The following is a 144179-nucleotide window of genomic DNA, read 5'->3' on the forward strand; positions in this document are numbered from 1 at the left end:
ATATAAATAAATCTACATATTTCTGGAAAACAACGAGTTTCACCTATTTATTTCATATAAATAGTAAATTTTGCATATACAGTGGAGTCGGGTTAGAGTGAACACTTGATAATATGAACTACTGGATAGTATGAAGACACAAATTTTTACATTGGAGACTCTAAAGAGTGAACATCGCCTACCTCTATAAGTGAACTTTAGTTTTTTTTGGAAAAAAAATTAAAATCAAAAGTTTTTATTTGTTATTTTTTGTCTACTTGCAGTTTTGACTCTCATTAGTATTTTTATACCACTTAAACTAAGTTTTTATATTTTTTTACAAACATTTTTTATACAACACCGTTATTTCTGTTTTGGTTTTTCTGAGATTTTTGACTTTTTTGAACCTACTATTTTTATTACTATATAAACCCAAAAAATCTTTCTATAAAAGCTAGAAATAATTAAAGATATGGACAATGGAGTGGGAGTTACAGGTCTAGCAAATAAATTTGGTGTAGCAAAGTCCACAATATGGGGCATTAAAAAAATATAAAGTGGAATTCTATGCCACAATAAAAGTGCTATAAATAACGAAAAACTTTGCGAAAAGCGGAATGTCCCAGCGTCGAAAAAATACTCCATAACTGACTTTTAAAGCAGCGATGTAAAAATTTGCCTGTCAGTGGATAAATGCTTAAGGCAATATCAAAAAAAAATACACGAGCAGTTACACGATCAGGAGATTTCAATGCAAGCGCAGGCTGGCTTCAAGGGTACAAAGCAGCAACTCAAGCTGTTCAAATTATTGAAAAAGCCATTGACTGGGCTGAGAACAATACTATAGATTATGAAAATATCTTAGTTTTACAAATTTCGTGATTTAGCAGTACAAAAAGCCAAAAGTACATGTTCCTTTATAAAAATATAATGAAATGTACAATTTTGACATAAAATTTTATCATTTTTTATTATTTTTTCAGTGTCGATAAAGTGAATTTATTGGATAAAGTGAACAGGCCTTGCATTAATTAGTTCACTCTATACCGACTCCACTGTATCTGAATTTTGACAACGATGCGCGACCCGAAATCGTTATGCGAATTGGCTCAAATTTTCAGCATTTAACTTTTAAGCCTAATGTCACAATATTCCACCCGGTTCTCTTTGAAATCTAAAAAAATACATTTTTTTTATACCCTCCACCACCATAAGTGGTGAATGAGGGTATATATAAGTTTGTCATTCCGTGTGTAACATTGAGAAATATTCATCTGAGACAAAGTATATATATTATTGATCCTTATGAAATTCTAAGTCGATTGAGCCATGTCCGTCTGTCTGTCTGTGTAAAACACGCTCACGTCCAAAATAGGCAAACAAAATTGGTAGACTTGCAAAAAAAATGTTTATTGTTCTCCTAAGCAGTTTGGTATTGAAAATCAGCAAAATCGGTTCAGTGGAACCAGAGTTATGAACCAAAATATCAAACAACCTAAAAAAAAACTTGATAATTTTAATATATTTTTCCTTATTTGTGCAAATATATTGCAGATAATACCATAAAATTGCACACACGTTATTTTATCTTCCCGAAATATGGTTATTAGGTCTGTAAATGCCTACAAAATTGCAGTATCCACACAAAATTCAGGAGAAATAAGTTTCGTGCTTAAAAAAATTACAAACCCAAATTTTTTGTGGATCGGCCCATATTTGACCGTAGCCCCCATATAAAGTTCATTTCCGAAAATCACTTAAATAAGCATAAATGTCTTATAAATATCGCTATTAAGTTAAAATTCGTCATAAATAGTCCCCATATATACCAAAATCGCTGTACCTAATTCTATGAAGATCGGCCGATAATTGGTTATAGCTCCCATATAAGGATCACTTCCGAAAAACACAATAATCTACATAAATATTAGGGTATTCAATCGATTAACCGATTAATTTTGGACGGTTAACTGTTCGAATAATTTAAAATTGCCGATTTTCAAATAACAAATAAACCGATTAATTTGTGTCGATTAACCGAAATTCCTTTTTTTTGCACTTTAAATTTTTTTTTTGTATTTATTTCTCCATTTGAATTCAAATACAAATTTCAAATTAAAATTAGATATTTTTTGAACATCCAATAAACATGTTTATTGAGTATGTATAACAACTGACATATTTAATTTACATGTATTTGAATATTAGGGTATTCAATCGATTAACCGATTAATTTTGGACGGTTAACTGTTCGAATAATTTAAAATTGCCGATTTTCAAATAACAAATAAACCGATTAATTTGTGTCGATTAACCGATTAACCGAAATTCCTTTTTTTTGCACTTTAAATTTTTTTTTTTGTATTTATTTCTCCATTTGAATTCAAATACAAATTTCAAATTAAAATTAGATATTTTTTGAACATCCAATAAACATGTTTATTGAGTATGTATAACAACTGACATATTTAATTTACATGTATTTGAAACTTTGTTTGTATTTACATGTATAGACGAAACTTTTTTTTGAAATGAGTCTTTTATCATAACTAAACGAAACTATTAAATTAATCAATATCTAAAACAATCCAACAAGGAATATTCTTGATTTCTCCAAAATATACAATCAGAGAGAGTCACTAAAATTATAAAAAAACTCACACATCGCTCATTTGCTGCAACAACGTCATATTCAAAAAAAGTCGTTTCGATAAAAACATCTTTGAATATTTTATGACATTTTACTATTTCTTAAATAAATTTTCAACAAGTCATGCAATTTCAGAAATTTAAATAGGAGATTTTAATATCTTTCTAACCCCCATTAACACGAAGTCTGGTTATGCCTTAACTAATAGTTATACTGCCGGATAAATTATTTTTATATGAAAACTGTCAGTATAACTATTAGTTAAAACATAACCAGACTTCGTGTTACTGGGGATAACCTGTATTTAACCCAAATTTTTACTTATCAAATATACGAGAAAACATGAATTTTTACAATGTTTACAACAAAAAAACACCCTCACACAAAAAATAATTAATTTGTTTTAAAACTGATGAAACTATATGAAAGATTATAGAACAGCGCATATTTTGTATTACTCAGTTCAATAAACACATATTTTGAGTAATGATGTTGTTGCAGCAAATAGGCGATATGTTTACAAAAATGATCTCAAATACCTTATTTGCCATTTTTTATGTTTTTGTATACAAAATTCTTTGTTGTATTTTCAATTTGAAATGAAAATATAAATTATTCGGTTAATCGAATAATTTTAAATTAACCGATTATTAACCGATTAAATCTAAACCTCGATTAATTATTTGCTCGATTAACCGATTAAACCAGAAACCCGATTAATTGAATACCCTAATAAATATCTAAAAAATATCAATATCAAAACAAAATTTTACATAGATCCATAATTTGTACTTAGAAATCATACTACAGGATTTTGTGAATATCGGTCCATATTTGACCATAGCTCCCATATAAGGTCCACTTCCGAAAATCAGTTATGTACTCATAAATCTCTTATAAATATCTTTATCATGCTAAAATTCGACAAAAATAATACTCATGTACATAGAAATCACTGTACTAAATTGTATGCAGATTGGCCGATAATTGGTCATAGCTCCCCTATAAGGACCATTTCCGAAAAAGATATAACCTTAAAAAATATTTAAAACATATCATAGCTCCCATATAAGGTCCACTCCACTCCGAAAATCACTAAAATCCTCATAAATTTGTTACAAATATAGTTATCAGTTTGAAATTCGAAAAAAATTTATTCAATATATACAAAAATCGATGTACCAAATTTTATGATGGTAGGCCCAGTATTGGTCATAGCCTCCATATAAGAAATACTTCAGGAAAACACATTAAACTGCACAAATATCCAAAAAAAAATCTGTACTGAACCAAAACTTTACACCGATCAGTAATTTGTATCCAAGAATCGAGCTACAAGATTTTTCAAATATTGGTCCATAATTCGGCATAGCTCCCATATAAGGTCCACTTTTGTTAATAGCGTTGTTTATATGAAATTCTACAAAAATAGCCCTCAAATACTTAGGACTATAATAGGTCATAGCTTCATATATTGAACCAAAATAGTACACAGATCAGTAATTTGTATTCAAAAATCATAATACTGAATTTTTTGAATATCGGTACATAATTGGCCACAGCACCCATATAAGTCCATAATAATCACGTTAAAATATTTTATGACAATCAAATCATAATAGGTCATAGCTCCCATATAAGTCCCACAACCAAATATTTTGAAATTTGTCTAAATATATTTGTATACCCTTTTTTATACTCTGTTTCTTCACTTGATGTTAAAAGGGAAAAATGTTGATCCAAACGTATTAACTGATTATTAAGTATATAAATTATTAAATTTCATACGTTATAATAGGAATTTCAGTTACAAATTGCTGAATTAGATAAAATTTGTTGTATATTTGAAATAAAATATCTTCTGCGTAAATTAGTCTTTCTAACAATTGTTATATTATTTCAGTTTTTATACCATCATATTTAGGTGGAGGGTATTTAAGATTCGGCACGGTCGAATATTGTACTCTTACTTGTTGGTTTTTAATAAAAAGAGCAGTGGCCACATAAGAGCCTATTAATAATCTTGATGTCAATTGGATCCCAACCTACACCCCTGTGCCAAGGTCATACAGGTATTTCATTGAAAAGAGAGAAGAAGAAGCGACCAGACACTTGAGATCTGGTCCTGTAGAAATCCAGCCACTCCTGATTAAGATAATTCCTTATCCTCACAAGTACACCCCCATATGGAAGTCTTACCTCTAAGGGAGCGCCCTTGGCCTGTTTGGCCAGGTAATCTACTCTCTCATTGAACCAAACTCCAACATGGGCAGGAACCCATAATATATGTACCTCAAGGATATGAGAATCAACTATAGAATTTAAAACAATAAACAAAATTTCAAATAGGTACTTACCGAAATAATAAAATTAATTAATTTCGGTTACCAAGACCTCTCAAACTATTTTCTATTGCATTTGTATTCGATTATTGTTCATGAGAAGATTTAAAACAACAACGTAGCGGACGACATGATAAAACGAAATTTGTTATGCACTTTTGGCAATTACACAACACAACAATGCATTATATTATTTAATAATTAATTAATAACTACATATGTATAACACTATTATTACTTTATTATCATAATAACAATTCAACTTTTATAAGCCTCTTGCACTTTTCTTAGTGCGCCATATTCCATGATTATTTTGCAACTTTAAACAACAACAATGCCAGCAAATGAAATGTGGCAATTTTTTGTGACACACTTTTTTATTTTTTTTATTTTACACTTTACTTCATTATTAAATAACATTATTAACACTAACCAACTATAATTTAATAGTTTAAACAATATTCCTTAAATTATTTAAACTATTTTCACAAACCGACGCGACGCGTGCCCTTAATGGTTGCAATAAAAAAACTTAAAAGCATAAAAGCAAACAACAAACAAAAAATAAAACGAAAGGGACATAGAAGAAGAAAAAATGTTGGCTACCGATTTGAATTGGCAAAAAGTTAACGGTAATTTGTATTGTTTCTGTTTAAAATTATATATAACTAGGGTGGGTACATTGTAAGGGGCCGAACAAATGTACAGAGCCGCATCGCGATTCTTATTCTAAGGGTTATTATAGCTCCCGTTGGCGGATATCGAACGTCGGAGCAATTTAATCAGGTTACGGGAGATGTCCACTTATGGGACATCTTAAAAATATCAAGAGAAAATATTTAAATGTACAGTAATATTCCATCATACAACTACTGATGGCGAAACATACATATGTATATGTACATATATTTTTTATCTCCTAATTTTATATATCTTTAATATATTAGCTGACTGTTTATATTTATTTATTTCATTTTTTCAGAATCAAGCCCTAAGGGCCAAATATGATTTATAATAAATATAAACTTAAAAACTTTCATTCTCTGTATTTCTTCTCATATATACCATGTTACGTAAAAATTGGATCAGGTTTATCTTTCATTACGAATATTGTCCTGCTACGGGAGATGTTTAGTTTGTTCTACAAATACATACTACCAAAAGCATGGGACAAAGAAATTCGTCTGTCTATTGGTGCTCTCCGTTAGTAGGACTTCACTGTATGTGTATATGGAATAACGGTAATAATATATTATATATAATATATTAAATGGTAACTTAAAAAAATTTTATTTCTTGGCTTTTTAAGACATTTTTTCTAGTCATTCCTATCTCCTTTAGAATCGGCACCTGATTATTGTCATATTATGACCATGGTAGAACCAACCAGGTACAATTATTAGGGAGAGTTTTCAATATTTACCCCTACAACGTCAAACAACGCATTTACTCTCATCACTTTTTATTTTGTTTTCGCAATATTTTGCACGTTATATTAAAACTAACACATATTTATTTGGAAAAAATTTAATTTGAATTGAATATTTCACGAAAAAAATTAAATACACAAAAATTTGTTTAATTAATTTATTTTTGTCTTAGACATTTCTGTTTGTTTTTTTCTAATTTTCTTTTGTTTGACGTTATAGGGAATGTATAATTGAGAACGTACTTTCTAATAATTGTACCTTGCTTGTTCTGCCATGATTATGACTAACACAAAAAAATTCAAAAATAATTTTAAAAAGTAATAAACAAACGAACATTTTGTTATCGGCCATTTATCATAACTAACTACACTAGATTTTAAAACAACCCTGTTTTTTTCTTTTGCTTATTCCTTACATCTTCGTAATTGGCAGCACTATACGGAATGCAACACTGTGAAACGAGTAAAGAAAAAGAGTAAAAATAAAAAGACAACAATTTCTGTGAAATTCTTGCACATAACTAGGCTATTTATTTAATAAATAATTTATTTCAAGCTATTAAAAAAGGTTTGTTCGCTCTTAATAAATTATCAAATATTGCAGATATGTTTTAAATATAGACTGTTGGAATTTAATGGTGTGGATTTTTAGCAACCCTGATTTTTTGTTTTCACTTTTTCTTTTGCTAACATTTTTCTATAAGAATTAAAGTTTGTGTGTGTAATTTTTATTGTATTTCGTTTTATTTTCATTTTATGTTTTTTTGACGAGTGGCTGTTGGCTTTTGGGTGTTGCGGAATTTTTTTGTGTGATTTTTTTTTTATAAACGGTACGGTGCGACGATACAAATTTGTGAAAAGAAAAAAAGAGACCTTTTTGGTGTGGCTCCCATTTGGTTATTGTCTAATTGCATATTTTTCTATCAGAAATTATCTAATACAAATATTTTAAAAGCAAAAATATCCTAGAAAAATAGCTTACAAGAAAGTAAAAAAAACTAGATATAAAAAAGTGCTTCGAAAACAAAGAAAAAAAACATAAAACTAAAATTTCTTTTAAGTGGTCAGTGAAACGATTGATATTTTTGGTATGTTGCTGTCTGTTGCTGTTGTTTGGAAAAACTAGCAGTCGTTTAAGAAACTTGCTAAACTTGTTGTTTTTTAACAAAAATCAATGAAATTTTTTACAAACATGTATTGTTGTTTTATTAGTATATTTAAAATTTTTCAATTGAGTAGTATCATTTAAATTGGTTTTACAACCATTTAAATTCTGTGCGTATTATTTATTATGTAAGCTTATGGCTAAATGACTGGGTTACATTAGGTAGAATTGGAATGAAGTAACTGGCAAAAATAAAAATATGTAGTATCAAGTTGTTTTTTTATCTGTTTGATAATTCTTAGCGCCAAGTATTTTAAAGATTATTCAAAGGGGTCGTCCGTCTCTTTCCTCAATAACAAACAACAATAAAGTAAATATAGATAGGTAGATATTGTATCTAAGTGATACTACACTTCATGCTCATTTTATCTGAATTATATTTGCTGCTGATGATTAATAAGTTTTATTAAGTTGTTTTCCTAACAAATTTATCAAAGTTAATTAAAATTACACTAAGGACTCTGTTGATATTAATAGTTAAACGTGTAACTCACCTATATACTTCAAACGGAAATATAATATAGCGCTACCCCAATTTGTTTTTTAAAAAAATTTTAATAGTACATATTTTTACTCCCGGGTCTTTTAAAGTCGTAGTACTTAATAACAATGAGAAATTTGAATATTATTTTTTATATGATGATTAAAATTTTTAAAAATAAATTGAACATTTAAATAAACGCACAGTGCAATTATTTACACATTTCTATTTTATTGTTTCAGAAAAATGTCGCACCATAGCGATGATCAATTACTAGAAGCTGGAAGTGAGTCTTTTTGGGAGCCTGGAAATTATAAAAGAACTACGAAACGCATAGAAGATGGCTACAAGTAAGTAAAAATACGTATTATATTAGTAATACTTCAAAGAAAATCAATAAGTAATTGATAATGTGACACAACATACAATTTTAGACTTTGTAATGAATTGCAACAGTTAATACAAGAGAGAGCAGATATTGAAAAATCCTATGCAAAAAGCTTACGAACTTGGTCGAAAAAATGGGGTGAACTGATAGAAAAAGGTAAATATACATTGCTATTTAAAAACACACTGCTAAAGTCGCGATTAACTTATTTTTCTTTAACTAGCATTCTTTAAAATCATGTTCACTTCCCTTTGTTGCCCCATCCATTCATATTTAGAAATTCATAATATATACGTTTGTGTATAAAATTCTCTTATTTCCATTGGTTTCTCTAATGTTTTACTACTAAATATAAGTATTTTTGTATTGACCACAATTAATAAGTCATCGTCGTTAGTTCTGTTGGTCGTTTAGCTATTTAGTATAAAAGTAACACATTTATGTGGAAGCTCTCGTCAAATAAATAAATACATATTCTTGTCAGTGTTATTTTTGAAGATTCTCAATATTATTATCAACATTATTATCCTAATATCCTCTTAATATAGTCACAGAATATATATCCTCTTAATATAGTCACATATTATTTTTGCAAAACATATTACAACTATAAAACTATTTAAATTTATCGTCTCCCTACAGGTAGATAAACTTTAAAACAATAATTCTCAAATTCAACAAGTTTATAGATAGAAACAGTAGAATAACGAAAAGTAACATCCATAATATTTTTAGTCTTGCACATACCATAGATATTTGTCATATTTGTTGTTATTGTTACTTGCTGTTCTTTAACTTTGTGTGTGTTTTGTTAAGTTTTCTGATTTAATTTCTGTTTTAAGTTTTTTGCTTATTTTATTTGCTGATTTATATGGGTCAGTCACGTTTCTTTTTTTTTTAAAAAAAAAAAAAAACTATGTTACTTCAAAAATATAATAAAAAGTTTCAATCACAAAATATATATGATAAAATATTTTGTTTTTAAATAAAGTGATCTTGTTTATGAAAAATATTTGACCATCTTTTTCCATTACATTATTTATATTAATGACATTATAAACATGTATTACAAATAATAAATATGAACTAATCATTATTAGAATTCATAACTGATTAGATATGTTTCCGATATGACAATAGTTTATTAAATGAAATATGTTTTTGTACTAATCATACAATGTTATGATAATTTGAGGATTTTTATTTGTAGTAGTGTGTGCTATTATTTTTTTTTTTTGTTATTTATAAATCAATGATTTTAGGTGAAAAATATTTTATACCAAATTAAAATTCAAAACGCATCATTTGCGTTGCGTCATATTTGTTTGCAAATGCTTAATAGGCAAGACAGCCCCTCTCAGCGTACAATAATGTGAATGAATGCATAACAGCAATTGATAGTACAAGTTATTTTTTTAGCAATCGTTGTAGAAAAAAACAATTCCATAATGATTTACAGCTGTAGAGATAGAAAAAATTTTGCGAATCTGTTTTTTTTTTCTCCTACACCCACTTTCCTGCCTCTTTCGCAAAACTACCGGCCACTTTTCACCTAGCCTTGCAAACACTTGTACATTCGTTCATTGTGCTCATGTCTACTATATAATACTATTAGTTTAAGTTTATTTACATTATTATTTAAATGAGAATAGTGTAGGTTTATTATAATCTTCTCTATAGAGTAAATTATGGGTCTGTGTAGATATATGGATGCAAGATACTTAAGTTTTTATGATATAAGCAACCTATGTAAGGTATAGAAACTCCGGTCATTTCCAAAAAAAAAAATGTTGATTCTCTTCTAACGCTACAAGTATACGTATTATGTTTTATACATGTTTTTGCATTTATATTTCTTTTCATAGAAAAGGTTTCAAAAATCAATGATAGAATAGAATATGTATGTATGATTCTATGTGTATAAATTTCAAATAAAACCATTATGTACTATCATTTGTTATTGTTGAAATAATAATAGTGACAAGAATTGGACACTGAAGCTTGTTACTATTGTGACATGTTTGACATAACGTTTTTTGTATTTTCCTAATATTGAACATTTATGTATTTATTTGTTGTCAGGTCCGGAATATGGTACTACAGAGGCTGCCTGGAAAGGCGTTCTTACCGAATCGGAGCGCATTTCGGATGTGCATATGAAAATTAAAGAAAATCTTTGCAGTGATGTAAGTTCACAAATAAAATCATGGCAAAAAGATAACTATCATCACACTTTAATGCAAATCAAAGAGCGCAAAGATATGGAGGATCTATTCAAGAAGGCCCAAAAGTCATGGGCTAAGCTATTGGCTAAAGTTGAAAAAGCCAAAGCCGAATATCATGCTGCTTGTAAAACAGAAAAAAGTGCCACGAACCAAGAACGTAACGCCACCGCTGATAGTTCATTATCACCAGATCAGGTAAACAAACAAAAAAGTATGATATAAAGGTATTTAAAATAGAGAACAATTCGAATATTTACATATTTATATATTTTGTGGTTGGAATGTTGTTGTTTACAACGATTTAAAAAATTTATCTAAGACTTTTGCAAACAAATTGTATTAAATATTTAATATTTGATAAAAGATTTTGTATATTTTATGTTTATGCTGGGTAAACATTGTTACTATACTGAAACAAAGTAAATATAAACTGTGGTACTATTTATGGGAATTTCCAAGAACAACAGATACATAAATGTTTAACCTTTACTTCATTGTCTCCGGGCAAAGAAAACATAAATAAACAGAATGAAAGGCATAAACTATTTAAGTTTTATGAATTCTTGAAATTGGAGATAACTCTTAAAAGTTAATTAATATGTAATAATTTACTTTAAGTTTAATGTCTGTCTATTTTTTGCATTCAATAATTGTTTTATATAATTTATTTTTTTTTCTATTTTTGAAGGTGAAAAAAATGCATGATCGTGTACAGAAGACTAAAGATCAAGTACAAAAGTGTCGCGAAAAATATGAACAAGCCATTTCCGAAATAACCAAATATAATTCCGTGTATATAGAGGATATGACATCGGTATTCGAAAAGTGCCAAACTATGGAAAAGACGCGTCTGCAGTTCTTCAAAGAAGTTCTATTTAATTTACATACTGTCCTTGATCTTACCAAGGTACCAAGGTAAATTCTAACAAAAACGTTTTTATTTTACAAAATATTCACTGTATTATGTATATGTGTATTTTATTTGAGCAGTCTACCGCAGATTTATGAAGAATTTTATCATACTATTAATAATGCAGACCATCAAAAGGACTTGAAGTGGTGGTCTAACAATCATGGCGTTAATATGGCTATGAATTGGCCCGCATTTGTGGTAAATTTTATCAAAACATTTGTTGTGAGTCTGATATGAAATGCATTGATTTCTATAGGAATACACAGAAGAATTCCGTGATATAGCCAAGGGAAGCAAGTCAAAGGAAGCTTTACCAGCAGCCCCTATAACATTGATTAACCAAAGGCCTGTTAATGAAGATCTGCATGTATGTAAATTTTTATTTGAATGTTTATACAAATTGGAAATATTGATTTTTGTGTTTGCTTCAGGAATATTCGGGTTCATCGAGTTTAAAGAAATCTAACAATACGTCTTCTTCATTGAAATCAACCGGAAAACAACAGCCGCCAGAGTCTTTAGCTACCTCGCCAACAACAACAGCAGCTGCAGCAACAACATCATCAACAGTAGGAGCTACAACGACAACTAAAACTATTGCAAATGCCCATAATCGTAATTCAAGCGTAACGTAAGTATTATTGTCAATTATTAGAGTATTTACAAAACAGTTCGCTAACTAACAAACTATCTAATCCTCACTCATATCAATTTCATGTCGTTGCACATTTAGTAATGGTAAATCAAATTCCACTGAGGCAAATCCCTTCGAAGAGGAAGAAGAATGGGACGAGGGAGATAATGTCTTAGTGGATAATGGTGAGCCCGGTGTTCCCGTTAAAGCATTGTACGATTACGAAGGAGCTGAAAGTGATGAATTAACATTCAAACAAGGTAATGAACTGCCCTACACTCACAAATATATTTAATTTTGAATGCTTGTTTTCAATTATGCTAATTTTGTTCATATTACAGGAGATGTTTTTGAAAAATTAGAAGATGAAGACGAACAAGGCTGGTGTAAGGGACGTATGAATGGTCGGGTAGGCTTGTATCCCGCCAATTATGTAGAGCTTGTACACACGTAAATTTCATTTACAGCTACATATTTATAAATCCTGAATGAACCCTTCTACCATTGTATAATCCCAATTCTGTAGCCCCTTTCATCTCATCTTTCACAAGAAAAGAACAACATTATTCACAAGAATATATAAATATCTGTTTTTATATGGAAAAGCAATAGATATGTATTTGTTTAGCATTTATTAAGTATTAATTAAAAACTTAATATATTATCGTTATTCTATCGTTATTGTCCGATATTGTCCGATTTCTTTCTCCGTTAAAAACAAAAAACAAAATCGAACGGTTTTAGCCATTTGAAAAAAAAACAAATCACATTTTGATACAATGTATTTATTCTGTTAACAAAATAATCCAAAAAATACTACATATTTTAATTTTTATTATTTTTTCAACATAAAAACCAAATGAAATTTTTTAGGGAATTAAAACAAGAAAAAAAAGATCCATTTTTTTTCTTAAAGTTAAAAAATTTATTATTTTTATGTGTGTTACAATACAAACCCACTAATAATTTATAATAACTAATGAATTATTAAATACTGTACTCCTTTGATTAGTTTCATATTAAACCCAAAAGCAATAACATACAAACTTTTATAAAATATGTTGAGAAAAAGGTTAAAATATAAATAAAAATATAATGTTAATAATAAGCATTTTGTAGTGAAACCAGAACAATTATAAGTGAATTAAATTAAAAGGACCCCGTTTATATGTTTTACTAGTGAGTATTTGTAATTTATTTAACTTATATTTAAAGATAAATAACATTAAAATCATTACATTACGATAATTATATTATTAAAATAATATAAAAACTATATTAACGAAAAAATATTTAAAATAAAAGCAAATTTCTTAAAAAAAAGATACTAAAGTTTTCAATCCCTATATCAGATCTGACACTGCTTCATTATAGTACAAATACCACAATTTACTTTCAATGTGGCAAAACTGACTTAAATTTTTTCGTCGATTAAGTTTTAAATACCGTTGATCCAAATCTAATCGACACAAACGCGGTAGACAACAACAGGGAATTGTTAAATAGTGGTTAGCTACCTGGGACAACTGTTTATAGTTATCAGATTGCTGTTGCCACCACAGGGCTGGTGATTGATCTAAATCCAAACATGCCTCTGCTTGGTATTGTTCAAACTCTAAATCTAAGTTTGTTTTTAAATCTGTAGTCATTTCGGTGTTTGTCAAAGAAACGTCACGTTTGAAAAATAACTTTAAACCTTAAAAACAGAAATAATTTTTTTAACTTAATAAAAGATTTTTTTTTTAATTTTTCTTGAAGTATACTAAGATTAAGGGTATATACGATTCTGCACAGCACTCTGGTTTTTTTAATTAATTACTTATGAAAACAGATTGGAGTGTTATATTTAACCTTTGGCTTAGTATAATTAACCCACTTTTGATACAATCTAACATAACAAGAATACTTACTACTGCATTTTCGATAAGTCATCATTGAATCTTCTGAGTTCTGTTCTATCTTAATGTTATGAGTCTTATTTAAAGTCACATGTAAAATGTGTTTAAAGCGTGCAAGTACTTGTGTTTTCAAATCAGTAATTTCGAAATGTGATTCCTGAAGAGCAAAATCACGATGAAATCTCGTGTCAAAAAATGTGGCCTCATTGAGAAAATTTTGTGCCATTACTCTAGAAAAACGAAATAATGTAATTTAGAATTAAAATATAAATTTGGCGCAGATAAAAATACGCACAGACCTTGCATGTAATTCTTTTTCTAAAATGTTTTGTATCTTAAATATTCTTAAAGACTCCTCTTGATTTATGGATCTGAAGTGTTCTTCAAACAATTTTATAATTAATGGGCGAGTAAGTGTGCATAGGGGCAAATTTTCGTCCGTTATAATATCCAAAGCCATCTGTTCTTTAAAAATATTTATAATAACATTAATAATAGTATAGAATGGTAATGGCAGGAAATGTACAAGCCTTTAATGGTTTCATGTAATCGAAAATTAGTCGCATTTCGCCCCATTGTTCAAGTTCTACATTCTCAAATATATTTTCCAAAATGTTCAGTCTATTCCAAAGACTCCGTGGTCTGATAAAGGACTTTTTTATATGTGTTTGCTGTAATAGAAAATCATCAAGACTAAATAGATCAACTTTGGGATAATAAGTAACTTTACACATGGATTTTCTAGCATTCGTTTTAAAAGTTTTTCATAGTCTTCTGAAAAATCGCTTTGTTCAAAAATTTTCTGCAAACTACGAGTCAGCATGGATTCCAGGGACTCAATTATAGGCAAATCTTTAAACAAATGAAACAGGAGTTCAAATAAATCTATTTTTGAATTGTTATTCTCTATATTAACCAACCATGAAACTTGGTAAACTCCAATACAAAATCAAAAACATTATCTATGCAGGGTACCACCACACCGCTACAGTTTTTTAGATCGATATCCGTTAAGAGTTTGGAAATATCAATAGGTTTAGTGCAAATAGTACTACTCGTGTATAGAATGCTGATTAAATCCACTTTGCTATCGTTCAAATAGTTATAATATATATTCATAACATTCTGACCATCATTATCCATGTATATTTCAATACTTAAAGAGTATGGTTGAGTTTGTGATAATCGAACTACATGGGAAGTGATTATTTGATTAGTATTTATATATCGTGTTTCTATCACTTTCATTACTCGTTTTACTGTCTCAGGATCCATCTTTACACCAGTCAATTGTTGATTGTATTTGCAGAAACCTTGATTCTCCAATATTTCTAATGGTGATAAATCCGTCTGAACCATATCTGCCAGCATTATGTCCATAGATTGGAGCTGTTGCTCATGTAGTTCAAGATCGGTGTATGTAAAAATTTGTTCATTTTTTGTGTCATCCATACTGGCAGCAGTGGGTAAATCATCATCATTTGTTTCTGTTATTTCAACTGTAGGGGTATCATTCGATGGTATAAATCCGATGTAATCTGAACTTTGTATTTCTAAATCTACCTTATTTGACAAAGCTGTACAATTATTTCCACTATGAATAATACTTTCAGCTTCCAAATTAGCACTGTATTCGGGAATCGTTAGAAATGGTTCAATAAAATTGTTTTTACTTTGTAAAGATGATGCTTCCTCAATGCGTCGTCTTTTGATATCTAGAGCATTTATAGTATTAACACTTGGCGGATCACATATTGTCACTCTGTCTTTCACACAAATCATTTGTTCACCTAATTTTTGATCATTCTGTTTTGCAGCCGTGTCGTTTGAGGGCATGACGAGCTTTTGAAATATTTCAACATGTTTGGACATTAAATGAGTCCTTAAGTTGGAGGTATTTTTGTTGTAAGCAATTGCTGTATTGCAAATAGTACACACTATCTTTTGCCGCGTTAGTATGTTGTTTCCACTGTCTGAAGGAAACCCAAAATATTTCCAATAAGGGCTACGCATTGATGAGGGTACCACCGTGCGTGTATATTCTATTTGTTCCATAATTATTTGAATCTTTTATTAAATATTTTACCCGAAAAAAACTATTGTTTTACTCTAAATAAATTTATCACAAAGTATATTTATAAACAATCACAGTGCATTAATAGCATAGAAATAATTGTTGTTAATTGCCGTCAAGCCTATTTACACGAGAAATAATATTCTGTTCAAGGCGAATTGAAATAAATACAGGCGAATTCACTTATTTTTTATATATAGAGTTTGACATACGGGCGGATATTTTTTATATATGTAGTTTGACATTTGTGCGTGCTATTTCTATAATCAGCTGTGCTGCCGATGGCACCTTATTAAATGCACCTTGATTCTGTTTATAAAAACAGTTTTTTTCAACGTACTTTGGTACTTTACCTAGCGCTACACATGCAAGTAACAGTTCGAAAAACTCAACACATTCATACTTTTGCACAACAGAATCACAAATGAATGTGTAAATTTTATTGGGAAGAAAAAAGTAATTTTGATAAAAAAATTTGATTGCCGATTTTAAATAGCAGTCTTAGTCAGACTACAATGGATATATTGATACTATTCATTTGTTGGCTTCGGAAAGTTTATTTCAACATACAGACTAGGGTTCTATAGCTGAAACAAAAAGTCGACTTTTTTAATTTTTAAAAAAGTCGACTTTTCGAACCTTCAACTTTTGGTAATTCATGAAAAGTCGACTTTTCGAACTTTCGACTTTTTAGTTATTCGACTTTTTCGACTATTTTCGACTTTCCGACTTTTTTCAACTTTTTACCATTTCTTGTAAAAAATACATGGTTTCTACATTTATTGATGCGCCTTTTGTAATGTTTAGCAATAAAAATGAAATTTATCAAGACGATAATAGTTAGAAAAATGTCATTCGCTGACTCATCAGTGAGTGAGTGAGTGAATGAATGAGTCAGGTCTTATATTTTTATATTAATAGATGTTTACAAAAAAGCCCAATAAGTCGATCGTATATATACTTTTGTTTTTTGATAACAGCAGGTCCAAATATATCCCGATTTTCTCCATTTTTATTTTCTAACAACAAATTTATATATCAAATAAAGAAAGAATTGTTAAAAAATCGTGACTGAGTCCAAAGTTACATGCATTTGAATTTAAAAAGGCTATTTTTCGCTATTTTTTTGGGAAAAAAGTACTTTTATTCTTTTTAAGTTATCTAAAAAATTTCTAAAAGGATGTATAAAGAATTTGTACTTTTTGAAAAGCTAGCTTTACATCGAATGTTTTAAATGAAAAAAAAATTTAAAATTTTTAATATCGAGGGGACCAGGTCCATTCAAAAAACGCATATTTTTTATGTAAAATTCAACTTTAGTGCAAAAAATCTCAAATAGCATACTTGATATCAAAATATAGTAATCCATTTTAGATGGCCCAATATGTTCTTAATTATTTTGTAAAGGGTGCCGATAACCCCATCCCTGTTATGGATATTATATATAGGAATTGCGGGATTCCTGATTACAAATTTAAAAATTTGTTTTCAGTTTTTAATTTGAAATCGAAAAATCTACATAACTGTAAAATTTTATTAAAAAATATTCATAAATAAAAATTTTATTTCAAATTAAAATATTTGTATCTTTGCAAAAACTCCAAAAAAGCATTTTTTGTCATATTTTTCAAAAAAGTCACGATTTTTCTTTCTATATTTGATATTATAAATTTATTGTTAGTCCAATAAAAGCAAAATGGAGAAAATCGGGAAATATTTGGACCCGCTGTTATCAAAAAACTGGAGTAGGGTGGGCAAAAATGATGAAAATTTAATTTTCAAATGCGAATATCTCCTAAGTTATTAGAGATAATTGATAGGTTTTTTGTAGTGCTCGACGAGGAGATTCTACATATGTGATCGTTTTGAAATCGGAACACAGCCGAAGAAATAGGATCGTTTTAAAAATTTAACATATCCGAGGTGTCCTAATTTGGGGAACCCTGGCCGCACCCCCGGTGGGCCTATGCGGTCAAAATTCGAAACTTAAACTCGACAACACTTCTTCTGTGCGCATGTCAAATTTCATTCAAATCGGACTAATGGTTTAGAAGTTACAGATTTATTTTCCTCTCTTTTTTCTCATACCACTGCACTATAGGTTAAACGCATACCAAAACTGTGCTAAAGTCCAATTTATCAAATGCAAATATTGCACTTTTTTTAATGCCATTTTGTAACCAATACTCCAAATTAATTAAGTCAGCTTTTTGTTTTTTAAATAAATATTAAATTCCATTTGACAACACGCAGTCAAAGACAATGCATCGTAATTACTTAATAAATTTTGTTGAAAAGCCTGTATTGCTTTCAAATTTTCAATTGCATGTTTATATAATTTCGCGAGTTATAAACAAGAAAGTGAAAATGGAGAACAATAAACTAAGTAAGTAAGTAATGTTTTTTGTTAAAAAATGTGATAAAATTGTTTAACTTGCTTGAAATAAATTCACTTTTTTAAGATAACCTTAAGCTTTTAAAATTTCGGCAAAGTTCGGCAGATTAAATGAAATCAGAAATGAATATACTGAAATGTTATAAACTAATTTTCATTTACCATTTTTAGCCGTTTTCGAATAATACTATATTTTTTAGGTTATTGTTTGAAATTTGGCTTAACGAAAATTCAAAAAAAGAAAAATGTTATGCCGTTTTCAAACATGTAGTGGACAAAATTGAAGTAAACATATTTTCAGATGAAGTGGAGAAGCAAAGTAAATTAATAATAAAAATTAATAATTTACTTTGTGGAGAAGCATATAACGAACAGGGCTGTCAGATGTGGCGATTTCTCAAAATTTCCAATTGGCGACATGGCGATTTTTTTGGCTATTTACAGACTAGTTGGCGATTTATTTGGCGATTTTTAACAAATTATTTGTTTTTCTTGAAATAATTTCATTTCTTTGATATTTATTAACCCAATAATTAATAATTAAAATTAATCACGTATTATCTGATCATATGGATGCAGGTAGCATACACGATCAAATAGTTTGAACAATATTATTATACCCTTCAGCTTCGTGAGAAGGGTATATATAAGTTTGTCATTCCGTTTGTAATTTCTACATTTTTCATTTCCGACCCTATAAAGTATATATATTCTGGATCCTTATAGATAGCGGAGTCGATTAAGCCACGTCCGTCTGTCTGTCTGTCTGTCTGTCTGTCTGTCTGTCTGTCTGTCTGTCTGTCTGTCTGTATGTCTGTCTGTCTGTCTGTCTGTCTGTCTGTCTGTCTGTCTGTCTGTCCGTCTGTCTGTCTGTTGAAATCAATTTTCTGAAGGCCCCAGATATCTCCGGGATCCAAATCTTCAACAATTCTGTCAGACATACTTTCGAGAATTTTGCTATTTAAAATCAGCAAAATCCGTCCATAAATAACGGAGATATGAGCAAAAATCCGAGACAACCTCTGACAATTTCATCAAAAAACACAATGTATTGCATGCTTTGACAAAAAAACAACAAAACGTATGCTTGGATGTGCAAGCTTTGTGTATTTTGTTTTTTTGTGTGTTTTGTTTCTTTTGGCGTTGTTGTTGTTTTTTATACAACTAAACTTTTGATTGGTAGTGTGTTGGTTTTGTTGACAAAAAATCAACAAATCGTATGATTGAATGTGCATGCTTTGCGTATTTTGTTTCTTTTGGCGTTGTTGTTGTTTTTTATACAATTAAACGTATGTTTGGATGTGTGTTGGTTTCATTGCCTTGGGTATTTTGTTTTTGTTTTTTCTTTTGGTGTTTTGTTTCGTTTGGCGTTGTTGTTGTTTTTTGTGTTCTTGATAAATTTAGGATGCTGTACGCTGAAAGTGGGCAATGTACATACATATATACTAATTATAAAAAATAATAATGCATCCACAACAAAGGTGAAGGGTATATAAGATTCGGCATAGCCGAATATAGCACTCTTACTTGTTTCTTCTAAAATATTTAAGCGGTCTTAATAACTTAATATGCTCATTAAAATTGGCTATTGGTTCGCCGGATTCTTTTTCTTTTCTGCCATTGGAATCTATTGATTTTGGCACAGAATTTGGAACGGAATTACAAAATATAAAAATGGAATAATATGATGTAGAAATTTTAAAAGAAAATGTTTTTTTGTACTTAAAAAACTTTTAAAAGAAATGCTTAAACAGTTACCAGAAAATATAACTCTTTTTAAAGTATATAATGAATTTTCAATATTAAAATGTGGAAATTTTCGGTAGTTCAAAATACATTCATTAACTTTATTTAAATCCAAAATTATCTGCAGAGGAATATGAATTGTAATTTTCAAAATTAGCATATATCAATTAAACTTAGATCTTTAAAGGTGAAATTTCAACAAATTTGTTAGATTTTTGGCCACAAGTTTACAATTATTGCGATGCAGCTGGAATTGTTAAAAGCAAACTGAAATCTGGGAGTGAATGAATGTTTTTGTGTATTTATTTCATTTAATACTCAAACTCAGACATTTTGGAAATTTTCGGTAGTTCAAAATTCATTAACTTTATTTAAATCCAAAAGTATCTGCAGGGGAATATGAATTGTAATGTTCAAAATTAGCATATATCAATTTAAAATCATGGACCGATTCTTATAATTTTCACCAGAGTTACTCCTTTTATCATAAAAGTAACGAGTGCAAAATTTTATGATATTAGCTGCAATAAATTTACAAATATGACCAAAAATATGTGAAAATTATCAATTTTTTTTGAGGTTGTCCCACATTTTAATTCATAACTTTGGTTCCACTGTACCAAGGCGTATTTAACAAGGTGACAGCAGTGGCGAATTGAAATAAATACAGGCGAATTCACTTATTTTTTATATATAGAGTTTGACATGCGGGCGTACGGGCGAATATTTTTTATATATGTAGTTTGACATTTGTGCGTACTATTTCTATAATCAGCTGTGCTGCCGATGGCACCTTATTATATGCACCTTGCACTGTACCGATTTCGCTGATTTTCAATACCAAACTGCTTAGGACCAAGGCAAGGTGCATTTAATAAGGTGCCTTGCTTAGGACAATAATCAAGGTGCATTTAATAAGGTGCCATCGGCAGCACAGCTGATTATAGAAAGAGCACGCACAAATGTCAAACTACATATATAAAAAATATCCGCCCGTACGCCCGTATGTCAAACTCTATATATAAAAAATAAGTGAATTCGCCTGTATTTATTTCAATTCGCCACTGCTGTCACCTTGTTAAATACGCCTTGACAATAATAAACATTTTTCTTGCAACTCTACTAAGTTTGTTTGCGTATTTTGACGTGAGCGTGTTTTACACAGACGGACAGACAGACGGACATGGCTCAATCGACTTAGAATTTCATATATATATATACTTTGTTGGGTCTCAGATGAATATTTCTCAATGTTACACACGGAATGACAAACTTATATATACCCTCATTCACCACTTATGGTGGTGGAGGGTATAATAATTCAACATGGAAAAATGTATACATGTGCTGAAAACTACAACTATGAAAATATTGAGTAATTGCTTTTTGGTATTGGGTACCGGTAAAAATATACAGTATATTGAGTACCCAATACTCAATATTTAAGCAACTCTAAATTGTACGAATAACTCAAGTACGAAGAATAAAATATTTGTCTGAACTCGGATAATATTTGATTAAATAAAGTTTCTACACAAATTATAACTTTCATAATTTTGTTTACGAGCAATAAATTTAAACAACATAAAGTTTAAAATTTATATTTTTAAATAACACTTGCAAAATGGGAAAGAAAAATAGTAAGTCATTTGTATTTATGAAGAATCACTGGACACAATACTTTTTATTGTCTCGCAATTAATATTTAGAGTATAAGAAAGACGAAGATTCCACGGGCAAGAAAAATGAATCGCAACAGCAGGCCCTGAATTCTGAAGCAGGTAATTTGTATTATAATGCTAATTTCACAATATCTTCAAAATATGTATCATATTTCATATAGTACACGTAGGGTTTATGGGGGAATCACACAATTTTATTTGTATTATGTATGTATGTATGTATGTATATCATCAAAAAAAGCTGCGTGGGTTTATTGTCTTGCTTAAATCCAAATATTACATATAAAATGCATAACTGTTAATAGTTATTATTGCATTTTCAAAGAAATTATGAAATGGTCGGGGATAATTTCCCATATCTACAACAGGGTGCTAATTCTCGTATATAAAACAAAATTTCTATAAATTTTATTCGCTATCATTGAATAAGGGAATCGCAAAAATAAAATAACTCGAACTTTCAAATAAGAAAAATAAAAAATTATATTTACTCATAATCGGACAAGATGTAAAGCAAAGTGTTGAAAAATTTGGTATCGCAAAGAACTTTGCCTTTTATCAAGACAACGTCGCAAGTACACATCAGGAGTTGCAAGGCTTTGGTTGATACATAACTGTCCCATACTTATAGAAACACATGCACAGAGCCCAGACTTTAATGTAATTGAGCACCTTTGGATGGAATGAGGAGATTGTATAAAACAAATTAAACACTTAAGTTTAGCTAAAAAAGTTTTTAGTAGAAGTATCGAACCACACAGAGACTAAAGTATGCCAAAACTTGGTAAAATCAATTCCAAAGTGATTACATGGCGTTCTAGACAACAAAGAAATACCTATAAAAATCCGGTTTTGATTATTGTCTTTTAAAAAAACCGGTTAAGCGGTTTATATTAAATTTTTATTTAATGGAAATTTAGCATTTTTTAATTCTTTATGCAATTATTTTATATCTTTTATGAAATATTGTCAAATGCTACAATTTTCTTTAAAATAAATCAATATTTTTAAAAATGGTAACAAAGTTTTTCATAAATATGTTTGAATGAGCTTTAGAAAATATATTTCATTAAAACCGGTTAACCGGTTTGTCAAAAAACCGAAATCGGTGGAGTTTACAAAGATAAGAAAACTGGATTTGAAAACGCTGAGTTTTCCAAAACATGGGCTCAAATTGAAAACATTTTTATGATTTATCACAATAAATCTTATATATAAATAGGCAACACGTTTTTTTGTGGTACACTTTTATGTATGTTATTTATTGTCCACCAATATTGATGATATATATATGCTTTAAAAGGTTATTTGTCTAGATATGCACAATATAAAAAATTGTTTCAAAATTCTTTCCATAGAAGCGGTAAAAAGCGTATATATGTAGTATATATTAAAATTACACAATTAAAGAAATGCAGGAAAAGGGAAAATTTTTGCGAAAATATATTTATATTTAGATTCGTATACGGAATACACCATCCCTGCAGCCACATTATCAAGTTTTGATTTAAAGTTTTTTACACATACTACACAGATTATTACAGATATGCAAGAAATGACAGTTCTCAAAAAAGTAATATCGATATCGAAAATTTTCACGTTCTACAACCACTTTTCAATAGTTGCGAAAAAATATAAAATTTTCAATAGGCAACAAGTGTAATATATATGTACAGTAGCCCAAGAAAGTCTACATACAGGAAAAATTATTATGTTACTTTAATTTAAAGCAGTTTTTTCAGTTTTTTTATGAGATACATATATAATAATACATGTCTTATGTCGATTTTAGCATTTTTGATTCTGTTATTAGAGTTATTGATTCTGAGTAAAATAACGAAAAATCTATTTTCGGTCACGCGGGGCTATTAAGTTTCATAATATTTTGAACATTAAAGCCCAAAAAACCAAAAAAAAAGTCTAATAAAGGTGAAATTTTGGACGTGATAGGAAATGTTGCTAAACCCGACTTAAGTGATGTTTTGTTTTAATTTTTTTTAGTGTTAATTTATTTTTTAAACAAATATATTTCATTAATTTTAACTTACAAATACTGCTTTCAACGAAAAAATTTAATTTGAATTCCTGTATGTAGACTTTATTGGGCTATTGTATGTATATGTACCTCTTTATCACTATGTTTATTAATATTATTATTATTATTCACAAACATATTTAATTTAAAAAAATGGTTTTATATTGCGGCAGAGTATGTGTAAAAACACTACAAAGAACTATGGCGGCAGAATATTTGCAAAAGAAAAAACTACATTGTTTAAAAAAAATGTAGCTGATTACAGTTTTGTAAATTAAAATACCAACTTCATACAAAACTCACAATCGATACTGGTGGAGTACCATTTAAAACTCAAATCAACTGGTGGAGTACTATTATCACTCTTGATTTTTAAAGAAGGTTTAAGCGTTTCAGCTTCCTATGTGTATAGGTCGACTAGGGACTTACTTGAATCGATGTGGGATATTGAGAGTCTTGTTACTCCGCCATCAAACTTTAAATTCCAAAAAAGAAATACCAACTTGAAAGTGAAATTGAAAGCGAATCTGTTTCAATTTTTAAACTAGTGATTGTATTAGTAAAATAGTATTGTTATATTAAAACTTGAAAGGCAAAACTTGAACGCATAATCCCCAAGATATGTAATAGTTTTCTGACAATTTCGTATAAAATGGTTAAATTGGTATATTTCGTTCTATATCTTTAAATCTATATCACCAACCACAATTTTTTGTTGTATTTTCGTATAAATTAAATTATTACTCTTTTAAAAATAGAAACAAAATTGTGAAAACTTACGTAAAAAATAAAACGGAGCGTCATACAAATTAATCAAAGTTAGCATTGTATAAATAATAGGGTATTCAATTAATCGGGGTTCTGGTTTAATCGGTTAATCGAGCAAATAATTAATCGGTATTTAGATTTATTCGGTTAATAATCGGTTAATTTTATTATTTTGTGTATGAGATATTTGACAAGTAAAAATTTGGGATATATACAAATTAGAAAAATATTAACATCTACTATTTATATGTATTTATATTTTTAAGAAATAGTAAAATGTCATAAAACATTCAAAAAATGTCATAAAACATTTTTTTGAATTATGACGTTGTTACAGCAAATGAATGATATGTGTATTTTTTAGGGTTTTAGTGAGATCTTCTGAAAAAATCTTTTAAATAAAGAATATAATTTAAATGTTTTCCTTTTAAACGATTCTTTAGATTTATTAAAACTTTTCTTGGAAAAAGACTCTCTCGCTGAATGTATATGTGGAGTACTTTTTGGATTGTTTTATATTTTGAATACTTTTAATAGTTTAATTTAGTTCTGATAACTAAAAGACTCATTTCTAAAAAAAGTTTCGTCTATACATGTAAATATATACATAGTTTCAAATACATGTAAATTAAATATATCAGTTGTTATACTCACTAAACATGTTTATTGGATGTTCCAAAAAATATCTAATTTTAATTTGAAATTTGTATTTGAATAGAAACGGACAAAATAAATACAAAAAAAATATGTTAGTGTAAAAAAAGGAATTTCGGTTAATCGACACAAATTAATCGGTTTATTTGTTATTTGAAAATCGGCAATTTTAAATTATTCGAACAGTTAACCGTCCAAAATTAATCGGTTAACCGATTAACGGTTAATCGATTGAATACCCTAATAAATAATTTATAACCGATTATGGCCAATAGGCTAGGTTGTTGAAAATAAATAATAATAAAAAAAAAAATAATTAAAATATTTTCATAGGTTCAAGTAATGGACAACAAAAAGGTCCTCAACCACATCAAGGTCAGCAACAACAAAAGCCCCAACCAGGTGGAGGTCAACCTCTACAACAAAAGCCCCAACAAGGTGGAGGTCAACCTCTACAACAAAAGCCCCAACAAGGTGGAGGTCAACCTCAACAACAAAAGCCCCAACAAGGTGGAGGTCAACCTCAACAACAACAAAAGCCCCAACAAGGAGGAGGTCAACAAAAGCCCCAACAAGGTTCTTGGCGAGGAGGTCAACCTCAACAACAACAAAAGCACCAACAAGGCGGAAGTCAACCTCAACAACAACAACAAAAGCTCCAACAAGGCGGAGGTCAACATAAGCCCCAACAAGGTGGTTGGGGAGGAGGTCAACCTCAACAACAGTCCCAACAAGGTGCTTGGGGTGGAGGTCAACAACGCGGTTCTAGCCAACAACATGGTGGAAAGGATCAGCAAGGACGTGGTACAAATCAAAAGCAAGGTGGAAGAGGTCAACATCAACCTGAAGGTGGTCAACAACAACGCGAAAGGTATGATCAACAACGTGGACAAAGTCAACAACAAGGAGGCTGGAGGGGCCAACAAGAAAGACCTCAACAGGGTGGAGGACATCAACAAGAAAGACCTCAACAGGGGCGATGGAGTCAAGATCAAAATCGACCTCGCCAAGGCCAACAGCAACAGAACATTGGAAAACAAATGGAGGGACTATCGATTAGTGATGGTAAGATATTGTTGGTATATTTATATATATTACAAAGAAAATTACATAAATTTAAAGTGGTTCATGAAAGTGTTGGAAAATAGGTAAAAGAAAAAAAAATAGGACAGACATACGGATATGGCAATATCGACTCCGTTATCTAATCCAGAATATATCGTCACCTGAAATGCGTAACAACCAAACAATTAAAAATTGAGTTTTTAATGGATATTGGTACAGCGCATCAAGGCACACGTCTTCACAAATTTTTAGATTTCTATTTTTTTTAAAAAATAACGACTTTATTAAAGAAAGAAACCCATATTTGTAACCGCAACACCTTTAACTTTATTAAGTTTTTTGTCTCCCGTAAAATATACCCTTTTGCATCTTAGGTGACGATAAGTTACTGATACTTTATGGTGACGCAAATGAGAAATTATGAACAAGAAAAGAAATAGGTACTAACAATAAACGCCCATGTTCTGAAAAGCGCATATAGCTGAAAATTTGCGTTTTCGATTTGAAAACGCCAAACAGGTGTTCTGACAAACGAAAACGCTAAAAATTTGGCGTTTTCAAACCGCTAGTGCATACTGAAACCAATAGCAAATCGCGTGGTTTTCAGAACATGGTGAAATGCGTTTTGTCTTTTTATGGTTTGAAAACGCTGCGTTATATGTTTCATTAGCAAGATAAGATTTTATATTCTGAATATTTATGGGTTACCAGATTGGTCCCACATAATATTTCTAAACAAAACAGTTGTGGTACACTTTAATGTAAAATTTCAGAAATCGAAATAGTCCCGATTAATTTCGAAAATAATGGAACGTTATTTAAAACAATGTTTTCCTTCACTGCCAATTGCGTATAACTAATTGTATGTAATTACAAATATTATAACACATTATTGTTATTTTAGAGAGTCCCCTACCGGTTAATGCGAAATCATGTAATGGTATTGTTCGTGGAACCTTGGGAAAACCTGGTGTTGTCGAAGTTAATTATGTAAAATTAGATTTGAAAGATATGCCTAAAAAAGCATATCACTATGATGTCACTATTACTCCTGATAGACCAAAAAAATTTTTACGGCCTGCATTTGAACAGTGTGCACGTGAAATGTTTCCGGACATCTCCTCGTCATTTGATGGCATGAAAAGTTGCTATACATTGGAACGTTTGAAAGCTCCCATTGATCATAAAGTAGAAGTATGTAATTTAAGAATTCATTGTTAATATTAAAGCGTTATAATCAAACAATTTATTGCAATTGTAGGTCGCCGATTCCGGTAATAGAATGAAAGAGTTTCAGGTACAAATAAAGGAAACTGATGGTTGTATTGTGGATTTGGAAACATTAAGAACGTAAGAATTTTGTCATACGCCTTGAATTATATATGTATTACATACATACATACTAATATAATAATTCTATTTATTCATCTATTCAGCTATCAAAATGAAAGAGTTTCCGATAAACCTATGAGAGCTCTTCAAGTTTTGGAAGTTGTATTGGCAAGTAACAATCACAAACTTGGAATTCGCGTAGGACGTTCATTTTTCCGTAGACCTGAAGATGCATACAATTTACAGGATGGTTACGAGGCATGGACTGGTTTATTTCAAGCGGCTATTTTAGGTGAACAACCACTTTTAAATGTGGATATTGCCCATAAATCGTTTCCATGTGAATCAACTATAACTGATTATTTAAAACAACAAAACATCGATATAACCAGAGATATAAGATCAGATAGAAGTTTCAGAGATGTTTCTACGTATTTAAAAGGAATGAATATCATCTATGGACCACCGGATAGTTTCGGTGCTCCTCCCAAACAATATAAAGTTTTAGACATTGGAGAACCTGCATCCCAAAAAACTTTTAGAACTGATGACGGGAAAGAGCTCACAGTGGCAAAGTACTTCCAATCTCGAGGATACCAATTAAATTATCCGAATCTTAATTGTATAAGTGTTGGCTCAACTGTACGACAAATTTCCTTGCCCATGGAGTTGTGTTCTATTCCCAGCGGTCAAGCTCTTAATGTAAGTCTGTAAAGTAAAACTTAATAGAAAAGAAAATAAATAAACATGGTAAAAATTACAGCGCAAGGATAAAGATAGGCAAGTTCAAAATATGATACGTTACGCCGCAACCTCCACAAACAGACGCAAACAAAAAATAATGGAATTACTAAGATATTTCGCCCACAACGATAATCAAATAATACGTGAGTTTGGTTTACGAATTGGTTCGAATTTCATAAAAGTTCCAATGCGTCTGTTGCCAGCGCCATATATGGAATATCTCCAAGGACAAACTGTCACAACTTTTAAAGGAGCGTGGCGTATGGACAATTTAAAGTTTTTAATGACTTCAAAACCACCTAATGGTCATAAATGGGCAATCCTTTATGAAGAAAGCTCAAACAATCGTGGTATATCATATCACGATCTCGAATCTTTCAAATCGAATGTAAGTACTGCATTTATGTCGATAAGTTTAATTATTTCAAAAATCTCTTTATATTTTCAGGTCATCAAAACATCTCAGAGTCTGAATATGAACTTGCAGAACTCTGCAGAAATAAAAACTTACAATTTTCGTAGTTTGCAAACAATGCTTAAACAACTTGCCAGCGAAAAATACGATCTGGTCAGTTTTTATTTTTATATTTTTTTGAAATCATTTGTTTTTCTAAATTCCCGAATTTAGCTAAGCGCAAAGGATTAAGATTATACAGAGACGGATTATTGGTGGTTGTTTTTTGCATACAAACATAATTCTTGAACTTTTTATTTTTAGGTATTTGTTGTTCTCTCCGATAGAGGTACGCCTTATTCTAAAATTAAACAAACTGCTGAATTAGAGGTTGGCATATTAACACAATGTATTAAGGACAAAACCATTTTTCGAACCAACAAAGATCGTACAGTATTTTCAAATATTTTGCTAAAAGTAAATGGAAAATTAAATGGTACTAATCATAAAATTGCTCCGGAAAGAGATTTAAATTTACTAGCACCTATAAAGAATGTTATGTACTTGGGTGCCGATGTAACACATCCCTCTCCAGATCAAAGGCATATACCAAGTGTTGTTGGTGTTGCTGCCTCACATGACGCACATGGTGCATGTTACAACTGTCAGTATCGTCTACAACGTTCTACTGTTGAAAATATCGAAGATATGGAATCGATTGTTCGTCGCCATTTGGATGTTTACCATAAATACCAGAAAAGTTACCCCAGCCTAATAATTTATTATCGCGACGGTGTGTCAGATGGTCAGTTTCCTATTGTGGAACGCGAAGAAATTCGTGCCATTAGAAGTGCTTGCAAGAAAATGGTAAAAGTACTGTTGAATTTTTTTTGAAATTATACATTATGCTTATATCGTTTGCAGGGCTTCAGTCCAAAGCTAACATGCGTTATAGTAGTTAAACGTCATCATACTCGGTTTTTCCCACTTACACAACCACAGCATGACAGGGACTTTAACAATGTTCAGGCGGGCACGGTGGTCGATCAACACATAACTCATCCCAATGAAGTGCAGTTCTTCATGGTTAGCCACCAGTCCATACAGGGTACAGCCAGACCCACACGCTATAATGTCATTTTGGATGATTCAAAATTCGACATAAATCTATTGCAAAAATTGACATATAATCTCTGTCATTTGTTTCCACGATGTAATCGTGCCGTATCATATCCGGCCCCAGCCTACCTGGCTCATTTGGTAGCATTCCGTGGTCGCGTGTACTTGGAGGGGTGAGATTAATTACAAACAAATAGTAATACCTATAATGCATACATATATATAATGTTCTACAAATATTTCAGGACACAAAGATTTGATAACAACTTGAACAAGGAGTATGAACGTCGTCTAATCAGACCCGAATTTTTGAACAGGAACCCCATGTACTTCATTTAAGGAGCAGGATGGCATAAACATATTTATATACTATACACATACACATACATATGTATATTATATTCAATTATTAATTAAAAAAAATAAAAATTAAAATGTTCTGCTTAGTGTTGCCTAAATTCGATGTACTTGTCAGGTTTACAACTTTTATAGGAGATCGTTTCCGTACTAAAAATTTCAATATATTTTGTTTATTTGATTAATTCTAACTATTTCTGAATAAAACCTGTAAATTTGAATAGAATAGGAGTTTTGGGAAACTAGAGTTTTAAAATGCATAGAATTTATAGGCAAAACTATGCAAACTAACTACACAAGAAAAATGTAATATTTATTTATAGCTATAGTATTGGTCATAACTAAAGCACCCCCTCAGTGCATTTTTTTCATATGGTATTTTTTTGTATAAAAACAAAGTTTTAAATATCTATTATGTATTATTTTCATTTGTTAATATGTTTATTATTGATAAACAAATACTTCCAAAGTTAACCTTTCCATAAGAGGTAACTTAAAATCAAAAAATACTTTAAGGTAGAAAATGAAACGGACAAAACTAAAGCACCCCTTCAAGGATGAATCTTTTTGCTCTGAAGCCAAGTCTTACAAACATTGGAGGTGTGTTTAGATCGTTATCCTGTTGGAAGCTCCCTATAAGTGGCATCTCTTCACTGGCATAAGGCAACATTACATCTTTCAATACATCACGGTACATGAAGCGATCCATAATCCCATAAATTTTATGATTTGGCCCAAATCCTTGACCAGAAAAGCATCACCAGACCATTACATTGCCTCCTCCATGTTTAATTGTTCCTTTGCAATACTTAGGATTCAATCTTTCTCCTTTTGGTCTGCGTACACGCCTTATTCCAGCGGAACTTTTTAAGCTGTATTTGGATTCGTCAGGAAACAGTACTGTCTTCCATTTTAGTACACTCCAGTCGATGCTGGCTTTGGTAAACTTCAGTGTAGCTTTCTTGTTCTTTGCTGATGGAAATGTTTTTTTTGCTGGTCGTCAGCTGAATAAACGGGCTTCTACTACTCTTCTACCGATTGTTCTTTCGCTAACGCATAATCTTTAACTTGTTCTCACTTGACTAGCGGATGCTTTACAATCTTTTTGTATTGCTCTTTTGATCAAGGCATCATCATATCGTGTGGTTTTATGCGAACGACGTGTAGAATGCACCGGTGATATGCGGCCAGTCTTAAAAAATTTTGAAACGAGTCTGAAAATAACTGATGTTAATTGAATATTTTTTACTCATTTCATGTAGTGATAAGCTTTTGATCAAGGCATCATCATATCGTGTGGTTTTATGCGAACGATGTGTAGAATGCACCGGTGATATGCGGCCAGTCTTAAAAAATTTTGAAACGAGTCTGAAAATAACTGATGTTAATTGAATATTTTTTACTCAATTCATGTAGTGATAAGCCCGTCTTCCAGTCTTCAATAACTTTAATTTTAAATTCACTGGAGTACTTGTTCCTTATCATTGTTTTTTTTTAACAATAAACTGTATAAAACTTAAAGTTTACACACTACGCCTTCCATTATTTTTATCTTTTGGAATTTTTAAATGCATTTATTGTGATTCCCGTAACTCACATTGCAAATATGCAGTACCGAGTCAAATTTTTAAACATCTTATAAAAGGGTGCTTTTGTTTTGTCCGTTGCGTTTTGAGTTTTTATATGATTTATCATTTTAAATTAATTTTTAATAATATTATCTTTTACTAAATGAATATCTAAATGAATCTACTTTTTGCGAAAAAGAACTTTTTTATTGTTGAAAATGAATCTCTGGGGTATCAGAAACAATGTTTGTTCTACGACTTTTTTATTTCTGAATTTTTTGAAAAGATACCGTTATTTTTATGTTACCCCCGAAAATCGCCATTTTGACCCTTAAAACCAAAAAATAGGCTTGATAATGTTCCGCAAATTTATCCAGGAGTGTTAGGTCTAAATTTTTTCTGAATGCACCAACTTCCAACTTCGAAAAAAATCCAAATAAGATGTATTTTCTTAAATTTATCAGCCCAATTATGAATAAAAAATTCCGCGGGAGTTTGTTCCCCGGGAGTTTTTTCTCATTGAAATTGAATAGGAAAAATGAGAAAAGGGAAAAAACTCCCGCGGAATTTTTATTCATAATTGGGCTGTATAAGAAAAATGTCATTACCACCACCTTGTGGTTGGTGGTTTGCAAGAATTGGTGAAACAGAAAAATAGATAATTTCAAAACCTTTCAAAAGAGGTACACATCTGGTCAAAATAATAGATACACCAAAATTTATTTTTTAAAAACGAAAAAAAATAATGGTATATTGTAAAATTATAAAAAAAATTCAGTCGATTTTTATTTATAGTTAAAAGGAGAGTAAAAAACAAAAACAAAATATTTCATAATTAATAATAAATATTATAAAGTAAATTAAATTTCGAAAAATTTGGTGCTCATAATAATAGATACATTTTTAAAAATTCTTATTAAACAAAAGCTAATAAACTTTATCTTAAAAAAATTAGTTTATTATTAAAGTAAAGCTAGTATCCAGTATATCCACATTTGTTTTGTAAAACTTTCTCCACTCTTCTGGGCATACTGGATATCAAGTTCTGACACTTCTCCAATGGAATCTCGTACCATATTTTTTGCGTTTTCTCCCATAAATCGTCTTTATTTTTGAAAACTTCCTTCGAAAGCCTTATCTTTAATTCACTCCACAAGTTTTCTATTGGGTTTAAATCAGGGGATTGGCTGGACCAGCTTAAAACAGGTACGTTATTCTCCAAGAACCAGTTTTTAACTAATCTTGAACTATGTTTTGGGTCGTTGTCCTGCTGGAATGTCCATATTAATGGCATATTTTCCGATGCATATGGAAGCATTACGTTTTCCAATATGTCTCTATACCCACTAGCATTCATGGTATCTTCTATTCGGAATATCGGACCAACACCATTCCATGAAAAGCAACCCCAAACCATTATGTTTTCCCCGCCATGTTTTACCGTCTTTTTTGTAAATTTAACGTGGAATTCTTTTCCTTTTGGTCGGCGTACATTTCTTTGGCAGTCGTTTCCAAACAAATTTATTTTTGTTTCGTCGCTCCATAAAATATTTCTCCATTTTTTTTCGCCTTCACACCCGGACCATTGTAAGTGCTCTTTAGCAAATTCTAATCTTGTCTTGATATTTTTTTGGCGCATTAGTGGCACTTTTCTGGCAATTCTTCCCGGCAATTTAGCTTGTAAAAAAAAAACGACGACGAACTGTTTGTGGACTGATTTCGTTACATAGCTCCGCAGAAATAGCTTTCGATGATATGAAAGGGTCTTTTTTAACCATAAGGACGATCCGCCTATCTGTTTCTGGACTGGTTTTCTTTGGTCTACCGCGAGTTTCTCTTTTTTGTTTTTTAGATAAAGCATTTTGGACAAAATGTAAAGATCTTCCTATGCTCTTTGCTATTTCCCGTAATTATTTTCCTTGATTTCTCATCGTTTGAACAATTTTTTTCTCATCTTCGGTACAATGATGATTTCGTCCCATTTTCTTCAAAAGAGTCCTATTTTTTATAAAATTGTTGCTAAAATTTAAATTATACTTACTGTTTCACGTAAATAGGAACAAAAAATTGCACAAAAAAAAAATTATATATAAACAAATTACAAATTACTGATGTGTATCTATTTTTATGAGCAAATAATTTTTTGTAATTCAAATAAATTCGTTTTTAAAAATCAACATGAAAGCAAATAGTTGCCAGATTTTTGACTGACATGACATTGCCAGATAGAAATTTTAATAATATGATGTATTCTTAAAGGGCACCATACACTATCAAAATGCTTGATGTCACTTTCGTGTACGTGTAATTTGATGCTTTGATGTACACTTGATTGATGACTCGTCAATCTGCATTTTATTTTCGATTTTGTGGTGTTAACACCAATAGCGGGAATTATATTTAATTTTTATTTGCACTAAAATGTATTTAAAAATGTCAATATCGTATGTAACTTTAATTGCAATAACGAGAACATGTTGAGAATAAAGAAAAAAATCAAAATAATAAGCGAAATATGTAATATAAACAAATTATTCTCTTCATCCGACACGCTCATCAACCTCACGCCTTGAAATATTTTTGTAAATGACTTCGTGATTGATGAGAAAACACCATACACTATCAAAAAGTGACATCAAGCATGCTAAAAATCAAAATGTTTTTGATTTTCCATCAAGCGTTGTCGGTGTCACACATACAAACACATTTTCACTAATACTACCATAGTGCTTGATGAGTATTTTGATAGTGTATGGTGCGCTTAACGCTTGCGAGGAAATGTTCAATGTTACCGCCATTTAAATTTTTTCCAATTAGGTGTATCTATTATTTTGAGCAGATGTGTATCTGTGATGAAATTCTGACAAAAAATAAGAAATTTAGACGTAAAAGTAATAAATATTACACGGAATCTGTTTTTTTATAATTAAGTTATTAATATCAAACGATTTTATTCAATTTTATATATGTATATTTTTCATCAATCATTCGAAAAAAAATTAAAAATAAAAAATAGTTGACTTTTTTTTTGCAAAATCAAAAACTTTTTTTCATTTGCAAAAAAAATCAAACATTTTTTATTTTTATATTTTTTTTCCAAATATTGAAGAAATAGCTATCTAAACTATTTGGAACAAATTTTGCTAAGAGCAATAGCATGAGAAAAAACACCTGTTTGGCCAAAATGTAAAATTTTGACCCTCTCTAACTCAGGGAGTTCTTGACCGATCCTGTTGAAAAATTTTGTATAAACTACTATCCAATCTAAAATTCCTCCCAGCCGCTTAACAATACAATTCTTAGTTTCTGAGATATTTATAGCAAAATGTCAAAAAAAAAATAATAATTTTGCATTTTTTTCAGTTTTTTTTTAGATTTTTTCAATTTATGTCCGAACAAAACATTTTATCGTCAAGCGGCTCGGAGGAATTTTAGATATTTAAGTTCTTGCCCAGGTGCAAAGTTTCGAGCAAAACTCTTCAGCCGTTTTTGTGCCATTTGAAATATAAAGTTGTGAATTTCAGCGTACTGATAAATTTTTTATTTTAAACGATAGATTTGTACACCAGCTAAGTATCCCAAAATTAAAAACAATTGTTTTTATATTATTAAATAAACTACGGCGTCTAATTCGAATTCTGTTGGAAAATCAAAGTCGCAAATATCATCCTATATTTCACACAACGGATAAATGAGAGCCGCCCTAATGTCCGTTTGAGGTAGCCAAATGTATCCCCCAATGAATAGAAGTAGTTTGGTATAAATATATTTAAGTTGGAAAAACGTTTTTTGATATATTGCTAGCTATGTAATCACTAAATTTTTAAATAATTTTTGAGTGTTTTCATACAAAAAATTGAAAATGGTTTTCATTTCGTGTTTCTGAATCAGGCCCAGCATTATTTGAAACTGAAAATCAAGTTTTTGTATTGTTCAGTATTGTCTGAAAACACTTTTACAAATACTTTTTTTAATTCTTCTGATGACGGGTTACAAAATTCGAAAAGTTAAAAAAAACCGAAACCGATGGAGTTTACAAAGATGAAAAAACCGGTTGACCGGTTCGTGTTTCTGAATCAGGCCCAGCATTATTTGAAACTGAAAATCAAGTTTTTGTATTGTTCAGTATTGTCTGAAAACACATTTACAAATACTTTTTTTAATTCTTCTGATGACGGGTTACAAAATTCGAAAAGATAAAAAAACCGAAACCGATGGAGTTTACAAAAATGAAAAAACCGGTTGACCGGTTTTGGATACGTTTGTTCCCCGAGAGTTTTTTTCTCATTGAAATTGAATAGGAAAAAAATGAGAAAAGGGAAAAACTCCCTCGGAATTTTTATTCATAATTGGGCTGATATCGTTAAATTGAAATATTCGTTATATCGAGCAAAATTTATTCACATATTTTTATTAAATTTCCGAATGATTTTTTGACCTATATTTTCCAAGTTTTTGCATATAATATAATCAATTGTACAAATCGCCAAAGTCTCTTCTATTTACTACCATTTAAACTTTGAAACACTTCAATAAAAAAAATTAAATTGGATAATCATAATAGGAAATAACATGATTATCATTCCGATCTAAAGTAGAATTAATTCCCTATTTATTAAAACAATTTTTTATCGGAGTGAAATCTCTTATTTTCAAATGGCAGTTTTACGGTTTTCTAATATTTCGTTTATTATACGCTTCACCAATAGTGATAAGTTTGTACTGGAAAGAATTTTTTAAAAAAAATTTATATTGTGTACATCTAGAGAAAATAACCTTTTAAACCATATAAGTTTCATCAATATTGGTGGACAATAACATACTTAAAAGTGTACCACAAAAAAACGTGTGGTCCATTTATATATAAGATTTTCTATATTTTTCATTTGCGAACCCATACAGTATATTCTTTTAGAGAGTAAAGCTAAGCTATGTCCGGGCCAATAAAAACAAATATTTGTTCAAATCTTTCTTAAACGTAATAAATATTAACTGATTGACTATATTAGCATTTTGTTTTTAATAAAAAATAGTCTAATGGGTCTATTATGGATGGCAACCGAACTAAAGTTTCGTTGTAAGTTTCCAAAATGTTATTACAATTGGCAACTGGCAGGTATCATTGTTGGCAACCAGAAATTTGTGGCAACGCAACTGAAGTTCGGTTGCCAACCGTAATCGACCCATAATTCTATGTTTAAAATCTTATATTTAATAGATAATAAAATCTATTTAGAAACTTCTTGGTATAATTTATTTTCACTTGGTATTGTGGCAGATTTTGGAGCTGGACGAAATTTTTGGTGCACTTCATTATTGTATCCTTCGCGATTTCTTGCTATTTCTATAGCAAGGAATTGAATGCGTACAACTAAAATAGAGTTGTCGGGAGAAAATTCTTCTGAAGAACTGGAGCGCATTAAGGTGCCATAGGAATAATCTTCCAACTTGTTGAACTTATCTGCGAACTGTCGCCATTCATGCTTCGCTTCCGGAGATTTAAGTATATCGTCGGTCAAAACGTCGACCTTCAAGTTTGGAAAATCTTGACGAAATGTTTGATATATTTGATCATCATATGGTGTCAGTTTAATGCAAGATGGATGGACACTTGTCAGTAGCTGCAAATTTTACATTAAGATTTAGTTAATTTATTGTTAAGTACGTAGGAATGCATGTATTTATGACTTACATTAAAATACACTTCGGCATGATCCATGGCCTTTACTGCCCACATTTCCTCTACTAAACCGTCATTGCCAAATTCATCAGCTGGTCGAGATAAAAGTGAAGCTCCTTCCTAAAATATCATTTTCCTCTATAATTATTATTAATCGTAGGTCATTAATTTTACTAACCATCATTTCCATTTTAATTTTTTTGTTTTGCAATTTTTAAGAATCAATTCCGGCACGTGTGATTAAATCCGTATTTTTCTACTTTTCTATTTATTTCTTTGTTTTTTTCTATTCCCTTTGATTCCCAGTTCATACCAACAAGTGTCGAATGGCATAGATAGGGTTTGCGAGTAATGAGTTTCGAAGCATACTATTATTTTCTAGTCTGCCAGAATTTGTGTTTAAGACGCAAAGTATTCACAAATGATACTTTAAATTATTTATTTTTAACTGAACAAATAATTAACCATATATTTTGTTAAATCTTTACACAATTCAAAATTGTTCAATTAATTCATTCGAAACCCCTAAGGGTAATATAACATTATTTTGTAAAATACAACTCTTTTGTTTTCGTTAAGAACAGTGTTGTATTATGTTTGACGTATATGAAACTGAACGAAATGTTGTTTGACATCTTTTTACTTCCGACAGTGCAACTGTCAAATTCTTTCTTTTTCGTATTTTTACGATAGTTGTTTGGTGTAAGTTTTTTTCGAGTAGAATTTTTATCAAAAAACATCGTAATTAAACAAATATTCTAAAAGAAATTAATGAATGCAAAATATAACTAAAATATTAAATTAAGTTGAAGTGCAAAAATTTTCTTTAAAGTGTTAATGAAAATGTAGAAAATAAAAGTCCAAAAAAAGCGAGAGTGCTGAAAAAACATGAACATGCCATGATAAAAGAATATGTAAATAAATCTATGTAAATGATATTGGACAGTGTGATTTAATTAAAAGTGTGCAACATTTTCATTAGCGCTAAATACGTATTTAAATTGTTCGTTGGTGAAATAACAAACTAATAAGGCATTTGTTTCTGTTTTGTTTTAGTGAACGCAACTTGAGCCGCCAACATGAAATTGAACAAGTTTGTAACATCTTCTCGCAGAAAGAACCGCAAGCGTCATTTCCAGGCCCCCTCTCACATTCGTCGTCGTCTTATGTCTGCTCCCCTTTCCAAGGAGTTGCGTCAAAAGTACAATGTCCGTTCCATGCCTATCCGCAAGGACGATGAAGTTCAAGTAGTCCGCGGCCACTTCAAGGGCAACCAGGTTGGAAAAGTTGTACAATCCTATCGTAAAAAGTTCGTCGTATACATTGAAAAGATCCAACGCGAGAACGCCAATGGTACCAATGTCTACGTTGGTATTCATCCCTCCAAATGTTTGATTGTCAAATTGAAATTGGACAAGGACCGTAAAGCTATTTTGGAACGTCGCGGCAAGGGACGATTGGCCGCTTTGGGCAAGGACAAGGGCAAATACACGGAAGAGACTGCTGCTCAGCCCATGGAAACTGCCTAAGCAAACAGACTAACGTTACTTTTAGTTTTTATAGTTGTGCTTCTACCTTTGTCAAATGGTTGGAACACTCCTGCGTTTTATTTTTTATTAAATAAAATTGGAAATTTTATTTCTTTATTATAAAGAAGATCCATCCATAATATGTTTTCATTATTCATCGATAACAAGGTTTGTATTTCTCATTGAGATTAGGAATTGGAATCGGAAATTATTTGTTTATTGTTTATATTAGATAAAACAAGCTGAAATGTGATGTTTATTTGTTGAATACCTATTTTCCGTTGTAAGATGGCATTTAAAAAAATCTAAAATTAACCGTTTATCAGTTATAGACCAAAGGAAAAAAATGTTTTTTTTTGTAATTTGTTTCGTATGTGTAAAAAGGGTTGGTTGATTAACAGATTCTGAAATTGTATCCTATAAATCATTATACTGCATTGTACTTCTCTTGCATGTATCAAGGGTTCGAAAGAATACGTAATTCCACATTCAAAATCAGATTAAAATTGGATCTCAATCATTCCATTACTTAATTTATTACCAGGGCTGCGATTTTCATGCAAATACATGTTTGCAGTCAGTAGTAACACAATAAATTTTGACCATAGTTGGGGGTAGTGCACTAAATGTTGATTGAAATCAGCATTGCACCATCACTCACTAAAATTGCAAAAAAATTAGTTTGCACTATTTTTTATCAGCTTTAGTGATAATGCATAATTCTTAACTAGCACAAAAAAAAAAATAGTGATAGTGATAATTTTTTAACTATCACTAAACGAAGATTTAGTGCAAAAATCTGCACTACAATTAATTAGTGCAAAATTTTAACCTCCAATCAAAAAAAGGCTGCATTAAACATAACATCACTAAATTTTCAAAAATGAGTAGTCATGAAATTGTTGAATCCAAATTCGAAAAATAAAAATTTGTAATATTTTTTGTTATTTTTAATGAAATATTAGTCTTAAGTTTTAAATTAGTGTACAGAAATAAACTTAAACCATTTTGAACTTAAAAATTTAGTCCACAATTTGAAGTTGCACTCAAATTAGTGCATACAAAAAAGTTGCAATAAACTGATGATTGCATTTTTTTAAATCAACTAATTTAATTTTGAGTGCAAAATTTTTTAACTCACTATCACTAATGTTTAGTGAGGCTGCTAATTTTCAACTCATCACTAAATATGAACAAAATGATTGCACTAATTTTGCACTATCACTAAGTATTAGTGCAAACTGCAAAATTAGTGCACTACCCCCATCTATGATTTTGACCAATTTCTTTTCCGATTTAGATGATTTGCAACTTGCACACAATGCACAAAAATCGGTGTTTATAGAAAAAAATATCAAGAAAAAAAGTATAAAAATTGCAAAAAAAAAATGCAAAACCAAAAAGGAGAACAAATTATTTTTAAATTTTTATTAAATTTGTATGTTTTTACTTTTCAATTTCTGATGTATTTTTTAACACTGCACCATTTCTAAAATAATGGAATTTAAGAAAATTCCAATTGAATTTCTGTATACCAATTGAAATTTCTGAAATACAAATAGAAATTTCTGAAAAACAATTGCAAAATTCTAGGGCCGAATTACCGCAATCGATAGCGGGTAAAACTGATCGTAATTTTGTTATTCGAGATTATGGCATTCGATATCGAACAGGAAATTTAGGGCCATTATTAAAACTTGCCTTTATGTTCGAAATAGTAAAATTTAACTTTTTCTATAGCTTAAAGTTACCTTTTACTATTTCGAACATAAAGGCAAGTTGTAATAATATATTTTGCCCATAGTATATTTTGTTATAATTCCGATACGAATGCTGTAATTCGGCCCCAGATATACAATTAGTAACTTTTTAAGTATAAATTAAAAATGCTGAAATACAAATGGAAAGTTCTGAAATACAAATGGAAATTTCTGAAATATAATTTAATTATTCTCAAATTCAATTAGAAAATCCATAAATATGCAAAAAAAAAAAGCACAAAAAAGACAAAAAATCGGAAATTCATAGATTTTTTTAAATTAACCATACGCCAATTTGATAAAAAAACGGTATTTATTTAAAAAATCTGCATTCGATATCGAGCAAGAAATTTTATACATTTTATAATAAGCTCGATTTTCCATACAGTTGTATTGATTTTCAATTAATTGGTTCCGAGACTCATAATTTTAGCTGAAAAAATAGATTTTTCAATAAAAAATATTTAATATATTTAAAAAATAGTTTTTATTATTGCAAAAAAATAACAATTCATGGGAATAATGCAAAAATAAATAACAAAAATATTAAAATTAAAAATATGGAATTCTTAGAATAAAATCAAAAGTCTATATCGATGTACATAGTATGTATTTTTTAACTTTAGTAATCTAAGGGCCATTATTACAACTTGCCGTTATAGTTAAAGTTACCTTTTAGCTGAAAAAACTTAAAGTTAAGTTTTCTATTGCTTAAAGTTACCTTTAACTATAACGGCAAGTTGTAATAATGGCCCTAAATCGATTATCATTTCAACTGTAGGATTTGTCAATCTTACTAATTTTGTTATGTACTTATCTGTTTTAGCTTTGTACAAACCTTTTCAAAAATTTTAAAAAGACGCAACCGGGTATTAGTGTACTTAAAATTTTACTGTTTATAAAAAAGTTTATTAACATAAAATTTTTAAAATATACATATTAAAAATAAAATAAAAAATAAACAAAATTAAAACAAAACTGAATTTTATTGAATGTTATTAAAAAAATCGGAAAAGTGTCTTTTTGACGGCGAAATGTATGTAGAACATTTTTAATTATCACAGAATAATAATTAATTAAAAATATATTTAGAGTTTGGTTTAGGTCAAAAATCGGATTACGGAAAGCATACGGTCAAAAATATGAGATTGCGTTAAAAATTAATCGGATTAGGTTTACAGAAAAACTCAACCCTAAATAAACAATTTAACACCTTATAAAGGGGTTAATGCAAGGTACCTAAAAAAGAACTGAAACATGCTCTACAATTAAGTTATATCGGAAATTTTTATTTTTATTAAAAATCAATTCATGACTTCAGTTATTAATAATGTTTGTCTGAATATTATTCTAAATAAACGGGTTAAAGGTTTGAACTCAGACTTCAAGAAAATACAATTTTGTAACCATGAGACTTTATTATACCCTTCAACTTCGTGAGAAGGGTATATATATGTTTGTCATTCCGTTTGTAATTTCCACAATATAATTTTCCGACCCTATAAAGCAGGGAAGCGCAAAAAGAGAAATTGTAGTTTGTGTGCATGTATGGGTTAAAAATAAAAAACCCGCAACAACATCAAGCAACAGAATGAAATATTTGTATTTTGTTTACCTAAAAATATTTAAAATTTGTATTTTGAAGTATAATTTGGTGAAGGGCATATAAGATTCGGCACAGCCGGAATATAGCTCTCTTACTTGTTTTTAATTCTGATCGTTGTGAAAAGTTCAACATTTAAGAAAATTTATTGAAATTAGATTATTTTTAAAGGTGTCGTTATTGATTCCGGAGTCGATATATCGATGAAATTGACATCTCGATGCCCCCAAATAACTTGCAAACATGTTTGAAACATCAACATATCGGATATATGTAGTCATGTTTTGGGAAAATGGCTGATTTGTTTACCTATGTATATATCAATCTCATGTACACATACAATATCGATATCAAATGTCAAAGATCTTTCCAACGATGTATATAACGCCTTAGATATTTGGATCGACAATGGCTCAATATCAGAAAAATATTTTCTACTTAATTTTTTTCTTATTGAAGTCTACAGATAATGCTAGTTTTGAATCGGTACAAATTTTGTTATTTTATTTGAAACAAAGTACAGTACCAGGTAGTGTAATAGTAAATCGTTGCGGCTAGAATATATATATATGTATATTTAAGATAAATACTTGAATTTTTTTTCATCAACTGAATTTTAAGTGCGTTAGAGCCAAAATAAAAGGACCTCTAAGGGTATGCAATTTATTATTAATGTTTCTAGTTTCTCAAAAATGTTTGGAAAAATCGGTAAAACATATATGGACAAATATATGTGGAAATACGTTGACCCATCTCAGCCAACATCCGCTGTTAATAACATGATATGACCGAAACTAATGGAACTAAAAATACGAAATTTGGTTCGAATATTTTATAATAATAAAAATATAATGATATAAATGTGAGAAAATATGTTTATTTAAAAAAAAAATTTGTTGGTCAAGTTGTAGAAAAATCTTATGAGTTCGTGGTGAATATGTATTAATTGATACAGTCGAATAAAACACACTTGTGTGTTAAAACAGTCCTCATGCATACATATTTGTGGAAATATTTGAAAAAATAATTGACAATTACATGGAATTTAGCAAACAATTTTTGTCTTAATTACCTGGCCACCACTGTATATATATTCATATATACCGCACAATAACAAGTTCACATTTACTGTTATATTTAGCACTAGCTGACCCGGTGCGCTTCGCCACCCCAATTAGAAGAAATAAATAGTACTATCAAGTCTCACTTTGTGAATCTAATTGTAAAATTTCTGGGTCCATTATTATAGAAAATGCAAAATGTGTTCCTAATTTCAAATTTTTAGGTTTATTATTATAAAATATTCAAAAAGTACCATTGCAATAAGGAAATAGTACCATTGTTTATCACTTTTAAATTCGCATTCACTAAACCATACCCCGTCAAGTTTGAATTTTAGATTTGTATATCATGTCCTATATTATCAACTAATTTTGTTTCTATAATACTTAATATTTAATAAATTATCACAATACCGAAACCGATCGGTTTTTAATTTTTTAAAACCGAAACCGCGGTTTTGAAATTCTTAAATTTTTTGGAAACTCTAGGTCCATTATTATAGGAAATTCAAAAAAGTACCATTAGAATATATAAAAAGTACCAAAAATCCCCCACTTGTGGTTTCCCACTCACTCGGGTCCATATAAGCTTAATTTCATGGCTTTAGGTTCATTGGTGAAGAAATTACAAAAAGTACCATTCGAATAAAGAAAAAGTACCAAAAAGTCTCCCCTAGAATTCTAACTCACGTAGGACCATGTATGCTTAATTTCATGTTTTTAAGTCCATTGTCATATAAAATTCAAAAAGTACCATTAGAATAAACAAAAAGTACTACGGGGTATCCGCTTGAATTTTCAATCACTTAGGACCATATATGCTTAACTTCATATTTCTATGTCCATTATTACAGAAAATTCAGAATTCTCACTTACTTAGGACCATATATGCTTAATGTCATGTCTCTAAGTCCATTGTTATAGAAAATTCAAAAAAGTACCATTAGAATAAAGAAAAAGTACCAAAAAGTCTCCCCCTAGAATTCTCACTCACTTAGGACCATATATGCTTAATTTCATGTTTCTAAGTTCATTGTTATAGAAAATTCAAAAAAGTACCATTAGAATAAAGAAAAAGTACCAAAAAGTCTCCCCTAGAATTCTCACTCACCTAGGACCATATATGCTTATTTTCATGTTTCTAAGTCCATAGTTATAGAAAATTCAAAAAAGTACCATTAGAATATAGAAAAAGTACCAAAAAAAACCACACTTGTGGTTTCCCACTCACTCGGTTTATACATATATAAGCTTTATTTCATGTTTCTAGGTTCATTGGTGAAGAAATAACAAAAAGTACCATTCCAATAAAGAAAAACTACCAAAAAGTCTCCCCCTAGAATTCTCACTCACTTAGGACCATATATATTTAATTTCATGTTTCTAAGTCCATTGTTATAGAAATTTCAAAAAAGTACCACTAGAAGAACAAAAAAGTACACATTTTGGTACCTAAATATTATCCCCTATTCCTAACACTAACTTCACTCAGATACATATCAGCTAACTTTAATGTCGATAACTGAAATAATTTAAAATGTTAAAAAAGTACCATTAGGAGAAAAGTACCAATTTCCCTTTTCTTCCCCTCAAGTTTGAAATTTAAAAATATTCCATTTTGCCAAAATTGTTTATGTTATAGGCATGTCTCAAAATATTAAAATCTGTGTTAATGTGCCCAAGAATAAATATGTTTTAAAAAAAGTACCAAACTGTTTACCCGGATTTGGCCCAATATACACCTTGGTACTCGAGTTCCAAATAACACCCTGTTAGTTAATTTTTGTATGAATCCAGGAACCAACGTTAAAAAAATTATCAAAATTAGCTTAATAATTTCAAATATAATGTATTTTCTCGATTTTATCCCCTTTTTGGTACCTTTTTATCCCCATTGAGGTGGTACAATTTTATTCAAATAAATTTCTGTAACGTGGTGGGAGCTCATAATAAAATATTCGTATGTCTATGTCAAATTATAGAAAAACATATTTTATGAAAAATTTTTACCCCCTAAACGTTCGAATTTCCAAAAATCCCTTCTTATCGGATCGTTTTGGGGAGTGAGGAACCCACAGTTAAAGTTTCATGATTCTAGCTTCATCCGTTTGGGCTGTGCGATGATGAATCAGTCAGTCAGTCAGTAACGTTACTCTTTTATATATATAGATTGTATGTGTCGTATAACATACGATTAACTTGGCTGCTGGTTTTTTTATTGTACCACCACAATTTAAAACGCTCAACACGAAAAAAACACTAGCAAAAACAAAACATAGGTTCAATCAAATACAATACAATAAATAATAACAAGTGGGCCCGTCGTCACCACTCACTCAGTCGGCCGCTCTGTTATGTTTATGAGAATTTAGGTTCATACGTGTACTGGAGGATCTTTTCGGATCAGTTGAGTGTACACTGCCAGACGTTAGAGGTTGTTTTCGTCGTAGTAGTTGTTATCCACTTTGGTGTTTTTTTTTTAAATAAATAAAAAAAAATATTTAAATTTGCACAAATAAGAAAGCAAAAAAAATATATAAAATGAATGCTTTAAAAAAGTTGCCTACACGTTTGGTAAGTTTTCAATTGAGGTTTTCACATACATATGTATGAACATACAGAGTAAATTAAAGCTTAGAATTTGTTTTATTGAATTTCATCTTCAATTTAAAATTTTAACTAGTTTAAAAATTTAAATAAAGTAATAATAGTAAAGTTATATAACAAAAAAATGTCCGTCTAATCTGTGTGGTTTTATTATTACTTTTCAAGATCGCTAATGCCTTGCGTCAACAACAATGTGCTATGTCCTCTGGCAATCCCGGTACACCCACTCCTTTGACACTTCTTACCGAAGATGAAATAATGATGAAGGAAGCTGGTAAGTGCAGTTTTAAGATACTTGAACTTAAATTCGTTTCATAATTTATTTACATAATTTAAATATTGATTCTTATGTTCGCTCTTCTAACATACATATGTATGTACATATATTTGTTTAAAAAGTACCTACATAATACATACTGTTTGTTTTAATTATTTTGTAATTTACTTCTGGTGCGATCCCTGTTCTTTGAACATGCGGCATTTTTCATTCTCTAAATTGAATGTTACGTAATTAAGTTTTGGTTTTTAGGCAAAATATTTTTGTTTGCTAAGTTTATCATTATTAAGCAATAATACCTATTTTAACAATAATGTCCATATTTTTGCGCAGTTTTTTTTATTTTTTTTTATAATACATAACAAAAAAACCTATAAATCCAGTTATTTTCCGCAAATTGATTATTGCCTATGATATTTATTTATTCCTTAAAATATAGATAATAATTTTTAGTTATTTGAATAAAATGTCTGTACATGAATGGGTAAATGTTGATTTATAAATTTAACATTTTACATTGCTGCAAAGAAACCAGCCGAATATTATTAATTTTGTAAATAGACTTCTCCAAGTGCTCTTCTAGTCAACTTCCTTTTGTGTCAAAGAAAAATAAATGAGAAATAAATACGATTGTCTGCATGTATTTGATGTATTTATGTACAAAAATACATACATACATACATACATACATACATATGTATGTATGTACATAAATAAAAATACACGTTTTGATAATATTTATTCTGAACATCCCAGTTGGCCACGTCTTCAAGACATCCCCAATACCAAATCGTCAACGACTTTTTCGATCAAATGTCGCGATCAAAAATCGTGGACGACTTAAATAGAGACAGTTTGTCGTTCACACAATAATAATGAAAAGTTCGACAATGTCATTAACAATGTTAGATATATGACAGCTTTCATGACATTGTCGTTCAATTTGACATCAACTGCGTTTGATATAAGACATATCTTGCATAAATCATCAAAGACAATGACGTCTACGACGGTTTGGCCAACTGGGATGGTGCTTTGTCAGTAATACCTCTCATTTATTAGATTCAATATCCATGAACATACTAATATGTGTGTATGTTGTGTAGACTTCTAAGTTGCCATATACATTTTTGTTATTTTTCTATAGTTTTTATCCAAATCTCCCGAAATACCAAAAGTTTTCAATATTCGAACATTTGGTATATTTCTGTATTTTTTAAATTTACAAATGTCCATAAATTTTTCATAATTTATAATTTATGTTATGTGTGTGATCACCGAAATTCATACTTAAAAAAACTTTAAACGTTTAAGTACGACTAAACTAAATAGTTTGACCGAATAATATCTGTATTCGGTTAGTATGTATCTCTTAAATATTTGCATACAATGTTATTCAGGCATGATCGATATTACTACTACTCTAACAAATTTAAAAATGTATTTGAATAGATTTGCACAAACAAATGTAGTATGTATCAATTCCGTCAGCATTCAATATCAATTAATTAATGTAAATTATATAACTGTTATAAATAAATGGAAAAAATATTCTTAATAATATTTTTTGAATAAATGCGAATAGAACAATTCTCTTATCGTAACAACAAAATAAATACATTGGTATGCCCCGACATACAAATGTATGTATTAATTTTAATAATTTAAATAAAATACAATTTATTATTGACATTCAACTAGGAAAACAGCTGACGCTTTTTCCTCATAATTCTAAATATGAAATTAATCAAATCTCAATGTTTTATTAATATGAACTTCAAAAGAAAACTCCTATTCAGTCACACTATATATTATATGTATATATGTAGATAACGTTCTGTCAACATTTAAATACATAGACAGTTTTAAAAATAAATTGTTTATAAACATTCATACAATGCACATTGGGTTCAAATATGTCCAAAGTGGCGCTTAATTGAAATTTAAGAATTAAGTTATTGTCATAATTACTAGTATTGGCTAGTATTATTATTTGAATTGTGTCCCTATCCCTACCATTAGAATTTGTATCATGTATCGCAAAGAATACCTTTCGCACGAAATGCATTTTGAAAAACATTACAAACAAAAATATCGATTCCATACATTTATTTATTAATGTAATCTGTTAAGATCGATAAGGTATTCAAATTTAAAAATAATCTTTATTAAGAGAAGTGTACAACATGAATTGACAACGAAGTGAATAAAAAATAATAACAGTTATACCCCTAATGTGCATACTTAAATAATTTAATTTTAACACAATGTATTTTACGTTTATTTATTAACAGTTTTGATAACAATTAAATTATATAAACACTAACAATAAAATATGCAAAGTTCCTTAATAGAGGCTCTCGAATATGAGTGATATGCAAGTAGTTTTCTTTTTTTGAAAATAAATGTATTACAGATTAATATATGTATGTATTTAGAAAAAAGAAAACATATTTAAATTAAAGATTTACAACGGTATTCGATAATTAATTTAAAGCACAAATTTTGCTAATACGTTTTTAACCCCCAGTTTTTAGAACGACAGAAGTAGAGTATCCAAAACCGAAACCGAAAACCGGTCAACCGGTTTTTTCATCTTTGTAAACTCCACCGGTTTCGGTTTTTTTAACCTTTTGGTTTTTTGACAAACCGGTTTTTATAAGACGGTTAACCGGTTTTAATGAAATATATTTTCTAAAGCTCATTCAATCATAAATATGAAAAACTTTGATACCATTTTTAAAAATATTGATTTATTTTATAGAAAATTATAGCATTTGACAATATTTGGTAAAAGATTTAGTACACAATTCTTAACACATTTCCTATTAGCGTCCACAAATAAAAATAAATTTAAGGAGACCTTTTTCATATTAAATAAAAATTTAATATAAACCGGTTAACCGGTTTTTTTGAAGATAAAAACCGAAACCGTTTAACCGTTTTTTTTTTTAAAGGCAATAATCAAAACCGTTTTTTTCAAAAACACACTTTTTCGGTTAAACCGGAAACCGGTTTTTCAAACCATAAGAAAATACATTGCAATACATTCTCATGGATTATGTTTTTGACAACAGACTTAGGTTTTTCGCTCTCGGTTACCTATCTAGTTGTCATCTAGATTCTAGATAGTTAAAAATAATAGTAAATCTAATCAGTACATAAAAAAATCCGTAATTAAATTACAATTATATTGTTTAATAAGTTGAAATCAAGTAAAAACTATTATTTTTAAGAATTACAATAAAAATTTTTGGACATTTTATGGTAAAAACACGAATTTATGAAAAATTTTGTTAAAATAGCGCATTTTGAAACATGGATCTATACTTCATTTTTTTAAACAAATTCTATATATATATATTTATCCTAAACGTATATATCAACGAAGTGGTTTTTCGTTACCATTTTTGAAGTTAATCGATAGTACTGGAATTATAAAATGATAAGAGCAATGAAGCTTCCTAAATACGATTTTCAAGCTGCTTCTATTGCGACTAGAAGATGTGGAAAATACCAGTCATACAATTTCCTTTCGCGACTCGGCAGCTCGGCTTAGCCGACTCTTAGGCGTTCGGCGCAGGTCTCCGCTGATTGGTTTCGATAGCACAATAAAGGCAATAAGATTTTCAAGTCATTGTGAAATATTAGGACATTGTGACAATATGACATGATAGGAGACCTTGTGAATCGGCCAATTGTATAATAAATATTAAACTGACGTTATAAATTTGAAACGCACCATATATGTACGTTTCTTTATGCTATGTTCACACTTGCTGGCATACCTAAACACGGGCGGCAAGCGTTTTTTAGTTGTCAAAAATTCTCATACCCATACAATTTGTATGTAGCATACCGAAATAACGCGGCGGCAACGCTTTGCAATTGGAAAATCTAATTTTGACAGCGCGTTTAATAGTGAAGTTAGTTGCAAAACACAACAAATGTAAACAAATAAATAAAGAAGGAGAAACAAATAAGCAAGAAACTCATTTTTTAAACTTTAATATTTAGTTTTTTTTATAAAATTTTTGTTTACAAATCACAAAACAAAAATCAGAAACACTTTTATCGTAATTTACTTTATTGTTTAAATAATCCGAGTTGTTATATTTATTTTTTTGATAATTTTGTTTTTGTTGTTTGACATAGCGTTGACGCTTTTATTTAGGTATGACATTTCAGCGTTAAAGCTAAGCGGAAAAAACGTTCCGCCTTACGCTTTTGTTTAGGTAGGCCATTAAGGCTTTTAAACGCGTTTAAGCTAAATTTTGATTAAGCTAATCAAAGCCGTTCACATTACATTTGAGATGATTAAGTTGACACTAAAATGATTAAGTTGACAAATAAAAAACAACAAAACAAATTTATATTTCTTTAAGGCATTAAATATGAAAATAAATACTTTATTAATGATATCAGCAGATTATTTTAAACTTTTTAATTATGAAATTGTGAACATTGATGAATTATTTAAGGTTTTTTAAGAAAAAAAAAACTTCTGTCAAAATTTATTTATCGGTACTACACTAAAAGGTGGCCGATGCTACAACATCATCAGTTTGAGGTATGTTCAGTTGATTCTACGTGATTAATGAAGTGATTAAGATTTAATCTTGTAAATTTGAAGTGATTAACAAATCATTTAAATGTATGGATAATCATCTCGATTTTGAAGTGATTAGAGCTTAATCACGTTTGAGATGATTAACTTTCAATACTGTTCACGCTTTTAAATTTTCAGCTTTTTTTATTCCTGGGTTCAATACCCAGTTGGGGCAAGATTTTTATTTTATTTTTTTTATAGTTAATTAATACATTAATACAATTTTTATAATTATTTTACATTGTAATAGGTATTTTAACCTTCTTAATTTGTATATAAAATTTTGTTTAATTGTATCGCTAAATAAAATCTATAAATAACATTGTCATAAAATGTGAGAACAAAAGAGATAAAAAATCTGTCTCTCTCTCTTTTCTTTAACTAAATAAATGTGTGCTAGCTAACATCGTCAGAGTATCAACGATGGGCTAGTGGGTAAGCGTGCACACAACGCGAGATTATAGTTTGTTAGTCTGTGATGAATGTGTGTAGTTCTCAGGTTCAATACCGGCATGGGGAAGAGTAAAAAAGAATTTTGTTTTATTTAAAGGAGAAGGAAAAATATAAAATTTTAATTTGAAGATTTTCACAAGCTAGTCAGCGATTTAATTTGGTTTTCTTCTTGAAGAAAACATTTCTATAATTAAAATGGCGTTACACTTGTGATAGAGTAAATTCTGGGATTCAGTATTGCGCCTAATGATTGCCCTCTGTTCTAGTGGGTTCATATGGATTGTGGTACTAAGTCCATAACTTTCCTAGAGAGTTGAATAGAGCCCCGTAGTTTTAATGCGCACAAATGGCCTATTCTTAGTTGGAAAGTTGACAAATATTTTTTCGTTAAACACTGTGAAGATGTTCGTTCGTACCTAAATAAATGAATAATTCTTCATTATCTTACACTTATTTACAGTAGGTATCTTTATAATAAGTACAAAACGTCACCTAAAATGCAAAACAACGTATCATCAAAAAATTCGAAATTGAATTTATTATTGATTACGATTCACTACATCATATTACATACATATGTGTACAAAATTTTAAACTTTTACTATCAAAAATAACAAAGTTATAACCAAAATTGAAACTAAAGTATCATCAAGTATATGATTTTCTTGAACAAAATAACGTATACGCTTTGAGTAATTAATTAATAAATCGTTTTTACCTTATTTTATGTAGTATCCTAATTTTTTTTTAAAATAAATATGTTGCAATCATAGAGAACATAGAGCGGAAACTCAAGAAAAACTCAAACAAAAAAATTACTCAAAAAAGTTACACATACGAGTGTTGTTTTTGTTTTCACATAGTTTTTTTTACTAATACATTCTCATCACTTAGGTTTTTGACAACTGAGTTAGGTCTTTGATAGGAGAGTTTCCGCTCTATGTGTTTCTCTATGGTTGCAATTGAATATTTTTTGCAGTCTACTGAAAATTTAATGAAGAACCTTTTTTAGTTTAAAAAAGTAGTTGTTAGTAATTAAAATAAAAAAAACATAATAAAATTAAAAATGTATGTATATATAAACTGCTTTTATTTAAAATAAAAAAAATATTTTTATTTAAGTTTTTATTTTTTCATAAAAATTTATATTGATGATACGTTTTTTTGTTTCAGAAAATAACAATTCAAAAAAACGTAAGCCACATAACTTAAAGTGTGCTTTGAAAAAATTATTTTTTTTTTCATAAAATATATTTCTAGAGTCATTGTAATTCAGATTTGAAAATTTTGTTTCAATATCTCAAGTAGTTTTCATTTTATATCGTTTTTTGCTTCTCCTATAAACTTATGAAAAGTGATGTTACGTTATTTTACATTTTAGGTGACGAAAAACTCTATTAGGAAAATCAAGCAGCTATTTTTTTTTATTGAAATTCAGTATAATTTGTCCACCTATAAATAATGCATTATATGTACGACATTTTTACTTATATTTAACAATTGTTCATACGATATATAAGTTCTATGTGAATTGAACAAATAAAACATATACATAGGATATACATATAATACAAATTAAGTTTCCGTTCAAAGATATTTTAGTAGAATGTTCTTATATAGTCCACATCTTGAAAATATAGTGAGACTCAGGAATGCCGACTTCCAATTGCCTTATCTAATCAAAGTGTCTGTCTATCTGTCTAATAAGTATATAATTATTTTTACACAATTACACAACTTTGTTTTATTTGTTATCAGTAGTGACGATTATAATAAATAAAACAGTAATAAAAAACAACAATTTCTATTGCCATTTCCATAAAATGTTACGCAATTTCAACTTTCATAGTTAGGCCAGGTTTAAAATTTAATAGAAATAGTACATAAGCTTAAAAACTCATTATTAATACAATAAACGTTGTTTTCTGTTGCCATTTTATACTTGACTGTCAATCAGTTAAAACATGTGGCTGAATAAGAAAAGAGGGTGTGAATTATTTATTATTTTTTTTTATTACAATTTTATATTTTACTTGTTTGCTATAACTTATCAAAAATTATAATTTGTTTATTTTTAACGAATTTGATAACACATACTCGCGAATCATGAAATTCATTTACATATATACTTTAAATCAATAAAATGAATTGGATAAGTTTCTTAAGTCTTTGAAAACCGACACAAGTCTATTTTATATACAAGACATTTTTGATATTCTGGATTATAAACAATAACATTTTCCTATTGGATTGTCTATAACATCACATTTAAACATACATATGTTAACCCAATATACATACATATACAAAATACATACATATGTATGTACATATGTATATTTTATTGTGGCCCTCGTGTATACATACCCAGCAGTTCTAGGAGACAGTACCGAACTAGTGATTTTACCCATCATTTAGGGTGGGAGCTAGTTACTTCAATAGCCACGTGACTAGTCATTATAACACGGGCATGTCCTAGGCAGGGGGTCAATTGTATCTTTTTGATTACAATGGGACATTTTTGATTACAATGTGACTATCGGATAGCTGATCGAAGGTTGTCAACGCTTCTGGTGGGTAAAATAAACTGCAGTACAAAAAAAAGTTTGAAGTGACTTCACCATAGGTTACTAAGAGACACTAAAGTGACTATTGACTTCATGCTATGTTACATGCGATATCAGTATACTTAAGCAAAAATAAAAATAAACTGTATGAGAGTTATATTAACACAATTTGTAAAAAAAACAGTTTGTACGAATTACTCACAAAACGTTTAAAGTGACTACACTCTCGATTACTTAGAGACACTTAAGTGACAATTGTCTTCACGCTAGATTACTTGGGATGCATAAAGTAATCAATTGTCTTCTCTCTGCACTACAAAGTGCACACACGTGTCAAATGACCAAAATATATAAAATGGAGTCAGCCAAGTGATAGGACATTTGTGACAATTACTGTCTTTAAGGGATACATTGACTAATTGCTTAACTGCTGAGTACTTATGTATATTTTTTGCAAACTCATCCTCATTTTCTCGATGATCTGTTTCATAAACAGAAATATTTCCCTAATAGATTGTCTATAACGTCACCAGATACATATGTATATGTACTAGGGTATTCGAATTATTCGATTTTTCTCTTGTTCGAATAAAACGAATAATTCGAATAAGAGATTTTAACTTGTTCGAATAATTCGATCGCACGTTTAAAATTAATCGAATTATTCGATTAATTTAAATTTTTTTAAAAAAGTAAAGAATGAAGTTTTGATGTGCATTTCTTAATATTTTATTGTTAAAGAAAAACAAAAAATAACGTTAAAGTTAACAATTCAAGTATTGGTAATGTTAAAAAACATTCGAAAACCAAGTCCATCATTAAATTTTCAACAGAAATATTCTGATCAGATTAACTCCCGAACAATCCACAAAACAATTGACTAGCAAACCCTTTGGAGCTATGCTTTAAAAAATTTGAGCTAGTTGGACATGATCCTGAATTCAAATACAATATAAACGTATTCAGAACTTTTTTATGTCGTTCATTAATTCGGGTTTGAAATTGAGTAACTAATTCTTTAGTAAATTAATTATTCACTATTTATAACAAATTGTATTATATATCAAGGGTATCAACGTTGACGAATCTTTGCTTAATAAAGTGGTCTTGGCGAATTACACAATAAAGGGAATCTGTCCAAAGTTTGATATCATTGTCAGTGAACGTTTCTAATTTGTTTATCATTCATTTATTAAATATTTTGCAACACTTACGTACGCGGTATTTTAAGATCATGTCCTTCATCTATTTCAATGTAAACATTATAAATGTCATCCTCAATATCACTTTCGACGACCGTTTCAAAATCACAAACGTGCTCAAACGTAATTTAAAAGCTTATAAGGTAAAGTATTTTTGAGATTTTTTTCAGATTTTTCGGAAGAATTTTTTTTCATTTTTATAAAAGTTTTAAAGCGTTATTTACAAAATTTATGGAAAAATTACGAAAAATTATATTGTAGGGCACCTTAATGAACCAATTCACCTTAATGAACCAATTCATTGGAAAAACTAATAGTTTTTGCACACAAAAATAAAGCTTTGATATTCTTTTTTTAAACTCCAAAAAAGGTCGACAAACCCGATTTTTGACAAAATCTCTTCCGAAAGATCTGAAAAAAATCTCAAAAATACTTCACTCTATTAGCTTTCAAAATATGCTTGAGCCCCAACAAAAATTTTTTTTGGGACACACTAATGTACATATCGCTCATTTGCTGCAACAACGTCATAATTAAAAAAAGTTGTTTCGAGAAAAACGGCTTTTAATGTTTTATGACATTTTACTATTTCTTAAATAAATATTCAACAGATCTTGCGATTTCAGAAATAAAACCTGATTTAAATAGTAGATGTTAATATCTTTCTAATCTGTATATAACCCAAATGTTTACTTGTCAAATATACGAGAAAACATGAATTTTAATTTTGACGTTTACAACAAAAAAACACGCTCATACTAAAAATAATTTACTTTTTTGAAAACTGATAAAACTATATGAAAGACTAAAGAATGGCGCATATTTTGTATTACTCAGTTCAAAACACCGGAATTTTGAGTTATGACGTTTTTGTAGCAAATGAGCGATATATATTTATCCAATATTTTTTTAATTTAAAAAGTAAATAGTAGCACCTACAAATACGTACATACATACATATGTATATGTATACATAAGTATATTTTTTGCAAACTCATCCTACCTATCGAAAAGTAACGACTGTATTTATAGATTAAAACAGTATGCTAAATTCGTATTTGTACACTCCATAAATATTTATGATAATTAAATAAATCTACATAATAAATACATAATTGTTGCTGGGTTTTACTACATATTTATACTAGTTTAGGAAATTTTCAACACAAACAGTAAACAAAACATTGAAAAATAGCATAACTTTATATATTTTTTTGTAAATTAAAATAAGAAATTTTAAGAATTTTTGCAATATTTATTAATTTTTGTTTAAAAATTGATTTATTTAAATTTAATTTTTTTAAAAAATTGCATTATGTATATCGATGGCTTAATATAAAAAAGGCGTAACTAATTTATTTTTTTCAAAAATATCAATGAAAAAAGGGTTGTTTTAAGTAACTTCATTAAAATAAAAAAAATAAATTTGAAATGACAAATAAAATTTGATGTCTTTTCTTATTAAAAATTGCATTAAATCTTTTTTGTGTATAAACTTGTATGGATTTTATTAAGTTTTTTCCTTCTCCTGTAAAGTAACAAAAAATCGAGTTACGCCATTTTTATATTAAGCCATCGATATGTACATTAGGGATATAACTATTGACAATTTTTGCAAATATGCAAATTGGCATAGCATAGTCGTATAGAGTATTAAAAAATATAAAAAACCACGATATTATTTTTTCGCGGTTGTTAAAAAAGTTCACGCACCAAACGCAATAAAGTTTTTCATTAAATTTTTTTCAATTATTTTGAAAAACAATATATTTGATTTTAATAATAACTGCGGACATACTTCAAAAGATAATTTTTAAATAAGGGAAGTATCCCTCACACTTGCAAAAAAAAATATGAAATTATTTATATAATTTTTCAGAGAAAAAAAATTTGGTTTATTTTAGAAATTGGTGTTGGTGCGTGATGTTCTTGATTCCAAATGACCTAAAAAAATGATTTTCATTACTTATACAATATTTCCCATCACGTGGTGGTATGCCAAAAATATCGCCAAAATTAGTTATATGTCTAATGTACATATGTATATCACAATTCAATTCATAATCACAATTCGCAATTATTTTAATGCATAATTTGTTAAATGTTTTTTAAAATGTGTATTTTTATTTTTAGTTGCCAAAGTGGCCCAGGAACAAGTTGCTCCTTTGGTAAAGAAAATGGATGATCAGCACAAATTTGAGCCATCCGTAGTCCAAGCTATGTTCGATAACGGTTTCATGGGTATTGAAATCGATACTGAATTGGGCGGTAGTGGTTGCAAGTTCTTGACCACCATCCTGACAGTTGAAGAACTCTCTAAGGTTGATCCTTCTGTTGCTGCTTTGGTTGATATTCACAACACTTTGGTGAACTCTTTGATCATCAAAGTAGCCACTGAGGAACAGAAAAAGAAATATTTACCCAAATTGGCTCAAGAATATGTAAGTAATAGAAATGTTAATTCATTGAACAACAATTGTAATAAATTCTTTTTTTAGCCTGGCAGTTTCGCTTTGACTGAACCCGGTTCCGGCTCCGATGCCTTCTCTTTGAAGACTGTTGCCAAAAAAGATGGCGACCATTATGTGATCAATGGTTCCAAGATGTGGATCTCAAACTCTGATTTGGCCGGTGTGTTTGTGGTATTTGCCAATGCCAAGCCCGAAGACGGTTATCGCGGCATCACCACCTTCTTCGTCGATCGTGATACACCTGGTCTGATTATCAACAAACCTGAAGATAAATTGGGCATCCGTGCTTCCGGTACATGCATGCTTACCTTCGATAATGTTCGTATTCCTGAAGAAAACTTGTTGGGTACCTTTGGCCATGGCTACAAATACGCTGCTGGATTCTTAAATGAAGGCCGTATTGGTATTGCTTCTCAGATGATTGGTTTGGCTCAAGGTTGTTTCGACCACACAATGCCCTACTTGATGGAACGTAAACAATTCGGCTCTGAAATCTACAACTTCCAATCTATGCAACATCAAATTGCCACCATTGCCACAGAAATTGAAGCTGCTCGTTTATTGACCTACAATGCTGCCCGTATGGTCGAACATGGTATCCCATTCGTTAAGGAGGCCGCCATGGCTAAATATTATGCTTCCGAGGTAGCTCAACGTGCCGCCATCAAATGCATTGACTGGATGGGTGGCGTTGGTTTCACTCGTGACTTCCCTCAAGAGAAATACTACCGTGATGTTAAGATCGGTGCCATCTATGAAGGAACAACCAACATGCAACTCAGCACCATTGCCAAGTTGATAAAGAAGGATTACTCTTCTTAAGCAACGCTACTAACAATTTCAAACTCATTCTCGGTTCTACGCACCGGAATGATCCGAGTTCACTCGGCCTGGGCTGTCAAGTAATTGACAGTGTCAATTCAGAAATCACTATCACTGCACAACAATAAATAACAGTGATAACAACTGTAAATACTAGTTTTAACAACAAAAACAAAACATTTGTTTTTCAATTGTTGCAAATTTTCATCATCGTAACAGATACCAAGAGTGCATTTATTTTAAGTCATTCGATGAAATATACATAACATTTCAGTTGAATGATTTATTTTTTTGTTTTTATTAATTTTATATGAAATAGAAATATTTTGTAATATTTAAAATTTATAAATAATAGATTTATGTATAAATACAATAATACAAAAACAATTAATATTTTTAATAAATTTATTGATATATTTTTTAAAATTTAAAAGAGAATATCATGTGTGGTGAATTAATTAATTATATGTACGTCTAAATTGGCTTTAAGAAATATGTATGTACCTAAAATGCTATTAAAGTTTAGTAAAAAAAAACTAGGATTTCGACGATTAGACGACGAATAACACAAAAGCTTACATTTGTATAATAATATTTGAAAGTATTTGAAAGTATGAGAATCTCTCAAAATACATTGGAAAACGTGTTTATTATTCTTATTTCCCGATTCTGTGAATAACAAATTCTCTCTTAAAAAGAGCTAATTTCAAAGATTCCACATAAATAATCTTTGGATGAAATTAACTATACAAAAAATACATTTTCAAAATATTTTTTATTTGAAAAAATAAATCAAAACATGGTTTTCTACAAACAGATTTTAAATTTAAATTTTTATGAAGAGTTAATAACTCAACAACTTTGGATATACAAGAAAGAGCATGAACTAAGAATGCATTCTTAGTTCATTTAACATCAGTAGTAGTAAAAGCTGCCAGCAATATATTCACCACTGTTATTATAAAGACACCACCCAATATTAATTCATTATAACGTTTACTACGGCATGTACGAAAACGACGCTAAAACGAAATAAAAAAAACTCTTAATAATTTTCACATAAAAATTTGCTTTGGTTAGTTACCTTAAATATTAAGGCTATTCCAACCAATATTTGCATTAGCAGCGATAATGCCACTAAAGTAATGCTAATATAGTAGGTCGAAGCGTCATGATTGTATGTTATTAAAAATCGCAATTGATTGGCATTGGCTGATAGTAGTGCTATGTCCATCAATCCTTCAGCAGTGTTTTTGTTCCCAGCGTAACTGTTTGTTTGATTACTTTCATTCTTGGCATTTTTATACGGTTTTACACTTTGTTTTTTTGTGTTTTTCGAAGTTGTCGTTGATTTATCATTTTGACAACAAGTTTCACTGTCTTCACTAACATCGCTATCATTAACTGATTGTTCCGTAGTTGTTGGAGATGAAGATCCTCCGTTTATGGCAATTGAAGTCGCCATTACTTTCACAATTGTATGTGTACTAATTTGTATATATTAAATCAACTTTTGTAATTGTTATTCGTTCACGTAAATAAAATATAATGATTTTAAAATACATATTTTCGAACTTCTTCTTTGTCTAGTTTCAAAAAAATTGTGGTTAAATAATATAAATATGTGGTTAAAATGTGATAAGGGTCAATCCAACGCTAATTACAATATAGCAGTTTTAGCTTTCCCTTTCAAAATTCCATAAACGCCAAATTATGTTTATTGTTTCCCAACAATCCTCGGAATTTGTTTTTAATAAACAAAAGTAGTAAAATGTTCAGTTATATTACAATTTTTCCAATGCCATAAAATACAGAATACGGGGGTAAATATGATACCGTCAAGACATTATTGATATCAAATCCTTTATTCATAATAAAGTTTAATATTTATTAAAAGTTTATAAAACTAATTTTTTGTACGAAAGTGTTGTTCAATTATAAATTCAAAAATTGATTATGAATATGTTTAATTTTGTTAAAATTTGTATGAAAATACAATTTTACAATATTACCCCTTAAATTTATATCTGAAATACTATTACACAGTGCAACAGTGGTGTCCGTATTTGGTTATATTTCCATGACTCAAAAAATTACACAAAGTGTTAATTACAACGGTTTTTTTGTCACTCACGAAAATTCGTTTTAAACATTTAGGGCCTTATTTTCTAAATCCCTGGCGTATTACAATAAAAAGTCCTTAATTTTAAATTCGCTAATTTTGTAAATCACTTCACTTTTAGAAACTTTTCATATAAAATCTTTCGATTATAAAATAACACAGTACAACACATGATTTTGGGACTCAATTCTGACAATTGCACGTGAAAGTAGCCCCAAAAATAAGAACTTCTGCATCATTAGTTTTGTCAAGTTGGCTGCCGTATTAATTTAATGGCCATACGAATTTTTTTTCCTCAAGGTGGATTTTTTTCACTTTTTCTATATTTTAGCACGGTTATATCTCGTATACCGTACGGAATATCTCTTTTGTGGCTGAAGCAAAGTTGTAGATATTGAATAGTAGAAAAAAAGTACGGAACATACCTACCCGAAAAAGATGCATATAGTGCCTTAAAAATCGCCAAAATGCCCATTTTTAAATTTTTTAACCAATTTTTCACCTTTTTTGCTCAATAACTGGATTACAAATCCAATTATGGACCGATCACCATGAAATTAGGTCGTGTGATTTGTGTCTATATGAAAGTTATTTATCATGAATTTTGTATGTATACCATAATTTTTCACAGATTTATGCACTTTAAAGTGATTTTCGGAAGCGTGTCTTATATGTGAGCTATGACTAATTATGGACCGATCATAAACAAATTTGGTACATATAATTTGTTCGGCCCAATAACAAAGACTGTTGAAATTGGCTGAAATAGGTTCATTATTTCACCTAGCCCCCATACAAATGTCTTCCCGAAATTGGACTTTATCGGTCATAAATGTTTAATTTATATATGTATATACACAAATTTCGCTCCAAATAAGTTTTATATATACAAAATTCATATCAAAAAATTTTATTATGATCGGTCCATAATTATTCTTAGCTCCCATATAAGACCCGCTTCCGAAAATCACTTTAAAGTGAATAAATCTGTTAAAAATTATGATATACATACAAAATTCATGATAAATAACTTTTATGTAGACACAAATCACACGACCTAATTTCATGGTGATCAGTCCATAATTGGATTTGTAATCCAGTTATTGAGCAAAAAAGGTGAAAAATTGGTAAAAAATTTAAAAAATGGCCATTTTTGCGATTTTTAAGGCACTGGATGCACCTTTTTCGTGTAGGTATGTTCCGTACTTTTTTTCTACTATTCAATATCTACAACTTTGCTTCAGCCACAAAAGAGATATTCCGTACGGTATACGAGATATAACCGTGCTAAAATATAGAAAAAGTGAAAAAAATCCACCTTGAGGAAAAAAATTCGTATGACCATTAAATTAATACGGCAGCCAACTTGACAAAACTAATGATGCAGAAGTTCTTATTTTTGGGGATACTTTCACGTGCAATTGTCAGAATTGAGTCCCAAAGCAATGAACTGAAAAATGTTGTACTGTGTAATTTGTATGAAAATATTTCTAAAGTGTTTTACGCAATTATCTATAATACATGCTATTAATTTCGCAATGTCTTTTGTCACTTACCTCTAAAATGTTTAAAACGAAGTTTCGTTGTTCTGCATTTTAGGCAACGATATTTTATTTATATCTTTTCAAATCCTTAAAAATATCAACTAAAAAAAAAACACAAAAATATGTTTAAATATATCTTTTCAAATCCTTAAAAATATCAAATAAAAAAAACACAAAAATATGTTTAAAAATCGTAAAGGAAATCTAAAAATATTATTTTATTTTATGACTTTGAAAATAAAGTAAATTTAATGTATAATTTAAGTGTGAGTTGTATTAATAAAAAGTACCATTGTACTGAATTTATCATCCCTGTGAAATACATGTATGTGGTTCATAAAATTTCTTTGGGCAACTAAAATCAAAGCTTATCACAAAAAAGCACGCACATTTTTAAATTTAACACAACGGAATTTGTGATAAAGATCGAAAATACATCGAAATGTCTACAAGTTGCTTGAACGTTTACACATGCATGTAAAAGTTCATTTTGTAAATGTTAGCGAAGGAGAATGATGTCTTAAAAAAGCCACAAATATAAGAAAATTACAGCTAATTTGATAAATAACCCTTTTATACATACATATATCAGCATTTGTTATTTTTAAGTTCATTTACGGCTTGAAACCAAATTTTATTATTTTTATTATTAACAATAAAGTGTTACCATGATATTCAAATACAAACATTTCTGGGGAAAATGTTAGTGTTAACAATTTTTACAGATACATATTAGTACCAATCTTATTTATAACAAGTAAGAGTGCTATATTCGGCTGTGCCGAATCTTATATACCCTTCACCAAATTATACTTCAAAATTTTAAATATTTTTAGGTAAATAAAATTTAAATTTTTTTTCCAGTTGTTTTTTTCATTTTTTGGGAAAAAATTTTTTTCGATAGATATTTTAAATTTTTTACATTTTTTTTTTAAATTTAAAATTTTTTTTTTTTAAATTTAAAATTTTTTTTTTTTAAATTTAAATTTTTTTTTTTAAATTAAAATTTTTTTTTTTGTTTTTTCAATTTTTGGACCGATTTTGCTGATTTTAAATAGCAAAATTCTCGAAAGCATGTCTGACAGAATTATTGAAGATTTGGTTCCCGAAGATATCTGGGGTCTTCAGAAAATTGATTTCAACAGACGGACAGACAGACGGACATGGCTTAATCGACTCCGCTATCTATAAGGATCCAGAATATATATACTTTATAGGGTCGGAAATGAAAAATGTAGAAATTACAAACGGAATGACAAACTTATATATACCCTTCTCACGAAAGTGAAGGGTATAAAAACTAATGAAATTTGTATTTTTACGAAAACGATAAGTATTAGTGGTAATTTGTACTATGTATTTTCTTTTACAAAAATACATAAAATAAGTTTAAAATATAATTACATATTATTCCACCATCTGGTAAAAACTATTTATTGTCAACTCTATTTGTCTTCACTTGTATGAAAGTGTCGAAAATCACTGTCCACCTAAATTCACTAGACAGTGAGCTGCAGGTGGCTGTATGTGTGATTGTGTTAGTGCAAAATTGTGAATGTATTGAGTTTTTCGAACTGTTACTTGTATGTGTAAACGCTAGGTTATGTACTAGGGATGCCAAACGGGACTGGGTTTTACAAATCCCGGAATTCGGGATTTTAGAAATGTAAATCCCGGGATCCCGGGATTTTTCGGGACCCCGGGATTTTTCGGGATCCCGGGATTTTTCGGGATTTCGGGATTTTTCGGGACTTCGGGATTTTAGTTAAACGTCAAAAACATCAAATTCAACAATAAAAACTATTGATTTCATTAATATATTTAAGTAAAAATATAACAAATCAAAAACTACTAATGCATTAAATTAAAATAAATGGTCCATGATTTCCCCTAGCTCCACACAATTGTCCCCCGGAGTATTGTTTGAGCAGTCATAAATATCTTGATTATGCGGCAATCCTTATAAAATTTTGCACAAAATAAGTTGTAAGTACTCTGAAATAATACTGTAGAGTACTGCGGAAATCGGACTATATTTTCCCCAGTCCCCTTCAGAAAATAACTTGAACATAAATTTCGTCAATGCAAGGGAGACATGCTGCTCCCTGATTCAAATGAAAAAATCTGGCTGCGTTTGGATTTGAAGCGAGATTAGTATTATACATATGCTGAAATTTAGCTTTCTAAGTATTTTGGGTGCTTCAAAAATCTTCCTAAAATATCAAAAATCTCATAATATTTAGGGATTTGTTAATCCCGAAAAATCCCGGGATTCTTTTTCACAAATCCCGGGATTCGGGAAATCCCGATCCCGAAAAATCCCGGGATTTTCGGGATCGGGATTTCGGGATTGGCATCCCTATTATGTACCATTCCCAAGCTAAATTAAAAGAAAAGAATACGGGAATTTTTTACAAAGAAGAAAAGTATCATCTCTAAAAATCAAACTGTCATCGATACGAAAAACCACCACAAACATTCTGTTTAAAAATGCAACTACTACCATGATATAAAAAAATACAAGGTAGTTTCATTTTCTCTTTATGTCAGCCTTATTAACATTTGACAATAAAGGAGATTTGAAGTTTATGTATAAAATAAAGCTACCATATTCATAAAAATTAATTAAATTTTTGCCTTTATTGAAGTAAAGATACTTCAAACATAAATAAAATAATACAATACATATTGGCCCATAATCATAGTCAAAAATAAAGTACATTTTAAGAGAATTAAACTCGACTTTACTTAAGAGTGGACTTTAGGTCTATCATAGACAAGTTAAAGTATACTTCTGACGCTGAAGTCGACTCTAAATATAAAACTAGCTGAAGTTGTTTTTAACTCGTTTAACAACAGCATCAGCTGTTCTTCGCCGAGTAAAAAAGTTCTCCACAAAATAAAAAATGTTTATGTTACAAGATATTGGTAGAGATTTTGCAATTATTGAACAGTTATCAATAAAATTAGTACCAAAATATCGTAATTATGATATTAATCTTTTCCACAACAAACAACTTTCTTTCTTTAGATGTCCCTGTTACTTTTATTGTTTACGTTTTTCTGATTTTTTTTTAATTTTGTATGCCAGCTGTTCAGCGTTGCCACTTGTCTGTTTTTTGTTGTATATTGTATGAAAACATTTTCTACATTTGCGGTGGCACCCAGTTAAAGTCGGTTCAATTTAAAACATACTTTAATTTTGACTATGGTTGCAAATTAATAAAAAGCTGGTTTTTATTTTAAAGTTGGTTTTAAAAAGAACCGGCTTTAGTGTTTGACTATGATTATGGGCCATTGTATTAAAAAAAATATTGAGTATCGTTAGCAGAAGGATTTTGTTTATGCTTGATTCTGGTTATATCGGCAACAAACCTATATCATTCATCAGCTGTCTCTGTTGTGATTTTTTCTTATCCTCCACCAAAAATTCGAAAATAAACTGCAAAAAGTCTCCGGTAATGGAATGGAATTGTCTCTTTACGCCGCGCATTATCTCGAACAATAAACGTCCACAGCCCTGCACACTAACATGTTCTAGCAATTGTATAACGTCTTTCGCCCAGCAAGGGTAGTATACAATTGAAGACAGCGACTATATTGCGTATCAAATATGGCTTTAGATTCTAAGTTTAAAACCTTAAATAGATAAGCCAAACATACTTAAAGTCTACTCCAATTGGTCAGCATCGTGGGTATTGAGCAAACATATTAATCTATCCGGGACACATTATATATAAAAATCTTCTCGTAAATCTCTAGAAAACAGATAATGTAGTTTCAGCAAAGACAGCAGTGACAAGTTTTTAGCACAGGCTAGTTTTATAAAAGTAAGTCGACCACATAATCCTTTTCATGCAACAATTGGGGCAACGTTACAATGAGTATTCATCGGATAAATTCAAAACCATACATTTTTTTTAAAGTCTGATGGTAAAAGCTTTCATTATCTTCGGGCAGCTCTTCATTTTAATGGCCTATGTGATATTAATCAGTTTTTTATTTATTTTAAAGATAAATTACACAGTATTGAGAATTGTTACATACTACACATATTTCATTGAAAATTTCTCGGAGTATTATAATCTTTCTCTAAATGTGGCAACGCTTCCCTGAATATTTACAATTAAAATAGACTTCAAAAATCGCCTTTCTTGTCAAAAAATTATAAATAAAACTACCTTGTAATTTTTGTATATCATGACTACTACCATAGAGAATATACATAGAGCGGAAACTCTCCTGTCAAAGACCTAACTCAGTTGTCAGAAGCCTAAGTGGTGAGAATGTGTTAGTTGAAAAAACTATGTGAAAACAAAAACAACACTCGTATGTGTGATTATTTTGAGTAATTTTTTTGTTTGAGTTTTTTTCTAGTTTCCGCTCTATGTTTCTCTATGAATTGTATTGAAATACTCATAAAATCAGTCAGTTAGTCAGTATTGAGTACTCAATACAACAATTACTCATTATTATTAATATCACTAGTTTTTGTGTTTGTTTATTACTTAAAACTTCCCATATGTAAGATCGTATTAGTAAAAATCCTTTTGTTGACCGTAAATATCTCAAAATAGAATTGTGTATGTTTTTTCTTTATAATTTGTCAAAATCATTCGCTGCCGCAATTTTTTGCAAACATGTTTCCTTCATGACGTCAAATATTCATTTCAATGTCAATTTTAGATATGGAATAAATAAAGCAAAAACAGATAAAAACAGTTTTTATATGTGTGACATGAATAAAAAGTGGTTGGTTGTAAGAAATCATTTAGGAATGACGTGCATTTTATTCGTTAGCCTCTTTGTATGCACGATTTTGCTTCAGAACCTGTTTAGTTTAATTGTACTTGTTATTTATTTTTCATATTAACACAAAAATAATTTTTACCGGTATATACCCAAGTATAACTAATAAGCATAGAGAAACAAAGAGCGGAAACTAGAAAAAAACTCAAACAAAAATTTTACTCAAAATAATCAAACATAGGAGTGTTGTTTTTGTTTTCACATGTTTTTTTTACTAATACATTCTCACCACTTAGGTTTTTGACAACTAAGTTAGGTATTTGACAGGAGAGTTTCCGCTCTATGTCTATTCTCTATGCTAATAAGTTTCTCTCCTTATTTGTCTTTCCAACAGTGTTGCCACTTCATGTGTAATTACACATATTGTGTGTAATTTTAACTTGGATGTGTAGCCCATGTGTAATTGAATGCATGTGTAATTCATGTGTAATTTAAATTCGAATTATATAAAAAAAAATTTATTGTCCCCTCAATAAAACGATAGTGTATAAGCATATACACCATTATTTTTTTATTGCATAATAAATGTGAAATTCTACTTCCACAAAGTGGGTCAAAATATCAATTGAAATATTACTTTTGTTCTAGATGTCTACTAACTAGGGTATTCAATTAATCGGGTTTCTGGTTTAATCGGTTAATCGAGCAAATAATTAATCGAGGTTTAGATTTATTCGGTTAATAATCGGTTAATTTAAAATTATTCGATTAACCGAATAATTTCTATTTTCATTTTAAATTGAAAATACAACAACGAATTTTGTGTACAAAAACATAAAAAACAGCAAATAAGGTATTTGAGATCATTTATGTAAACATATCGCCTATTTGCTGCAACAACGTCATAACTCAATATCCGTGTTTTATGAACTGAGTAATACAAAATATTCGCTGATCTATAATCTTTCATATAGTTTTCAAAAAAGTCAATTATTTTTTGTGTGAGAGTGTTTTTTTGTTGTTGTAAACATCAAAATTAAAATTCATGTTTTCTCGTATATTTCATAAGTAAAAATTTGGGTTAAATACAGATTAGAAAGATATTAACATCTAATATTTATATTTCTGAAATCGCATGATTTGTTGAAAATTTATATAAGAAATAGTAAAATGCCATAAAATATTCAAAGATATTTTTTGGAAACGACTTTTTTTTTAATTATTACGTTGTTGCAGCAAATGAGCGATATGTGAGTTTTTTAGGGTTTTAGTGAGATCTTCTGAAATAATCTTTTATAAAAAGAATATAATTTAAAAGATTTTTTTCTTCAGATTTAATAAAGCTTTTCTTGGAAAAAACTCTCTCGCTGATTGTATATGTTGGAGAAATCAAAAGCATGATAAAGAATATTCCTTTTTGGATTGTTTTAGATTTTGATTAATTTAATATATTCGTTTAGTTATGATAAAAGACTCAATTCAAAAAAGTACATGTAAATACAAACAAAGTTTCAAAACATGTAAATTAAATATGTCAGTTGTTATACATGTTTATTGGATGTTCAAAAAATATCTAATTTTAATTTGTATTTGAAATGAAACGGAAAAATAAATACCAAAAAAAATGTTTAAGTGCAAAAAAAGGAATTTCGGTTAATCGACACATATTAATCGGTTTATTTGTTATTTGAAAATTGTCAATTTCAAATTTTTCGAACAGTTAACCGTCCAAAATTAATCGGTTAACCGATTAACGGTTAATCGATTGAATACCCTACTACTAACACAAAAATTTTAAACTCAATTATTTCGAAATGGCATAAAAAGTATACACTATTGTTTTATTAAGGGGACTATATTGTGAATTAACATTAAACATTAAAATTAGCGCCATTCATATTGACTGTATTTTTCGTGATTTTAAAAGTTGAGGGTAATTTTAACCCCAAGTGCTATTAAGGGTTAATTTTAACTTTTGTGCTGATATTATAAATACTAGACTTCATGTTATATTTTTATTAAGTTTCATCAAAATCGGCCCAAAAATATATAACATTTCGCTATCTTTCCAAGAGAAATTCCAAATATTGCAAAAATTTACTTTTGACCTTCACAATTTAAGTGTTAACGTTTTCCGATTTTAGTAAAACATTCAGACGGTCAAAAAATTAGTTTTTCTCGAAAATCGCAAAATTTATATATTTAAAGTAAAAATAAGTTCTTGTTTTAATATTTCTCAAAATATGTTAATTTTGTTCCTACATTTCTTATTGTAGTTGCCAGTATGGTTTTAGTGTGTGTTTTAAATAAAAAAATAAAATTTATTTACTATTTTGGAAGCATTATTTCTATTTATAACTACAAATTCTAAAATCCTAAACGTTACAAAAATTATACATTTATTTACTTACAAAATTTTACTGGTAAAGTGTTCATTTATTTTTTTCTATTTTTGAGTATTTTACTCTCTCGTTTCAAGTATTTACTAGTAAGATAAATGATCAAAGCTATAATTTACAAATAGTAAAAAATAGTTAACTTTGTCTAAATAATGTTTATTTGAAACTGAAAACAAAACTTATTTCAAAAGCCTTAATATAAATTAGCTAAAAATTCCAATTCGAAAGCAGTGTGCTATTTTTTAAATATTGTTAAATTTTTAATAGAAATGGAACAATCTCCGAATGAACATTGATTAATATTTGTTAAAAGCGTATTTGACATATTTGACTGATCTCAAGAATTCATTAAATTAGAAAAGTTCACGAAAAAATAGAAAAAAACTTCGGTTTATTCCAATATATATATACAATTCCTGGATAAATTAAAATCACCGCAAGTGAAAATTATCCATCATTTTGTCATTTGACGCTAAATTGATAGTATTTGGTCCAAACATCCCAGAGTCCACTGTGACTAACCTTTTATATTCATGTACGTTTTAAAAATCTTGTATTCGCAATAGGGCCTTTAGTCAATATCTCCTATTTGCGATCACGAAAATGTATTTACATGTGTAATTTTTACCCATATGTGCAATTTAGGTATGAGGCATGTGTAGTTTAAAATTAGCTTGGTGGCAACACTGCTTTTCAAGTATATGGAAGAGAGTAAGAGAGAATACTAACAAAGCGGGGTTGGACAATTTAGTACGATCGAAATTTCTGGTGTGCAAAAGTATCCTACTCAATACCATTGAATAACTCAATAAGAAATTTATTAAGAAAAATTAAAAAAAAAAATAATTGTGACATGTGTTTTTTCTAACAACTTTTTAGTAGATCTAGATTTGAGAATAATTTAATTTTTGAGACTTTTTTTCTCAACGACATATTTTAAAAGAAATATTGAATTATTAATTTTATTTTTGTTTAGTTAGGTAGATGCTTTATATTAAAATATTTATTTTCAAAAAGTAACATTTTACATCCCTGCATCAAAATAAAAGTTTATTGATAATTGCACTTCACTTTCCGATAACACATGTTATTTACGTTCAATGTTGCCGGATGATGGGGATAAGAATGAAAATGATTCATTTTCTGAATTTACAAAATCAACTCTTGAATGATTACATTTTTGTTAATTCTTCATTCAATTTGTTTTTTTTTTATCTTTTAGAAAATTAATCAAACCTACTCGAAACGGTTGAAATGCTAATTTGGTAACGGTATTTTAGTGGTAATGGTAACTGTAGTTATTTCGGTAACGTTATTTTAAGGATAACGGTAATTTCGGTTTCGCAGAAAAAGGTTTTTCTAATTGGCGGCTTGTGGCCGCTCTTAGGGGCTTTCTCCTCCATGGAACGCTACATGATGCTTTCTAACATGAAAATATAAACTGTTACTGGGATCTTGATTTGTTCCAAAAATTTTATAAAAATGAGTTTATCTAAAAAAATAATGCTAATATAATTAGGTGGCATGTCACAGTGTCCATGGACATTATGACACTACCAAAATGACATAAGTCACTTAATGGGGTGACATAATGTCCATGGACATTATGTCAATGGACACTGTGACATGCCACCTAATTATATTAGCATTATAACTCATTACTTTGTAATGCTGTATTTGCTGTATAAGAACTAATTAATTCTAATAAAGATAATCTACCAGAAATAATAAAAATCCCATTTTATTCCATTAAACCCTTCCCACAGACTTAATTATTTCATAAGAGAATTATATTTAAACGATAAATATTTTGGTTAATTAATCAAAAAGAGAAACATTTGTCTAAAGCTATTTTGCAAGAGAATTGAATTGATGAATAATTTTACTGTGTTAATACATTTTTTTAGTAAGCTAATTTTCTTTAAATCAAATCTACGAGAAATTTGATTCAAATAAAATTTTAATGATGCTAAAGAAATTCTTGTAAGTAATGGAAATCGATTTCATGTCCTTATTAGTTATTTATCATCCGAATTAAAAGAATTAGAATTACTAAACGATTAAGAATGAATACTTTTAAATAATGATTTAGAGATGAAATTTAATTCGATTTTGAAAAATAAAATAGAATACAAAATTTTATATTTTTGAGACCTTTGTAAGTTTTTCATTTAATTCTGTAACGTATTCTTATCAATTAAATAAAAACATCATATTAAGATACCCAATGAAAATTTCAATATGTTATTCATTCATTCGAAAGAATTTGGTAAAAATGCGTTGCAGTAAATATTCAGTGCATTAACGTACATATATTTTTGTATTCTCATAAATGGGAGAAATGTCGTAAGTACATATTTGTTAAAGGTAATTTTGGATATTCATATGCTCGTTGCTGTTATTGTAGTCAACCACCTTTTCTGGCATCCCCTATATTTCCATCCACTTATTGTTTAACATGTACACAACAGCGCGCACCCACCTTCCATAACATGTGCCATACGCTGTTTGTTTGGCTTGACTAAAAAAAGTTCTTCCCGTCTGGTCTACTCCACTCAGTTTGAATTTGTCGTTTAAACTCAGACGACGCGAATATACATTCCGAAGAGTTTTTTTAATGTGTTTTTATTGAACATTTTGGTTGGAGTTTCTAAAGGCAGCTAAAATTGTTAGTAATTTCTTATTTTATGTTGAGTGTTTTATTGAAAATGGTTCTTTTTTTGTTTTGGTGGTTAAATGTTCGTTCTGTGTATTTATTAGTACATTCATAAATATGTACTATATGTAAAAAATAATAAAATAAAAATTCACCTCTTAAGGAGTCTTCTTATTAGGTTACTTACATACCGTCCGTACCTAGCATCTATGACCGTGATTGATTTTTTCCGTTTTTGTGTGAATATGTAAATTGTTTGTTTACGGAAAAAATACTATAAAATTGAATTTAATGTTGGCAAATGTTAGACATTTTGCAAAGTAGAATAAAATTTTCACTACGTTTTTTCTTTTCTTTCTTTCTACTTTGTCATTTTGAATACACTGGGAAAAACACCAGCTTAATTTTTTGGTTCTGTTGTGTCCTTTTTAGTGCTGTTTTGTTTTTCATTTTTGGCTGACATTTTACATATTTTTTTTGCGTAAAAGTACAAATACACACACACAAACATATACACACAGTATGTTGAGTTTGGGTCTACGGTATGGTATGATTATTTAAAATTAATGTAAAAGTACAACATTACATACACAACACTTGTACATTTATTATTTTGTTAGAAATATCTATTTTCGGCCGTAATGAATTTGGCAGACATAACCTCTTCTTACTCACGTGCTGATTTCTGTTTTAGCAGTTAGAAAAAAAATTACATATTTTCGCAATTTTTTCCATACATGCGATTTCTTTTCGAAAAATGTTTCTCTGTTTCCTTAGAGGTGTGTTGTAAAAGAGTACGAGTGATCCTGTGTGCATGTGTGTGTGTAATTTTGTTTTTATGTAAAAGTGTGAGTTTTGTTTAAAATTGTTGTATAAATATTCATAAATACGTGTACTAAATATACATATTTATTTACGTATATGTTATTTGCTTTTTTTAAAAAAGCACACAACACAATTAGGAAAATTATCCTTGAACTAATAAATTACTAATTTAAATATTTATAATACATATTAGTAAAATAAACAACAACAAATGACATAAAACTAGGAAGAAAACAAGTAAAAAGCAAATTGCACCCTTAGCAACTATTAAAACAAAACAAAAATCGATAATAAGATTTCATTCAATTATTATAAATAAAATAAAAGAAAATCGATGCAAAAGAAAAAACGAAACTTTTAAAATAAAAAAGAAAACCCACATTTCCAGCAGAGGCAGCTGCAACAGCAAACAAATTCAAAAATATTAGCAGTGGTAAGTGACATCCCCCAAAACTAATTCTCCCATATTTATTTATGTATTAAAAACATTTCTTCATTAGTTTTTCGTTTATGACATCGTATGTTTATTTTCGTTATCCTGTTGATGTCTGATATACATATGTATGTATGTATGTATGTATGTATGTATGTATGTATGTATGTATGTATGTATGTATGTATGTATGTATGTATGTATGTATGTATGTATGTATGTATGTATGTATGTATGTATGTATGTATGTATGTATGTATGTATGTATGTATGTATGTATGTATGTATGTATGTATGTATGTATGTATGTATGTATGTATGTATGTATGTATGTATGTATGTATGTATGTATGTATGTATGTATGTATGTATGTATGTATGTATGTATGTATGTATGTATGTATGTATGTATGTATGTATGTATGTATGTATGTATGTATGTATGTATGTATGTATGTATGTATGTATGTATGTATGTATGTATGTATGTATGTATGTATGTATGTATGTATGTATGTATGTATGTATGTATGTATGTATGTATGTATGTATGTATGTATGTATGTATGTATGTATGTATGTATGTATGTATGTATGTATGTATGTATGTATGTATGTATGTATGTATGTATGTATGTATGTATGTATGTATGTATGTATGTATGTATGTATGTATGTATGTATGTATGTATGTATGTATGTATGTATGTATGTATGTATGTATGTATGTATGTATGTATGTATGTATGTATGTATGTATGTATGTATGTATGTATGTATGTATGTATGTATGTATGTATGTATGTATGTATGTATGTATGTATGTATGTATGTATGTATGTATGTATGTATGTATGTATGTATGTATGTATGTATGTATGTATGTATGTATGTATGTATGTATGTATGTATGTATGTATGTATGTATGTATGTATGTATGTATGTATGTATGTATGTATGTATGTATGTATGTATGTATGTATGTATGTATGTATGTATGTATGTATGTATGTATGTATGTATGTATGTATGTATGTATGTATGTATGTATGTATGTATGTATGTATGTATGTATGTATGTATGTATGTATGTATGTATGTATGTATGTATGTATGTATGTATGTATGTATGTATGTATGTATGTATGTATGTATGTATGTATGTATGTATGTATGTATGTATGTATGTATGTATGTATGTATGTATGTATGTATGTATGTATGTATGTATGTATGTATGTATGTATGTATGTATGTATGTATGTATGTATGTATGTATGTATGTATGTATGTATGTATGTATGTATGTATGTATGTATGTATGTATGTATGTATGTATGTATGTATGTATGTATGTATGTATGTATGTATGTATGTATGTATGTATGTATGTATGTATGTATGTATGTATGTATGTATGTATGTATGTATGTATGTATGTATGTATGTATGTATGTATGTATGTATGTATGTATGTATGTATGTATGTATGTATGTATGTATGTATGTATGTATGTATGTATGTATGTATGTATGTATGTATGTATGTATGTATGTATGTATGTATGTATGTATGTATGTATGTATGTATGTATGTATGTATGTATGTATGTATGTATGTATGTATGTATGTATGTATGTATGTATGTATGTATGTATGTATGTATGTATGTATGTATGTATGTATGTATGTATGTATGTATGTATGTATGTATGTATGTATGTATGTATGTATGTATGTATGTATGTATGTATGTATGTATGTATGTATGTATGTATGTATGTATGTATGTATGTATGTATGTATGTATGTATGTATGTATGTATGTATGTATGTATGTATGTATGTATGTATGTATGTATGTATGTATGTATGTATGTATGTATGTATGTATGTATGTATGTATGTATGTATGTATGTATGTATGTATGTATGTATGTATGTATGTATGTATGTATGTATGTATGTATGTATGTATGTATGTATGTATGTATGTATGTATGTATGTATGTATGTATGTATGTATGTATGTATGTATGTATGTATGTATGTATGTATGTATGTATGTATGTATGTATGTATGTATGTATGTATGTATGTATGTATGTATGTATGTATGTATGTATGTATGTATGTATGTATGTATGTATGTATGTATGTATGTATGTATGTATGTATGTATGTATGTATGTATGTATGTATGTATGTATGTATGTATGTATGTATGTATGTATGTATGTATGTATGTATGTATGTATGTATGTATGTATGTATGTATGTATGTATGTATGTATGTATGTATGTATGTATGTATGTATGTATGTATGTATGTATGTATGTATGTATGTATGTATGTATGTATGTATGTATGTATGTATGTATGTATGTATGTATGTATGTATGTATGTATGTATGTATGTATGTATGTATGTATGTATGTATGTATGTATGTATGTATGTATGTATGTATGTATGTATGTATGTATGTATGTATGTATGTATGTATGTATGTATGTATGTATGTATGTATGTATGTATGTATGTATGTATGTATGTATGTATGTATGTATGTATGTATGTATGTATGTATGTATGTATGTATGTATGTATGTATGTATGTATGTATGTATGTATGTATGTATGTATGTATGTATGTATGTATGTATGTATGTATGTATGTATGTATGTATGTATGTATGTATGTATGTATGTATGTATGTATGTATGTATGTATGTATGTATGTATGTATGTATGTATGTATGTATGTATGTATGTATGTATGTATGTATGTATGTATGTATGTATGTATGTATGTATGTATGTATGTATGTATGTATGTATGTATGTATGTATGTATGTATGTATGTATGTATGTATGTATGTATGTATGTATGTATGTATGTATGTATGTATGTATGTATGTATGTATGTATGTATGTATGTATGTATGTATGTATGTATGTATGTATGTATGTATGTATGTATGTATGTATGTATGTATGTATGTATGTATGTATGTATGTATGTATGTATGTATGTATGTATGTATGTATGTATGTATGTATGTATGTATGTATGTATGTATGTATGTATGTATGTATGTATGTATGTATGTATGTATGTATGTATGTATGTATGTATGTATGTATGTATGTATGTATGTATGTATGTATGTATGTATGTATGTATGTATGTATGTATGTATGTATGTATGTATGTATGTATGTATGTATGTATGTATGTATGTATGTATGTATGTATGTATGTATGTATGTATGTATGTATGTATGTATGTATGTATGTATGTATGTATGTATGTATGTATGTATGTATGTATGTATGTATGTATGTATGTATGTATGTATGTATGTATGTATGTATGTATGTATGTATGTATGTATGTATGTATGTATGTATGTATGTATGTATGTATGTATGTATGTATGTATGTATGTATGTATGTATGTATGTATGTATGTATGTATGTATGTATGTATGTATGTATGTATGTATGTATGTATGTATGTATGTATGTATGTATGTATGTATGTATGTATGTATGTATGTATGTATGTATGTATGTATGTATGTATGTATGTATGTATGTATGTATGTATGTATGTATGTATGTATGTATGTATGTATGTATGTATGTATGTATGTATGTATGTATGTATGTATGTATGTATGTATGTATGTATGTATGTATGTATGTATGTATGTATGTATGTATGTATGTATGTATGTATGTATGTATGTATGTATGTATGTATGTATGTATGTATGTATGTATGTATGTATGTATGTATGTATGTATGTATGTATGTATGTATGTATGTATGTATGTATGTATGTATGTATGTATGTATGTATGTATGTATGTATGTATGTATGTATGTATGTATGTATGTATGTATGTATGTATGTATGTATGTATGTATGTATGTATGTATGTATGTATGTATGTATGTATGTATGTATGTATGTATGTATGTATGTATGTATGTATGTATGTATGTATGTATGTATGTATGTATGTATGTATGTATGTATGTATGTATGTATGTATGTATGTATGTATGTATGTATGTATGTATGTATGTATGTATGTATGTATGTATGTATGTATGTATGTATGTATGTATGTATGTATGTATGTATGTATGTATGTATGTATGTATGTATGTATGTATGTATGTATGTATGTATGTATGTATGTATGTATGTATGTATGTATGTATGTATGTATGTATGTATGTATGTATGTATGTATGTATGTATGTATGTATGTATGTATGTATGTATGTATGTATGTATGTATGTATGTATGTATGTATGTATGTATGTATGTATGTATGTATGTATGTATGTATGTATGTATGTATGTATGTATGTATGTATGTATGTATGTATGTATGTATGTATGTATGTATGTATGTATGTATGTATGTATGTATGTATGTATGTATGTATGTATGTATGTATGTATGTATGTATGTATGTATGTATGTATGTATGTATGTATGTATGTATGTATGTATGTATGTATGTATGTATGTATGTATGTATGTATGTATGTATGTATGTATGTATGTATGTATGTATGTATGTATGTATGTATGTATGTATGTATGTATGTATGTATGTATGTATGTATGTATGTATGTATGTATGTATGTATGTATGTATGTATGTATGTATGTATGTATGTATGTATGTATGTATGTATGTATGTATGTATGTATGTATGTATGTATGTATGTATGTATGTATGTATGTATGTATGTATGTATGTATGTATGTATGTATGTATGTATGTATGTATGTATGTATGTATGTATGTATGTATGTATGTATGTATGTATGTATGTATGTATGTATGTATGTATGTATGTATGTATGTATGTATGTATGTATGTATGTATGTATGTATGTATGTATGTATGTATGTATGTATGTATGTATGTATGTATGTATGTATGTATGTATGTATGTATGTATGTATGTATGTATGTATGTATGTATGTATGTATGTATGTATGTATGTATGTATGTATGTATGTATGTATGTATGTATGTATGTATGTATGTATGTATGTATGTATGTATGTATGTATGTATGTATGTATGTATGTATGTATGTATGTATGTATGTATGTATGTATGTATGTATGTATGTATGTATGTATGTATGTATGTATGTATGTATGTATGTATGTATGTATGTATGTATGTATGTATGTATGTATGTATGTATGTATGTATGTATGTATGTATGTATGTATGTATGTATGTATGTATGTATGTATGTATGTATGTATGTATGTATGTATGTATGTATGTATGTATGTATGTATGTATGTATGTATGTATGTATGTATGTATGTATGTATGTATGTATGTATGTATGTATGTATGTATGTATGTATGTATGTATGTATGTATGTATGTATGTATGTATGTATGTATGTATGTATGTATGTATGTATGTATGTATGTATGTATGTATGTATGTATGTATGTATGTATGTATGTATGTATGTATGTATGTATGTATGTATGTATGTATGTATGTATGTATGTATGTATGTATGTATGTATGTATGTATGTATGTATGTATGTATGTATGTATGTATGTATGTATGTATGTATGTATGTATGTATGTATGTATGTATGTATGTATGTATGTATGTATGTATGTATGTATGTATGTATGTATGTATGTATGTATGTATGTATGTATGTATGTATGTATGTATGTATGTATGTATGTATGTATGTATGTATGTATGTATGTATGTATGTATGTATGTATGTATGTATGTATGTATGTATGTATGTATGTATGTATGTATGTATGTATGTATGTATGTATGTATGTATGTATGTATGTATGTATGTATGTATGTATGTATGTATGTATGTATGTATGTATGTATGTATGTATGTATGTATGTATGTATGTATGTATGTATGTATGTATGTATGTATGTATGTATGTATGTATGTATGTATGTATGTATGTATGTATGTATGTATGTATGTATGTATGTATGTATGTATGTATGTATGTATGTATGTATGTATGTATGTATGTATGTATGTATGTATGTATGTATGTATGTATGTATGTATGTATGTATGTATGTATGTATGTATGTATGTATGTATGTATGTATGTATGTATGTATGTATGTATGTATGTATGTATGTATGTATGTATGTATGTATGTATGTATGTATGTATGTATGTATGTATGTATGTATGTATGTATGTATGTATGTATGTATGTATGTATGTATGTATGTATGTATGTATGTATGTATGTATGTATGTATGTATGTATGTATGTATGTATGTATGTATGTATGTATGTATGTATGTATGTATGTATGTATGTATGTATGTATGTATGTATGTATGTATGTATGTATGTATGTATGTATGTATGTATGTATGTATGTATGTATGTATGTATGTATGTATGTATGTATGTATGTATGTATGTATGTATGTATGTATGTATGTATGTATGTATGTATGTATGTATGTATGTATGTATGTATGTATGTATGTATGTATGTATGTATGTATGTATGTATGTATGTATGTATGTATGTATGTATGTATGTATGTATGTATGTATGTATGTATGTATGTATGTATGTATGTATGTATGTATGTATGTATGTATGTATGTATGTATGTATGTATGTATGTATGTATGTATGTATGTATGTATGTATGTATGTATGTATGTATGTATGTATGTATGTATGTATGTATGTATGTATGTATGTATGTATGTATGTATGTATGTATGTATGTATGTATGTATGTATGTATGTATGTATGTATGTATGTATGTATGTATGTATGTATGTATGTATGTATGTATGTATGTATGTATGTATGTATGTATGTATGTATGTATGTATGTATGTATGTATGTATGTATGTATGTATGTATGTATGTATGTATGTATGTATGTATGTATGTATGTATGTATGTATGTATGTATGTATGTATGTATGTATGTATGTATGTATGTATGTATGTATGTATGTATGTATGTATGTATGTATGTATGTATGTATGTATGTATGTATGTATGTATGTATGTATGTATGTATGTATGTATGTATGTATGTATGTATGTATGTATGTATGTATGTATGTATGTATGTATGTATGTATGTATGTATGTATGTATGTATGTATGTATGTATGTATGTATGTATGTATGTATGTATGTATGTATGTATGTATGTATGTATGTATGTATGTATGTATGTATGTATGTATGTATGTATGTATGTATGTATGTATGTATGTATGTATGTATGTATGTATGTATGTATGTATGTATGTATGTATGTATGTATGTATGTATGTATGTATGTATGTATGTATGTATGTATGTATGTATGTATGTATGTATGTATGTATGTATGTATGTATGTATGTATGTATGTATGTATGTATGTATGTATGTATGTATGTATGTATGTATGTATGTATGTATGTATGTATGTATGTATGTATGTATGTATGTATGTATGTATGTATGTATGTATGTATGTATGTATGTATGTATGTATGTATGTATGTATGTATGTATGTATGTATGTATGTATGTATGTATGTATGTATGTATGTATGTATGTATGTATGTATGTATGTATGTATGTATGTATGTATGTATGTATGTATGTATGTATGTATGTATGTATGTATGTATGTATGTATGTATGTATGTATGTATGTATGTATGTATGTATGTATGTATGTATGTATGTATGTATGTATGTATGTATGTATGTATGTATGTATGTATGTATGTATGTATGTATGTATGTATGTATGTATGTATGTATGTATGTATGTATGTATGTATGTATGTATGTATGTATGTATGTATGTATGTATGTATGTATGTATGTATGTATGTATGTATGTATGTATGTATGTATGTATGTATGTATGTATGTATGTATGTATGTATGTATGTATGTATGTATGTATGTATGTATGTATGTATGTATGTATGTATGTATGTATGTATGTATGTATGTATGTATAACTTGAACATAAATTTCGTAAAAGTGTAAATTGTGTAAAAGCCTGTTAATGCAAGGGAGACGTGCTGCTCTCCGATTCAAATGAAAAAATCTGTCTGCGTTTGGATTTGAAGCGAGATTAGTATTATAAAAAATATGCTGAAATTTAGCTTTCTAAGTATTTTGGGTGCTTCAAAAATCTTCCTAAAATATCAAAAATCTCATAATATTTCTCCCGGGATTCTTTTTCACAAATCCCGGGATTCGGGAAATCCCGATCCCGAAAAATCCCGGGATTTTCGGGATCGGGATTGGCATCCCTAGTAGGTAGGTAGATAGGCATCCAATAGTATTTATAAAGAATAAACTATACTTTTATATTAATAAATTATTACTGCAACTACAACAACAAAATTATGTACATATATACATACATACAAACATATGCGAATGTGTGAGTATGCGTATGTGTGTGGTGTATATACATAAGTACAATATGAAAACAAAAAATCGATTTTGTTAGAAAAAAATTAAAACAAGAGAAACAACCTTAAAAAAGAAACTTATTGTTGGGTTTGTCAGACAAAATGTTTTATTCCACACACATACACACTCAAAGGAATTCATATAAGAGCAGCCAAGGTTAAAAGAGGAAAATATCATCCTGATAAGACTCCAATTAAGAAAGTATGCAAAATTTCACAAGTTCACATGTTGTTCACAGTTTCGCGACTTGTACGGAGCCAAATAATGCTTCAAGGTCACTCCCGCAATAATTAGATATTGTATTTGATTTAAGAGAATTTAAAAGAATTAATTCATAATTTCATTTTCGAAATCAAAATAAATTTTATCTCTTAACCATTCCGTTAATGAATTCAGTATAATTTATTTCATAGGCTTAATTCCTTTGTACTTCAAGTGTATTGAATTCATTACATTCTAGAATTCATTCATTATAGAATTAATTTCTTATTGATTCATTAATATGTTCTTGAATTCAAATCCATTACAAAATAGCTAAATAATAGTAAACATCTATTGAATGATTCATTTCTTTTCCAATACAAATCTTTAGAAAAAGGTTTAAGTCAATTTTGTATAGCCCCATCAAAATATTTATCGAATAACCACATACGTATATAGTATATGTATATTCTGGATCTTCATAAGTTCCTAAGACGATCTAGCGATGTCCGTATACATATCTGACTATTGCAAAAAAGTATAAGGCCCAAACGGAGCTATCTGAAATCTACAAATTATAGGGTTTGTTTGGAATTGAAAATGGGCAATATCAGTCCATGATTTTACCTAGCTCCCATACAAATGTCCCCTCGGAATACGGTTCAAACAGCCATAATTATGCGGCAATCCTGATAAAATTTTGCACATGTTAGTTCTATGTACCCTGAAATTATACTGTAAAGTATGACGAAAATCGGTCAACATTTGTCCCTAGTCCGCATATAAGACCCCCCTCAGAAAATTACTTGAACATTCATAATTGTCTTATAACAATTAATATCGTGATGAAATTGGACATAAACAAGTTTTATATGATCGTAAATCTTTCTACCAACGGTATCGGTCCATAATTGGCGCTATCCCCCATATAACCCTTATACCAGAAATATACAAGATTCGGTACAGCTGAAAAGCCTACCTTAGTTTAGAAAATTCCTTCTAAGAATTCAAAAATAACGGTACAGCTGAAAAGCCTACCTTAGTTTAGAAAATTCCTTCTAAGAATTCAAAAATAACGGAAATATAATTGCTAATTTCGTTGAAAATATATAATTTGTTTATAAATAAAATTTGTCTTTCTGTTATCTTTCCAACCTAATTGCAGCAATATGTCCCTGTATTAAATAGACTTTGTTGGTTTTATGAAATTCTTATCATTTTTAGAACTTTAGACTGATCGTATTGTGTGTTTAAATGAAAAGTGCAATAATTATTTGTTTTCAAAATATTTACGTTTTTTCATCAGATAAGAACATGTTTTGGTTCTTAATTTAAAACAAAACCTCTTTAGGAGGCATAGTCCTTTTTTGAATTGATATTAGTAAGAATCTGTTATTCAGCAAAGGCTATATTTTTTAAATTATATTTTACAAATGTTCTTATGTATTTTCCAATAAATATATTTATTGGACAATTAAATTATAAAAAATATCTATCTATGAGATACAAATCAATAAATAAATAAATAAATAAATAGTGAATGTTTTCGAACTCCAAATTACTTATTTCAGTTTATAAAGTATACTCGATAAAGGAAGTTGGTCAAGAAATCCCTTCAACCATAAACTCTATTGGGATTGCGTGTTTGTTTTTCTTGGTCATTACTAAAAAGGGAGGAAAAAATTGTTTGATTGACACAATTTTATAATATGAATAAACTCGTAAGGGATCAATAATTCTAGAATGTAATTTAAATATTCTGAAAAACGTAAAATTTAAATAGGACAAGTACATACATTCAAGTAGAATCAAAAAAGCTATGTACAAAAACTATTCATTTACAAAGAATATATTTATGCACATGTTAAAATTCTCAGCGGATATTAGTTATTGATCACATAAACTAAATGAAACACACTTATGTATTAGACCTCCTATACTTATTCTTATTTGTATGTTAGTAAATAAGTAGGTACATATGATTGTATTTTACATACGTGGACATTAGAGTGGTACAAATATACTTTTTTTAGGCGCTACATTTGAATGTACCTGAAATTATGGAATGTACCTGAATTATCCGAAATGTCTAGACCAAAACGCAACCCTGTACTTTAATTGAAACACGCTACTACATATCCATATTTGTTGGTGATTTTATAAGGAATTCTTAATTAATTCTGTACTCCGATTTTGAAGATATTTAAAAACATAAATTATATTTACGAATTAAGGTACTATCATGAACAAATAATAAGTACCATTTAGCACCATGATCTTGTCATGCTCAAAATTTTGTAAAGATTTTATTAATTTTAATGATATTTGGACCACTCTAATGGATATGTACATAGTATGCATTAGTTTTTAATAATAATTTTTGAATATTTAAACTACTTGATATATGCAGGTACGTGTATATTATAACTTTTATTAAGTCGTGGACGTTTTTATATCTAAAACAATGTTTAGTAATACTAACCTACTAACTCTGTGGTTTTCTTGAAATAACCGCTTATCGCATTTCTTCAGCAGATTTTCATATTCAACTCAAACATTTTTTAGTTTAATATAGAATTTGTAACGAAAAGCACCAAATGGACAAGTTCTTGGAGAAGAATTAAAAAAAGAAAGAATTAAAGGAGTCTAAAATGTCAGCAGATTAATCTTGATATTATTAGGGGAGTTCCAAAAGTTTTAATAGTCAATTATTCTTAAATCATTTATTCTATGATATTTATAGACATTAGTTGTTAGTGCTGAAAAATTATTAATAAAATATTGGCTAGTGTAAGAGGTCTAACAAAATGCGCTTTATTAAGAAAATCACAGAAGTTTTTAACTACAATATTTCACCTGCCTCTTCCAAAATCTAAAAACAATTGTATTTTCTATTTACTTTCAGATTTGTTTTTGTTAAAAAATAATAATAATAATAATAAACACCTTTTTATCACATCACCCTCAGGAGCAAATCGAATTCAAAGTCAGCATTGGAAATTGGCTTGGTATTTGAAAATAATTTTTAAATTAGAATAAAGGAAAACAACACCGACTAAAGTTACCTTGGGTGTATTTGTTGTCAATTAAAATAAACTCTAACATTAACATTAACAATACACATGTCGCCAGAGAAGTCAATTTGGGCATACGTTAATCACTTCATAATGAGCAACATTTCATATTTATGTAAGTACATGTGGTCATATGTAAATATGTATGTGATACTACAGAGTATACGAGTAGTGTGTACAAATAATTTGTCAACAACATTTGAATATTGTTTAATTACATACATACATACATATTTATTACTTTTTAAGTGTTTTGTTTTTGAATTATTTGATTTTCATTGGTTTTAATTATGTTCCAGTTGATGAAATTGATGGATATCTTTATTATTTTGGAGGTACAGCTGGAGTTTTAACCCTAACGGGGATAGCAGCGGCTTCTGCTTATTATTTTGCTTCACGTCCCATACCGGAAAAACCATTAGTGCCTCTAGAAAATCAATCACCAATATTAGAAGTAAGTACAAAAAATTCATTCAACATGCAATTTTCATTTTCATCCATAGAAAATACTGAAAACGGCGAATTCAAGCCAATTCTAGCGAATTTACAAATTTGTATACCCACCACCAAAAATATTATTTGATTTTGTAATTCCCCTTGTAACACATCGAAATATTCAACGCGGACCACGTCCGACTGTCTGTCTGTTATAGTCACGGTGGGGTCTACAGAGTGAGACTTGGACAAAATCGGTCAAGTACAACCAGAGTTAGGGACCAAAATGTAAGACAGACAACCTCAAAAGAAGATGATATTTTTCAAAACTATTTTCCAATTTTCTTTAATGGGTCGATTATGGATGGCAACCCAACTTCAGTTGCGTTGTCAGTTGCCTATATGGTATTACAGATGGCAACAGCATGATAACTGCCAAATTGGCAACCACAAATTTCTGGTTGCCCTCTGTCAACGCAACTGAAGTTCAGTTGTCCTATTATAAAACAAAAATTTGTGTTGAAAATGGTAAGAATCTTCCCGTAATATGGCTCTATGATACATAAATGTATTTAGTATAAAGGTGTTCATACAAAATTCTGCAAAAATAAAATAAATTATAAAATTGCCGTGCTAAATTTTATGAAGATTGACCTACATATAATTGGTCATAGCTTTCATATAAGGACCACTTCCGAAAAACACATTAACCTACATAAATAAAGGTCTTATAAGTATCGATATCGAACCAACATTTTACACATATTAGTTGTATGTATGCAAAAACCACACTGAAAGATTTTGTGGCGTTGTGTCCATAATTGGCTCTCACATAAAAACCACGTTTGGGATCGACCAAATCCGAAAAATACATTAACGAGCATAAATATCATGATAATGATACAAATTTTAATACAATTTTGTTTCAAGCCTGCATAGATGTTACTTCTGGATTTTGTGAATATCGGTCCAGAATTATACATAACTCCTCTACATATATGGCCCACATACGGAAATATGGGGGGTATATTGATTCTGTCATTTCGCTTGTAATTATTCGACGTAATTCCGGATCATATAATATTGGTGGTGGGTATATATGTTTTATGTAGAGTTTGACAAATTTCAACAGTGAAATAATTGCTTTGATGAATTTGTGTGAATTCGCCACAGAACAGAAAATACAATACTTTGTAATTAAGCTTTCGTATCCATTCTTAAATTGGGATCTTCCGGGCGTACTAAAACCAATTCATTTATCACAGGTTGAGGATTGAGGTTCATCTTTTGTTTTCATTTGATTTGAATCATTTTCATTGTTTTAAATACACATTTCTCATAAATATTTGAAGTATGTATGTAGTTTTAAAGTAGAATAATTACTCGTGATTGTAGGAATACAATATGTGCGTAATAAAATGGCAAATTCATAATCTAATTATAATCAAAATAATTATTATTAGTTTATAACTTCATATTAAAATTCGTTCTACTTTTGAATGGTTTAATTTTTGTTATATCAAAATGAATTGAAATATTTTTTCATCATTCAATTTGTTTTTGTTTCTCTTTTAATATTCAACAAAATGAACTGAAAAAATAATCTAAAGCCAATTTGTAGATTAAAATTAAAGACAAATTTATTCAATAAACAATAATTCTTATACTTAAGAATTAAACCTATGAATTAATTCATAATGAATTGTTTAATGGAATGGTTACGAGATATAATTTAGGTTCTTATTGTCTAAATCCTCAAGTGAAGTGATAGTTTAATATGGAAACTTAAACAATCATTCAATCAATTCTATTAATAAAATATAATAAAAGGATTTGAACTGAAAAATTATTTTTAAGTACATTAAAAAATCATTATTTTTAGATTTAATTCCTTATTTAATCATTTAAGGGTATATTTAATTTAATTAATTAATAATTTTAATTAATTAATTAATTAATTAATTAATTAATTAATTAATTTGCATAGTCAAATGTAATTAATTAATTAATTAATTAAAATGTTTATTGGGAATCCCAATCCCAGGGTTTCGATATTCAGCTCTAGCAACATATTTCTTACATTTGACTATGCAATAAATATGAAATTATCTCATTTGATCACAATCATCTATATATATAAAAGAGTAACGTTACTGACTGACTGACTGACTGATTCATCATCGCACAGCCCAAACGGCTGAAGCTAGAATCACGAAATTTTAACTGTGGGTTCCTCCCTCCCCAAAACGATCCGATAAGAAGGGATTTTTGGAAATTCGAACGTTTAGGGGGTAAAAAAGGGTAAAAACGGGTAAATTCGGTAAACTTATATCTTCAAAACTAATAAAGATACAAAAAAACTTAAAATAGCATGTTACTCCATTTAAAAAATAAGCTGACAGGTGTTTCGTACTTTTTGGAAATTCGAAACTTTTAGGGGAGAAAACGGGTAAAAACTGTATTTTGGTACTTTTTTTGCACCCTATGTATCTTTTAAACCAATAAACATAGAAACAAATTTTAAATCGTATTCTTTAATTAACAAAAAATAAAAAATATAAGTTTGGTACTTTTTGGAAATTCGAACCTTTAAGGGATAAAAATTGTGTTAATTTTTGGTACTTTTTCATAAAATATGTTTTTCTATAATTTGACATAGACATACGAATATTTTATTATGAGCTCCCACCACGTTACAGAAATTTATTTGAATGAAATTGTACCACCTCAATGGGGATAAAAAAGGTACCAAAAAGGGGATAAAATCGGGAAAATACATTTTATTTGAAATTATTAAGCCAATTTTGATAATTTTTTTTAACGTTGGTTCCTGGATTCATACAAAAATTAACTAACAACGTGTTATTTGGAACTCGAGTTATCGAGAACTCGACAATTTGGTACTTTTTTTAAAATATATTTATTCTTGGGCACATTAACACAGATTTTAATATTTTGATACATGCCTATAGCATAAACAATTTTGGCAAAATGGAATATTTTTAAATTTCAAACTTGAGGGGTGTTCAAGTAAGAAAAGGGAAATTGGTACTTTTCTCCTAATGGTACTTTTTTAAAATTTTAAATTATTTCAGTTATCGACATTAAAGTTAGCTGATATTTATTTGAGTGAAGTTAGTGTTAGGAATAGGGGATAATATTTAGGTACCAAAATGTGTGAACTGTACTATAGGTACTTTTTTGTTCATCTAATGGTACTTTTTTGAAATTTCTATAATAATGGACTTAGAAACATGAAATTAAACATATATGGTCCTAAGTGAGTGAGAATTCTAGCGGGAGACTTTTTGGTACTTTTTCTTTATTGGAATGGTACTTTTTGTAATTTCTTCACCAATGAACCTAGAAACATGAAATAAAGCTTATATATAAACCGAGTGAGTGGAAAACCACAAGTGTGGGTTTTTTGGTACTTTTTCTATATTCTAATGGTACTTTTTTGAATTTTCTATAACTATGGACTTAGAAACATGAAATTAAGCATATATGGTCCTAAGTAAGTGATAATTCTAGGGGGAGACTTTTTGGTACTTTTTCTTTATTCGATTGGTACTTTTTGTAATTTCTTCACCAATGAACCTAGAAACATGAAATAAAGCTTATATATAAACCGAGTGAGTGGGAAACCACAAGTGTGGGCTTTTTGGTCCTTTTTCTATATTCTAATGGTACTTTTTTTAATTTTCTATAACTATGGACTTAGAAACATGAAATTAAGCATATATGGTCCTAAGTGAGTGAGAATTCTAGGGGGAGACTTTTTGGTACTTTTTCTTTATTCGAATGGTACTTTTTGTAATTTCTTCACCAATGAACCTAAAAACATGTAATTAAGACCGGAGTGAGTGGGAATCTACAAGTGACTGCTTTTTGGTACTTTTTCTATATTCGAATGGTACTTTTTGAATTTTCTGTAATAATGGACATAGAAATATGAAGTTAAGCATATATGGTCCTAAGTGAGTGAGAATTCTAGGGGGAGACTTTTTGGTACTTTTTGTTTATTCTAATAGTACTTTTTTGAATTTTCTATAACAATGAACTTAGAAACATGAAATTAAGCATATATGGTCCTAAGTAAGTGAGAATTCTATGGGGAGACTTTGTGGTACTTTTTCTTTATTCGATTGGTACTTTTTGTAATTTCTTCACCAATGAACCTAGAAACATGAAATAAAGCTTATATGGAACCGAGTGAGTGGGAAACTACAAGTGGGTGCTTTTTGGTACTTTTTCTATATTCTAATGGTACTTTTTGAATTTTCTATAATATAATGGACCTAAATATGAAACTAAGCGTATATGGTCCTAAGTGATTGAAAATTCAAGCGGATACCTCATGGTACCTTTTGTTTATTCTAATGGTACTTTTTTTTAATTTTCTATAGCAATGGACTTAAAAACATGAAATTAAGCATACATGGTCCTAAGTGAGTTAGAATTCTAGGGTAGACTTTTTGGTACTTTTTCCTTATTCGAATGGTACTTTTTGTAATTTCTTCACCAATGAACCTTGAAATATAAAATAAAGGTTATATGGACCAGAGTGAGAGGGAATCCGCAAGTGGCTGCTTTTTGGTACTTTTTTTATATTCTAATGGTACTTTTTTGAATTTTCTATAACAATGGACTTAGAAACACGAAATTAAACATATATGGTCCTAAGTGAGTGAGAAGTCTAGGGGGAGAATTTTTGGTACTTATTCTTTATTCAAATGGTACTTTTTGTAATTTCTTCACCAATGAACCTAGAAACATTAAATAAATGTTATACGGACCCGAGTGGGTGAGCAACTACAAGTGGGTGCTTTTTGGTACTTTTTCTATATTCTAATGGTACTTTTTGAATTTTCTATAACATAATGGACCTAGAAATATGAAATTAACCGTATATGGTCCTAAGTGATTGAAAATTCAAGCGGATACCTCATGGTACCTTTTGTTTATTCTAATGGTACTTTTTTTTAATTTTCTATAGCAATGGACTTAAAAACATGAAATTAAGCATACATGGTCCTAAGTGAGTTAGAATTCTAGGGGAGACTTTTTGGAACTTTTTCTTTATTCGAATGGTACTTTTTGTAATTTCTACACCAATGAACCTAAAGCCATGAAATTAAGCTTATATGGACCCGAGTGAGTGGGAAACCACAAGTGGGGGATTTTTGGTACTTTTTATATATTCTAATGGTACTTTTTTTGAATTTCCTATAATAATGGACCTAGACTTTCCAAAAAATCGAAGAATTTCAAAACCGCGGTTTCGGTTTTAAAAAATTAAAAACCGATCGGTTTCGGTTTTGTGATAATTTATTAAATCTTAAGTATTATAGAAACAAAATTAGTTGATAATATAGGAAATGATATACAAATCTAAAATTCAAACTTGACGGGTTATGGTTTAGTGAATGCGAATTTAAAAGTGATAATCAATGGTACTATTTCCTTATTGCAATGGTACTTTTTGAATATTTTATAATAATAAACATAAAAATTTAAAATTAGGAACACATTTTGCATTTTCTATAATAATGGACCCAGAAATATGAAATTAGACATTTACAATTAGATTCACAAAGTGAGACTTGATAGTACTATTTCTTTCTTCTAATTGGGGTGGCGAAGCGCACCGGGTCAGCTAGTCTAATATAAATATTCATACTGTTCGTTAGTATTACTATTAAAATTGCAATGCTAGTCTGCAATTTTTAGTAGCAAACACAATTCATTGCATATCCACCAAAATATATGTTCGTGCTTTAGTAGCACACACAGTTTTTTTGTCGTGCTAATATTGCACTCCATTCGTTTTATTTTGTTGTGCTGGCAAACTTTTCTAGCAAAAATACACACTTCTGTAGTTGTGCTATAGCACAATTGACATTTCTGCAATTGATGCTATCAGTTGCTGTTCTTGATAAGTGCATAACAACATATCAGTAAACACACCCAATGTACAGTTGGGCAGAATCAAAATTTTTTTGAAATAAATCTGGCATTTCTAAACGGCTGATCTGATCAGGATAAAATTTGATGCAGGCGTAGCCAAGGAGTATTCGAGTTTAAATTATTGAAATGGGCCCTACAAATGCCCCAGGGGCGGCGCTATGGGGGCTCAGAATAGGGTACGTTCGACATGCAAAATTTTTAAACACGTCCCATTTTTTTGTTTCCCATTCGATTTCAAAGAGTTTTATATGTTCTTGAAAAAATATGCTTGCGTGTGCTATTTATCTCTTATACTTTTCGAGTTATAGGCATTTCAAAATTGAAATTTTAAAATTTTACCATACCTTGGTCCGCTTTTTTAAAAATATAGGTCGTACTTTTGTACCGAACGGGCTCGATTTTTTTTGTTAGTTGGACAACTAAATTATCAGTAATATACAAAATATTTCAGAGTAATATCGATTATAGATCCAAAAATAAACGATTTTAAATTTAAGAATTCAAAAAGTAGTAGATTTTTGCTGTTTTTTGGATGAAAAGGTGACTTAACACTTTTTTATTAAAAAAAAACTTTCTTTAAGAACATATAACAATTTTATGTTTTTCTGTAAGGTAGCTTTACAGAGAACATTTTGGTATAAAAAACATGTCCTATTTTTTGAACATGTTGCCCTTTCGTCCTGCGGAATTTGACCTATTTTTTGATAAAAATTTCAACTTTGGGCCACATGTTCTAAAATCCAAAAGTTAGGATCAAAAAACGGAAAGCAGCTTTAGAAACCTTGATGTGCTCCCTATTTATATCAGCCCGGAAGGTAATGTAGACCCTATGGTTAAAATTGTAAAAAATACCATTTTCGGGATTTTCGCTTAAATTTTTAGGAATTGTAATTTGGAATGACAAATTTAAAAAACGTTGAAAATTTCATTGAGTTTTGCTAATAAAGATTTTATTACATATTACATATTTATTGAGTTTCTAAAACTCAAAATTTTAATAGGATTGCAAATACATATTAGGAACAATTTGATCCACATTTATTCCGAACATTTTTTTTCTTGTTTAGATATTTTAAGTTTTGGTCTTACAAAAAAAAAAATGCAAGTCAATATCTCAGTTAGATTCAAAAATATTTACACTAATGAATAATCGTTATTTCGTATTACCAAAAAACAAGAAATATCAATGCAACCATAGCAGAGCAACCAAAGAAATGTAAATTGCTGCCAGAGAAAATTGCTAGCACAACAAAACAAAAACGAATGCTGACGCGCAATATTAGTTCGGCAAAAAAGTGTGTATGCATATAGCACGAACATATATTTTGGTTGTTGTGCTACAATAACGAGTTGACAACTGGCTGTATCTGCTACTAGAAATTGCAAACTAACATTGCAATTTGTATAGAAATATATGAATAGTAACAGCAAATTTATATTAGCAGAGTTATACAAAATTATAATAGTAACAATATTTTTAGTATGCAGATTGATAAAAATGTATATTTACTGCAATTGACGGCTAATATAGTAGCAATTGTAAACCCTTTAGAATTTCAATATACAAAACTCTAAAGTAAATAAACAAAAAATGTATAACTTTATTCTGATTAAGATAGACAAAGAAAATATGTATCTACAATGAAAATGCATTCGTTTTAATTACACTCTACATCATTATAAGTGCATTTGTACTGTAAGTTTGTAGCACTTAAATAAAAAACAAATTAGTCAATAATTAATTACATACATTAAAGAGTGATTTGTAATCGAACTCGACTGTGATGTTACACATTAATAACATCCTTGCATAAAGGATATCTAAGAGTTTTTTTTATTATTTATTTTAAAATTTTCATTAAAAATTTTGTTAACATTGTAGTTGAAAACATACATATTTCTTATTTGTGTTAGTTTTAAAGAAACAAATTCAAATTGTACGTCTATTTTTGGCTTGATATTAACATGTTTTTATATTAGACAGCAACCAGATCAGTGACCAAAATCTTGCTACTACTTGTACGAGTATACTCGCACAAGTCTGCATACAACTATTTATTTAATGAGCATATATTTGCATCCATCATGGCACGCCTCAGATATTTTTAATTCTATTTATTAAATAATGCCATATAACAAAAACTAAATTATAAACAAATAGAATTCAATTGTGTTGCAAGCTGAAACAAAAACACACTGCACGGAAAGAAAAGATTTTGTTGAATATTAAGGGGAGTCAACGCTATAAATCTAGTTCGATTAGAATATCGACTAGGGGTCAATAAAAGTCAAATATTTATATGTACATATGTATATGTATCTACGAAATATGAGATTTACCATAAATGTACACATTTAACGTATGTATTGTAAATGAGTTTTTACAAACGATAGAAATTATGATGGGAAACTGGTGACTTTACATTTAAATTTAGTGTAGAAAGAAACAAAATCAAACAATATGCAAATACCATCGCTGTGTTATTGAATTGACAAGGAGATTGTAAATAAATTAAACAAATGTATGCCACCTACATACAAACATAATGAATTGATTGAAATTATTCCTTTTTTACTTCTACATATCTTAAAATATAAACAACAACTATTCAATTTGTATAGAATTGTATGAATAAGATACATACATTCTCAAAAATGAAATATTTATTTTAAAATTATGAATGAAAAGCAATGCTTGGTTGGTTTGTAAACTGTCAGACTGTGATGATTGCTATTGCTAAGAAGTCATACATACATATATTTGAAATCTTTTCGCAATGAAAATTGCTGTTTAACATACCGTCCGGCATTAAGGTAGACAGAAAGACAGACAGACAGTCAGCCATACATACGTTTAAACCACACATACTGCGATGGTAGATTTCCCAGTCACTCAACTATTTACGGTATTTATTTTTATACCCCACATGTACTACTCAATGTTTTGGTTCTGTGGTTCTTGAGACTCTACACATTTTACGCGACCTAACTACGGCGTTCTTCATACTTCACATCCCATGCCAACACAAAAACTAAAACAATCAAATATACTCGTATGCATGAATTCTCTCTCCCAACAAATGACATTTTTTTTCCTTAATTAATTAATTAATCTTTTTCTTAACGCAACAGAAAGACAGATAGAAAGAATCATGTGCCCAAACCATCAACTATCTCGTGAATCAATATATTAAAATAATACACAAATTACTTAACAAAATCAAAATAAACGAATTCGTTTTCTTGTGTTTAAGGATTTCCCCCAGTGATTTCATTCGATATTCATGCATGTTAATCATAAGGGCTTACCGAAATTAACACGATCTTCTATAAAACCAAATTCAAGTTTTTTAATTATTTTACATTGACCAACGAACACCAGTTTAGAACTAATATTCTTTGACTTGCCAAACTCTGTTGGAATAAAAAATGTGTAACTGAAATAATTGTTTATCCTCCATTAGAGCAATAGGATATAGATTTAATAAAAACATTATTGAACGGTTCACCCTAAATATCTATGTTAGTAAAAAGTTCGTGTGATCTTTCAGACACATCGTGCTCTCCCAAAATTTAAGCAAATTTTCTTTCACTAGTCTTTGGCTTCTCAATAATAATAAAATATTGTGTTCAGTAATCGTGTGGTTTTTTAAAGAATTTTTTATCTCAGTACGATTTTGAACGTCTAGCGTGTTGCGAATTTGAAATATATAAAATATCAAAAACGGATAAATATAATTTAGGGGCAAAAAGATAAAAAAAAAAATTAAAAAAAGAAAAGAAACAAGTTTTTCATTTAACACAATAAAAATAAATCGTTACGTTTGAAAACATACATATATTTGTTTAAAACAATGTAAAAATATATTAATAATAAAATAGAAAATACAAACATATATATAAAAGTTAAAGTATCTACTAGATAGATAGAATAAAACAAAATATTTAAATGAAAAATTCATACATCAATTGAATGTGACAGTTTTTTTTTTATTACGTAAATCAGCTCTTCAACAAATAAAGTGCATTTGTATGGTATACGTAATTAATTCTAAAATTTTCTTTTGATTTAAATTCTGAAAAAATAAATAAATAAATAAGTAAATAAAAATTTTTTTGCAATTTTGTTTTGAAAATCATTTTGGGAGATAAATGTTATTAACATTTTAATTTCGATTTGAGTCTAGAACATTGAGTTATTTTTTATTTTTTAAGAAAATCAATTTTTTTATCAAAAATAAATACAAAACAAAAAGAAAAATATTTTTAATACTACTTGATATATGAATGAATAAATTTGAATTGTTTGCCATTAAATAAAAAATAAAAATGAACACAAAAAATAATATAAAAAAACACAGGGCAAGACTAAATAATAATTCAACATACAATATTTATTCTCTTCTTCATTCTGTCGTTATATTTTTTAAATTTTTTTGTCTCTACAGATTTTATAATGAGTCAGTTACTTGAACATCTTCGAATTCTATATTGTTGTTGCTTGTTTTTAATATTTTATAAAAAAAACGAATTTGACAATTTATTTTTATTTGTTTGTAGATTGTGTATAAAGTAGATAGATAGACAGACACCAAAACGATTTATTTATTTTATTTTTATTTAGAATATATGCTATTATTTTTAATATTTGGGTTATTGTGTTTTTAAACCATTAAATTAAAATGTAATTTTCTTTCTTATCTATGACTATTGCAAATGTAATTTTATAATTATTTTTTGTTTAAAAAAACCCAGCAATTAACATAAAATAGTTTATAAATTTTATTTAAAATATTGGTTCAGTTATTTTAAACTGATTTCATTTTCTTTCGTGGTTATTTAAATATACTTAAATTCGTACAATTATAGTTTTATCAGAAAATTTTAATAATAATTATCGTTAAAATTGTAATTAATGAATAAAGTATGTGTACATTTTACATCAACACATAAATTGTTGCAAGATTACAAATATTTTTTCTCTACAAATTATTCCAGTGAGAGAGTAAATTCGAAGAAATTTTCCTAATTGCTGGCCTTTCATTCTGTAATTTATATTTATTTTATCTTTTTCTTTAATTTCCCCCATTCATTTTATTAATTAATAATATTATTTTTTCGTAATTTCTGGGCAAAGGCACTACAAAATTTAGAATAACGCTTGCTAATATTCAAGATCAAGACTAAATGCTAGTAAGATGATTACTAGATCCAACCTGTAAAATTCGGATATCCAATATTGTCACACAATATGTTACCCGATACCTCATAGCGATCATTTATTATATGTTCTTCCAGTCATCCGAGTCTTAAATATTAGGTATTTATTCGAATGTATAAAATTTTAAGAATATAAATTATTCGATCAATATTTTTCGATATAATTTTAATCCAATAAATTTATTTTCAAGTTAAAATAAATAAAATAAATAAACAAGCACAACAGTTTATAATGCTATTCATAGAAGGTTACATTGAAAAGTTTGCTTGAAAAGGGTTTCTACATTCATTTTGAAATCGACTTTGGATTAACACACAAAGACAAGTACATTATGAAACTTTACTTTAAAACGAAACCCCTGTGAACACTAAATACCTATACCTAGGTGTTAGAATGATTTTCCAATTAATAATAAACAATATACATAGATATAATTTATAATCAATTTTTATCAAACGCTTTAAAAATTGACTGAAAGCCTTATAGGAATTTAAAATTACTTTGGAATCTAAAATATTTCAATCAACAATAATTTTATTTCAACGATTTTTCACATTAGAAAATCGATCAGCTATTTCGTTCCGTTAAGGAAAAAAAATAGTACGTAAAACATTAATTTTTGTTTTCTAAGTTGTATGAGAATGTTTTTATTATTTCTGAAAAAGCAAGACTCATTATTTTTGGAAAAAGCAAGACTAGTTATTTTATGCACAAATTCACATTTATTTTCCTGGAAGAATTGTAACACATTTCGTTGAAGACATTTAAAAAAATATTGTTCTAACATTTATTTCACTGATCCCAAAAACTGTTTAACCAATAAAAAACATATTTAAAATCAGCAATAAATTTTATTTTTTTTAAAAAATTTTTGAAATTTAAAAATTATACCCGAAATACCAGACGCTATTTATGTTATTAAACCAAAGACCAAAGATATGAATAAAAAAGTACAAAAATCATATGACCAATGACTTCATAAACTAAAAAATACCTTTTTTTTAGACAAAATTCCCATGAACAATATGTTATACAAAAATAAAAATAAAAATATGTATGTTCATACATATTTAATTATATTTTGTTTTTACATCAATTTTGAACTTTAGCAAGGCCTTTTTCGAAACCACTATTTCTAAAAATAAAAATAACAATTTGTTGCTGTTGTTGTTTTGCAACCACATATAAAGGGGCCCGTCCCAGAATGTTATTAACTAATTTGTTTAGCCTTGAATGTATGTATTAGGAAAACAAAAAAAAAAATATGGATTCGAACCAAAATTTGTTTTATTATAAAAAGTGAAAATTTGAAAAAGAAAAAAGTGTGACGTCAACAGAATAAGAAGAGAAAAAGATGATATGTTAGTTGTAGTATTTTTTCAAATATTGCAAATTATGTTCAAGTCGTAAGACGACTTTAGTAACAGCGTATCATAGGACTTTTTATACCCTATATTCAAGAATTTAATGCAAATGTATTCGATCACGTCGTAATCGATCAAAGTTTTATTTCTCCTTCAGGTCAGAGAATTTATGTTGGTTGACCTCCCAAGGAGTTCACGCAACAGGTTATTTTCTTGCGGGCGGGATTATGCAATAAAACTTTATTACTCGTATAAACAATGTGCGTTAATGAAAATTAAAAAGCCAAGTACATATTTATTTTTGAAATAATAAAAAATAATATTTATTTTAAAGTAAAAAGAAACTAGAAACATGTGCAGATAATAACTTAAAAAAAAACCAAAAAAATATTTGAAAAACAAACACAAGTCCAATCAAAAAGAATAACACAATAATAATAAACCAAATAGTAGAAGAAATCATCTATAACAAGATTAAAGTGAAAAACAACAAGGTTTTTCATATAAATTAACATATTTTATTGAAACATACGAGTACATAAATATTAAAAGAACAAAGCCGATCTATAGCATAGTGCCAGAATATGTCTTGCTGTGGCCAAATTACTACAATACGTGTACCCATTGAGATGGGTGCCCAAAGTGATATTCTAAAGGTAAATATTCTGAAGTAGAATGAAGTTCTCATTGGGTTTGAAAAAAAAATCTAAAAATTTAAATTTAAAATGTAGTTGTAGCAAAATGTTTTGCAAAAAATTTAATTAAGACAAGTTTTGGTTGCAACATTTGGTTTTTCTTCTTCTTTTTTTTATTCTAGATAAGATATGATCCTCGTCTAGATATAAATCGCCGGGTAGGCTAAAATCTACATATGTACATATACTATGTGTTTTGTAGCATTTTGAATTCTACATTTTTCATTAATTGTTACGTATTTGTATATACATACATACATACATACATATTCGTTATTAGTTATGATGTAAATTATGAAAATTGTTGAGTGTTGAAAATTCATTTAGATATGCTTGAAAATTGAACATTTCATATACAATTGACAAGCTGTTAGTTGAATCCGTTTTATAACCATTCATTTCGATGTATTTAAATCAATTCCAGAAAAATTTATTTTTTGTTGCAGATGTTATTTTTTTTAAATCACTTAGTATTTGAGCAAAAATAAAAAGAAGTATTCTTTGCTGATCACTAGCAATTTCTATCAACACTTGTGAAATGTTAACGTATTGAAATAAATGTTTCAATACCATACAATTTGTTCTCCACGTCATAGAAAGAAACATTTGAATTGATATTTGTGCTTTTTAATTTTTATATTACAAATTTCATAATAATATTTAATATTGAGTAGTGAGTGTTAAACAGTGATACATATGTACATACTCGTATGAATGTGTATTACACATTTTTGTTTAATAATAAGTATGAATAAATAAATCATGAAAAATCCCACTTACTTAAGTAATTTGAATGAGAAATATTTAAATGCATTTTCAAATTAATAGCATTTAGTTTTTAAACAATTAAAATTAAACAAAACGAGATTCTTTTCTTATTTTCGATTCTATTAATTTTGTTTTGGCAAAATCTACATCTGTTAAACGTTAATCAATCGTTTTAGATGTAAAATTTATGTTATTGGTTGGCCTGGTTGGAATGGTTGGCCGGCTAACTGAAATAAGATTGATTGATTGTCAATGAAGATCATGCTTTCAACAAAAATAATACTAAGTAGACATATGTTATAACAGAGTCCCTTTTCACTAGCATTTTGTTTTGTCCTTTTCCTACACATGTCATTTTATATTTTGCACTCATTATTTGCCTCGTCTTTTCTCTTTTTGTTTTTGCAAAATGTCCAATTTCAGGGTCCGGAACAAATTCATGTTTCAAAATTTTATAAAGAGTCCAAGAATGGTAAATTCGTGTCATATATCTCAGAGAATGTACGTACATTATATCACACATTTCGTGAAGGTGCTTATGCCTCCAACAATGGACCTTGTTTAGGATGGCGTGAGACATTATCATCACCATATCAGGTGAGTGCCATTTAATGTTAATTTGTTAATTTCCTATACATTGTTGGTTTTTGTCTATTCTAGTGGATCAATTACGACGAAGCCTTATTACGTGCTAAAAATTTTGGTTCGGGACTGCTGGCTTTAGGAGCGCGGCCCAAACAGTTAATTGGCATCTATTCACAAAATCGTCCCGAATGGATTTTATATGAACAGGGCTGTTACTGTTTTTCGCTGGTAGTCGTACCGCTCTACGACACACTAGGACCAGATGCATGTGCTTTTATTATACGACAGACTGAGATGTCGATCGTAGTTGTAGAAGATGATGCCAAAGCAACAATGTTGCTTGACAAGGCTCCTCGCTCCTTGAAAATAATCGTGGCTGTGAAGCCCATTAGGCAAACAACATTGGAGAAGGCACGCAGCCGTGGCATACAGATATTTTCATTTATAGACGTTGAGAAATTGGGTTCCAAAAACAACCATGTTGAAGTCTCGCCCACTACAGAAGATTTGTGCACGGTATGTTACACATCCGGCACTACGGGCAATCCTAAAGGTGTTATGTTAACCCATGGCAATGTTGTGGCAGGTGTATGTGCAGTGATTTTACAATTGGGTAAGTACTTGAAACTGTCAGCTAGATAACATACAGTATTTGGGACGATTTACTTAATTATGTGTACGATTTTCATTGTTTAGGTGATCATCGTATTCGTGCTGGCGATGTTATGATTTCTTTCCTGCCTTTGGCTCATATGTTCGAGCGTTGTTGTGAAAATGGCATGTACTATGTTGGTGGCTGTGTGGGATTCTATTCGGGCGATGTTAAAGAATTGACAAATGATCTAAAAATGCTAAAGCCCACAGTAATGCCGGCCGTGCCTCGTCTATTAAATCGCGTCTATGATAAAATACAAAATGATATCGCTGCCTCGTCCATTAAAAGAGCTTTATTCAATATGGCTTTGAAAGCCAAGGAGAAAGAGATATCAAGGGGTATACTAAGACGCAATGGTTGTTGGGATAAAATGGTATTTAAAAAAGTTCATCAAGGTTAGTTCTATTATATTTACTTCGATTAAATTACCAATTGACTGAATTAATTTCTATTGGAATTTCGTTGGCAGCTTTTGGCGGCAATTTAAGATTAATGGTGGTAGGTTCAGCTCCCTTGGCTGGCAACGTTTTGACATTCATGCGTTGTGCTTTGGGTTGTTTAGTGGTAGAGGGTTACGGTCAGACTGAATGCACTGGAGCTATTACTTTAACAGTACAAGGAGATTATATACCCAATCATGTCGGTCCACCGGTCTCCTGTAACGCAGTCAAGGTATGCTCTCAAAAATACTTTAAAAATCTAAAATACTTATAGTAATTTTTTCATCAGTTAGTGGATGTACCAGAAATGGAGTACTATGCAAATCAAAACACTGGAGAAGTATGTGTTCGAGGTTCTAACGTGTTCCATGGGTAAGTTTAAATAAAATTTTTTTTGAGTTGAAGAGAGACATTGCATGTAAATATAGGATTTTGCCTATTATGTTTAGTTATCAAATTGTTTCATTTTCCAGTTGATTACCGTTATTATATACATTTTGATATCAATTGCTTTATTTTTTATTTACGAAAATTAATAAAAAAGGACTTACCAATAATAATTTGTTGAAGCATTTAACTGAAATAAAAAAATAAATATTACGTTAATAACACAGATTTACAAAAAATACATTTTTTTTGTTCATTGAATGAAATATATATTTTTTAAGATAGTCTAGGTACGGTAGTTTATTACATAAGTATTTTTTGTTTCCCAAATATACGTCACAATTTCCAGAAAAATATGTTTTTATTTTTCATCTACCCTCATGTATACAATCCAAAAAACGATTTGAAAGATCATAAAAAAATCCTGGATTTGTTATGTTTTTAATGAATAATGCTACTAAAATGTTTACTATTTTTACAAAATCTGCTTCACTGTCCACTATACTATATATATCCCAATAAATGTATCTATTTAAATTTGTGAAGAAGTTTTAAATAACTTTAAATAAGCATAGATTTTTAAAATTTAATTAAATTTCTGTCCGTATTTGTGCGAGTTACGACATCTACAAGGCTTTGGTGGTGAAATATGTCACCCTGTATCTCACCTTGTATTCTAATACGGTGGTCACAAATTTCACTAATAAAAGCTTATGGCCTCCTGTACGAATTGTTTGTACTAAATATTACCAATCGGACTACTAGTTTAGAATATACCGATTTATTATCTCTTTTCTTACGATCGACCCCACTAAAAATTATTCATACAAATCAAATCATTACCAATATTATTAGACAATGTTTCGTTTCGGTAAACAGTCTTAAAATAAATCTAAATATGTATAAATAAATGTATTAATGAATTGAACATGAAATTATTTATACATAGGTACTATAAAGATCCTGAAAGAACTGCCGAGGCCATAGATTCTGAGGGATGGCATCATACAGGTGACGTGGGCATGTGGTTGCCGAATGGAACTCTTAGGATTATTGATCGCCGCAAGCATATCTTCAAACTGAGCCAGGGCGAATACATTGTACCAGAAAAAATTGAAAATATCTACACTTTAAGTCAATATGTCAATCAAGTATTTGTATATGGAGAAAGTTTAAAGGTAACAATCCCTTCATTCAATTTGATAAGTTCATTTTATTCATTAATTTCTTTTCGTTGCAGAGTTGCATAGTGGCTGTGGTTGTGCCAGACGTTGACGTTTTAAAGCAATGGGCTACGGAAAATAATGTCCGTGGTACCTTGTCGGTATTGTGCAATAACCCCGAAGTCAAAAGTCTAATAATGACAGACATGTTGAAATATGGCAAACAAAGTGGATTGAAATCGTTTGAACAGGTTAGTTAAGTTGAGCATTATCACTTGAACTTTATGTCTATGGAAATGTGAAAATGTTTAAACGGCAATTTTTATTGGTTCTTCTTTTCAGATCAAAGACATTTATTTACATCCTGATCCATTTTCGGTACAAAATGGTTTATTGACTCCGACTTTCAAATCGAAACGGCCACAATTGAAAAGTTACTTTAAACCCCAACTGGAGGATATGTATAAACATTTAGATTAAGTCCAATTACATACTTATTGCGAAATACCAAATACCAAACGGAAACATGTAATTCTCAACAGAAACTCAACATTTGTTTACCAACCAAACAATAAAAGCGCGGCTGCAAATTTTGAATTTTAAACTATTTATTTAATTTTTTCTCAAACGACAAGACTATATTTAGCTAAAAGTTCTGATAAAACATTTAAGAAAAATTAGTAAACATAATTTAGTACCTCTTTTTAAACACTAAATACTACAACATACATTAATAGATTACAACATAAACAAACAAACAAACAAACTACTCTTAAAAATATCGTTTTGAAAAAAAGAATTCTAATTTGAAAATATGTAATAACGAAAGCAATAATATTGAGAAACGAAAACAATTTTAGCCAGTTTATAAATACAATACAAAAACATATTAAAAACAAAACAACCAGTTCAATTCGATTCGTTTAGTATTGAAGTATAAATATGAATAATATGAAAAATATAAATTAAACTAAACAAAATGAAATAAATAAATTAAATAACTCGTATACATTTTAGAAATTTTTAGATAAGAGTGAAACAAAATTGTACCACAACAATTAAGTTATTAATTATGACTTGAGTAATTTTAATTTAAAATAAATTCTTTATAAAGAAGCATTTTTTCCATAAAAACAATTAAAAATTTAATTTTGATTTATTTACTTATTTATTGATTTATGCTTTTTTTGTTAAACAAATTTTAAAGAAATTTATGTATTCGCATTCTTTGTTAAATATAATTTGTACGTTTAAATTTCCTTTTGTGCTTTTTTTTGGATAGGAAAAGGTTTAGGCAAACATTAGATTTTATTTTAATTAAATAATTATTTATTTTTCAGTTTGCATGTGTATGAAATAAAATTAATTACTATTTTTTTTTTTGGATATTTATGTATGTACTTCTGTTATATTTTCATTATTGTTTTGTGATTATTTATACATACTATATAAATAAATTATTTTTAATTTTACTTTAATAAAATTTTATGTAAATATATAATTTACAAGTGTTTCTTTTCTCTCTCTCTCTCTTTCATAATTAGCAAATAATAATAATCCTCAAACGATGTTATTTTCATTTTATTATTACATTTACATACATTTCAGCAGATATAAAAATCAACACACACACACAAACACACATACCAACATAAATTTCAATATTAAACCAAGCTTTACTAATTATAACATTTATGTAAATTTTTATTATAACAAAAAAACAAAAACAAATTAATAATAATAAAAATGCATCACCAACAAATATTTAAGAATTTACTACTACAATAAAAAAAAGGACATTTACTTTAGTTTTTCAGAATCTCAAAAAAGCAAATCTATTAAATTTAAACATAAAAAAACATTGTCCTGAACGAAAATAATAATAATTACAATAAAAATATAATTATTTCATTACTATAATAAATTATTTATTTTTTAATTTGGAAACACAAACAAACATACATATGGTCAATCAAAATGTTATACATTTGTATTCAGAAATGTATGTATGTATATAGTTTTTGTGTTTCTTCATATAATATTTTAACAAATAAAACAATAACAGAGTTGTGAATTGCCTAAATAATCCCTAGGGGAAAGGTTATTATTTAGGCAAGTTATTCTTCTAACACTTTATATGAAATGTTATTGTCATAGGGGTGGAATATTCACGTTTAGACAAAAAAAAATAAATCCTTGTTTCTGGTTTTTTATTGAAATGTTGGTTACTTTTACCCCTATGATACCTTTTAAGCTTCACTAGCATTCTACCGCACCGCTATCGTTACCGAAATAACTCAAACTTTACTGATAGAATCGCAATTATCGTTACGGTTATTCTATAAATGTTATATTATGAAAATACATTTTTTTATTTCAATAACATATATCGAGGGTGTATGTACACACAGCCTCAGAAGTGAGTATACACCAGTGAATTTTTTGATTTTTTTAAGATCATAAAAATCATTATATTCCGACTTAAATCATTTTTTCTTCAGAACTGAATCTATTATTCAACTCAATCTCCAACAAACCGAAACTTTTAAATTTGTATTGATGGATAGATTTTAGAATTTTCATTAATTTAAAAAAAATCAAATAATTGTTGGTGTTTACTCACTTTTGAGGCTCACTGTATACTCAAAACCCTTTATGTTAGATAACACAAGTTTTCAGGAAAGTAAAAACACTGTTTATTTCGTTAATTAAGAAGGAATATTAAATTCTATAATTATAGAAGAACAATATACATATATTAAGGTCGCTAGTAAGTAAATTCTAATATAATTTAATTTTAAAATTTTGCATTATTGGCAATTTTATTAAAGATAGAAGAGAACTTTTCTAAAATTAATTTTGTATAAATTAAACTTAGTGCTGGTTCACACACGTCAAGTTTACATGAGCAAGTCTTGAGTTTATATTTGATTTGCTCAAGTAAACATGACGTGTGTGAACCAGCACTTATATGAAGAGGTTTTTATAAGAAATACATTTTAAATTTGTTTTATTTTGTAACTTTGGTCAATTCCAGCAGATTATTTTATATTATTGAATGGATTTAACAAATCAATAGAAAAGTAGAAATTATACAAAATAATTTAATTAAAATGTAATTATTCATAAAGATAGAGAGGGTTTTGCATACAGAAATGTCAATAAAATCGAAATTTATAACACAACGCCATCAAAAACTCATTGTCATGGACATCAAAGATAGAGGGTTTTAAATATAGTCCATCAAGTTATATAGAGTTACAACAATATTATTCTTGCCACTTATGGAAAAATATTAAATTATTAGAGTAACTTCGGGTATTGTGGACTATGCGTCTAATGTGGACCAGTGTCTTTTTTCAGAAACTATTGAAGGTATGATAAAACTGATTTGTCGTACATTTTACAATTTGTTTGAAACGACAATTGCACATCTGCTTTCATGAGTAATTGATATATTGGCTTTTTATTCTTGTATTGAAATTAATGCGCGTGCTCAACATTTTTTTCGGCTCAAGTAAGAAACAAAATTTGGTACAGTTACTTGGCAGAATTTAATGTTTGGTTGTTTTATGATTATGTACTACTGGTCCACATTACCCGACAATAACTATGTACTTTGTATGCCATCTATCTAAGCCAAGAACGCGACTTTTTAGTTTGTATTAATAATAATATATTAAAATTAAATTTTTTAATCATTCATGATCAGCTGATTCATGAATTTTATGTATCAAATACTAGTCCACATTACCCTCATATAGTGGTCCATATTACCCTCCAATTTTTTTAATGCTGGTTTTTGGGTTCCTTTCAATATTTTCACATAAATTTTTTATCCTTTGACGTAAAAAATTTTCAACTGCAAAAACAATTAGAGAATACATTAGCTAATTTATTGCTTCACAACTTTTTTAATATCCATATATATTGTGGCCAAAATTTAGAAAAAACAAAACGGTAGTCCACATTACCCGAAGTTACTCTAAGTGAACGAACAAATTTACAGGAGATCTCATGGAGCAATTATGTTTTGTTCGATCACTTCGGTTTAGTGTAATAACGACATACTTAAATAACTAACAATTTCAAAACATCATAAATATGTTAAATCGGCTGGAAAATATCTGAAAAAAACTGACATCTATTGTATGTTTTTAAGCATTTGTATAAAAAACCGAAAAACATACTATCACAAAAATTAGCATAACTCATTCATTCCTGAAGTAAATGTAAATTAAGTAAGTCCTTCAGATTTTTGGATGTTGTAACTTTAAGAATATCAATAAAATAACCAATTGCATCAGTTGAGAATGGCCATACCGATTTAGACAATTTTTTTTTTAAATGTTGGTCATAGTCCAACTTAGATTTTTAAGGAATGAAAAATTGACCACGCCCACTTTTATACCCACTTTTTTCGATTTATCTAAAATCGGAAAACGGCTGCACCTATTTGGCTAATTTTTTATTTAAATGTTCATAGTTATCCAATTTAAGTTTTTACTGAAGGAAAAATTGACCACACCCACTTTTTTCGATTTATGTATCTAAAATCGCTCATATTTCTGAACAAAACTCGATTTTTTTTATAAAAAAACTCAAAATATCTAAATTTGCTAATAACTTGGCCAATAAGCGATTAATCAAGAAAAGCAGTTCGATCTGTGATCACTCATATTTCTGAACAAAAATCAATTTTTTATATAAAAATTCAAAATATCTAAAATCGCTAATAGCTTGGCCAATAAGCGTTTAATCAAGAAAAGGAGCTCGATCTGTGATCACTCATATTTCTGAACAGAAATCGATTTTTTTATATAAAAACTCAAAATATCTAAAATCGCTAATAACTTGGCCAATAAGCGTTTAATCAAGAAAAGGAGCTCGATCTGTGATCACTCATATTTCTGACAAAAAATCGAATTTTTATATAAAAACTCAAAATATCTAAAATCGATAATAACTTGGCCAATAAGCGTTTAATCATGAAAAGGAGCTCGATTTGTGAGCACTCATATTTCTGAACAAAAATTCGATTTTTTTATATAAAAACTCAAAATATCTAAATTTGCTAATAACTTGGCCAATAAGCGTTTAATCATGAAAAGGAGCTCGATCTGTGATCACCCATATTTCTGACAAAAAATCGTTTTTTTTATATAAAATCAAAATATCTAAATTTGCTAATAACTTGGCCAATAAGCGTTTAATCAAGAAAAGGAGCTCGATCTGTGATCACTCATATTTCAGACTTACTTTTTTTTTTCTTTTTAACTATTTTTACCCATTTCAAACCGCTTCTCTCAAATTCACAAATCGAACACAACCATTTTTTTTAATTTGGACAGGACAACGTCTGTCGGGCAGCTAGTTACATAATAATTTAAATTGTTTGTCTCATTTACATCAAATGGTGCAAAAAAAAAAAGTAATAATTATGCCGAGTGTGTAGATTACAATAACATGATATGCACTTTTGTCTGTTGTAATAGGACTTTTGTTTTTTGCTTGGTAAAAAGTAAGAGTACACTATTTTACTGAATTGAGCAAAATATTGAAAATTTCATTCATCCTTATTTTGTCTGCTCAATACAAGAATCTACACACAAACATATATATTTCTAATGTGAATGATTTATACAAAATACTCCCTTCCAGGTGGTCTGGTAGTGTATCAAATCTACAACAACTATTATTATTATTTGAAAAAAAGTACCGAAACAAACTAGTACTAAATGGCCGCATTTTGTTTTGTAGAATCGGTCCCATTGAAATCATGCAGTTGGTCGATTTTACACATTAATAATTATGTATATTGGGCGTGTAGCACAGACACAAACCCATATTTATTATGTTCATATGTATACAGTTATCGTATATTTTAATATACCAAATGTATGGACATGCGCTCTTTTAGTTAGTTATCATTTCCTTATGAATTTAACATTCAATCTAATGTCATTTTTATATCAAGTTAATTCATTCATCATTTGTACGCAGGACTTGTATAAGGAAAGTTTGATTTCAAAATACGGGAGTGTTATAAAGAAATAGTTTAACTTAATAAACTTAATAAAAAAAAATAAAATAAAATTGAAAAGCAAAAAAATTCAATATTTTTTAATTCCATACAATCGATTTATTGAAAATTTCTTCATATCAAATACGTTTGAGAATTTTTGAAAATGACCAAATTCTTAAAATTTTTGAGTCCATCAAAATTAACTTCGCTACGCAATGAATTTTTGATAATTACAAGTATACTTTTCTCTTTACTGGGTAAGTAAGTCAATCACAAATTGTGATGACTGACTATGACGGCAACTGCAGTGATAATGGAGTAAAATGTGTTGCGCCACATAAAACAATTTTAATATTTTTCTCAAATGTGTATTGTAATAATTTGTTTTTTAAAACCTTTTCTTGAAAAATCTATAAAAATACAAGTACATATATTTTTCATTATTACATGTTTATGTATTTGTTCAAATATGATAGAACTTTAAAGGACATTATGTTGTGAATTCTTATTTAAATAATTGATTTATTGCATAAGGATATATGTATGTATGTATGTATGTATGTATGTATGTATGTATGTATGTATGTATGTATGTATGTATGTATGTATGTATGTATGTATGTATGTATGTATGTATGTATGTATGTATGTATGTATGTATGTATGTATGTATGTATGTATGTATGTATGTATGTATGTATGTATGTATGTATGTATGTATGTATGTATGTATGTATGTATGTATGTATGTATGTATGTATGTATGTATGTATGTATGTATGTATGTATGTATGTATGTATGTATGTATGTATGTATGTATGTATGTATGTATGTATGTATGTATGTATGTATGTATGTATGTATGTATGTATGTATGTATGTATGTATGTATGTATGTATGTATGTATGTATGTATGTATGTATGTATGTATGTATGTATGTATGTATGTATGTATGTATGTATGTATGTATGTATGTATGTATGTATGTATGTATGTATGTATGTATGTATGTATGTATGTATGTATGTATGTATGTATGTATGTATGTATGTATGTATGTATGTATGTATGTATGTATGTATGTATGTATGTATGTATGTATGTATGTATGTATGTATGTATGTATGTATGTATGTATGTATGTATGTATGTATGTATGTATGTATGTATGTATGTATGTATGTATGTATGTATGTATGTATGTATGTATGTATGTATGTATGTATGTATGTATGTATGTATGTATGTATGTATGTATGTATGTATGTATGTATGTATGTATGTATGTATGTATGTATGTATGTATGTATGTATGTATGTATGTATGTATGTATGTATGTATGTATGTATGTATGTATGTATGTATGTATGTATGTATGTATGTATGTATGTATGTATGTATGTATGTATGTATGTATGTATGTATGTATGTATGTATGTATGTATGTATGTATGTATGTATGTATGTATGTATGTATGTATGTATGTATGTATGTATGTATGTATGTATGTATGTATGTATGTATGTATGTATGTATGTATGTATGTATGTATGTATGTATGTATGTATGTATGTATGTATGTATGTATGTATGTATGTATGTATGTATGTATGTATGTATGTATGTATGTATGTATGTATGTATGTATGTATGTATGTATGTATGTATGTATGTATGTATGTATGTATGTATGTATGTATGTATGTATGTATGTATGTATGTATGTATGTATGTATGTATGTATGTATGTATGTATGTATGTATGTATGTATGTATGTATGTATGTATGTATGTATGTATGTATGTATGTATGTATGTATGTATGTATGTATGTATGTATGTATGTATGTATGTATGTATGTATGTATGTATGTATGTATGTATGTATGTATGTATGTATGTATGTATGTATGTATGTATGTATGTATGTATGTATGTATGTATGTATGTATGTATGTATGTATGTATGTATGTATGTATGTATGTATGTATGTATGTATGTATGTATGTATGTATGTATGTATGTATGTATGTATGTATGTATGTATGTATGTATGTATGTATGTATGTATGTATGTATGTATGTATGTATGTATGTATGTATGTATGTATGTATGTATGTATGTATGTATGTATGTATGTATGTATGTATGTATGTATGTATGTATGTATGTATGTATGTATGTATGTATGTATGTATGTATGTATGTATGTATGTATGTATGTATGTATGTATGTATGTATGTATGTATGTATGTATGTATGTATGTATGTATGTATGTATGTATGTATGTATGTATGTATGTATGTATGTATGTATGTATGTATGTATGTATGTATGTATGTATGTATGTATGTATGTATGTATGTATGTATGTATGTATGTATGTATGTATGTATGTATGTATGTATGTATGTATGTATGTATGTATGTATGTATGTATGTATGTATGTATGTATGTATGTATGTATGTATGTATGTATGTATGTATGTATGTATGTATGTATGTATGTATGTATGTATGTATGTATGTATGTATGTATGTATGTATGTATGTATGTATGTATGTATGTATGTATGTATGTATGTATGTATGTATGTATGTATGTATGTATGTATGTATGTATGTATGTATGTATGTATGTATGTATGTATGTATGTATGTATGTATGTATGTATGTATGTATGTATGTATGTATGTATGTATGTATGTATGTATGTATGTATGTATGTATGTATGTATGTATGTATGTATGTATGTATGTATGTATGTATGTATGTATGTATGTATGTATGTATGTATGTATGTATGTATGTATGTATGTATGTATGTATGTATGTATGTATGTATGTATGTATGTATGTATGTATGTATGTATGTATGTATGTATGTATGTATGTATGTATGTATGTATGTATGTATGTATGTATGTATGTATGTATGTATGTATGTATGTATGTATGTATGTATGTATGTATGTATGTATGTATGTATGTATGTATGTATGTATGTATGTATGTATGTATGTATGTATGTATGTATGTATGTATGTATGTATGTATGTATGTATGTATGTATGTATGTATGTATGTATGTATGTATGTATGTATGTATGTATGTATGTATGTATGTATGTATGTATGTATGTATGTATGTATGTATGTATGTATGTATGTATGTATGTATGTATGTATGTATGTATGTATGTATGTATGTATGTATGTATGTATGTATGTATGTATGTATGTATGTATGTATGTATGTATGTATGTATGTATGTATGTATGTATGTATGTATGTATGTATGTATGTATGTATGTATGTATGTATGTATGTATGTATGTATGTATGTATGTATGTATGTATGTATGTATGTATGTATGTATGTATGTATGTATGTATGTATGTATGTATGTATGTATGTATGTATGTATGTATGTATGTATGTATGTATGTATGTATGTATGTATGTATGTATGTATGTATGTATGTATGTATGTATGTATGTATGTATGTATGTATGTATGTATGTATGTATGTATGTATGTATGTATGTATGTATGTATGTATGTATGTATGTATGTATGTATGTATGTATGTATGTATGTATGTATGTATGTATGTATGTATGTATGTATGTATGTATGTATGTATGTATGTATGTATGTATGTATGTATGTATGTTAAGTTATTCATGGAATAGTGTTGTATATGGATCGAATTACAATGATAGATAGGTAATTTATCTAACAATAAAGATTTCAGGCCATAAAGGAATATGTACACTTCAAATGGACTGCGTGCACATTGAGAAAGTAACAAAAAGGAAAATACGATAAAAATAGAAAAAAAAATGAAGAGATATTGGGATGAGAGGGAGTAAATTGCGATATTTTTCGTTGTAAACGTGTAGGAAAATCGATTTTCTCGTTACACATTTTACTCCATGCAAAAGTGCGACTACTTATTTTGCAACAATATTATAGAGTCCTGAATACGTCAAACATGATTTTCTTAAACTGATTTATTTAAATCGGCTAAATTCTTTAATACTGTTTAAAATAAATAATAAAAACTTTTTGGTTATTCTTTTTGCGTCTGCTATTGCTTATATTAAGTTACATGCTGTCAAGGTCTACAATTAAGCGCATTTACTACCAAAACTCCCAGGGTTACCAAGTACACAACTAAATCACCAGCGGTAAGTTTAGATTTAAGATGCAATAAAGTCGACACTTTCTATTTTAACGCTTATTTTTTATGTCCCTTTCTAGTCGTCTGCTATGAATCATGATGCCACAGCTTCCATTTATCGTTTTAATGCCACCAATGGAATTACCTGCATCCTTATTAGTGTTGATGGATTAATCAGTATTAAATATCGCAATAAATTAAATGAAGATGTAGAGGCTGATCTATATTTACCCGACGATCCCGTTCTAAATGGCGAATGTGTAGAATCAAATTTGGAAATATTGTCATTAGAATTTAAAGGATTTAAATTGCAAATGACATTCAGAAAGGTTAATACTCGTAATTGTTATTAAATGTTGCAATAAATTCATACGACATAAAACTGTTGAATATTGCGTAGCAACAATTTTTTTATACAAATCTAATAATATGTTATGTAAATTTATTTCTAGTCTTCTGGTGGCGAAGGATGGTATATCAATCTATTTGAACTGACATATTCATCCTCAAATTCTCTATTTGAACATCCAGACCGTCCTGGATTAGATGTTAAACTAACATCTCCTTCACATACACCCATGTACTTTCCAACGCCAGTGGGTAAATCTTATGTCTGCGATAAAGAACAAACTGTTGTAATGTATGCTCCATTGGACTCAGGAGACCAATCAGGTCACATTGCACGTCTATATCTGAGGGATTTACATATGCAAAGTTTTATGTTTAAGGAGAGCGGCAACTGGGGACCATCATTTCACTGCAGTGCTACAGGTTCATACAGGGATGAAACAGCACCATTGGCAGTAGGCACTGCTTTGGCGATAGCAGTACTATTGACTATTTCCGGCTATGGTGGATGGAGGTAAGTTCTACACTGAATTGCTTAAATATGTTGAGGAACCAAACCACAACTTAAGTTATCCCCAATGCTATTAAACAAATAATAATGGCCATAACGATTAAGGGTGTAATAGCAGAATTAAATAAAATTTGAACTTGCACCATGAGTATAATTTCCACATTTGTTTTTTGTGTTGAGTATATATATTCTGGATCGTTATGCATAGCGTCGATATAGCGGGTACGCCTGTCCGTCTTTCCGAAGCCAACAAATCTATATGCATATATATAAATATATGGATATTTGTATGTATGTGGGTATGTATGTCCCGAATGAACTCAGAAACGGCTGGACCGATTTTGATGAAATTTTCAGGGAATCTTCAGAATAGCCTAGATTTTTGATTTTCTGGCTGTGGGCGGAGGGGCGTGGCAAAATCAAATTTTTACATTATACTGCTAATGCCATATATATATATAAAAACCGGCTGGGCCGATTTTGGGTAATAGTGTAAAGTCAGATTTTTGATTTTCGGCCTGTGATAAACAATTTTATTTACTCTTGCATATTAGATGCATGAATAAGAAATTTCCGAAATGCCACTTCATGTATTAAATTTGAAGGTTGAATCACCGACATAGTCCGACACTATATACTAAAATCGAGATCGAGATGCAATATAAAGTATACTTTGGTATAACATTCGGCCAAATAAAGCATTATCACTGGTTTTCGATTAAAATGACAAATATCATTGTATGGCTGGTTTGGTTATTTCTTGAACTTTCTGTTTTTTTATGTTTTTATGTTTAAATCAAGGTTGGTTCCACTTTAGATATCCTATCGATTGATATAATTTTGATTATTGTTGTTATCGTTGTTGTAAGTTTTTCTACAAATATTCAAAGTGATATGTTGCATATTTTTAACGTCACTTTGCAATAAAATGATAAATATCATCATTAAATAAAAAACCTTGATTGAAAGTCACCATGAGTGGAAATTAAGTAAAAAATCTGTTTTTTATGAATTACGAAAAAATTGTGTTAAAAAAATATGGAACTACTTTAATTTTTTCATTACCATTTTAAGAAAAACAAAAACTAATGGCATCAAATGTTCAATGATAGCCGAAATTCATTTTACACTGAATTACTTTAAAACAAACAAGTGAAAGCGCTTTATTCGGCTGTGCCTAAACCTATGTAAAATTACATATGTAAATTAAAAATACATATGTTAAAATAATTATGTGAGTGAAGTTAAATACGCCGAGTTAAATATGTTTCGACGTTATTCGTTACGTCATTACGTATTTGCAAATATCTCCCGCGTATTTGAGACATATTTAGCAAATATGTCTGCTTTTGTGACAATCCTCAAAGAAACGCACATATCACATATCATATGAATTTTTTAAGTTGTGGCCCTACCAGAAAAGACTCAAATTAAAGGTAATTGAACCAGCTGACGGAATCCTTAAAACATTTTTTGAAAATGTAAATTTTTCGATTTTTAACGATTTTTCGAAAAGTCACATATGAAAATTTTTATTAAATTTTTTAAGTTGTGTCTCTACCAGAAAAGATTCCGAGACGGGACATACCTCAAATTAAAGGTAATTGAACCAGCTGATGGAATCCTTAAAACATTTTTTGAAAATGTAAATTTTTCGATTTTTAACGATATTTCGAAAAGTCCCATATGAAAATTTTTACTAAATTTTTTAAGTTGTGTCCCTATCAGAAAAGATTCCGGGACGGGACATACCTCAAATTGTAGGTAATTGAACCTGCTGGCAGAATCCTTCGATTTTTGACGATTTTTCGAAAAGTCACATATGAACATTTTAATGACTTTAATTTAATTTCAAATGTCAACAACTACGTTACGTTTTTTAAAAACAAAATTCTATTTTCTATTTGGGTCAAATTTGACCCGAAGATCGTTAACGTCAATAAATTTGAAGACCTTATGAAGGTAAAATTATCTCTTAGGAGTAAGTAAAACACAGTTTAAATACTTTGGAGTATATCAATTTTTTTTGTTTTTATAAAACTAGACATTGTAAATTATATTTTACTTTGTGTATTTTTAGGACATATAGAAAACAAAGCATTGAGTAAGTTTTCAGGCTTTCCAGATCACGTGTGACATTTTCTAAATATAAAAAGTCTAAAATAGTTGAAATATTTGTTTTATTTTTTTTTTGGATTTTGAATATTTTTTAAAGTTTTTAATACACTAAAACTCATAAAAAACACTTTTAGAAAAAACCGGCTATTCGAGGAGAAAAACCGGGATTCTTCTATATTCGAAATTTGAGCTTTTCAAAAAAACCGAAACCGACCTTGGCAAAAAAACCGGTTAAAACCGGTTATTAAAAACCGGGCCGATTACCCTAATACATATCAATGCACGCACCATGAATAATGATTTTATAACTTCATGTAACAAAAATGCACATACCAGGCCTAATATATATCGCAATATAAAATTTTTAATTCAGTTTTACACTTAAAATCATTTTTCCACAATTCTTGAACACAGTACCAAAATAAAACTGTAAATTTTCAAAGACAATAAAAAATAAATGCTGTAACCGAACTTGTTTTAATTTAAGCACATTAATAAGCGACACGTTTACGAACTAATTAAAATTAAAATGGCACCCATTCTGTTTTTCGTTGTTTAGTTATTCAATATATTTGTGTTGGGACACCGGTGTCCCCGTGGTCGTCAAAAGGTTAATGCATTATTTTGTAAGCCATCATTAAGTCAAATATAGTTCTAAGCTCGAGATCAAAAGTTCAACTCCCGCTTGGGGAAGAATTTTTTTATTTTACTTTTTCTTTGTAATTACTTTTTCTTTTCTGGTAGGGCCACAACTTAAAAATTCAGTAAAAATGTTCATATTTGACTTTTCGAAATATCGTTAAAAATCGAAAAATTTACATTTTAAAAAAATCAGCTGGTTCAATTTGAGGTATGTCCCGTTCCGGAATCTTTTCTGGTAGGGCCACAACTTAAAATTTAGTAAAAATGTTCATATGTGACTTTTCGAAAAATCGTTAAAAATCGAAAAATTTACATTTTTAAATAAAGTTTTAAGGATTCTGCCAGCAGGTTCAATTACATTTAATTTGAGGTATGTCCCGTCCCGGAATCTTTTCTGGTAGGGCCACAACTTAAAAAATGCATATGATATGTGATATGTGCGTTTCTTTGAGGATTGTCACAAAAGCAGACATATTTGCTAAATATGTCCCAAATGTAGACATATTTGCTAAATATGTCTCAAATACGCGGGAGATATTCGCAAATACGTAATGACGTAACGAATTACGTCGAAACATATTTAACTCTGTGTATTTAACTTCACTCACATAAAATAATTGCTTTCAAATTGTTGAATCAAAGAATATAAATTGAATGATTATTTTTTCCAACTTTCCATTTTTTTAATAAAATGGGAAAGTTTGGGAGCACATATTTAAATTAATCTTTTTTTAGATATTTCCTTTGAATGTAATCACATGATTTTTTATCTTTTCAGATATTTCAAAATTAAAAAGGTACAATATGGCACCATGGAGTAAATCACAAAAATTCTAAAGAACAAAATGCTAAACAAACAAAAATAAATTCAAAGGAGTGTGTGTAAAGATTATTTACTTTAATTATATAATACCATATATAATTTTAATAACATTATTATTATTTATTATAAAAATTATATAAAACAACCAGATAAAAGTAACTAATTTTAGAAAAAAAAAAAATGAATTGCAAATGTCTTCCATATTGTTAAAACTAAAAACAAATAATAAAAAAAACTAAAAAAAACCTAAACAAAAAAACACTTACAAATTATGAAAAACAAATTTTTAATTGATTTTTTAATAAATAATTTTTAAATTACTTATTTCTTAACATGTTAAGCACTTTATTTAAATATTTTTCTGAACTCAAACTATCACATTTTCCCATAATCTTGATGTTGTTATTAAAAAAATTTAAGAAAATACTATTTTAAACTAATTACATATATTGTTAAACAAATAACTAAAATAATAAAAGAAAACTATAAAACGTTACAACAGATAAAACCAAAACAAACAAAAATAATAATAATAATAATACATATCCTTAACAAAAATAATTATTTATCATAACAAAAATATCTAAACAAATTTATAAAACCAAACCGAAAGCAAAAAAAATACACAAGAAATATTATATGCATATCTTTATTGCCAAAAATTGAAAAGGAACAAAAAAAAAACGAATAAAAAATCAGAATTAACCAAAATGCAATTTATCACAAATTAAACCAATGCATACATCATACTACAATACATATTTACATATAAAGGGATTTTATAAAATCAACAAGTATAAAATTCTATTTATTTGCTATGAAAAAAAGCGAACAAAATAAATTATTTATTTATAAACAAATTTAGTGCATACAATATTTATAAATTGTATGAAAATTCTCATTGTTTTTATTTAATTTCATTCCTTTTAAATCATATCAAGTACCTTCAGTCGAATATTTAAGTGAAAGATAAAACAAAAATTAATAAAATTATTTCCAAAACAAGCAACTTTAAATAAATGAATTATGTTAACAAATCAGATTAATAAAAATGTTGTTACTCCAAATATACAATCGTGGAGATTTCAAATCTTTGTTTACAAAATTTATATTGGAAGGGATATGAATCGAGATACATTTGGTAATGGGCATGACAGTAACAGCACATTAAGAAAATACCCTATATACGTTTGCTACATATGGATCCCTAGCGATTGAATTTACGACAGTCGATTCTACGCAACGGAATGACTCGAGTTCACTCGGCCAAGAGCTCTCAACTCAGCAACTACTGCTGTTACAAACAACAACAATCAATAACAACATCCGAAATTTTGCATACATTTTTTGTAATCATTCAGAATTATATAAAACCTTTTAAACTGTTCTGCTTTTAAACAAATGAAATTTAATTCTGTTTCAATCTCCACTTAACTAAAATCTAAATAAACACTATAAGAAAATGTCTGATTAACTGCCATTTTCACAATGTACGATTAAAAGTTAACGTGAACTTTAACCGCAAGTTAGGCTAATATGAATTTCACAATGTACGATTAATTCTTAACTGACACTATTTAAAAACAAAGTTGCTGTTAAATATAACCGAATAAATTTCGCCGGTTAGCATCTTAATTGTAAGAAATATAATAAAAGATCATGGAAAAACATTTATATTTTTGTAATATTTATAATTTTTAAAAGTGTAAAGCGAAGAAAAGTAAATTTTGCACGGGGTGATCCATATACCACCCGGATATTGCACTTACAAACCAAACAACAAATGTGCACTTTTCCTTGTTGGTTTTCAGTAATTGTTGTTCAGTTTGTTCTGTAAATTTTACAGTTAATATTTTTGAGTTTTATACGTTTTTTTATTATACCACTAACCCCCAGTAACACGAAGTCTGGTTATGTATTAACTAATAGTTAAACTGACAGTTTTCATACAAAAATATTATTAACCGACTGTATAACTATTAGTTAGGCCATAACCAGGCTTCGTGTTAATGGGGGTAAGAAAACACAAATTATTATTTTTTATGCCGTCTTTTAGACAATTTTTTATATTTCAATCTTTCATTACACTATTTTTAGTAAACAAATGTATGCATTATTGCCATACTTTCTACTGAATGCTTTGGTTAACTACTAATCAAATGATGGTGAAACGTAAATGGGTAACCGTTGGTTAAATGGTCCCCGTTAAACAAACCGACAGTTAGTTAATTTTCCGGTTAAAATGAAATAATCGTACATTGTGAAAATGGCCGTAATACTAGGAATTGTCTACTAACTATATTTAATTTACAATTTAAATTTATTACTGAAATATTCAAAAAATGTTCCACGTATATATGTACATGAGTACAAATGTACTTGTATGTAAGTATGTGTAGTGGTAGATATTTTAAAATACTTATTTTGTTTATAAAACAAGTATTATTAGTACTTATTAATGATTTCCATATCTTTTCGTTCATTATGGGTAAAATGAAAGACTTTGTTTACTTGGTCTATCTTTTAAACGGAGCATTTTGTTTTGAACAACAAACAAATACCCTTATGTCTTAAATGAATTTGAAAATAAAAAAAAGGTTTTAAGGCAAATAATGGTTTAATACTAAACAAATACAAGAAGAAAAATAATATATAAACAAAACAATAACTAAATACGAGTGCAGACCCATTTTATGAAAAGGGTATTGTGATATTGAACCAATGACCATCGGCTTACACAACACAACTAAGGCGGATTTTTCTTAAGAATTATTTTAAATAGTTATTACTAATATTGGCTAAAGAAAATAGACATTTATGTAATTTCATTTATATCAGCCAAAATAGTTTAAACTGAATAAACAAATATAACTAATAACCGTACTTAAACAACGAGTTTGTAAATCAGATAGTAGTACATTAGGGTTCCATATTTCCCGGACTTTTTTTCCTTTCGCGGTAGGAAATGAAAAAATATTTTCATTCATTCCTTAATGCATAATTTCATTGAGAACATAAAATTTAAATTTGATTCATTCTTAATAACCGAATTTTTCTGCTGTGGCTTGAGTTGAGTGAAAAAAAATTTAGTTAATTCTACCGTAATGCTTCTTTGCCAACTAACTGACTATCTGTTGCTAGAACCGAACAAATCTATGCATATAATAGAATCATTCAATTAGCAACAAATTTGGCCATCGCAATGAATCTGAATATTGTAACTTTAACAAGAAAATTTATAAAGAAATTCCTCAAAACATTCCCAACAAATATTTCAAGAATATTTACAAAAAAACTATTCCTGGTAAATTTTTCCCGCGTAGGATAGGACAAGTGATTAATACTCGTATGTAGTACACACAGTGATATTTTCTAAGTGTGACAAAAACAGAAAAATGTGTATTTAAAATAAACAAAATTTTAATTTTTACATAATACAAAAAAAAGTACTAACGAAATGATCGAGAAAAACTATAAGTATTTCGGAACTCTATGGATTCCTATAAAACAGAATTTGTTATATGAGAACCTCTGCATAACTTTTGTGTAGCAAAGTGTTATTAGTTCTCAGTTTTTTTTCGTACCTCTTTCCGGACATCCCATCTAAGATCCGTTGTACTAGATAGTGGTCAATATTATGAATAGGGATGTTGCGAATGTCAGTTTAGCGAATGCGACAACGAATTAATAAATGAATGAATGTGTATTGCTAAAAATTTTGATTTTTTTTAAATTTAGGTACTCTTATATGTGTGTGAAGTTAAATTCGAATTTAACTAGCACAGACAAAAACCACATTTTTTAACATTGATCATTTTACAGTCAACATAGCACTGTTAAGCACTTAACAGTCATCATAAATAAATTGTAGTACATGAAATATATCTGAAATAATTTCAGAACTATAAAAAATAAAAAAAATAATAAAAAGATAAATTTCTGACGTGAAATAAAAGTAAGATAGTAAGAATTAATATTGGAATTTAAATAAAATTGAGTTTTTTGAAAACAAAAACTGGAGAGGATTAGTGACCATTTTGGGAACTGGGTGAAAGGTTCGCATACTACACTATATATAGAAATGTTGGTGCAATGAGCACTTGTTGGAACTGTTATAGTGGGATACCTGAAATAATCTTGGGATTTGAGAAAATTTGATTTGAAAAATAGTATTTTTAGGAAAAAATTTCCGGAGAGGATTTTTGTCCATTTTAGGAATTGTGTGGAAGGTTCGCATATTACACTATATAGATATGGTGGTCCAAGAGGTACTTGTTGGTCTATATCTATATAGTGTAATATGCGAACCTTCCACACAATTCCAAAAATGGACAAAAATCCTCTCCAGAAAATTTTTAAAAAATTAAATTTTTCAAGTCGAAATTTCTAAAATCCCAAGATTATTTCAGATATCCCACTACCACAGTTCTAACAAGTACCTCTTGGTCCACCATATCTATATAGTGTAATATGCGAACCTTCCACACAATTACCAAAATGGACAAAAATCCTCTCCAGAAAATTTTTAAAAAAATTAAATTTTTCAAGTCGAAATTTCTCAAATCCCAAGATTATTTCAGATATCCCACTAATACAGTTCCAACAAGTACCTCTTGGACCACCATATCTATATAGTGTAATATGCGAACCTTCCACACAATTCCCAAAATGGACAAAAATCCTTTCTACAAAATTTTTCAAAAAAAAAAAAAAAATTCAAATCGAAATTTCTCAAATCCCAAGATTATTTCAGATATTCCACTACCACAGTTCCAACAAGTACCTCTTGGACCACCATATCTATATAGTGTAATATGCGAACCTTCCACACAATTCCCAAAATGGACACTAATCCTCTCCAGCAATATTACATTTTTCAAGTCGAAATTTCTCAAATCCCAAGATTATTTCAGATATCCCACTACCACAGTGCCAACAAGTTCCTCTTGGACCACCATATCTATATAGTGTAATATGCGAACCTTCCACATAATTCCCAAAATGGACAAAAATCCTCTCCAGAAAATTTTTCAAAAAAATACTATTTTTCAAATCAAATTTTCTCAAATCCCAAGATTATTTCAGATATCCGACTACCACAGTTCCAACAAGTGCTCCTTGCACCAACACTTCCATATAGTATAGTATGCGAACCATTCACCCAGTTTCCAAAATGGTCACAAATCATCTCGAGCTTTTTTTTTTCAAAAAACTTAAATTTTCTCAAATCCCAAGATTATTTCAGGTATCCCACTATAACAGTTCCAACAAGTGCTCATTGCACCAACATTTCTATATAGTGTAGTATGCGAACCTTTCACCCAGTTCCCAAAATGGTCACTAATCCTCTCCAGCTTTTGTTTTCAAAAAACTCAATTTTATTTAAATTCGAATATTAATTCTTACTATCTTACTTTTATTTCACGTCAGATATTTATTTTTTTATTATTTTTTTTATTTTTTATAGTTCTGAAATTATTTCAGATACATATTTCAGATATATTTCATGTACTACAATTTATTTATGATGACTGTTAAGTGCTTAACAATGCTATGTTGACTGTAAAATGATCAATGTTAAAAAATGTGGTTTTTGTCTGTGCTAGTTAAATTCGAATTTAACTTCACACACATACTCTTATTTATGTTTTTAAAAACGCTAAACAATTTTTATTTAACAAATTAATGCATTAATTTTATAGCGATTGAAATTTGTATGAAGAATACTGGTGAATTTTGTGATATTTAAATAATGTCCAAACAATATTGTGCAAATATTAAGGATCATAAAATGAATCCTTAAAATTTCCCAATTTTCTTTATTCATACATACATTTATTATATTTTTGTTATTATAGCAAAATTAAGTTATAAGTATTTCCATTTGCTTTTGCGAAGAAAATGGAAATACAATAAACAATAATAAATTTAAATTGTTCAAAAACTACTGTAATTTAACTACTTAACAATTTATTGACAATGATTATATTGATACGGTCTCAAGAGAGCTGTGCTCTACCACTTGGGCGGAATCTAAACTAATTATTGTGCAGTTATTGAATAATTATAATTACCTAAGTAGTTGTGGTAGTGAGTAAAAGACCTTCAGCTAAGCAATTCATTAAATATTAGAACAAGCTAATAATGGAACAGAATTCAAATACATCATGTGTTTTGAAATTGTCGGGGTTTTTCCTAATATTCAAATGAAAACCTTTTTACTTGCATTCGTAGTCAGACTAATCTAATTATATTTACTTTTCCTCTGCGCTCATGATCTATTGTTTTCGTACAAATATTTAGATGGATTTACTTAGATAAAAACACAGCAAATCTGTATAACTAAAGCACCGCATTTATGAGTTTACAACCTCAGACTAATTAGGGCGCGGATTTGCATTTGAGCCATCATAAAATACATTGTGTTGTTGTGCTATTGAAAACAACATACATATTAAGATAGAGACAAAAAAGGAAAGGGTTGTTATAAGGAAAATCTAAGTGTGGTAAATATTTAGGGCAGTTAGAACAATGAGAACAAAAAATCTTAGAAATCTAACAGACGCAGCATATAAACGATCTATCTACACGTATGTATGTATGTATGTATGTATGTATGTATGTATGTATGTATGTATGTATGTATGTATGTATGTATGTATGTATGTATGTATGTATGTATGTATGTATGTATGTATGTATGTATGTATGTATGTATGTATGTATGTATGTATGTATGTATGTATGTATGTATGTATGTATGTATGTATGTATGTATGTATGTATGTATGTATGTATGTATGTATGTATGTATGTATGTATGTATGTATGTATGTATGTATGTATGTATGTATGTATGTATGTATGTATGTATGTATGTATGTATGTATGTATGTATGTATGTATGTATGTATGTATGTATGTATGTATGTATGTATGTATGTATGTATGTATGTATGTATGTATGTATGTATGTATGTATGTATGTATGTATGTATGTATGTATGTATGTATGTATGTATGTATGTATGTATGTATGTATGTATGTATGTATGTATGTATGTATGTATGTATGTATGTATGTATGTATGTATGTATGTATGTATGTATGTATGTATGTATGTATGTATGTATGTATGTATGTATGTATGTATGTATGTATGTATGTATGTATGTATGTATGTATGTATGTATGTATGTATGTATGTATGTATGTATGTATGTATGTATGTATGTATGTAAAAAGGGTGGACAATTTAGTAATGGCTACTAGTTCTGCTGTTAAAAGGATTTGGGTTTGCAAACAAAAGCAAAACTTTCCCAAATTAGAGCAAATGTGAAAAAGAAACAGAAGAAAATCAAATAAAACAACAAACATTTTATAATGCACGTACGATCAGGTAGAGAAACAAAAAAGAAAAGTGTAAGTTGTAATAATAAAACTCAAGGTTTAGGACTAATCGAAGATACTAAAATTGGATTTTACTAAGAAAAAATTTAAATAGCACTGACCTTGAAAAAACAGAAATTAAATTAATGACATTTACTTATTACAGAAACCAATTAATGAAATTGATGAAACAAATGTAACTAAGGCAATGAATTAAACTAATGAAACATCACAAATGTTTAAGGTCTTGTAAGAGCTGGGTTCATTATCCTTAATGTTTGATGATCTTTAAATATTCCACTTACAAACATATAATTTTTTACTTATTTCTTAATTTTCTTTTCAATTTAACTCTTTTTTTGGTTTCGTTTTAGTCGTTTTGGTTTTTTGTTTGATTTTGTTGTGAATACAAGCGTATCCAGGCATTCATACAATATTTTACTTGTTATTTGTTCACTTACTGCTGGTTTATACAAATTGTATTTGATCTTCTATATATTATTATTTTTTCTCTTAACTAAAGAAGTATACATTTTTCGTTGTTGAACTTTCAACAAAATACAACATAAATAATTTGTAGACATGTATATATTTCTTTTCTTTTTCAACTCCAAGTCTTGTTGACTTTTCTCATTGGCACATCATTTGATTTGTGGATACGTTGCCATTGAATAAACGCTTCACAGCGTATTGAAAAACATCATACAAAAACTACAAGAGAAGTAAAAACAAATACGAGAGATGTACCATTTCCAACAGTTATTGATAATGAATAACACGGGGAAATAAGAAAATTCAAATTTTAAAAACAACTTTAGTGCATAATTACAATTTGTAAACAACCAATTTTATTATTTATATATTACGGAGTTCATGTTAGACCAATAGAAAAAACCTTAAAAATTATAATCGCATTTTTGTATATTAGAGTGCTCAAGATTATATTATGGCCGAGAAAAAATATCATGTTCTATGGACTGTAGCAATACTTTCTGAATAATATTAGGAAGATAGGACGATGTTAACTGGTAAAGCAACGGCATTTAATCTTTCCATTAAATAATTCTTTTTGCATTTTAATGTAAAATAATCACAATGTCAACACAATTACAAAATTTTATAAAATATACAATTTTGTAAAAATTAAAATTTACAGTGTTTAAGTTTGAGGTCATGTTGGCCCCAAGTGCAATTCATGGGTTAATTCCGACTTTATTTAATTCCAATTCATTTTTTCGCAAGTCGTCGACCTATACAACAATTCTAGAAAGGAGACGGTCAAAATACGCAATTTAATTTAACTCTAATGTATAAACATTTTGAATACTATTAGCAACTTTCGTTTGGTTAAAAGCGACTAAAATAATTTTAATTTTTAATTTTTTCAAAATAAATTTTATTATTTTTATAATGAGAAACAAAAGACATAGGAAGCAAACTCTGTGTGTGCGCCTCCAGTTTGTTTCATAAATTTTAAACATTTTCAACAGGTAAACAAAACTACATAATTATACTTTGTCAACAAATAAACTTCCCACCCCCTTATTCACACGAGATTTTTATTTTATTTAGATAAATTGTGTTCTTCTGTTTGTGTATGACGAATGTTTCTAATTTCAACTGAAAATGGTGTAAGAAAAACATGTTATAGAAGAATCCGTAACTTCAAAAATATGAAAAATAAAAGCAAATTTTAAATCACAAGACACGTTTTGTAGAAAACGTAAAAAACTTTTTTCGTTTTAAAAAAATAATTATTGTTTCTAATTTAATTTTTCCTGCATTTTTTATTAATCCACTTCAGCGCAACTATCATACGATTTGTTATAATAATAACAATTTATAGAAAATAATACATACGTTTTTAATGAATTGACTAAATATTTGATCGCCCATGAACATGAACTCTTTGAATAAAATAAGAAATAATCATATAGAGGAAGAAGTTGTGCAGACAAATAGAGGTAAGTGTTTTTCAATGGAAATCGCCAACGTTCATCACTGAGATACACAGATCATTGTACAGCAGAACAACAAAAACTAAATACATGTATAACCTCGCAGCGCATTCAAAAAGAGCTTTGTGTAATTTATCCAATTTTCTTATATTCCACAATCGGAAAGTCATATTTATCGTGCATTTAATCACTAAACACTGTTTTCGAATGTCTCTATTTGTAATACAAATATTAAAAATAAAAAAAAATAATGTAAAAAACATAAAAATAAATGTCGCTTCAAAATAAGGATATCTGTTATTGTAAATTTTAAAATAAGATAAGAAAACGCGACTTTTGATATTATTTGATATATATGTACATTAGGGCTATATTTTTGGCATACCACCACGTGATGGCCAATGTTGTATAAGTAATGAAAATCATTTTTTTAGGTCATTTGGAATCAAAAACATCACGCACCAACACCAATTTCTAAAATAAACCAAATTTTTTTTTCTCTGAAAAATTATATAAATAATTTCATATTTTTTTTGCAAGTGTTTGGGATACTTCCCTTACTTAAAAATTATCTTTTGAAGTATGTCCGCAGTTATTATTAAAATAAAATATATTGTTTTTCAAAATAATTGAAAAAATTGAATGAAAAACTTTATTGCGTTTGGTGCGTGAACTTTTTTAACAACCGCGAAAAAATAATACCGTGGTTTTTTATAGTTTTTAATGCTCTATTCGACTATGCTATGCCAATTTGCATATTTGCAAAAATTGTCAATAGTTATATCCCTAATGTACATATTTATAAAATGACTATCCCGACTGAATTTCAATAAAGTAGTAAGTATGTCAAGCCTTTTGTTTTGGAAAATAGATATGTAGCATCCTAACAGATTTTTGCATAAAAGGTGTAATAATTGCTTGGTGTATGCCCACGAATAATGCACATTTCGAGTAAAATTTGGTAAAAATTACTAAAAAACTAGAACCAATTTTAATGATGCCAAAAGCGTTAAGGTGGAATTGCATCTGCATGCAGAGAAAAAATATAGTTGTTCATGTTTACCATAACCATTTCAACATTATTACAGTTTTTTTAAACAATATTATGGTCACTGTAATTATTCATATGATTGCGGTAATCATAATATGTTAAAGTTATAATTCACAAGATTGTAGAAATCATGTATATGGTTGTAGTAGTACATAAGTATATGTTTGTGACAACAATGTTTATGATGAATTACCATATTACCACATTATGTTTTTCTCTGCTTCTGGTTATCATAATCTGAGAACAACATATTATGACATAATGATTCATCATGAATATTTTATTATTATGATATTGTTCCTGCCTTTAATGTACAATAACTAAAACAATTATTGTACTCTCAGTGGAGAATCATAATTGGCAAATTGGCCTCAAATAAAACGAGTGGTAAATGTGTATAATTGATCTATTTTGAGTTACTGCAAATAGCCCTGCGAGCGGTTTCGGATGATGATGTAATTCAAGCTTCGCGAGAAAATTCATCCCTGCCCAAAGGCACATTTAAGTCTCTTCTTATGAACATGATTCCCATAAACATATATTTATTTACTACGTTCAAAAATGCCAAAAACGGGGCCATCCTAATATTAGGAATATTTAGGAATATAGTATGTATATAATTAGGAATATAGTATGTATGTATTACCATCTAGCTCTAGACAACGTCAGAAGATGAATTAAATAAAAAGATCTATACTTAAGTTGTTGTGGTTAATTTTGTTGAAAACATATGTATATACTATTGTTCAATTCACAACTGACGTTGTACAGTCGTATGAGTTATAAGTCGTCTGAATATACAATAGTTTTACAAATGTTGTTGATAATTTCTATGTAAATATTTTGTACAACACCTACAACATTTTTACGTATGTTTTTCGAATGTTGTATGAAAATTTAAGTGTTACCAAAAGTTCATATTTATACATAAACAAAAAAATTTGTTAATTTTAGTGTAAAATAACAACCAAAAAATAACACTGAAATCAGTTGATTTATTTAATTTATGAAAAACGATAATTTGTTTTAAATATTTGTCAATTGTTTGCATTTTTACACAATTCAGACATTAGTTTGCTATTGTTCGCTGCACTATTAATTTTACATATTAATAGACTATGGAATGTTTTGTTATGATCTGTTTCTTTTGACATTTTCAAGGCTTGACAAGGTAAACATACGACTTTGCTAAATCTGTGTTCACAACCACAATAGTTGTATCATACAACGTACAACATACAACTACGTTGTGAATTCGATATATATGTAGTATATATTTTGAAAGCAAACAAACTCAAATCATAACCAATATTACAACAACAATAGAGAATAAATAAAATATATTTTGTACGTACTATTTACAAATTTTAGTATGACGATAGTACAGAGTGGCGTAAGAACACTGTAAAAAATTTTAGGTAACATGTACATTAGGGCTATACATTTTTTAAATTTTTTACAAATATCAAAATGGCCCTAGTATAGTCGAATAGAATATTTAAAGTTATTTTTATTACTTTTATTACTTTTTCGCGGTTGGCAAAAAAGTTCACCCACAAAACGTTTTTTATCAATAAACAAACATATATAAAAGGTTCATAATAATCAGGGAAACGAAAATATACATTTGCATGTTTTTCCTTGTGCGTCGTATGGAACTATCTATAAAATATTTTTCCTTTTCAGAACAATTTAAGAATTTTGGCATCGATTTGTTAGTGCATGTTTTTCCTTTAAGAGCATATTTATGCATATCTTGTACATAATAACATAATTAAGGCATACTTTTTTAAGTCATTTTTGCAGCATATTTTGTGAGCAAAAAAAATACTTTTTATAGAATATTTCGGGTTTCCCTCAATACCACAAAAATTTAAAATTATTTAAAAAACTGTATAGCAGTTCAGTATATTCATATATTTCTTTAAGTTATGGATGTATGCGATTCGTGAACGTTCATAGCACTTAGGCTGTTAACAATTAATACTCATTGAAAACAATTTTTAAGATTTTTTTCAATGTACATTTTTCATACATGAATTTGGAAGATGGTTTCGTCTGAAACCACTATTACTACCTGCTGTTGCCAAGTCCGCGCAACAAATAAGTGTAGAATGACTAAAATCAATGATAGTTAAAATGGTCGTGCACATACAGACGGTTTCAAACTGAACTGAACTGAAAACAATAACAATATGGTTTCTCTACCTGGCCAAAGAAGATGAAAGAAGAATGCAAAAAGGCGGGGCCTTCAATGTGTGAAAAAGAGACAAAAACTCAGTAACTGTGAAAGAGTTAGAAAGGTGAGCAACAAAAGGCTAAACTATAGAAAAACAACAACAAGTAATTGGGTTTGTGAATGATGTTTGTGATGAAAACAAAAAACGACAACTTTTGTGATGGCTGAACAAATTAACACCGATCATTAGCTTCGGAATACGCAAACGGGTTTGAACACGCAGTTTTCAAAATTAAAAATATAAAAATTCTATCTCAAAATATGAATTAATAAATTAAATAAAAAAGATCAAATATTTCAGAAACATTTAAGCAAGGTAAGTGCGAAAAGATTAAATAATTTTTAAATTTATTAAAAACATGAATAAAAAATAGTTAATAAATTGAAATATTATTTATTTTTTCAGTCAATTGCCCATATTTTATTGGATTGCTCGTTAGCTGTGATGAAACAGTAGAAAAATCTTAAATTGATCACATAAAAACATATTTCGAGTCTAAAAATAAATGAATAAATTCTAAAAATAACTGCAAATAAAGTGAGCGAAATATTAAAAAAAAAAAAATCTACAATCTAGTTACTCGCACGCCATTAACACACATACTCGTATTTGACAAATGGATACTAATTAATTACAGTTTGTACAAAATTTTAGTACGATTCGAAATCACCAGCACCGCCAACGGTACCCGAACCAGCACCACTATCAACATCATACTCCATATATATATACACACACAGGTAGTCAAGCAACACCTTTAACGTCAACATAAAGTGCGTTACCAATCATTAACAAACCGTGAATTATCATTAACACACAAAATAAAATTTGAAAAAACTAAAAAAATGTTATAATAAAATAAACGTTAAAATTAACAGTAATTTAACGCAAAAAAGTGAAAAGTGCCTAATTAAGATAATCACAGGAGATTCTACTAAATAATCAAAAATAAAAGAAACAACAAGTTGCTAAAAAAAAGATAATAATAACTACCACCAGCGATTTCTCAGCAGAGTTGACATTAACAAGTTCCGTTTCCGTTAATTGTCGTTTTGATCATTTAGAGTGGCGCGTGACACTTTTGACACGCAAGTGTTAAACGTTTATTATAAAAAGTTACCAAAAAGAGGAATTATAAAATGCAAAAAATTGATTTAAAGAATTAAAAATAAACAAACAAAAATAAAATAAATATTATTTAGAATATAAAAAAGGTATTTTCCCGTCGCCCATAAAAAGTGTGAAATTTTTTAGTGAACAAAAAAGTATAAAAGAAGAAAACATAAAAATACAACAATAAAATAAGTCTATGTTGGGTGTTAATTATATTTATAGCTGGCAAATATTAAAAAAGCTATAATTTAATATAGAACATAAATTTATTAAAAAAAAATACTCAGCACAATCGCTGTTAGTAACCTGATAGTTGCTTCTGGTTTTCTAAACAAATATATTGTTGAGACATCAAGTTTAGTGGAACTCATTAAATACTAATTTCAAAATAATGCGTAAGTAAAATATGACTAACTCAAAAGATAAATGTATAATATAATCGTGAACAAATCGAATTTATTGAGGACATAATTTACTTAAGCTAAGTTGAATAACTGTGACTATTTTAGATTTCATATTTAAACTATTTGATGTTTGATAGAGGAGTACGGTTTTTCGAGAGGAGTACAGTTTTTCAGAAAGCTGTGGAAAGAAGCAAACATACATTAAAGTGTTTTGGAAATTATATATACAATTGATTTATATTTTAATTATACATAACATAAAATTATTCAAAAATTTGTAAGCAAAATTCTAGTCTAAGTTAGTTAGACCCCTTTCACACTAGGCAATTTAGTTGCGCAAGTCTGTTGCCCAACAACAAAATAGCATGTAAAATTTTCTTCTCCTTAACCCGACATTATCTCTGTCATCTACAAACACAAGAGACTTGCGCAACTAAATTGCCTAGTGTGAAAGGGGTCTTATTGTTGTAATTATTTATTTCAATCTGGCGTTTATCCTGTCCATGTCTTCGAAACGTGTAAATGTGATATTTTTCTCAAATTTGTTTCATTCTTGTTAAACATCCAATAATCTTTCTATACTTAAACATTCGGCAAATTTCCGAATACCCGAAGGTAATTTAAAATTGAAATTCAGTGCGAGAGCCAATATCTACTATTTTAAATGACTCTCTAACCTCTTTAGAAGCTTAGATAAAAATCATTTGTTAAACAAAAAAAGAAAATTTTAGACCTTTTTAGACACAGTTAAAAAAATATTGAAGTACAATTTTAACACAATTGGTTTTTATATCTTGTTAGAAAGGTAATTTTATGCAAAATATAAGATTTATTATAAAAGTTTAAAAAAGTTGATTTAAATTGCAAAAAGTTAAAAATAAAGAATAAGAATAAAGAAAATTGTATTTTTGGTCTAATGTTTAATGAATTTAATTAAATGTTTCCTCGGTTAGTTTTAGATATTAAGGAACAAACAAGATAAATTTATATACACACATTACGATGGACTAAAAATGCTAGCAATTGCCGTTGGTCAATTGGATAAAATAACCAGAAACAGATTGTTAGAGACTTTACTGATTTTTCTAATATTCCAATTTCATAAAATTTACAGAGTAGATGAAGAGCGTTGAACACTATCGGTAAAATACATCTAAATATAATATGTAATTATTCAATAAGTATTTTATGTAGAATATGCATGAGATACTCATGAAATATCACAAAATAAAATTTCTAAACAATCCCAACTATAGCTAAACTCCATACAGATTATCTGAAACGATTTTTATACATTTATCAGCTAATAACTTTAAATACAAAAATAAGTATGAACGTATTTTTGAAATCATATTCAAGATTGGAGTTGTCCATAAACTTATTTTATATCCTTTCCATTTCATATACGTAAAAAAGAAAAAAAAAAATGGAAAAGTGTCCTGTTCCCACGAGTCTGGCTTCAATCGGTATTAACCAAAACGAAATCATTATTTGACCCCATACAAACAGGGCCATCCTAATGTACATGTAGATATATGTACATATGTATGAATTTGCGTATAGTTTAAGCTCGATTAACTTAAATAAATATTACAGTCACGAATATTTTTAAACACTACATACTTTAATAAATAACAAATAAACAAAATGAGAATATGCTTCATGAAAAAAATAAAATAAAACCAAAAATTATAAGTGGATATTTCAAAATTTTTTCGCTTTTGCCTATTCATACATAAAAAATAATAGATTTTGTAAATCGTAAATATTTAAATTAAATATTCCTGGTCTTAGATAAGTACTCCTAAATATATGTATTTTGTTATAATAAAGATTTTAGTAAAATTACAACTCTCCTTTTTTTATTAGCACCATAATAAAAGTATGTATGTACCTTAAAATGATTGTCGGCATAGTCTAATAAATTTTATGTATTTTAAAAATTTCTTTCAAAAACCTTTTTAAAGCCAAAACAATTCAATTATTTTTGTTCTTTTGATTTTTCTTTAATAAATCTTATAAGTGTGTTTCTCATTTTGCTGATATTCTATTCGTATGTACGAGCATGTTTCCAGATATAAAGAACAATTAAAATATTTTGTTTGTTTATGATTTGAACAGAAAGTTCCTTTTCAAAACCAATTTACCAATTTCAACAGCAGTTTGTTTCAACACTTTCATAACAAACATTTTACTTAAAGCATCATAAAACAGAAGGGATCCCTCATATTTATGACATTCCAAAACATAACAATCAGCCGATAGTCAGACGGACGGAAAAAACATTTAATCTTTACTTCTTCTTGCTGTAGTTTTTGTTTTCATCTCAAACAGTTATGACGCACATTTACACCCAGTGACTTGAGCGTGGCTAAAAAGTGCAATATAATTTCAAAATGCCGACATTCGAATGAGTGATTCAGACAATAGGATACACAAGACAAACCGAACTAAAACAAGATGAAGAAGTTGTTTTGGCAGTAGAAATTCTGCGGATTTTTTGTGATTGTGGCGATTTAAAGAATATATATAGATTTTATTGTACCAACATCATATATCGCGGTCTTTTTTGTTTATACATACTCGTATGTATATGAGTCTAATGTACTATTAAAAGACAATTTAAATTATGAAAACAACAAAAGATTTGAATTGCCCCAGTAAAATAATAAAATTATGAACGTTTTTATAAGCGTCGAAAATATTTAGACAGGGAGACCAAAACGTTTATATTTGGAGTTATTTTATTTAAAAGAATATTGAAAAATTAATCAATTAATCAGCAAATGAAATTATCACTTTTGTCTTTTTAAATTCCCGTTTTTAGTACTAAATAAATAATTATGTTCAATATTTGTTTATTGTGAAAAGAAAATAATGAGGATTTATAATTTTACTAAATTTTAAACAATTCCAGAAGACATGTCAACGTCCCATATATTATCGGCTGTGGATCCCCATCCAAATCAATCAACAAATGGAACTCATTCCCCACAGCATTTGCATTCCGAACATTTGAATGCAAATAACCATGGGTCACTGCAACAACGAGGCAGTCCCAGTGCTTTGGAACGAAATCTTCATGTCTCCTTGGATGATCGTGAATTATGGTTGCGTTTTCAAAATCTTACCAACGAAATGATTGTTACAAAAAATGGCCGGTAAGTATTTTAATTTTATTTTAGAAACTATCTACTATTTGTTTTTGTTTTCCTAATATTTGTTGTTGCTGTTGTTCATATTTACAAGTTTGTAAGGTGCTAAATGTTTACAAACTGTTTTTGTTTTGCAAATTACCTTTGAAGGTTTTGTTTTTGTAGAATATACAATATATACATACAGTGGTGGTCACCAATTTAAGACAAATACTTGAATTTTTTTCATCAACTGAATTTTAAGTGCGATAGAGCCAAAATAAAAGGACCTCTAAGGGTATGAAATTTATTATTAATGTTTCTAGTTTCTGAAAAATGTTTGGAAAAATGGGTAAAACATATATGGACAGAGATATGTGGAAATACGTTGACCCACCTCAGCGAACATCCGCTGTTAATAACATGATATGACCGAAACTAATGGAACTAAAAATACGAAATTTGGTCAGAATATTTTATAATAATTAAAATATAATGACATAAATGTGAGGAAATATGATTATTTAAAAACAATTTTTTTTGGTCAAGTTGTAGAACCATTTTATGTATTCGTGGTGAATATGTATGCATTGACACAGTCGAATAAAGCACACTTGTGTGTTAAAACAGTCCTCATGCATACACATTTGTGGAAATATTTGAAAAAATAATTGACAATCACGTGGAATTTAACAAACAATTTTTGTCTTAAATTCCTGGCCACCACTGTACATACATAGATATGTATGTATAGTATTGTATAGTATTGTATTGTATTGTAAAAGTAGGAGTATAATGAGCTTCTAACGTTTTCTAATATTTAGAAAACAAAGAATAAAAATACAAAAATACTATGTATAATAATTTCGGTTTGAATATTAATATTTAGGTGATAATTAGTCATGCAGTCATGGTTCTAGTTTATTCCAAAGAAAATGAAAATTCAAAGAAATATGAACCCAATAAATAATGTGCTTGAATATTATAGATTTTGACCAGAAATTAATGAAAAACTAAATTATATATTACAGACGCATGTTTCCGGTAGTGAAAATAAGTGCTTCAGGTTTAGACCCCGCTGCCATGTATACTGTTTTATTGGAATTTGTGCAAGTGGATTCTCATCGGTGGAAATATGTAAACGGCGAATGGGTTCCAGGTGGTAAAGCCGAAGTTCCACCATCGAATCCCATCTACGTACATCCAGAGTCACCAAATTTTGGTGCACATTGGATGAAGGAGCCCATATCGTTTGCCAAAGTCAAATTGACCAACAAAACTAATGGAAATGGCCAAATTATGCTAAATTCCTTGCACAAGTATGAGCCACGAGTTCACTTAGTGCGAGTGGGCTCAGAACAACGCCATGTTGTTACATATCCGTTTCCAGAAACGCAATTTATTGCGGTTACAGCATACCAAAACGAAGAAGTTACTTCATTGAAAATAAAGTATAATCCATTTGCTAAAGCTTTCCTAGATGCCAAGGTAAGATTCGTTATCATTTATATTTCTATTCAATTGTAGTCGTTTACACAAAAACTAATAAAAACATTTCACATTGCACAAAGGAGCGTCCTGATACATTATATTCTCATGATGCTCATTATGGTTGGTTAATACCCCCTCCGACACACTACACAACAGCCGCTGTTAATGCTAATCCTTCATCTCTATCACTGGGCGATCCTTCCATGGCCTCCGGCAATTGCGATCGTTATGGTAGGTCCTTGACTAGCCGAGCGACTGCTTCCAATAGATCCACTCCTTATAGTAGACCTCGTATAGTCTCGGGTTCTGGCTCCAATGGAAGTATTGGTAATTCTTCACCACCTCAGCCACCATCAGCCCCTCAAACTCCAACTAGCATGCAATCGTCTTCACTTTGCTCGACCTCTGCAGTATCTAGTGGTTTTACAAGTTCCTATTCTCAATCAGGATTTATGCCTGTTGAGCCTACAACGAGTGCTACTGTATTTTCCTATCCAGGATCCTGGCAAACAAATACAAACTATTGGAGCTCTTCGACAGTACCAGGACCGATGCCCGTAAATACCGCCCGGGTTTTAAGTGAGTAAATTAGAAAATTCTTTCCAAGCATATCAATTAATACAGTTATTCTTTTACAGCTTCTCATAATTCTCCTTCTCCTACAAACAACGGTTCGCCGACATATACATCCCCGTCGCCTGGTTATACCATTCATCATCTAACTCCTCACAGTCATGGTCACCAATATAATATGTCTCAATCGGCCAATCACGCGACAGCAGATATGTATCAAACTGTCGCTTCGTCTTCACCTACTCAGTCATATGCCACACCTGCCCATCAAGTATACCATCCCACACCAACGTCTCCTTCGTCCCACCAACTATATACGAACGTGTTAAATCCTCCTAGTGCTCTAAGTTATCCAGCGAGTTCTTGGCACAACGGTTCTGCTGCCGAATACGGTCTATATCAGAATCCTGCAGCTGCTGCGTACGCCTATCAGACCGAATATATACCATTGGTTTCAGAAATTGGGTAAGTTTCCGTAAATTTTCCTCGTTAAAAATAAGACGTGTGTTTTAATAATATGTAGTTTAGTTATCAATGATTTTTCTTTCCATTATCAACAATCCAGCATGTACGCCCCAACCCCTCTAGAACCGGTAGAAATTACTAAAACAATGGACTCAACAGCTCAAGACTCATTATACCGAAATCCAGAGGAATCTTCTACGGTATTGACCTTGGAATGTAACAACCTTAAATCAGATGCTACATCGCTTGTCCACGAAAACTCCGTTAAGATGGAGACTTTAGTGACAAGCAATGGACAATCAATTAATAGAGTTTCATCGACCGATGCCAATACATCTGTGGTGACGGGTAATGTGACTGCTGCTCCATCAGGATCTGGCAACTGGACGCCTCTAACACCCCCTCAAAGTGCTTTACAATAGGATTTTATTTACACTTATATAATTTAGTTTCTCTTAATCATAAAAAGCCTTTAGATGCAAACACAAATGTTCTTTTAATTATTTGGTGTGGAGAATCTCAAACAATTTTGAAAATTTTCTATAGTTTCAACTCTTTAAGAACCAAATACACACCAATTCCTCTGTCTGAGTTTAAATATATTTTCAAATGTATTACATTTTACTAAATAGTTTTAATAGATTTATTTTTTTTAGATATTTAAGTAAAAAAATATAATAAACAATCGTTACTAAATATGAAATATGGCTAATTTAACCAAATAACAATGAAAATTTTATTCCTGACAATAGCATATTGCATTTACATATGTATGTATGTATTTATAGAACTTATCCTTAAACATAAATATCCTATCAATTTGATTCGAAAATAAAATATACATGATATGATAACATCTTGAAATTTTGGCACTTACATATGCATTTTCTCAAGTAACCCAGGAAAAAATAAAAGTTTCCATGCAACTTAGAGAAAGCTATTGAAATAAAGTGTAATACAACTATAACTCAATTGCTTGACTATAATTCAAGGCTGGAATTACACTTGTAATCAATATGAATTCCAGTAAAAAAGCTTATTGTGTACTGGACACAAACGATTTTTCCTTTCAAAACTTTAATTTTAACATACAAAAAACTTTCATTTCTACAATGAATTTTGCTTTAGATGTTTTATTATTTTTTACATTCAACAACAATATAAAAATTTACTTTTAACATACAAAAGCTTTCATTTCTAAACTTTTGCTTTACATATTTATTTTATTTAACATCACACTAACACATCTACTATACTTGTTATTAATGCAATGAACGAAAAACAACATAAAAGTAACACAGCGACCGGTGCACAGTGGGTTCAAATGTGTACAAAGTGGTGAATAATTCTGGGAAACCGTAATTGTAAAATATTTATATTTTTTATTGATATCAATCAAAAAAAAACATAAAAAACAAGTAAGAGTGTTATATTCGGCTACACCGAATCTTATATACCCTTAACCAAACCATACTTTAAGAAAAATATTAACAGTTTTTGATGAAAAAAAATTGTTGGTAAAAAAATGTTGATGAAGAAAAATTTGGTGGGGTTATATGGGGGCTTCGAAAACTTGATTTCATAGCTATATCGTCATCGCTATTTATAACGATGAAAAATGTGGATATTACAAACGGAATGACAAACCTTGTATTCATAAAAAATGTCAAAAAAAAAATTGTTTGCCTAATTTATAAGCTAACTACGGAATATGTAATTAGATGGTTGAAATTTAACATAGTGATGTAGAATTTGATGTAGTTTTAGCCAATGCCAGTAATTATGAAAAAAACTTAATTCGAAAGTATAAACTTTTGGTTTTTGAAAATCAAAATCCAATTGTAGGATAACTATAGCATATACATATGTATGTGTATACATTAATGTTTATTTGCATACTCAAACGTTCAACTAAATGGTGAATAATGTAGTATGTAGTAATATGTAGTATATTTAAGTTATTATCAAATTAACTTTATGTTTGTGTTACATGCATTTACACCAGTGATGTTCAAAAATAAAAATGAAGATATTTGGTGAGAGACCCAGCAAACATAATGTCAAACACTTAAAATAACAACAAAATGAAGAAAGTTTAAATTTAGAATTTTTGTCAAATAAAACCAATTTATTAAATGAATATAATTTAAATTTTAAGGAAATGAAAGAATATACATTATACGGCCGAAATACTCTCAAATTTTTTATTTATTTTTAACTTTGTTTTTTGTGTCAATTGTAATTGAAACGCGTGTGTTTGCTATGCTTCATCCAAAAACCAACCAACAACAATGCTTATTGAATTTCTAAAAAATGAGACATTTATTACGCTCTTTAAAAGAGCGTAACAAATGTGTTTAAATTTTTTAAACAATTGTTGTATGCAAGGTTGCCAACTCTTTAGCTCTGAAAATGGCTAGATTTTGAATTAAAAATGGCTAGAAATGGCTAAAACCCAAAAATAACTGAATACAAATTCATAAATATTACATTTCTTGCCTCAATTACCACGAAGTCTGGTTATGTATTACTGACAGTTTTCAAAAATAATTTTTGCCGACTTCGTGTTAATGGGATTTAGCAGATTAACCCCCATTTTCTCAATTAATAGAATTTTTGTATGAGAACTGTCAGGATGTCGTCACGATAAAAAATAATCAGAGATTGAGAAAATGGGGATAAATATTGTAATATCAATAATTTTTTATTCCTTTTTGATAAATTAAACAAATTTCTGGGCACTTACATTCAAAATGGGATCCATTGAGGAAATGCAAAATTGATTTTTGAATATGCCTGATGTGTTTGCTTTGGAAACAATTTCGAAGCCTGTTTTCAAAAAACCAATAATATTCTCATCAAATCTTTGTCATTTGATAAAAAATACTGTTTTATTTTTAAAAAATTCCAAAAATGTTCAAGAAAAGTATAAAATAAAAAAGGCTAAGACAAAATAAAATGGCTAGATCTTCCGGCTAGATAAAATCTAGCCATTATTTTATGGCTAAATGAAAATAAAATCGCTAGATCTAGCCGGAAAATGGCTAAATTGGCAACCTTGGTTGTATGGGATGAACATCACTGATTTACACTCAACTCTAAATGTGCTCAAACCAGGGATTGAGATTCGATTTATTTATAACTTTTCAAATGTTACTACTTATTCATAGTACACAATACATAGAGCAGATACTAAAAAATAACTCAAACAAACAAAAGTCGAAAAGATTAAATACTGGTCTGAATGTCGTAAAAATAGCGCAAGTTTTATTAGATTTTTGTTCGAGGTCAATCAGACATGTCTAAAATTCCTTTAGAATTTTCTTATCTAATTTACCACGTACAGAATTCTGTGCGACAAGTCTTAACAAATTTACGATTTCTTGTCAACCACTCATACACATTTCGGTACAATGTGAAATCGTCAACTTGTGCAGATTGTCGGTGGGAATTCTTACCGAATTCGGCAAAAAAGTATTAGTGGGTACATATGTACATAAATGTGTATGGTTAATATTCATTTTTGAAAAATCTCGGAACCTGTAAATTTTCATTTTGCACTGCGCATATACAAATTGAGAGAGCAACATAAAAATTGGCTCAAAGTTTATATAGAAAAATCAGTTTCTCTTAATGATTTACCCTCATCCCACCCAATATATTTTTATATATAAAAGAGTAACGTTACTGACTGACTGACTGAATGACTGATTCATCATCGCACAGCCCAAACGGCTGAAGCTAGAATCACGAAATTTTAACTGTGGGTTCCTCCCTTCCCAAAACGATCCGATAAGAAGGGATTTTTGGAAATTCGAACGTTTAGGGGGTAAAAAAGGGTAAATTCGGTAACCTTATATCTTCAAAACTAATAAAGATACAAAAAAACTTAAAATAGCATGTTACGCCATTTAAAAAATAAGCTGACAGGTGTTTTGTACTTTTTGGAAATTCGAAACTTTTAGGGGAAAAAACGGGTAAAAACTGTATTTTGGTACTTTTTTGCACCCTATGTATCTTTTAAACCAATAAACAAATTTTAAATCGTATTCCTTAATTAACAAAAAATAAAAAATATAAGTTTGGTACTTTTTGGAAATTCGAACCCTTAAGGGATAAAAATTGTGTTTAATTTTGTTACTTTTTCATAAAATATGTTTTTCTATAATTTGACATAGACATACAAATATTTTTATACCCTACACCACCATAGTGGGGAGGGTATTATGCGTTTGTGCAGATGTTTGTAACGCCCAAAAATATTAGTCTAACACCCACCTTAAAGTATACCGATCGACTTAGAATCACTTTCTGAGTCGATTAAACGATGTCCGTCCGTCCGTCCGTCCGTCCGTCCGTCTGGTTGGCTGGCTGGTTGTCCATGTAAACCTTGTGCGCAGAGTACAGGTCGCAATTTTCAAGATATTTCGAGCAAATTTGGTACATATTACTTTTTCGGCCCAAGGACCAACCCTATTGAAACTGGCTGAAATCGGTCCATTATTTCACCTAGCCCCCATACAAATGTCCCCTCGAAATTGGACTTTATCGGTCATAAATGTTTAATTTATCTATGTATCTACACAAATTTCGCTCCAAATAAGTTTTATATATACAAAATTCATGTCACCAAATTTTGTTACGATCGGTCCATAATTAGTCATAGCTCCCTTATAGACCCGCTTCCGAAAATCAGTTTAACGTGCATAAATCACTTAAAAATGTTGGTATACACACAAAATTCAACATAAATAACTTTCATATAGACATAAATCACACGACCTAATTTTATGGTGATCGGTCCATAATTGATCATAGCTCCCATATAAGGACCCTTCGAAAAATCACTCAAAAATATAAATTATTGATATTTTAAAAGAAAAATATTTTTACTCATTTACTTGGTGTAGGGTATTATATGGTCGGGCTTGACCGACCATACTTTCTTACTTGTTTATTATGAGCTCCCACCACGATACAGAAATTTATTTGAATTAAATTTTACCAAAGCAATGGGGATAAAAAAGGTACCAAAAAGGGGATAAAATCGGGAAAATACATTTTATTGAAATTATTAAGCCAATTTTGATAATTTTTTAACATTGGTTCCTGGATTCGTACAAAAATTAACTAACAAGGTGTTATTTGGAACTCGAGTGCCAAGGTGTATATTGGGCCAAATACGGGTAAACAGTTTGGTACTTTTTTTAAAACATATTTTTTCTTGGGCACATTAACACAGATTTTAATATTTTGAGACATGTCTGTAGCATAAACAATTTTGGCAAAATGGAATATTTTTAAAGTTCGAACTTGATTGTTTCAAGGAAGAAAAGGGAAATTGGTACTTTTCTCCTAATGGTACTTTTTTTTAATATTTTAAATTATTTCACTTATCGACATTAAAGTTAGCTGATATGTATCTGAGTGAAGTTTGTGTTAGGAATAAGGTACAATATTTAGGTACCAAAATGTGAGAACTGAACTATAGGTACTTTTTTATTCATCTAATGGTACTTTTTTAATTTTATATGACAATGGACTTAGAAACATGAAATTAAGCATATATGGTCCTAAGTGAGTGTGAATTTTAGGGGTAGACTTTTTGGTACTTTTTCTTTAATCGAATGGTACTTTTTGTAATTTCTTCACCAATGGACCTAGAAACATGAAATAAAGCTTACATGGGCCAGAGTGGGTGGGAATCCACAAGTGTTTATCCCCATTGCTTTTTGCTACTTTTTCTATATTATATTGGTACTTTTTGAATTTTCTATAATAATGGACCTAGAAACATGAAATTAAGCGTATAGGTCCTATGTGAGTGAAAATTCAAGCGGATACTTCATGGTACTTTTTTTTATTATAATGGTACTTTTTTTTAATTTTTTAGAACAATGGACTTAGACACATGAAATTAAGCATACACGGTCCTATGTCAGTGAGAATTTTAGGGGGAGACTTTTTGATACTTTTTCTTTATTCGAATGGTACTTTTTGTAATTTCTTCACCAATGAACCTAGAAACATGAAATAAAGTTTATATGGACCGGAGTGAGTTTGAATCCACAAGTGCCTGATTTTTGGTACTTTTTATATATTGTAGCGGTACTTTTTTGAATTTTCTGTAATAATGGACATACAAATATGAAATAAATCGTATATGTTCTAAAGTGAGTGAGAATTCTAGGGGGGACTTTCTGGTACTTTTTCTTTATTCTAATGGTACTTTTTTGAATTTTCTATAACAATGAACTTAGAAACATGATATTTAGCATATATGGTCCTAAGTGAGTGAGAATTCTAGAGATAGACTTTTTGGTACTTTTTCTTTATTCGACTTTTTGTAATTTCTTCACCAATTAACCTAAAACCATGAAATTAAGCTTATATGGGAGTGAGTGGGAAACCACAAGTGGGGGCTTTTTGGTACTCTTTATATATTCTAATGGTACTTTTTTAATTTTCTGCAATAATGGACATAGAAATATGAAATTAGGCGTCTATGGTCCCAAGTGAGTGAAGATTCAAGGCCATACTTCTTGGTACTTTTTCTTTGTTCTCATAGGTACTTTTTTGATTTTACTATAATAATGGACCTAAAGTTTCCAAAAAACCGAAAATTTTCAAAACCGTGGTTTCGATTTTTTTCGGTTTTGTGATAATTTTTAAATATTAATTGTTATAGAAACAAAATTAGTTGATAATATAGGAAAGGCTATACAAATTTAAAATTCAAACTTGACGGGTTATGGTTTAGTGAGTGCGAATTTAA

The 144179-nt window shown here is 28.8% G+C and overlaps 10 protein-coding genes across 16 annotated transcripts; 7 read left to right on the plus strand and 3 right to left on the minus strand.

Annotated features, from left to right (window-relative positions):
* The first annotated feature begins 6949 nt into the window (after positions 1-6949).
* Synd (protein kinase C and casein kinase substrate in neurons protein Synd) lies at positions 6950-13538 on the plus strand. 3 transcript variants are annotated; one of them, XM_065503089.1, is made up of 10 exons: positions 6950-6968; positions 8289-8396; positions 8481-8590; positions 10517-10854; positions 11348-11574; positions 11650-11770; positions 11829-11939; positions 12004-12203; positions 12306-12466; positions 12548-13538. In XM_065503089.1, exons 2-10 carry the CDS (start codon positions 8293-8295, stop codon positions 12658-12660), a joined length of 1485 nt encoding a protein of 494 aa, XP_065359161.1. In that variant the 5' UTR covers positions 6950-6968; positions 8289-8292; the 3' UTR covers positions 12661-13538. The 3 variants fall into 3 exon arrangements, with proteins under 3 accessions (XP_065359161.1, XP_065359160.1, XP_065359158.1); XM_065503088.1 differs by lacking the exon at positions 6950-6968 and adding an exon at positions 7142-7230; XM_065503086.1 differs by lacking the exon at positions 6950-6968 and adding an exon at positions 7240-7488.
* LOC135953272 (uncharacterized) lies at positions 12976-16213 on the minus strand. Its single transcript, XM_065503085.1, has 6 exons — positions 15025-16213; positions 14835-14956; positions 14635-14775; positions 14404-14564; positions 14117-14334; positions 12976-13902 (listed from the first exon to the last, which is right to left on the minus strand). Exons 1-6 carry the CDS (start codon positions 16157-16159, stop codon positions 13550-13552), a joined length of 2130 nt encoding a protein of 709 aa, XP_065359157.1. The 5' UTR covers positions 16160-16213; the 3' UTR covers positions 12976-13549.
* A 5590-nt stretch (positions 16214-21803) lies between these two features.
* AGO2 (Argonaute 2) lies at positions 21804-30570 on the plus strand. The gene is made up of 11 exons (XM_065505641.1): positions 21804-21959; positions 22029-22100; positions 25792-26523; positions 27428-27717; positions 27785-27873; positions 27960-28557; positions 28619-28987; positions 29048-29167; positions 29318-29860; positions 29918-30285; positions 30358-30570. Exons 1-11 carry the CDS (start codon positions 21944-21946, stop codon positions 30449-30451), a joined length of 3291 nt encoding a protein of 1096 aa, XP_065361713.1. The 5' UTR covers positions 21804-21943; the 3' UTR covers positions 30452-30570.
* A 6656-nt stretch (positions 30571-37226) lies between these two features.
* On the minus strand, positions 37227-38044 carry LOC135953923 (protein PBDC1). Its single transcript, XM_065503957.1, has 3 exons — positions 37896-38044; positions 37730-37837; positions 37227-37658 (listed from the first exon to the last, which is right to left on the minus strand). The coding sequence occupies exons 1-3, from the start codon at positions 37905-37907 to the stop codon at positions 37266-37268; spliced, it is 513 nt and encodes a 170-aa protein (XP_065360029.1). The 5' UTR covers positions 37908-38044; the 3' UTR covers positions 37227-37265.
* A 274-nt stretch (positions 38045-38318) lies between these two features.
* Positions 38319-39373, plus strand: RpL26 (ribosomal protein L26). The gene is made up of 2 exons (XM_065504254.1): positions 38319-38419; positions 38774-39373. The coding sequence occupies exon 2, from the start codon at positions 38797-38799 to the stop codon at positions 39244-39246; it is 450 nt and encodes a 149-aa protein (XP_065360326.1). The 5' UTR covers positions 38319-38419; positions 38774-38796; the 3' UTR covers positions 39247-39373.
* Positions 39374-46086: 6713 nt separating this feature from the next.
* On the plus strand, positions 46087-59116 carry LOC135953876 (short/branched chain specific acyl-CoA dehydrogenase, mitochondrial). Its single transcript, XM_065503899.1, has 4 exons — positions 46087-46244; positions 46443-46551; positions 57519-57826; positions 57884-59116. Exons 1-4 carry the CDS (start codon positions 46212-46214, stop codon positions 58676-58678), a joined length of 1245 nt encoding a protein of 414 aa, XP_065359971.1. The 5' UTR covers positions 46087-46211; the 3' UTR covers positions 58679-59116.
* A 318-nt stretch (positions 59117-59434) lies between these two features.
* Positions 59435-60143, minus strand: NijB (Ninjurin B). The gene is made up of 2 exons (XM_065506121.1): positions 59763-60143; positions 59435-59700 (listed from the first exon to the last, which is right to left on the minus strand). Exons 1-2 carry the CDS (start codon positions 60141-60143, stop codon positions 59584-59586), a joined length of 498 nt encoding a protein of 165 aa, XP_065362193.1. The 3' UTR covers positions 59435-59583.
* A 24927-nt stretch (positions 60144-85070) lies between these two features.
* On the plus strand, positions 85071-104418 carry LOC135953310 (long-chain-fatty-acid--CoA ligase 5). 2 transcript variants are annotated; one of them, XM_065503139.1, is made up of 10 exons: positions 85071-85349; positions 85534-85688; positions 100111-100284; positions 100348-100885; positions 100969-101322; positions 101397-101599; positions 101657-101739; positions 102704-102932; positions 102995-103168; positions 103260-104418. In XM_065503139.1, the coding sequence occupies exons 1-10, from the start codon at positions 85283-85285 to the stop codon at positions 103395-103397; spliced, it is 2115 nt and encodes a 704-aa protein (XP_065359211.1). In that variant the 5' UTR covers positions 85071-85282; the 3' UTR covers positions 103398-104418. The 2 variants fall into 2 exon arrangements, with proteins under 2 accessions (XP_065359211.1, XP_065359212.1); XM_065503140.1 differs by lacking the exons at positions 85071-85349; positions 85534-85688 and adding an exon at positions 98616-98880.
* A 4564-nt stretch (positions 104419-108982) lies between these two features.
* Positions 108983-117710, plus strand: LOC135954721 (lysosome-associated membrane glycoprotein 5). The gene is made up of 5 exons (XM_065504942.1): positions 108983-109199; positions 113068-113150; positions 113224-113472; positions 113596-114005; positions 117541-117710. The coding sequence occupies exons 1-5, from the start codon at positions 109106-109108 to the stop codon at positions 117581-117583; spliced, it is 879 nt and encodes a 292-aa protein (XP_065361014.1). The 5' UTR covers positions 108983-109105; the 3' UTR covers positions 117584-117710.
* Positions 117711-130326: 12616 nt separating this feature from the next.
* byn (brachyenteron) lies at positions 130327-138120 on the plus strand. Of its 4 annotated transcripts, none has more exons than XM_065504453.1 (7): positions 130327-130539; positions 130630-131732; positions 134659-134902; positions 135907-136363; positions 136447-136945; positions 137005-137404; positions 137468-137611. In XM_065504453.1, exons 2-7 carry the CDS (start codon positions 131729-131731, stop codon positions 137475-137477), a joined length of 1614 nt encoding a protein of 537 aa, XP_065360525.1. In that variant the 5' UTR covers positions 130327-130539; positions 130630-131728; the 3' UTR covers positions 137478-137611. The 4 variants fall into 4 exon arrangements, with proteins under 4 accessions (XP_065360525.1, XP_065360522.1, XP_065360524.1 ...); XM_065504450.1 differs by having other exon boundaries at positions 130328-130539; positions 137505-138120; XM_065504452.1 differs by having other exon boundaries at positions 130328-130539; positions 134662-134902; positions 137505-138120.
* The last annotated feature ends 6059 nt before the right edge of the window (positions 138121-144179 follow it).

This window comes from Calliphora vicina, chromosome 3 (assembly GCF_958450345.1).
Source record: "Calliphora vicina chromosome 3, idCalVici1.1, whole genome shotgun sequence".
NCBI classification, from domain to species: domain Eukaryota; kingdom Metazoa; phylum Arthropoda; class Insecta; order Diptera; family Calliphoridae; genus Calliphora; species Calliphora vicina.

What these genes read in the sequence shown, in the direction of transcription:
- LOC135953310 (XM_065503139.1), top strand. Translation starts at nt 85,283, where the DNA reads ATGTCGCCAGAGAAGTCAATTTGGGCATACGTTAATCACTTCATAATG. An exon ending in TCTCCTGTAACGCAGTCAAG is followed by an intron (nt 101,600 to 101,656) that starts GTATGCTCTCAA and finishes TTTTTTCATCAG; the next exon opens with TTAGTGGATGTACCAGAAAT. An exon ending in GGTTCTAACGTGTTCCATGG is followed by an intron (nt 101,740 to 102,703) that starts GTAAGTTTAAAT and finishes ATTTATACATAG; the next exon opens with GTACTATAAAGATCCTGAAA.
- Synd (XM_065503089.1), top strand. Translation starts at nt 8,293, where the DNA reads ATGTCGCACCATAGCGATGATCAATTACTAGAAGCTGGAAGTGAGTCT. An exon ending in CGCATAGAAGATGGCTACAA is followed by an intron (nt 8,397 to 8,480) that starts GTAAGTAAAAAT and finishes ATACAATTTTAG; the next exon opens with ACTTTGTAATGAATTGCAAC. An exon ending in CTGTTAATGAAGATCTGCAT is followed by an intron (nt 11,940 to 12,003) that starts GTATGTAAATTT and finishes TGTTTGCTTCAG; the next exon opens with GAATATTCGGGTTCATCGAG.
- LOC135953272 (XM_065503085.1), bottom strand. Translation starts at nt 16,159, where the DNA reads ATGGAACAAATAGAATATACACGCACGGTGGTACCCTCATCAATGCGT. An exon ending in GAATGCTAGAAAATCCATGT is followed by an intron (nt 14,776 to 14,834) that starts GTAAAGTTACTT and finishes TTTCTATTACAG; the next exon opens with CAAACACATATAAAAAAGTC. An exon ending in GAAAAAGAATTACATGCAAG is followed by an intron (nt 14,335 to 14,403) that starts GTCTGTGCGTAT and finishes TCGTTTTTCTAG; the next exon opens with AGTAATGGCACAAAATTTTC.
- byn (XM_065504450.1), top strand. An exon ending in AAATACCGCCCGGGTTTTAA is followed by an intron (nt 136,946 to 137,004) that starts GTGAGTAAATTA and finishes ATTCTTTTACAG; the next exon opens with CTTCTCATAATTCTCCTTCT. An exon ending in CCATTGGTTTCAGAAATTGG is followed by an intron (nt 137,405 to 137,504) that starts GTAAGTTTCCGT and finishes TCAACAATCCAG; the next exon opens with CATGTACGCCCCAACCCCTC.
- LOC135953876 (XM_065503899.1), top strand. Translation starts at nt 46,212, where the DNA reads ATGAATGCTTTAAAAAAGTTGCCTACACGTTTG. An exon ending in AAAAGTTGCCTACACGTTTG is followed by an intron (nt 46,245 to 46,442) that starts GTAAGTTTTCAA and finishes TTACTTTTCAAG; the next exon opens with ATCGCTAATGCCTTGCGTCA. An exon ending in AATAATGATGAAGGAAGCTG is followed by an intron (nt 46,552 to 57,518) that starts GTAAGTGCAGTT and finishes TTTTATTTTTAG; the next exon opens with TTGCCAAAGTGGCCCAGGAA.
- LOC135953923 (XM_065503957.1), bottom strand. An exon ending in ATGCCGAAGTGTATTTTAAT is followed by an intron (nt 37,659 to 37,729) that starts GTAAGTCATAAA and finishes TAAAATTTGCAG; the next exon opens with CTACTGACAAGTGTCCATCC.
- LOC135954721 (XM_065504942.1), top strand. Translation starts at nt 109,106, where the DNA reads ATGACCAAATTCTTAAAATTTTTGAGTCCATCAAAATTAACTTCGCTA. An exon ending in ACACAACTAAATCACCAGCG is followed by an intron (nt 113,151 to 113,223) that starts GTAAGTTTAGAT and finishes GTCCCTTTCTAG; the next exon opens with TCGTCTGCTATGAATCATGA. An exon ending in TGCAAATGACATTCAGAAAG is followed by an intron (nt 113,473 to 113,595) that starts GTTAATACTCGT and finishes ATTTATTTCTAG; the next exon opens with TCTTCTGGTGGCGAAGGATG.
- NijB (XM_065506121.1), bottom strand. Translation starts at nt 60,143, where the DNA reads ATGGCGACTTCAATTGCCATAAACGGAGGATCTTCATCTCCAACAACT. An exon ending in GAATAGCCTTAATATTTAAG is followed by an intron (nt 59,701 to 59,762) that starts GTAACTAACCAA and finishes ATTTCGTTTTAG; the next exon opens with CGTCGTTTTCGTACATGCCG.
- RpL26 (XM_065504254.1), top strand. Translation starts at nt 38,797, where the DNA reads ATGAAATTGAACAAGTTTGTAACATCTTCTCGCAGAAAGAACCGCAAG.
- AGO2 (XM_065505641.1), top strand. An exon ending in CCATTGATCATAAAGTAGAA is followed by an intron (nt 27,718 to 27,784) that starts GTATGTAATTTA and finishes TTGCAATTGTAG; the next exon opens with GTCGCCGATTCCGGTAATAG. An exon ending in GATTTGGAAACATTAAGAAC is followed by an intron (nt 27,874 to 27,959) that starts GTAAGAATTTTG and finishes TCATCTATTCAG; the next exon opens with CTATCAAAATGAAAGAGTTT.